The 104,327-nt window shown below is 44.3% G+C and overlaps 5 protein-coding genes across 7 annotated transcripts; 4 read left to right on the forward strand and 1 right to left on the reverse strand.

Moving 5' to 3' along the window:
- Positions 1 to 6,420: 6,420 nt before the first annotated feature.
- On the forward strand, positions 6,421 to 11,747 carry LOC114773809 (palmitoleoyl-protein carboxylesterase notum1a-like). Its single transcript, XM_028965974.1, has 11 exons — positions 6,421 to 6,698; positions 8,786 to 8,838; positions 8,997 to 9,092; positions 9,276 to 9,336; positions 9,584 to 9,642; positions 9,742 to 9,844; positions 10,107 to 10,298; positions 10,384 to 10,481; positions 10,566 to 10,713; positions 10,804 to 10,851; positions 11,323 to 11,747. The coding sequence occupies exons 1-11, from the start codon at positions 6,562 to 6,564 to the stop codon at positions 11,630 to 11,632; spliced, it is 1,305 nt and encodes a 434-aa protein (XP_028821807.1). The 5' UTR covers positions 6,421 to 6,561; the 3' UTR covers positions 11,633 to 11,747.
- A 2,230-nt stretch (positions 11,748 to 13,977) lies between these two features.
- On the forward strand, positions 13,978 to 16,415 carry LOC114773808 (myeloid-associated differentiation marker-like protein 2). Its single transcript, XM_028965973.1, has one exon. It carries the CDS (start codon positions 14,568 to 14,570, stop codon positions 15,477 to 15,479), a length of 912 nt encoding a protein of 303 aa, XP_028821806.1. The 5' UTR covers positions 13,978 to 14,567; the 3' UTR covers positions 15,480 to 16,415.
- Positions 16,416 to 24,355: 7,940 nt separating this feature from the next.
- Positions 24,356 to 30,046, forward strand: LOC114773810 (ethanolamine-phosphate cytidylyltransferase-like). Of its 2 annotated transcripts, none has more exons than XM_028965975.1 (11): positions 24,356 to 24,537; positions 26,307 to 26,373; positions 26,538 to 26,622; positions 26,695 to 26,736; positions 27,243 to 27,408; positions 27,826 to 27,908; positions 28,116 to 28,193; positions 28,304 to 28,369; positions 28,518 to 28,583; positions 28,675 to 28,763; positions 28,998 to 30,046. In XM_028965975.1, the coding sequence occupies exons 1-11, from the start codon at positions 24,432 to 24,434 to the stop codon at positions 29,110 to 29,112; spliced, it is 963 nt and encodes a 320-aa protein (XP_028821808.1). In that variant the 5' UTR covers positions 24,356 to 24,431; the 3' UTR covers positions 29,113 to 30,046. The 2 variants fall into 2 exon arrangements, with proteins under 2 accessions (XP_028821808.1, XP_028821809.1); XM_028965976.1 differs by having other exon boundaries at positions 27,270 to 27,408.
- A 7,700-nt stretch (positions 30,047 to 37,746) lies between these two features.
- LOC114773807 (neuropeptide B-like) lies at positions 37,747 to 41,909 on the reverse strand. 2 transcript variants are annotated; one of them, XM_028965972.1, is made up of 3 exons: positions 41,754 to 41,909; positions 38,806 to 40,223; positions 37,747 to 38,220 (listed from the first exon to the last, which is right to left on the reverse strand). In XM_028965972.1, the coding sequence occupies exons 2-3, from the start codon at positions 39,169 to 39,171 to the stop codon at positions 38,089 to 38,091; spliced, it is 498 nt and encodes a 165-aa protein (XP_028821805.1). In that variant the 5' UTR covers positions 39,172 to 40,223; positions 41,754 to 41,909; the 3' UTR covers positions 37,747 to 38,088. The 2 variants fall into 2 exon arrangements, with proteins under 2 accessions (XP_028821805.1, XP_028821804.1); XM_028965971.1 differs by having other exon boundaries at positions 41,394 to 41,909.
- Positions 41,219 to 76,982, forward strand: LOC114773806 (E3 ubiquitin-protein ligase rnf213-alpha-like). Its single transcript, XM_028965970.1, is given in 68 exon segments — positions 41,219 to 41,432; positions 42,278 to 42,397; positions 42,509 to 42,675; positions 43,677 to 44,417; positions 44,501 to 44,659; positions 45,262 to 45,431; positions 45,535 to 45,705; positions 45,808 to 46,007; positions 46,290 to 46,579; positions 46,770 to 47,029; positions 47,143 to 47,361; positions 47,608 to 47,797; positions 47,872 to 47,927; positions 48,498 to 48,672; positions 48,983 to 49,123; positions 49,532 to 49,630; positions 50,449 to 50,571; positions 52,229 to 52,421; positions 52,638 to 52,811; positions 53,601 to 53,753; positions 53,859 to 54,472; positions 54,564 to 54,723; positions 54,814 to 55,031; positions 55,111 to 55,248; positions 56,768 to 56,932; positions 57,038 to 58,337; positions 58,479 to 58,660; positions 58,802 to 58,957; positions 59,036 to 62,638; positions 62,725 to 62,849; positions 62,929 to 63,024; positions 63,127 to 63,217; positions 63,219 to 63,249; positions 63,462 to 63,581; positions 63,696 to 63,760; positions 63,880 to 64,033; positions 64,799 to 64,934; positions 65,012 to 65,203; positions 65,283 to 65,413; positions 66,346 to 66,500; positions 66,863 to 67,072; positions 67,180 to 67,367; positions 67,758 to 67,878; positions 67,964 to 68,064; positions 68,561 to 68,743; positions 68,833 to 68,999; positions 69,133 to 69,235; positions 69,355 to 69,469; positions 69,730 to 69,937; positions 70,335 to 70,528; positions 70,846 to 70,968; positions 71,065 to 71,175; positions 71,266 to 71,508; positions 71,755 to 71,830; positions 71,939 to 71,973; positions 72,056 to 72,156; positions 72,364 to 72,520; positions 72,894 to 73,062; positions 73,153 to 73,247; positions 73,588 to 73,839; positions 74,020 to 74,152; positions 74,233 to 74,316; positions 74,604 to 74,784; positions 74,874 to 75,066; positions 75,196 to 75,273; positions 75,380 to 75,667; positions 75,762 to 75,940; positions 76,062 to 76,982. Coding segments are annotated over 67 exon segments (15,855 nt in total). The 5' UTR covers positions 41,219 to 41,432; positions 42,278 to 42,297; the 3' UTR covers positions 76,216 to 76,982.
- Positions 76,983 to 104,327: the final 27,345 nt, after the last annotated feature.

Consider the following 104,327-nt stretch of genomic DNA (forward strand, 5'->3'; position numbering starts at 1 on the left):
AGCCCCTGCTTTCAACACAATATGAGATTATGAAAACCAGATACTGCTGCCATTGCATTTTTCCTTCTCCACAACTGTACCTGTTGAGCTTGGATCGCTTTCTAAACAGTGATTGCTTATTGCATCAAAGCTTTAAAAAAAAAAAAAAGTTTCTGTCAGGCAGTCCTTCTTTTGGTGACCAAATGAGCCCTTTTCATCTTCAGATAGTTTGTGTAGCGCTGAGCGCTGACACGACGTGAGCGGGACAGTTCCTGGCAGCTGTCTCAGACACCTGAACTGCATCTATCTGGCAGACCTTAAATCGAACCCTTTCGGACGGAGATGGTTTATATATATTTTAATGTCACCTGTGACAGTCCTCAAAATGTCATTATCCTGTTCTAAGGAATGCAATATGTTTATGAAACTGGGGTTAGACCTGCAGAAAGTTTATTTCATGCACTGGGATAAAATCTCAAACCCTTCGGCCCCACCCATGTTTTGACTGCATTATATTATGCAGTAAATTGCAGTTTTACACTACATGGGTCGGGCCCTGGGAGAGAACGTAGAAGAACAAAGATGGAGAGAGGAATCTGACTGCTGGGAACTTTTTTTAGGGAACTTGACCTTCTGAAACAGTAACAGGACACCCCCCCCCCCCTTCCCCCCAAACGCGCCCAGAATTACTGTGTTTACAGCTCTCTGCAAGATCTCCATTCAAATGAAATGTGTAAATACTAATAACACAAATTAAATTTTAACGATGATAAACTGTAGATATATTATATTTAAATAATTGGAACTCTTTGATGTCTCTTTGGCACCGGAAAAAATAATAATGCTTCATCAAATTCTGTGTGTGTGTGTGTGTGTATACACAAGTCCACATGTTCATTTTTACTGGCCACTGCAGGAAGTGGCGTTGACAGCTCACATTTGAGGTCAGAGCAGGGTCAAAGGTCAAGCGCTCCCTGCTGACTTGAAAGTACATCCCAGCACACCTTGCTTTCCTCAGCGTTCCCCCAACACACACACACACACACACACACCCTCCACGGCCATCTGCGTCCGCGTGATCTGGGGCTCAGGCCTGCTAAACAAAGCCATGTGTTAATTACCTTTGAAGGTGTAATGACTTCAGGACCGCAGTCAATCTTGATCTGGAGACGGAGACTTCCAGAGACGGAGCTGTGGAGGGGCCACGCTTTTCCACGGAGGGGCTTCGGCCTCCTCGGTGCGGAGAAACTCTCCTGTGCCCAGTTAAAGTACAGCATGCCCTGCTGAACAAGCATGGCGCTCTTGGTCCAGTCTTGTTCCGGGAGGTAATATCTTGATTTATAAAGTCGCCGTATGTGGGGTCCGCTGAGTTTGTTCCGTTTGGCCCCTTCTTTGCAGAACAGCTGATACTAGTGTACTTTTTTTTTGGTTGCTTTTTTGGTCACAGTTTCAAGGACATTTCCACATTTTTGGCAAAGCGCGTACCGGATAGAGGGACAGAGTTTGCTGTAGCTCCCCCTACTGGAAATATCGGCACGGCAGCTTGTCTTTTGTAGAAACTTTGTCCCACTTGCTCAGACACCAGCCGGGAAACCGCATATCTTCCATTTCAGTGAACGGAGGGAGGGCCGAGATCTTCGGGGCTGCAAGTGTCTGAAGAAAGAACGTCGTGATGAAAGGGAATCCCTGGCGCGGCTGCCGAGGCGCTGGCGTCTCGCGCTGGCAGATGCAGATGTTGACTGCGGGCGCAGACGGGGATTCGGTGTAAAGGACAGGCTGTGCTACTGTACAGGGCCTGAGACACACACACACACACACAAGCCTAACCTAACGAAGGGAAGCCAAAGTTACTTGATGAACACTGACAATAAGAAGACAGCGCTGCTGTGTAATAAAAGGCTTTTCCATTTCCTTCGGGCCAACAGGAAACATTAAACCACTTTTCCACAACAAAAGCACCTGATTATCTATGGGTATCCATGGTGATAATGTGTGTGCGTGTGTATGTGTGTGTTTGGGATGGACAGGGCCTGATAATTGGTTTCCACTCCCCTGCACCTATGTAATGGCATGGGGGCGGTGGGGATGTCCGGTGAGTCAGCTGCCAAGCATGCACTACTGGGTCCGTCTACGGCGCATACACACGCTCCCCGCGGAAACACCCTTCACATCGCTTCACACGCGCACTAACACACAAGGGAGGCCCGTCACCATGGTGATGCTTTTAGTCCGTCCGACAACAGCTCTGCACTGATGGCCACAAACTGTGAGCCAAACCCCCCCCCCCCCATCACAAAGTATGAATTCTGCATTTGAAGAAATAAGGGGGTACAAACCAACTAGGTATCCCAGCACCTTTTTTGGGCTGTGCGGTATTTCGAGTGTGTGGCAGTCGTAATTTGTACAGTCGTATACCTGCCAGAGCAACTTAACATAAGAACAAAATAAGAATTGGTTTCCTCAATACCCATTCTCAACCAGCAATTTTTCCTGAAGTATCAGACTCAAATCCACCCAATCTGGCAACAGTGAGCGAAGACTCAACCTCGCTTCTGACTCTCCGGTGTTCCCCTTTGATGTGTTTCTCGTACCTATGCTTGAAAATAGCTGTAGGTGTAGGAGCTGAAGGGCTGCCCAGAGAGCAGCTTTTTTTTTTTTTTTTACTTGAAATGCTTAGGATTTTTAGAGCATCATCTGCAAGCAATATGGCTTTCCTCAGAACAGGAGGGCTGCGAGACAGATGTCTATCAGGGCTTGTTTTGCTCGCAAGTTAGATGGCACCTTCTGACTCAACCTGGGATCAAGGCTCCTCTCTGCTCGGCCGGCTCGAACATGGAGAACATGTGGCGGGAACCTTGTCAGCGCTGACATTTCAAAACACATATCTTCAGTCTGGTTTTAATGGCGGTGGCATCTGACTATAAACCAAGGAGCTGGGAAACATCTGGAAAATAAAAGAATTTCTTAAAAATCTGCATTTTTGATATTATAAAAAAAAAAAAAGAAAATCTGTAAATTAACCTAATGCTAAGCAAAATAAGTCACATGATGAAGCTAGGGCCATTCAAGCAAATGAAAATTTTGGGCAAAAACCACGTGAAAACGCGGCTGTATCTTCCAGCATGACATTGATCCCAAACACACCACCAATGAAGGAGGGGCTACGTAAAAAAAGCCCTGTGCCCAGTGACACCCCAAAACCTCACAGCTCTTGAGAAGATCGGCATGGAAGAATGGGCCAAAAAAACAAACCTTGTGTGCAAACCTTGTGAAAACCTACAGGAAACGTTTGACCTTTGTACTTGTCAACCCAGGCTACATTAGAAAGAATGGAAGTGAACTTTTGCTATTGACCAAATACTTATTTTCTGCACCATTATACAGATACGTTCTTTAAAAAACATTTTTTACATTCTGTCTCTCACAGTTGAAGTGATGAAAGTTACAGACCTATCTCATATTTTTAACTGGGACAACTTGCACAGTTGTTTTTGCCTCAAAGTGTGTGTGTGTGTGTGTGTGTGTATTACACATACACACACATATGTATATACATATATTACATGTTTACATTAGAATTTATGAATTCTAAAATTTTACATGATAAATAAAAAAATATATAAGCATCTTTAGCCTTGCATGCAAAATAATTCAATTTGAATATTTTTGTTAATTAAACTGATTTACATTTTCAGTATTTTCAAAGAAATTTCCCCTAAAGAACATGTTCTACCACGGCAGGGGAAGCCTAACGGTTTCATAGATGCGGATATCGCTGCGGAATGGGGACGTCCACCTGTTTCTGATGATACGAAGCGAGGGATCCTGCAGATCCCTTTGATGTAACCTAACCTGAGAGTTCCAAATGTTCACGGACGGGCCCTCAATGCAAGCATGTTGATGGCAAAACCAATGGCAACAGGAGGGACGGACAGAAGGAAAGCCGGGGCGGGTAACTGTCAGGCACGCTGGCGCTCACATGACCAGCCAAATCTATGCAGAAAGAAAGTAATAAAAAAAAAATTAATTTCCATCTGTGAAAATGTATGGGGAACATTTTGTCTTGTGGACTTGAAGTACCACTCCTGTTAAGTGTCTTAAATGGCAGCCAGACATAAAATTTACACATGACCCATCATCAAAGCAGGCATTCTCTCTCCTCCACTCAGAGAGAGTAAAAAAGACCACCAGAACCCACACGAGACTCGCAATTCTGCACAGTTTCTACCCGTCAAGCACCCGTCTAATCCACTGTTGTAGCCACATGCACGTTATCCTTGATAAATAAGTCAATATGTCTTTTTTCTTTCATTTTTTTTGTGTATGTGTGTGTTTTGTTACTTTTTGCTCTTTTATGTGCCAAAGCTTTGAATCTTCAATGGAAGCAGGGGGATGCCAGAAGGAGGCTGGAAATAAGATCCCTTGTTATTTGGGTTGCTGGTCTGAAAATTCTTCTCATGTCCGTGTTGGAGTGGGTCTTTAGATATACAGATTCTCCTTATGCCTAAAAAAAAATCTTATGGACAAGAGTTTGAATGCAACAGCAAGCAAGGTGCAGCCACCTCACACACACCCTCTCTCATCTTCGCTGGCCCACTTCTGTGTGCTGGACTGTCACACACCCACACATACACACCACACGCTCATCTGCAAATGATTTAAGGGTCGCGCTTTTTGGGATGACGTGTAATAAAAATGGAAGGACCAGGTCAGAGTCACTTGACTCAATCAGGGACGGCTCTCCTGGGGCCCGAGCGGACCCTAATCTGTACAGGCATCTGTTTGAAGTTTCACAACGAGGACCAGCAGCGCAGCGCCGCGACCGCCTGTCCACATAGAGCGAAAAACCATCAATACACCACCCATTTGCATGATGTCAAGATCGTTTTCTACCAGAAGGACGGTACTGTTTTTATCTGAAGGTCCATGAATACTCCAAAATTCCATGAATTCTCCAAAAAAAAAAAAAAAGAATTCCACTGACACACAAGTATCTAAAATTAAACATTTGGCCAGAAAGGTGGTTTATTTTCCAAAAAAGTTAGAAAATCATCCCCTTAAAGTCTGTTGTAAGCAGCATGGACAATTTGACACAGTTTTCAGAGGAAAAGAACAGGATAACACCGAATTAAACCACAACGTAGCACGTAGGTGGGTACGGTGATCAGGAGACAATGCAGAGCAGAACAAAAACATCATAAATAAGAGGACCCCATTTCTGAGCAAGTGAAGGAGGGGTTAGGTGATCATTAACCATCAGCCACCCAATCCTTTAATCCCCCGGGGTCGGCAAAACCCCCGCCATTCTCGACAAAGTTCATAAAACACTAACGCCTTTATGAGTTTATTGTGTGAAATGGTTAATTAAGACATCAGAGCAATGCCCCCCTTGGGGCTTAGTGGGAACGGCCCAATTACCCCGATCATTATCCCCAAAATAGGGTAGCAACAGCAAGCCCCAGTTGTCTGGGTTCATGGGATGTCCTGCAATGTCAACGGATCGTAATAAGGGAAGAAGTCTTTGCATACATTACCACTCATTCATTGAATTATTCATTAAAGTTCTGGAAAAACTCACGTTGAGAAAACAACCTGACTTCAATTCCTTAGGCTGAATCTTGTACTGGGGCCGAGGGAGAGCGAGAAAGAAGGGGAGAGGAAGGAAGGAGGGAGGGCGACGTCTTTGATGTTTGGGGGCTTCTTTAGATCCATCTTGCCCGCATGACCCCAGCACCTGCTTCACGCTGAAGATAAAGACAGTAAAAAGACTAGAGTGAAGCAATTCTACACCCAGGAACCTGTACAACTTGAGTGGAATTCTTATCTGGCCACATAATGTAACTGAATCCCAAATTTACATGTACAGCATTTACCAGACGCCCTTATCCAGAGCGACTTACAATCAGTAGTGACAGGGACAGTTCCCGCCTGGAGACACTTAGGGTTATGTGTCTTGCTCAGGGATACAATGGTAGTAAGCGGGATTTGAACCTGGCTCTTCTGGTTCTAACCAGGCAAGTGTGTTACCCGCTAGGCTACTACCACCCAAATAAGGCATAAAATCAGCAATAATAATAGTCTTCGTGGTACAGAAACACAATTATAAATCATATTTTTAAAAATGGTAAAAACGAATTATGATAGAAACACAGCCCGAGTTAGAAACGAAGCTTTTCTTGCAGTAGGACAGAGTGCGTGGCCCCGCCCCCCCGACCTGCCCTCCGCTCTGATTGGCTGACAGCGGAGGACGCGCCAGCCCGTTTGGATAAAGCGCGGCGCGCAGGTACGCGACCGGCGCCGCGCACAGCCGCGGAGACACGAGTCGACCTCGAACGGTCCGAGCGCGTAAGTTTGTAGTAACCCCCCCGCCCCCCCACTTTCCGGCGCACCACCATGACGCTCCGGGCGCCGTGGACGGCGGCGAGACTCGCGTGCTCCGTGTCGCTGCTCGTGCTGCTCGCGCAGCCCGCGCCGCTCGCCGCGCGCCGGTTCCGCGGCGGCCGGAACCCGCAGGCGCGCCGCGCCCCGGCCGCCGGCGGCGCGGAGAGCTTCTCGCTGGACTTCACGGCGGTGGAGGACAACATGGAGAGCTTCATGGCGCAGGTGAAGAGCCTCGCCCAGTCGCTGTACCCGTGCTCCGCGCAGCGGCTCGACCACGACATGAGGCTGCGTCTCCTGGAGAACGCGTCGGCCACGTGCAACGACGGCAGCGCGGCGGGGTGAGTGTCGCGCAGGGCACCACGTGACTGGCAGTAGTAAACAGTGCGCCATGTGTTCATGTGGAGGCTTGGCGGTCCAAGATCTGCGACAGTGTCATTCAAATGGCTTAAAGGACCATAAAATACAATGACTTTAGATATAAATTGATGTGCGTGTATACATCTACATACATGCATGCATGATTATAGACCTGATCTATTCTTTAACAATCATTTTTTCTGCAGTTAGATTAAAAAAAGCCTCCATCTCTTGTATCATGACATCATGACGTTGTCTGTAGGGGCAGACAAAAGGTGTTTGTAGCCTAGTGGGTAAAACTCCTCGCCTGTGAACCAGAAGACCCAGGTTCAAACCCCACTTACTACCATTGTGTCCCTGAGCAAGACACTTAACCATGAGTTTCTCCGGGGGGGACTGTCCCTGTATCTACTGACTGTAAGTCGCTCTGGATAAGGGAGTAAATGTAAAATGTAGGATCACGGTGTGTGTTCCGTCACCAACAGCGTAACATAACGGGCCGCTGGCTAATTGCCTGTTAAGAGCCACCCTTGTGCTGCTAAAACGAGCTGGGCCCTGAGCTCTGTTTTCCGAGCGGAGAGAGGAGCTGTTCTTGAAGGGCAGGTGCACCGTAGAACAAGAACGTTTGTCCCGGGATTCCATTCAGTGTTCTGTGTTCTGTCACTCTCTGGATCTGCTGTCTCTGACACACACACACACACACACACACGCTCGCATACACACACAGCCCTCGCTGATACTGTGCATACCATGGGGGATGGGATGCATGAGAGGAGTGGGAGCAGAAAACATCTCAAGGCGTGCTTCCATTAACCCTCAAATTCCGCAAATGGAGTATATGCCAGGACTGAAACCGAAGACCACATGACGTTCGGTCTTGATGTCCGTCTTGTCTCGCACAGTCTCTGACTTGAAAGTCATTTAAAAAAACCTTTTTATGCAACACCGTAATGGAAGTGTGACTAGTGATGGAGGTTTGGAGGTTGTGTGCGTGTATGAGATGTGAGGCTTCCTGGATCTCTACAGTCCTCCTGCCCTCTTTCCCGACCTCAGTCTCCCGCCGAGCCAGAAACGAGCAGTGATTTTACCACATCAGAGGGGTTTTCTGTCGGCTCGTCAGAGCTAGTGGTTTCGGCCCATTGTACCTCGGTTATGTAAACGTTGTACTAACGTTGGCCGACAAGGTGAACCGCTATTAGGTGTCTGTATTTGGGCTGACAGCCCAGTTTGTGAGGAAGAATGGGCTGTACACTTGCTTATGTCACTCTTATTTTTGCATTTATTTATTTAAAAATGGTTAATTTCAGTTTTGACACTAAACAGTCACCCCCTAACATACAATCACATCCAGACAGTTTTTCCTTGATATCCTGTTTTTTTTTTTTTTTCTCTCTCTCCCTAAATGCACAAGTAAAGTGAAAACTGAGACTTTCAAATGACTTGATAATTCGGGGGAAATTGTATTTTTTTTTTTTTTTTTTTTTTCCCCCCTCGCCTACTTATTAGGGGTGGTCTATCTGAGAAACTTTTTTTTTTTAATCCATGATTTAATGTTTCCTGTGGCATAATATGCTTAGATGACATACAATTTGTAGGGCATTAATGGAAAATATATTGTTTTTTAAAATGGGGGGGGGGGAGAAACACCTTTTAAACTTGTAAACGTTTTCATGTTTTATAATGCGCACACACACACAAAGCTGGAGATAAGCTTTGTGATCAGTCTATTCCATCTGTCTTCGAGGACAAAAGGTGTCCAGTGAAAAAAATATGGTCATGTGACCCAGCCAGCATCAGATAGCCCTGTGAGTTCCCGTCTCCCCAGCCCGTAATCTCCCCTCCGCACAGTAATCCCAGCATCTCGCTTTAATCTGGCCATCATGTGACCTCATCGCAGCACCTCGGCTCAGCCGCTCCTCAGATGTTGCGGGCCGCGTTTGCTTTGGAACCGAAACCGGACGGATTAGGTTAGCAGCTCGGCAAGCGGAAGGCGCACGGAATGTCCAGAGTTCGCTGGCACGCGGACCTGCTCGGGTTTTAACGGTCTTCATTTGCTCCTGTCTTACAGGTACTACATGAAGGAGTCTAAAGGAAGCCGAAGATGGTTGATTTTCTTGGAGGGTGAGTACAGTCCCTGTGTGTGTGTGTGTTCAGATTGACAGCCATTGAGAACAGTTGCATTTATGACCGTACACACAAACTCAGAGAGTGCATGTCAAATTTTTATTTTCTCAAAGCATAAAGTGTGTGTGTGTGTGTGTGTGGTGTGTGTGCGCCAGGTGGCTGGTACTGCTTTAACAAAGAGAGCTGTGACAGCAGATATGAGACGATGCGGCGCCTGATGAGCTCATCCCAGTGGCCAGCCACCAAAACGGGTAAGATCTGCCTGCTCCGCCCCTTGCCCTCGAGTGAAGTCGTGATAACTGTTGAGTCTTTATTTCATGCAGATGTACGTACTTGCTGAAAATGATTTCCATAACCACTTTGAATGGACCGTTGACATTGCTTTTATTATCTGTTCCATTGGCATTTTTGATGTAATCTGTGTGTGTGTTCAGGCACTGGAATTCTGTCCCCTCTACCTGAAGAGAATCCTCACTGGTGGAACGCCAACATGGTGTAAGAAAATCATTTATTTATTTTTCTTCCTCATCTGTGTGTGTGTGTGTGTGTGTGTGTGTGTGTGTGTGTCACATAGCTGGTGTACTTGAGTTGATTTGTGTGTTCTGTTTCTGATTATGGTTTGATGCCCACGTGAGAAATGAAGTGGCGATAAATAATTTGCTGCAGATGGGGCAATTTTAAGGGCAAGTGTTTGGGTTCGTTCCATATATAGTCCTAAAACGATCCTTTCTGATCTCTGCAGGTTTATCCCCTACTGCTCCAGTGATGTGTGGAGTGGAGCATCACCAAAGACAAACCAGAGTACGCAGATGTTTATCGCCGTGGTACTGATTCTGATACGTGCGTCGTGTGACGTGCTCCTGTATAAAAGTGTGTGTTGTCTGGCTGTGATTTTTATAGGTGACTTTGCCTTCATGGGTTCTTTGATCATAAAGGAGGTGGTGAAGGACCTGCTCACCCGAGGACTGGATAATGCTAAAGTGCTGCTTCTCGCTGGGAGCAGGTGTGTGTGTGTGTGTGTGTGTTTGGCATGTAAATTTCTTGAATGATTAGTGGCAGGGTGGTAGTAGCCTATGGGTAACACACCCGCCTATGAAACATAAGACCTAGGTTCAAATCCCACTTACTACCCTTGTTACCCTGAGCAAGACACTTGTCCCTGTAACTACTGATAGTAAGTCACTCTGGATAAGGGCGTCTGATAAATGCTGTAATGTAATATAATAAATGTAAATGAATGACTTGAGGTGTGTGTGGTGTTACAGTGCTGGAGGAACTGGTGTGCTCCTGAATGTGGACTCTGTAGCAGAGCTGCTGGCTGACCTGGGACATGGTGGTGTCCAGGTCAGGGGTCTGTCTGACTCCGGCTGGTTTCTGGACACCAAGCAGTACCAGAACAGTGACTGTGTGGACATGCTGAACTGTGCTCCCACCGAGGCCATCAGGAGAGGCATTGAGTACGGCAGACCTGACTTCTACACGAATACACGTTACCCATGACCCTTCTTTTAACCCCCCTGACATCTGACCTTTTCCCATCAGGTACTGGGGCAGTGTGGTTCCGGAGCGTTGTCGAGATGCCCATGTCGGGGAGGAGTGGAACTGCTTCTTCGGCTACAGAGTTTACCCCACCATCAAACGTGGGTTTAATTCATTCAGAAAACGTGTGTGTTTATTTTTCAAGCAATCTTTTTACTGAAATATTAGTACTTGTGCACACACAGGCCCAGTGTTTGTGGTTCAGTGGCTGTTCGATGAAGCTCAGCTGACTGTAGACAACATCCACCTGATGGGCAAGCGTCTGCAGGAGGGCCAGTGGACCTACATCCAGGAGCTGGGGATTCAGCTGAGGAACACGCTGAAGGATGTCCCGTAAGTTCAGAACAGTGCAACCACCTACAATTACCACATACCCAAAAAAAAGGGGTTTCAGAAAGCTCTAACACATCTTGTGATCTGCAGGGCTATGTTTGCTCCGGCCTGTCTCTCCCATGAGCTCATCACTATGAGGTGAGTCGAAGAACCTACAAACACGTCACTTTATTATTTTTTTTATTTATTTATTTTTAAATCCCCCTTAAATCTCAGATATTCAGTTACAAAGTTTCTCACTCTTGTGTGGACGCAGGTTTAAATCAACAGCTTTTTTTTTTTTTTTTTAATAAAAAGTGTTCTCTTGTGGACTGGTCGTGTTTTGTAGTTGGGACTTTCATTCACTATTTACAGGTTAAGTGTGGCTTATTGAGTATGTTATGTGAACAGAAAACTTTTTGAAAGTATTACAGCGTAACAATGCAATGGCGCCCTCTAGTGATTGAAACAGGTTAATGGCTGATTTGTGCATTTTGACTTTTTTTTTTTTTTTTTTTTTTTTTTTTTTTTTGTGTGTGTGTGTGTGTGTGTGTGGTGTGTGTGTGTAACACAGTCTTCCTGTGGCTGCCGAATCTTGCTGAAACCATGTGCTCTTGTCCCTGTGTGCAGTCACTGGCTGGACGTGCAGGTGAAGGGCACCTCCCTTCCTCGCGCACTGCACTGCTGGGACCGCAGTCTCAACGACAACGTCCGGAGCGGCAACAAGGCCCCGCCCAAGGGTTGCCCCATGCACCTGATTGACAGCTGCCCCTGGCCACACTGCAACCCCACGTGCCCGACCATCAGAGACCAGTACAGTGGACAGGATATGGGCGTGCTGCAGTTCCTCATGCACATGGGCTTTGACGTGCAGGCCATGGCCCAGCAGCATGGCATGGAGCCCAGCAAGTTGCTGGGCATGCTCAGTAATGGCAGCTAGTTGACGTGACCTTGTTTTTTCATCCCCCAAATGCTGGATTTACCTGGGTGGGCATGCCCACATTGACATATAATAATGGAGCAGCACACACTATTATGAACACACATCTCATTCTACTGGCCTTTAATTTTTTTTAATTTTTTTTTCTAACAGAATGTCACGAATGTAATCCGGTTTAAGGATATTCTTTTTTTTTTTTTTTTTTTATTTAAAATGTTTTTAGAAGTATTTACTAGTTTTTAACATGTTAAGAGCTACAGTTTAGTAAGGCAAGTGTCAAGTTCACAGATATTACTGAATGTGGACTGGCCACAACGTGCATGCTGACCGTGTAATTTCAGATTTTAAAAATTGCCAACACTGCCCTCCCCCCCTAATAAATTAGTATATTTATTTACAGATTTAGAATTTGGTTGGCGTTTGGTACAAAAAAAGTTTGAGCTGAATTTCCTTCAAGGCAACATTTGCTATAATAAGAATCACTGTCTCTGCTTTCATATAGTAAGATCAGGTTTCTATTTATTTTAGTTTTTGACGTCTGCGTGTGAATTTATTTTCTTCTCTTCTTTTGAGAATTGTTTAAATGGTATTTGCCCTAAATGTGAAAATATAATAACATTAAAAAAAAAGCTTTTTATAGCCCAAATTTTCTTAAAATAAATTTTATTAAAAGATAATTGTAATCCCAGTAGGCTGCTTAACAGAATGTGAGAAGATTTGGGGGGGGGGGGGGGGGGGGGGGGGCGTTAACAAAAACACTCATTACGCTGGTGTCTTAAAACACACTACAAACAATTTCATATTTGATTACCATAGACATTCTTATTTATTTGGTTCAGACATTTATTCTACTGTTTGACATCCTGGTCAGTTCTTCGTGTAGAGCTATTGTAGACTAAGACAAATGCAAAACATTTGTACAGTGGTCATTTTTTTCCTCCCCACTAACTGAGCATATACTTAACGTTGTGAATGGGACTTTCTGACACATTGCAAAGAAAAAAAAAAAAAAAAGAATCATAAATATATGTTAATTCCTCGAACTCTTCAGCCCGCTGTGCTACGCATTTTAAAACGGAACTTCACCTCTCAATGGACTATTCATGTATTTGTGAATGAAATGTTTAATTTTCAAGTAAAATGTTTAAGTAGAAGAGTATTTGACTAATATTTCATTACATTTGTAGACAAGTTCTCTTATCCCAGATTTGTCCCTTTTGCTTCTTTTTGGTCCTTTACTTCCTATGTTATGAGACTCTGAACAGTATTGTAACAATACAAGGTAATCATATTCATATGATATCACTGACTCATGTAATAAGCAATACTGACATTTTTATGGGTAATTTTAAATGAGAAGAGGAAGGTATGTGTAAGTGTTATTTTGCTCTGTAACATATTTCAATAGAGGAAAGTTTAAGCTATTTTAGTAATTTTACATATTTATATTATTATGTAAATCATATTTATGTGCTATTTTTCCACAGAGAAATTATTTCTTTGTAAATTGTAAATATGATTTCTTTGTTGTTGATTGCATGATTTGTAGAACACAAATCAATACAATTATTCCAAAGAAGAATTTAAATTTTTTAATTTTTTTCGCACTTGTCTGTGTCCTTCACATATTTGCTTTCCGTATTTGGATCTTTAACCTGTTAAATTAACGCAGGGTCAGACTGAAGGTTGTCCGAACACACAGCGCATCAAAGTTATGGGGTTGTTTAGCCGCAGACACCGCCAGGGTGGCCCATGCCAACACATAAGCACCTACAACGGCCATGTGACCCTCACAACCGGACCACGAAGCTGCTGGTGGCCTGGTCTCATGAATTGCGTTTTGTTTCACATCAAGGGCGGCTCGGTGTGTGTTTGTTGCATTGTTCCTGGCCTCTTTTGGCAGGATAACATGCCCTGCCACACATGAGAATGGTTTGGGGACCACATGGGGTCTAGTGGAGCCTACGTTCATATTTAGCAGCCAGTGTTGTGGCGTTACTGCACACCTCTTACGTGGAAATGGTGCGTCCCTGTGGCGTACGGGTTTCTGATGAAGTGCCCAGTGAGGATAATAAATGACTTGCTGGCTAGCGTTCTTTATGTAGCCTCCGTAAGCGTAAAAAGTCTACCTCCGACCTCCAGGCAGCAACTTTTTTTAGGCTCCGGTAACACGACTCCACACACTCACACACAGAGGTGGCTGAAGCCCACGATCACATACACACCCTGTTCCAGTGTGCAATTCAGAGCGTTATTTTTAGTGCTGGCGTGGTCTTCGGCCTGGAGGTCCACACACACACACACACACCGAATGCTCCTCCCAGAGTTCATACAAGAAAGTCTCCAGTGTGCGAGTGTGTTCAAGGCATAAGGGAAGAGAACGAAGTACATTTGAAAGGAGCTGAGCAGAGAGAGGATCTCCCAAAGCGTGAAGAATCTTCCCCTCAAGCATGGACGAAGGACCCTCTTGGACATTTTGACTTTCTGAGTTTGAGGAACCACACACACAAGCTTCCCGTCCAGTGGAAACATACTGGACCTTCTCGCCTTTCTTCCTCTATGGGACGCATAGACGTTACTGGATTTTCTAAAACCAGCTTAAAAGGTGCTGCGCCTTCAACAAAAATCTTACTGACATCAAGAGTCAAGGAACGTCCTGGAAACCGAGACTGAAACTCCGCATTTAAGATTTGAAAAGTTGAAAAGTTTTGCTGCGTTGTCTCTTGGAGCCCGGCGGACTGTAATCTGAGCTCCGACACACTCCTGTAATTACAAAGCAGGAAGGCAGATTGGTAATTAAAGGTCCTATAAAAAGCATCTGGCACCGGGCGAGGTCTGAGGGGCCGTGACGTCCCCTACACACACACACACACACACACACACACCACACACACACACACTTTCTGCTAGAAAAAAAGATCACCTTGATCTCGTCATGGATCCTACGGGTGGCCACTACCTCAACAAGGAGGCGGTTTGTTCGGGCCTCGGCGTCGCCCGCATGTGCCAGCTGCTGCTGGGCTGCACCACCATGGCGCTGGTGGCCCACGGCGCAGGCTTCAGCGCCACCTATGGCACGTACTGCATGTTCGTCTGGTGCTTCTGCTTCGCCGTGACGCTGGTGATCTTCATGCTGGACATCACGCGCCTGCACGGGTGCATGCCCATCTCCTGGGACAACTTGACCGTGTCCTTCGCCATGCTGTCCACGCTCATGTACGTCACCGCCTCGGTGGTCTACCCCGTCTACTTCCTGAGCACCGAGTGCCCGTCGGAGGGCTGCGAGACGCGGGACTACCGCATCGCCGTCACCGTCTGTTCCAGCGTCTGCAGCTTCGCCTACGCCGCCGAGGTCTTCCTGACGCGGGCCAAGCCGGGTCACGTGGTGGGGTACATGGCCACGCTGAGCGGCCTGCTGAAGGTCATCCAGGCGTTCGTGGCCTGCATCATCTTCGGAGCGCTGGCCAACGACGGCGAGTACAACGGCCACATCCCGATGCAGTACTGCGTGGTGGTGTACAGCTTGTGCTTCGCGGTCACCGTGGTGGTCATCGCGATGACCTTGTCGGGCCGGACCTCAGCGCTGCGCTTCCCCTTCGATCGCTTCGTCGTGGTCTACACCTTCCTGGCCGCGCTGCTGTACCTGAGCACGGCGGTGATCTGGCCCATCTTCAGCTTCGACAGGAAATACGGAACGTCCACGCGGCCGGACGACTGTCCGCGGGGAGAGTGTCCATGGGACAGCAAGCTGGTGGTGACGGTGTTCACGCAGGTCAACCTGGTGCTGTACTTCAGTGACCTCATCTACTCACAGAGAATACGATTCGTCTCACAGTCCCCAGCCTGAGTCCTCATATCTGTCCTCATACACCAACAGCTTCTCCAGGAGTTTGCAATTTTTTGCATAGGGCAGCAATATTTTTATGTGTAATTTAATGTGCCGAAATGTTAATGAAATTAAAAAATAAGCAGACACACCTCGGCTGGAACCAGTTGAAGTCAAATGAGACATTCCCATGCCTGGGCTTAACCCACTGGGTCTGTGTGTGTGTGTGTGTGTGTGTGTGTGTGACCAGCTGTCTGTTTTTATTTCGTTAACATTTTGTCACAATAAATTACACTTAAAACATTTGGTCAAATTTGCAGAAAGGATGCAGTGATTATATGATGCACAAAATTGCAAAATGACAAAATGAACATCACAAAATCTTGGAGGGATTGAATAACAGGACACTTACAAGAAAAATGAGAGATTTCTAATGATTTTGTGATTAATTACTTACCTGGCTTCAAGCATTTATGTACTTGGAATGTTGCTGTGCTTGGTGAATGAAAACAGTATTATAGTCTTTATTTTCAAGGCCATATGTAAACGAAAAACGTACTTTTACACAATTAATGTTTGTATTGTTTCCCTGAAGTCAAGAACAGTAGAATAATAGTTTCATACTTTCAATAAACAATTCATGCCAGAATGTATCATGTTCCTTTAAGAAATTTCCTTATGTAAATAACAGTATATTAATATGCCAATATTAATATCAATTCATATTTAATATGCTGATATATTTAAAGCAACAAAAAAATCTTTTATGTAAATCTTTAAGATTTCAGTATTTTTTCAGGGGAAGCTTCTTGGGCTTCTTGAGTTGGGTGGATTAATTTGCGAAGAAATACTTGCATCTAAATGAAAGAAAATGATCTGTGTATTGTTTTGTGTAGTTTTGTGTCACTATGCACTGTGTGAATGGTTGACATGACAATAAAACCATCCTCGGCTTGACAACGGTGCCAACAATCAAGTTTTAAAAGCGGGACAACAGGGTTTGTCCAAGAGAATGACTGACAGTGGACCACGACCACTCCAGAAGGCCACGCAACATCAGCCAATAAAAAGTCAAAAGCAACGCAGAACTGCAGCGACTGGCTAGAAATATAACAATTCTCTCTTTGATTGGCTTAATCCCCTTTCACTCAAAAGCACCATCAAGGGAAAAAAAGGTTCTGCTAGATTTAACATGATAAATATAACTATATCTGTTTCAGTTTAGTCATTCAAAATGCAACTATAGAAGCCACATATACATGTGAGTTTTTTTTATTTCAGATTGGTTTTTTTAAGTTAATAACAAAACAGGAAATAACGTTTTTCCAGCAACAAGGAGATCGTGAGCACATGTGACACGTTGTTTCTGGCCATAAAATCTCCCATCACCCCGTGCGTGGTGGATGAGTTCGGACCTGGTTGTGTCCTGTGCTCCAGGCATCACCATCGGCTCCATAGGTTGGTTGTAAACTAAGATGTAAAAACCAAAAGAATACCCTTATAGCAACGTGCAACTCAAATCAATAAATTGCCGGGAAGTGGTGGCCTAGCGGTTAAGGAAGCGGCCCAGTAATCAGAAGGTTGCTGGTTCGAATCCCAATCTGCCAAGTTACCACTGAGGTGCCACTGAGCAAAGCACCGTCCCCACACTGCTCCCCGGGCGCTGTCATGGCTGCCCACTGTTCACTAAGGGTGATGGGTTAAATGCAGAGGACAAATTTCACTGTGTGCACCGTGTGCTGTGCTGCTGTGTATCACATGTGACAATCACTTCACTTAATTTATATAATCTGAAATAAAAACAGTCAAATGAAAAGAAAGGGTGGCAACCTGACTTTGTGGGGTCACATGCAGAACCGGTCCTGCCCCAAAAACAACGCGCTGCATGACTGCGCCCCGCGCAGACATGGAGGACAGGAGGCTGATGGAGCGGCTGATGTGCAGTGTGGGCTGCTGCACCGAGGTGACACCTTCACAGGCCTTGATGCTCTTGCCGATGGTGAGCCCAGGCGACTGGCTGTGAGATTAGGAGCCTCAGGCTGTTCTGGTGAGTTAGACCAAAAAATGCTTCTGTCTCCTCCTGCTACACCTGAAAATCCGAAACTGGAAACAATGGGTGGATGTTGTGCTGAAGGGAGCCTGAATGCTGCTGGATTCGGAAACAGCACCCAGGCCGGCTGATGGACACGTCTGCTCACCAGGGGGCGCCACTCTACACACACTGCACGGACTGGAGGGCGGAGGCTTTCGCGGCCTCCTCACCAACTCCATGGAGGCGCGCTGCATCAGGACCAGGTCTGATGAAGGACGACATGTGGATTGTGAAGGAGGTCACTGTCCAGAATGTCTTCAAAATCTCTTCATGTATCTGTCTTGTCAAAAATGTCATTGGCCAGCTGCTCTGAAAGCCAGACCTTCAAGATGTTGTCTTCACTGCAGGATGGTTTTGAATAAAGACTGTGTGTCCTCGTGTCTGTGTGTTTGTTTTTTTTACTTTTGTCCTGCAGTACTGGATGTATCCTTGAATTGGTATCTTCTATTTGCACGCGCGTCTGGGGAAAGTTGCCAGCGCACTCACTCGCTGCCTCGCAGTCCTCAGTGGCGCTGATAAAAACTGTAGATGTGTGCGAGGGGTCAGGACCGACGTGTCCAGGCCTGGCACGCTGGGTCTATTATTGGCTCCCTGGGGCAGGCCGTGTTACTCTCTACTTGGGTTTCCATTACACACCGGCCCCCATGCGTTCCATCTCGAGCTAGGTCGTGGGGTGCACTAGCGGCTGGTGAGGGGGATTCAGAACGCTTTTTAAAAAAAAAGTGAAGTTTTTGTCACACGTGAACACATCAGCACAGCACACAGTGCACACAGTGAAATTTGTCCTCTGCATTTAACCCATCACCCTGAGTGAGCAGTGGGCAGCCATGACAGGTGCCCGGGGAGAAGTGTGTGGGGACGGTGCTTTGCTCAGTGGCACCTCAGTGGTACCTTAGCAGATCGGGATTCGAACCAGCAACCTTCTGATTACGGGGCCGCTTCCTTAACCACTAGGCCACCACTGCCCTTTTTTTTTACATTTATCCTGCAGTACTGGATGTATCCTTGAATTGGTATCTTGAATTGGTATCACTCAGGGTGATGGGTTAAATGCAGAGGACAAATTTCACTGTGTGCACCGTGTGCTGTGCTGCTGTGTATCACATGTGACAATCACTTCACTTTATCTTTATATTTGCACACGTCTGGGGAAAGTGGCCAGCGAAAGTGGCCGGGGTTGTGCCGTGGCTGGGGGCAAACCAACCTCAGGCTAGTTGTACTGTAAGGAAGCTGGATGTAATCAGGGTGGACGAGTTTGGGTGGTTTCGGGAGCAGATGCAGCATCAGAGGCGAGACAGGAAGCGTGGCGGTCGGTGACATCGGAGGTAAACAATAGAGAATCGTCCGAAAGAATGGTGGAGTAGAAGGCAGTCGGCTTCAGGCAGTCCTGGAAATGGCTTACAGCAAACGTGATAGAAATCGACGAATGAGTTCGCACTTGATATACCTCTTCGCCCGCTTTATACACTGTCTGTCTTCCTGTGAGTCAAGTCCTTCTGGTTCGGCGGGGTCGTGGTTGCCCTGGCGCCCTCTGGTGGCCTGGTGGGTGTGTGGCAGCCATGACACTGCGTTTGCACACAGTGACTGCCTTCCTAACAGAATTAGAACCTTGGAATGACATTGTGAGATTTTAACAAAATTCTCAACATTTGTTGCTCTAATATAGCTGCTTGTAGATGTCAGCCTACATGGTTTTTACATTTAATATGAATTTCGATTAAATGTGTGACATTGGAACTGATTTGATTGACCCGTCTCCTGAATGAGCCTCAGCTTCCAAAACTAAATTAAGTTATTATTAATATTACCAACTATTTTCAGATCAATTGGCTGTGTATTTTTGTCTTCCGGAGGGGCAGTGGTGGCCTAGCAGTTAAAGAAGCGCCCCCGTAATCGGAAGGTTGCCGGTTCGAATCCAGATCCGCCAAGGTGCCACTGATCCCCATTTCCACACACTGCTCCCCTGATGCCTGTCATGGCTGCCCACTGCTCACCAAGGGTGATGGTTAAAAGCAGAGGACACATTTCGTTGTGTCACCGTGTGCTGTGCTGCAGTGCTTCACAATGACAATGATCACTTCACTTTAAATTGGTGTGGTCTGGTGTGTCACAAGCATAACAAATTATGAGATGCTGAGTTGACAATTTTGACAATTTGAAAATGCAGATTTTAAGAACTCAATTTACATACGTTTACAACTATACCTTTTACAATTTTATTCAATTCTAAGAATCATCGAATTTCCCCAGACATGTTTGTTTATGGCGTGAAAACCTTATACCAACCGTGGCTATATTTTTTTCTGGATGCTACTGCTTATAGAGCGTTCTAGAGTTATAACAATCATGTTGTTACGTTATAGTTTATGTGTAGCCGAACGAATCTGGCAACCCCAACAACCCAAGATCTGGCAACGCTGCTCCGCACGCTGCAGTGGCGCTGCGGCGCGCCGCGTCTGCGCAGGACGTAAGTCGTGGTGTGTAACACACGCACACACACACACACACACACACACACACACACACACACACGTCCGTCGGTCGTCACGTGACCACGGAACCTTGCGCCATTATGTAACCGCGCGCGCCCCCACCACGTGACCCGGCGCAGCAGGGAGGCGTTGTCCCGCGGTCCCGTGGTGCTGAAGTGGAAGCGGAGCGAGGCGCGCCAGCGCGGTTCTGTCCCCATCGACGATGATGAAGAACGGACACCATCACGCCGGCGCCGGCGGCAGCCCCGAGAAGCGGCGGCGGACGGTCCGGGTGTGGTGCGACGGCTGGTGAGTGTCGGTTTCCTGACCCCGGGGCTCAGGTGTCCCTGAAATGCCCGGCCGGTGGCATCAGGTGTGCACTTCAAATGTAAAAGGGCTGAAAGAAGGGAAATGTCACCACTGTCGCCACTGTTACTCAGGGTGCTAACTGTGTGTGTGTGTGTGTGTGTGTGGTGTGTCCTTGGAAAAAAAAACAGCAGCTTCTGCCTTGCAATGATGAAAAAACGACCACCCCGTGACAGGGGTGGTGTGACCGTCACCGCCGCTGAAGGACCCCGGTGTAAAGTGACATGTCCCTGCCCGGCGCAGCTCAGCTGACTTCTGCAGCTTTAGCGAACGTGTAAACAAGTTGCCTATTGTTCGTGTGTGTGTGTGTGTGTGTGTGTGACATCTTTATCTGCTGAAGCAGCTGGAGACGCGTACGTGTTTGCTGACCCCCCCCCCACCCCCCGGCCTCCGTCATGGGTGCAAAAAGGAAAGGAAAATGTGGCGGATTCCGGCGCTGAAGCGCTGGATTACTCGTCTTTCTCTGGGCGCATTCCGGCCGTTTCTGTCCTGCCGGCCGCCGTGCGGCGGAATGCCGGGGAATGCTTCACATGCCAGAATATTAAGCACTTGGGCCTGCGCCCACCCAACTGGCAGCTCGTCCTCGGTAAACACGGCTCGGGCCCTGAACTCAGAGGCCCCGGAGCCGACGCCACGCCGGGCCGCTTTGACATTTCCCGTATTCCGTCTTCGGGCCTCCACACAGTGTCGTTCCCTCGCCAAAGTCACAGGTTCAAACCCCGGCCTACCGCCGTCGTGTCCCTGAGCAGGACACCTTGACCCCTGAGCTTCTCCAGGGGGACCGTCCCTGCAACCACTGATAATAAGTCACTGAAGTTATAAGTTTTGTGTTTTTTGCAGGACGTCAGCAGTATCGTTATCGTATTGTGAACTGCTTGCACTGACGAATGCTCGACTTTAGAGGACTGAAAAAAGTCTAATTTTATCTGGAACTACATTTACATATTTACACTTACAGCATTTACCAGACGCCCTTATCCAGAGCGACTTACAATCAGTAGTTACAGGGACAGTCCCCCCCTGGAGACACTCAGGGTTAAGTGTCTTGCTCAGGGACACAATGGTACGTGGGATTTGAACTGGGTCTTCTGGTTCATAGTGTTACCCCACTAGGCTACTACCACCCTGTGAAATTTCCCCTGACAGGCCTGGGTTTTTTTTTGCAGATTTGGTAGAGTAAAGAGCCCTGGGGACACCAGTGGACCTGATGTGGGACCGGGGGACCTTTTTCCGTTTACGTTGTTCTACCAGACGCCCTTCACCTAAGAAATAAGCACCTTCTCAAACGGGCCGTCAAGCCACTCGGGGTTTTATTATGTTTTTTGTCTGCTTGTACCTTGTGACTCACAGGACCATGGCATACTTGTGACATCACACCTCACGCCACACCACTCACGTCCTCCAGCATCAAGGGGTCGAGGCGCGTTCCCTGTGACGTGAGATGCGGTTAATATTTCATCTGCCGGGTGACACACCTTGGATGAGCTTTGGTCACATCAGCCAGCGATTACTGCCACAGGTCTTGGGTTTCACCACCACAAGAAAGCACACACACACACACACACACACAACACACACACCACACACAGAGTAAGGATCTCTCTTACAACAGAACCCTTGCTGGGTTTGATGTATTTTGGCTGAAAGGTAAACTCGCATTTCTACTCACAGCTAAATTCTTTCTCGTGCAATTTTACGCTGGTTTCCATTTTGTAAGTTTCATTAGTTTAATACAAATTGTATTCCGCCATACCGTTGCCTCCATTAAAATAAGATAAGATCAATAAGCAATGGATCTTTATTGTCATGGTCACTTTTCAAGGAACAACGAAATCTTAGGTGCGGTCTCGACTGAGGCATGAGGCATAAAGTAAAGACAAATTATATATACAAATTATATTGGTAGAAAAAATATAGAAAAATACAAATTGCCACTGGATTTTTTATAGTCTATTTACAGTCTATTACAGCACAATTATCCCATGCGCAAGCTTACATTTCATTGTGCTGAAGTCATTTCTGGCACATGGCTTTAAGTGAAAGATTAATGTAAATTAAAATCCTAATGTTTTGTTTACACCACAACCTCCTGACAACCTTCTCACAGCTCTGTCGATATTCACTGTTTCTCGGCCCTTTCAGGATGAAGTGCATGGCTGCTGGCGCTGCCGTGTCCTTGGGGTAGGTGGACCCCTCCTTAAACGCGCTCACACTCGCGGCCCTGCTCTGTGCACTACAGAATCACTTCATTATTTTGCCCCGGGTTAACTTACGAAAACATTGTGAGCGAGGCAGAGGGCGGTGTATGTGCAATAGTACTTTTAATAGATAAATATATTTAAAACTGATTCACTTTAGACAGAAGTCAGTTGGACATGGGTCAGTCTTTTGCAGCGAATCAACGTATCTACTGGACAATCCTGACTTTTGGCCAGTTGACTGTGCTGAGTAGAAATGTACCCCGTGACACAACCTCTTGCCTTTGTGTCTGTCACTGCTGAGATCTGGATGCTGTGTTCTGTGCTTTCCGCAGCTATGACATGGTGCATTATGGGACACTCCAATCAGCTGAGACAGGCGAAGGCTATGGGGACTACCTGATCGTGGGAGTTCACACAGACTGGTGAGTATTGGCACACACACACACACACACCACACACACACACATGTAAACACACACCCCTAACATACATACAGGAAGGGTGTATTGGTATTATCTGCAGGACAGTCATCACCTATTAACACAACTGAAAAATGCGTTATGCTGATAATGAAATCGCTTGCCACTTGTTGTTGAGGGCTTTGCACGATTAATGCACGGTCTGTTGGTGTGGTATGTCCCGGGGAAACTTCATTGTTAAAAAGTAATTGAACTGTTTTGCCCTTTAAGTTGTTCACACATAACAGTATCACAGTATTAAAATGACATTTAATAATGGGAATGTTATGTTAAATGTATCCTTAATAAGGGATTTATCAGTGCTAACATAGGTGGTAGTAGCCTAGTGGGTAACACACTCGCCTATGAACCCAGAAGACCCAGGTTCAAACCCCACTTACTACCACCCCAGAGCAAGACACTTAAACCATAGTTGCTTCTAGGGGTGGGGCTGTCCCTGTACCTACTGATTGTAAGTCGCTTTGGATGAGGGCGTTTGATATAAATGCTGCAAATGTAACTAATAAGGGATTCTGATTATAGAAAATACATCTAAATATATTTTTCACAACTTACATTTTTTTAAATGTCACTTTAAAGGTCACGTGGCATTCTAAAATACATGGCACATGAACATATGGACATTGGATAGATTACTTTTTGGCACATAATTATTGTGTCTCCCAGACCTTTGAAAGTTATGCACAGCTAGTGACATAAACAGAATAATTTAATAATACTGGAAAGGGAGTTTGTGTAGTCAGGAACAGTTCAGCTTTAAACTCAAAACATTTGGAGAATGTTATTTGGAGAATGATTCAGTTGATCTTTTCTGCCAGGCGGGTCATTTATACTCTTTAAATTTATTTACACTACCAGTCATTTATGGGTCCCTATGGGTTTTTACATTATAGAACAAACTAAAGACAGAAGAAACATTGAGTTTCTCCAAGCTTTTGCTGAGCATTTCACACTCTTGTCTTCTCTCCACCATCTTAAGTTGGACAACAAGGACGTTTCCACCACTCCTGAAGGATATTATGCTGAACACTTATCATTCACTCATGTTTAATGAGCATCTCATGAAGTGGATTTTGATGATGACAATAGTAAATAAGCAGCCATGAAGAGGCGACTCTGAAAAAACAGATTCATCAAACATACTTCACTTTCTCCTGATTCAACAAATACTAAATATGCTTCTTGTATTGGATTCTTCAAAATGTCTCCATCTTAGTCTCCATACCCACCACAGAGTAGGTGTGTCCAAACATTTGACTGGTACTGTAAATATAACCTGAAAGTCTATTGAAATTTCCTGCCATGCAGAAGAGATCTCCAAGCACAAAGGACCCCCAGTGTTCACGCAGCAGGAGCGATATAAGATGGTCCGGGCCATCAAGTGGGTGGACGAGCTGGTGGAGGGAGCGCCGTACGTCACCACGCTGCAGACGTTGGACAAGTACAGCTGTGACTTTTGTGTGCATGGAGGTAAAGACACATGCCATTCTTTCTGCCCATCTTCATACTGACTGGAGCATGGGGTGGGGTTGCATTTTCCTTGATGGGTGCTGGTAGCTTAGTGTGTAACACACTCACCTATGAACCAAAAGACCACAGAGTCACAGGAGACACAGGAGGTGCCTGATAAATTGCACACTATGTAAATGTTGATTTTTACAGTAATTTGACTTAAATTTGGTTAATGACCACTAATATCTGGACCTGGAATAAAATCCAAGAGAAAAGGGATTTTTTTTTTTTTAGAAATAAGGTGCACGGCTGGAATGGAATTGGGTTGCCAGAAGGGGCGGTGCCAACCTGCTTGGTGCCCTGGGCAAACACCCCCTCTGGTCAATTTTTACAGAGAAAATGTGTTGGGCCAGAATGGTATTAGTGATACTATTTCTACACATCCTATTTTACCCTTAACAAAATATCTTAACAAGATATTTCTTTGGTCCAATGCACAGTTCTCATGTGAAATTTTCAGTGAAAACAGTGTTAGGCCACAAAAGTTTTTAATAGTTCAGGATATTGAGTTGGCACAGAGATCATCATCATATACAGATTTAACAGATTTATACAGTTCTTTATTTCTGAAACAGAGTTCCTGGCTGTAAGCCTCGCTGAACTATTTAGTATTTAAGGTGGGACTGACAATTCGAGTAAGGAGCTTCTTCAGCGTCTTGTTTTATTTGGTGAGCTGGATATTAGAATGCCGCTCCAGCCAGTCAGAGAATCTCCTGCCGCCCCCTCCCTCTGCGGCAAGCAGCAGGCACCCTTACTCCCTGCAAACTGGGAATAGAAAATAGATCGGTGCATGCAATCATGATGTCAGGGCAGCATGGACACGCACGTGGCAAAAAAAAATTTAAAATCCGATGCCCGTGATGTTGCCCTGGGCAACTGCCCATGTCACCCATATCAAAATCCACCACTGGTTGCCAGATACTAAGACACCAGCAAACCCAAGTATTTGGTATCTGTGGCAGTGGTGGCCTAGCAGTTAAGGAAGCAACCCTGTAATCAGAAGGTTGCCGGTTCGAATCCCGATCTGCCAAGGTGCCACTGAGCAAAGCGTTGTCCCCACACACTGCTCCCCGGGTGCCTGTCATGGCTGCCCACTGCTCACCAAGGGTGATGGTTAAAAGTGTGCTGTGTATCACAATGACAATCACTTCACTTTCCCTGTAATTCAGCGTCTCATTTAAAATTCTTCATCCTCAGACCGCCAGGCTGCTTTTGACTCTTGGTCCTTTTCCAGATGTCCCAAAGTGTAGTAACGGAATCAGATGATTGCAGTCAGTCATCACGTTGCTTCTGCTCACACGAAGAGAGAGAGAGGAATGCTTCCCTCCAGCCAAAGCCTTCATTTCAGGCCAACAGGTCGTGCCAGCGGACCGACGGGGTACAGAGACTGCTCTGGCAGCATTCTGGGGGGGAAAAACTCTGACAGGGTCTGTGTTGCTCCTGGGAGTCTGGAGTCTTGGCAGATTTTTGTTTTTGTCCTGGGTGTGCGGGAACCAGGTTCGGTGAGGAGGAGGTTCCCTACAGGGTTGCATGTGATTATTAATCAAATAAATTAGAATAGTAAAACAGTTCAGTAATCAGCCAGTGAGTCACTTTGACACACACACACACACACACACACACACACATAAGCTGCACGTCACACACACATTTTTAAAATAAGTCCCGTACAAATATGAGATACATGAATTTTCTCAAATTTGTATGTTGTTTTCCATTTTTTTTAGATGACATCACACTCACAGTTGATGGCAAAGACACATACGAGGATGTGAAGAAAACAGGGAGATACAGGTCCACACACACTATACATACAGAATATACTGTGCACTAGTTATACTGTACTATATACATGTATACAACGTATTTATTATGAATGCATTCAAATGAAATTTACTACAATATGTAATATGAGATATGTGTGCGTGTGTGTGTATGTGATTGCTTTGTATTTCTAGAGAGTGTAACCGGACACAGGGAGTCTCCACCACAGATCTTGTGGGTCGAATGTTGCTCATGACAAAGGCCCACCACAGCAATATAGTACGTACTGCTACACACACACACACACGCACATACACACACACACACACTCATACTTCTTTTTTTGTATAGGCCAGCTCAGACTACCAACAGCACACAGACAACTTTGGAAAGGTAGGCCTGCGTGTGTGTGTGTGTCCTTCTGTTCTAGTGTCCTTGTCACACTGATCTTGAGCAAAAAGGGTTTTGTTGTTGGTAACAACATGCACAAATACAAGGCCAAACACACCCCAATTAAAAGAAGTTTTTCACTTGCAAGCCCGCTGAACTGTGGGAAATCAGGAACTTTAACTTGGCAGCAGCTGTAGAACTATGTTGAACCTGTAATGTCCACCAGTGGGCGCTGTGGCGTCTTCCTACCTGACTTTTCAGTAGGCTAACTTCCATCATTTGGAATCTAATAGAATATTGACATTTTGAAGAATTAGAAGGAACCAGGAAAATCACTCTATTATATTTTAATAATGTTGTAGATGCACAGAAATATGCATGGTCACTGCATGTAAATATCCTTTAAAAAACATATAATTTATTAAATTAATTGGAAAAAGTCTAGAGTACACTGATTGTGTGATTATGTTGTTGTACAGGTCAGCATTAATTACTGCAACTTTGTCCAGTTTGTGTTTTCATCTGTGGGCTTTCAGGGGCCAAGGGGCAGCAGTCCCTGGACGGGGGTGTCTCAGTTCCTACAGACGTCCCAGAAAATCATCCAGTTCGCCTCAGGACAGGAGCCTCAGCCGGGAGACACCATCATTTATGTGGCTGGAGCTTTTGACCTGTTCCGTATCCTGCTGAACACCCTCTAACGCTAAACACACACACACTAAGGCAGACTGAGATGTCCTTATTTAACCAGAGCTACTGATCCTGTAGCTTAAGTGCAGAGTAAGAGATTGTCCAAGATATTCCTGGATGGCTTCTGGGTCCCTGGGTGATGATACTCAGGGTAGGGACAGTGGTGGCCTAGCGGGTAAGGAAACAGACCCATAATCGCCAAGGTGCCACTGAGCAAAGCACCGTCACCACACACTGCTCCCTGGGCACCTGTCATGGCTGCCCACTGCTCACCAAGCAGAGGACATATTTCGTTGTGTCACTGTGTGCTGTGCTGCAGTGTTTCACAATGACAATCACTTCACTTTTTTTACTTCACATTAGTGCCACAGCAATTGGTTACTTCTTTAATGGTCACATCTTCAGATATTGGTCACGTGGACTTCTTAGAGGCGGTGCATAAACTGTCTGAAAAACCATACATCATCGTGGGGTTACACTTTGACCAGGTGAGTGTCCCACCCTCACTTCCCCTCAATTAAACCAAGTACGTTGCAAACTTTCACTCTCATATACAATGGAATGCATTTTATGTAACAAGTTTATTTTAGAGAGAAATGAAAAAGTAGTAAAAAAATTTAAATGCTGCTAATCTCTAATGGATAGGCTTTATTCCATTAGACATAGTGTTGTGGTGAAAATTCCTATTTTCTCAGGAAGTCAACCGCTACAAAGGGAAGAACTACCCCATTATGAATATTCACGAGAGGACCCTGAGTGTGCTGGCCTGTCGAGTGAGTCTCCCTTTCTCAGTGCACAACACACACACACAAACCTGTACACCTCCGCTGCTGACTGCATGATGATGATGATGATGATGAATGTATTGTTCATATTTTCCCAGCATGTGTCTGAGGTTGTTATTGGTGCCCCCTACACCATCACTAAAGACCTGCTGGACCATTTTAAGGTAGGGCCTCCTGATAATATGCTTATATATTTAACAGACTGGGCTGTTGGTTTTGAAATTCAGCAAATAATGCACAAGGAACGGCTGCCTCGGAAAATGTTGTCTATATGTGTAACTTCTATCTGGATTGATGGTTTCCTGTATTAAGGTGGATCTGGTCTGCCATGGGAAGACGGAGGTGTTTCCAGACCGGGGGGGTTATGACCCATATGCTGTGAGTCGCTCGCAAGGACCAACTTCTAGTCATTATTTTCTATCTGCACTTTTCTTGAATGGTGTGTTGTGTTGATGTTGTGCAAATGCAGGTACCCAAGAAGAAAGGTATCTTCAGGACAGTGGACAGTGGGAACAGTCTTACCACCGATAACATTGTTCAGAGGATAATAAAAAACAGGTAAACACCCTCTCCCTAAACCGTTACATTTACGACATTTATCAGACGCCCTTATCCTGAGGGATTTACAATCAGTAGATGCAGGGACAGTCCCACTGGAGACACTCAGGGTTAAGTGTCTCGCTCAGGGACACAATGGTAGGAAGAGGGGTTTGAACATGTGTCTTCTGGTACATAGGCGAGTGTGTTACACACTAAGCTGCTACCACCTCAGTGTGTTTGTGTGTGTTTCAGGCTGCTTTATGAGGCCAGGAACCAGAAGAAGGAAGCAAAGGAGCTTGCTGTGATCCAAGCGATAAAGAGTCGGGAGGAGGAGAAGGCCAAAGAGCGAACGCAGGCTGTGGCGTAGGACACCGAGACACACCCTCACCTTCCCAAATGGAGATTTCAGAGACTGACTAACCCCTACAGACACACACAAACAAACTCTTGTACTGCAATGATGGGTGGCCAGTATGAAGGGAAGTGAAAACTTTCATCCAAAAGGACACTGATTCACTCAGGTTTATGACAGGAGAGTGCATGGACACACACACACAGAATGGCAATGCTTCTGTATACCCAAGTGAAAAAAAGTATAAATTCAATGGTAAATACCAGATTATAATTTAATGGGCACATTTGTACCTAAATAGAAAAAAAACATTTGCATATCTGGGGCCAAGGGACAGCCACAATGGCAAATAGCACACCTTTTGTATATTCCCAGCTGTATAGTCCAGGTCAGGTAACGCACTGACCAGTGATCTCTCCAAATCATGATGCCTCCCAACATACACATACTCATTTGGTGAAGCGTGCTCAATATCCTTCTTTTTTTTGCGATGTGCGATGCACTGTGCTTAACAGAAATTACTTGAGCCCACTTTTTTGGTGTGTTTTTTGGACAGTCGAGGTCCATGACCTCAGAAGGTCTCACACTGCCAGTAGCATCAATGCTAAGAAGAGGTTGTATACGGGCTGGACTGTACAGCTGGGCTAGGGCTCGGTTGACATTCTGGCTTGCAAACTTATTTGTATGAAACATTTATTTTGGTCTTTACCTTTGAAGTGGACACGTTTGGGTTTACAATGAAGGAATGGAAATGGAAAGAGTACAATTTATTGCATCTAAACCCATCTAAACACCTTTTGACCTGCAAAGTTGAATTTGAAACCATGCAAAAGCACACCAATATCAGTTGACCCAAAAGAAGCCTCGGACCTTAATTTTTAAATACTTTCACTGTTTTATGTATGCCTTTTCTTGAAGCTAGCAGATGCTAACAAATAACGAGAAATTGTCTTTAATGCAACAAATGTGTTTACTTTAAAATCTGGTGTGTGTTTGTGTGTGTCTGTGTGTACGTTTGTTAGACCAGTATTCTGATTCTATACACATGGCTATACAATTCTGATTCTATACAAGTGGCCCGTGTGTGTGTGTGTGTGTGTGTGTGTGTGTGTGTGTGTGTGTGTGTGTGTGTATATATATATATATATATATATATATATACACACACAACTGGACTGTAGTGTTGATCAACTCCATAGATGAAGTGTTTCTCTTGGTGTGTTTCCTCGTTCTTCCTGGGACCAATGGCATCCACTGGAGGAGACAAAAAAAATCAAGATATCCTAAACGAGCACAAGAGGGTGCTAGTTATTCAGATAAAAAAAAAATACATCTCACTGACGATATTGCACTGAATACCATCATGTCTGATTAGCACTGATGAATTGGCTTCTGCGAAATGCTTGGCTGTAGAGCAGGGTTTCCTAGCCCTGTTCCAGGAGACCCCCCTCCCCAGCCAGAAGGTTCTTCTCTCCAGCTGATTAAGAACTTTTAGTGCTGCGTGTGGCAGGCTGGAAGCACAGAAGGTTGGAATAACGAAATGCCAAATGGGAACATTCGGCATTTATTGCAGTGGCGAAATGATGCTGTTTTTTTTAGACCTAGCAATCATGTTCCTGGACACCCCCCCTTCCTTTTCCAACCATTGTCAGGTTATTGTCAACAGCCTAATGATGTACAAGGCAGGTTGAAAGCTCAGCAGGTTGGCCTCCAGGAACAGGACTGGGAGCCAAGCGTTCCTCAGACCTCAATTTGCTGCTGTGGATCAAATATAGATTACGTGGACATATGGGTCAGAGCAGATGAGAGTAGAAATATTTTGCCTTGAAATATGACCCAATTGAACTGAGATGCCTGCAATGCCAACAGTAGGTGGCATTTGCCTGGTCCACCTGGATCATTCTGGATGTGTAGACTTCAGGCAGCTTCTACCATGTGCCTGCCATGTTTATTTATAGCATTCGTTTTATGCACAGGTGTCAATGTTATAGATGGCATATCGGACCACTTTTTAGCCTTCTCCATCTGAAAAGCTGTGGGTAATATTTAAGAGCTCTTTTTTTTTATTTACAGAAATAATAATAGATTATATATTTCTCAAGAACAACAGAAGCATTGGTCAAAACCAGTGTGGAATAAAAAAATCAGTGTTCATCTAAAGTGTGTTTAAAACAATATGTATCTGATTGCTTTTTCATTTTTTCACTTTTTTGCAGCCTTTTTTATACCTTTCCCAGCAAGAGAAACATTTTCATGTATGCTCACAAAAGCCACAAATTACCAAGGACACAACTACTGGCCTGTTGTAAACGCTGTATAGATCTTGTTTTTCTTATGTTGTAGATGAATGTAAAATGAATTTTAAACTCATTAACCTCAATTTAAAAAATCTAATGGAAGCTTTTGCGGAGTACCCCTCTCTCCTTTAAGCTCAACTTGATGGCGTGCAGATGCAAGTGAAATGGCGGTTTTAATTGCAGTGTTAGAAAATGTTTTAACTGTCAAAGAAAAAAAAATGTGAGGACGCACTGGGTGTTTTGTTGCACTGTGTAACATGACTGTCATTTTAAGTGGCTAAACTCTGGGGTAATAAAAAAATCAACTGACTTGTCTGAGTTCCTCTAAAATTACATAACAAAAAAACAATTGAGCAAGAATGCAGCGGTGTAATAATTTCAAGTTCAAGTTGAGCTCTACTGTTATTTCAGCTACATACACGATAGACAGTACATAGTGAAACCTGGTGCTCCATGTAACAATTCAACAAAGTTACATACCGACATAAAGTGTACGTGTGTGACAGACAAACCAGCTACTTAAAGTGCGAACAGAGGACACAGGCAGTGCTAAAAATGTGGTCACGAAGGTGCAGAGTAACAATGTGCAAATAATGTAATAGAGTTTCAATTCAGTGAATTCACTGTATCCTTCGTTAGCCTTCAGCAATTTGTAAAAGTCTTTGACCTTGAACTTGTTTTGGTCTTTGTTTTGACTAGTCGCCCCTCTTGTTTTGTCTGCAGTCTTTATTTAAATTTAATTGATGCCTGTTTGGCGTGATGCTCGTATAATCTTTGCGTTTTGTCCCTTTTGGCTCTCGTCATTGCCTGTCTAGGTTACTTAGTCTCCTTGGCTGCTTTATTTGGGATCCTCGTTTGGACCTGTTTGTCTCTGCTGCTCGTTATTTGTTGGAATTCTGCCTTTTGGAACCCACCTCATGTGTTTGTGTCCCCCCTCAAACGTCTCCATCTGTGGAACTTTCCCACATTTATGTGGTCATGCACAGCTCAATAATAAATAAATAAGCCGCCAAATATTGGCAACCACTAACGAAGCATTATTATTTTTTAATACATTTTGAATTGTTTGATTGAGGCTACAATTTAATTAAGGGTTCTTGGAAACATCTATGTATGGACTTAATGTGAAGATGTTTTGGCTCAGTATGCATACAGAGAAACTGCATAATCATCTTCATAATCTCTGTAGAACATCTTCATGTCAGACACTTTTCTGAATTGGCAGTTCAGATGTCCTTCCCGCTGAGCCTGCATTTTATTTTGGACGTAAGTAAAGTTAACGTGTCTGACATCACTCGCACTCCTGGGAAAGGCATCTGAAGGCAGTGAATATTTGCAGCACAAATAATTCAACCTTGTTCATCGCATTTCTGCATACTCACTCTTTCTGGTCAAAAAAGTACATACTACATGTCCCCATATGTAATTTGCCATTATCCATCCATCCATTTCGTCCCTGCTTGACACAGGCAGAAAGACTAACGTATCATCATCAACTAATATGTAGGTTTTTGGTCTGAGTGAAGCTCCATATGAACAAATGGCAAGTATGTTCTTGTTAAAACACCCAGTCTAAAACCTTGCGCTCCACCATATCAAAACGTCAGCATTAAACCATTGGTTACCTTCAAATAAGTCATCAACATTTTCAATACCATAATGTACTATGCTATAAGAAGCGTGTTGGAAGGATAAAATGCTGTGCTTACTGACTCCTTCCTCTGCAGGTATTATTTATCTTCTAATCTAATCTACATCTTCAAATGCAAATGGGGACCATAAGGGATCCTCGTACCTGAAACAATGGGATGAAATTAAGATGTGAAACGTGTAAAATGTAACTTTTACAGCTAATCTTGTCTGAATTTATTTAGTCCACTGGACTGCAGGAGACTGGATTTGAATCGAACCTCATTATGAAGACCAGCGAACAGAAGCATTTCCGTTCACATTCAATCCAGAGCAACTTACAGTTTGTAGTTACAGGGGCAGTCCTGCTGGAGACACTCAGGGTTAAGCGTCTTGCTCTGGGACACAATGGTAGTAAGTGGGGTTTGAACGTGAGACTTTGTGTTCTTCTGGTTCATAGGCGAGTGTCTTACCCACTAGGCCACTGGGCATTTCACGGATGTCCACCACTAGCCTCTCAGGGAGGGTGGTGAGAGATAAAGGAACGTGCTGGTTCACACTTCTGGCTTTGTGGGTTTTTGGTTGCATGGCTGAGTCTGTCAATAGTAGATCAAACAGTGAGGAGAACTGTGAGGAAATCGGGGATTTAAACTGAAACTCAAACCAGCAAAGGGAATCCAAAATACCAGGTCCTTCATTTAAAAACTTTTCATTAGAACAACAATAAAAGCGTGTACGTAGACCATATAGACAATATCTGTCATTATAAATGATATGGCGATGTTAAAAAGCTCAAACCATGTGTTAAGCCATATGCTTGTCTGGTTTGTGCACATTCTGATATTGCAGTTGCAGAAAGTAGAAGTTCGACTGAATCATCTGGATTGGCTAATTGGCAATTACCTGGATTCTTCTGCTAGAAGCTGCTGTGCGGTGGCAGCTGGCAGCAGAAGTAAAAAAATTCTCCTCAAAAGTAATCAGCATCTGCAGACATCGGGTTCTGCTGCAGCTTTGGCTGTTTCTGTGCGTTTATGATGCAACACAGGTGCACCGGTGACCTTCAACCTCACACTGGTGCCTGGCGATGAGTGGTGGCGCTCGGCGGGAGGGCCGCCCTGTGTGCGAAATGACTCTGCTGGCATTTCCAGTTCAGTCAGAGCTGTGGGTCTGTTCACAGGAAGGAGCGTCGATTAGCACATCCAGTTCTCACACGGTTGTGTTTTCACGCGGTCATTTTGAGGGACGTCAGGTGACATTGTATTGATTGACTGTTGAGGGTTCATTTTACTGTTTTCAAACTTTTTACTTCATTTTATTTTCCCAATACCTTGGGGCGTCAGAGCTCCAATTAAAATCTCTGGCCTTTCTCACTCTACGTGAGCTCTTTGAAGACCTCCATGCAGCTCATCTCCGCCCTGGTCCGGCTCATTTAACAGCCACTGCAGTCCTCACACGGAGTGACGGTGACGAGAAAAGAAGTGTGACACTGGCCGAAATGTGAGTGTTCTTCAGCTTGGAACGACACAGGCTGCAGCAGCACAGTTCTGAATGAATTATGTTAAAGTTTAAAGTACTAGCAGCTTGCAGTGAGGGTCTTTTCCTGGATCAGAAATTGGAAGCCCACACCAGGATTTTATGTCAACCATAAAAAGTTAATCATAGACCCACTGCCCGGCTTTTTTGTGTCCAAATTATGCAAATTAGGCAACCACTGGATTTGTCGGGAATGCCAATTTCTGTCTATTTCGCTTGTGAGCAAAGGTGTAAATGGGCGTCACTGCTGTTTGTCATTTGGCTTAATTTTAACACAACAATGCTGGGATTTTGATGATGAAAAATCGAGTGAAATATCATGACAATGTGCCTCAGAGCATGGAGCACGTGCATTTCTTTCAAATGGGTCTTGAAAGAAAGGTCTGTTGTTGGTCACAAATTGCTATTTCACTCATTCATGCCTGTCTCACTTTCTCCCTCAAACACGCACACAGCCAGTTCTGCAGAGTACACCAGCTTGGGGGCCATGGGTACATTTATTCAACTTCTTTCTATAGATGATTTTTTTTTCTCTTTCTAAGAAAAATAACTCTATGTCATGTAGTGTTAATAATTCACAGATGGCTCATACCTACACACACAGATGTGCGTGAAGAAAATGACTCACTCCAAGAAATCCAAGTGAAAGAAAGCCAGTGTTTGCATTTAAATGTCTTTTCTGTGAATGTGTTAGTAGTTATGGTGAAATGATGACAGAAAGCGACAGAGATAAACGGATATAATTTTATGGACACAGGACTCTGCAACACACAGCTCAAACATTCCCTATTTCTATCAATTATAGAATCATTTTTTTCAGTTCTTTGACTTGTTTTTAAATCTGTAATATTTGTAATATGTGTTGCTGTTCTTAATTAATTTTTGATCATGCTGCTGGAGTTACTGTAGAGGGGAGCCTTCCCAAATCTCAACACACACCTGTACCACACTGAAAAATGCATGCTCTCGATCTGCCTGCTGGCTTCGGGTTCCACCTGCTCTATGAATAATGTCTGCGTCCTGAAGTTTCAGGTGGAATTAAAACAGCGAGAAAGTTCTCACACTTTATCCTCCCTCCCTCTGCCATCTCTCTCTGGTGCCTGTTGCAAGCATCTATCTATCTTTCTGAGTTAATATGGTAAAATTGAGTAAATCCGATCCTTACAAGGAAACTGACCACTGGTAAGCTGATGAAACTGGATTGCATTTCATTCCATCTGAATGTTTTCTAATTATTCATGCCCTCATAGGAAACAGTGGAATATTCATTCAACTTCAATTCTAAATTAATATCAATCATCATTTTATTTGGAACTGCCATTATATTCATATGTCGTTATCTATATGTCGGATGGTATCATGCAGGGGGATGAATCAGATGGCTGAAATATTGATGAACGGACCATCTAAGTCCCTGTGCCCTGTCTCCATAGTTTGAAAATGAGATAAAATGAATGAGTAAATAAGGGGGATCGGATTGTGGAATATAGAATTCATTGTTCCTTGGTGTAATGTGTGCAACTTGCGGCCTGTCCTGATCTACCGCTCTGCCTCGGGCGGATGATGAGAAGGAAGGAACTCGGGGTGAGATGGGGCCTGCGGGGCAGTCATAGCTGCTCACACCTGCAAATGGGATACGCCAGAGATGGGAAATAAAACTCGGCTACGTGTTACTCCCCCAGGCCTGGCTGGGACTCCCACACACACCCACACATTTAATTTTTCTTATTTATCCGGCGGGTCCTGTGGTATCTGTCCAGGAAAAAAAATATTGCACACAGACTCACAAGTGGTGTGATGTCATTTCATGAATCCTAATTAATTTTACCGGGTAGATAGAGCAGCCTGTGAGGGAGCAGCACAACACACCGGACGAAGGTCGCCCTGGTCTGTAATTAGTGCGGATCTGTATACGGCAGCGGCCAGAGGGAGCCGAGGAGGCGGCTTTAACCGCCACGTTAATTAGACTCATTTGGGCGGTTATGTGTCAGTATGTGAGTCACCGGCGGTGCCTCGGGATCGAGGGGGGAAGGCTGAACGCCAACTGCGTGCTGGGGGTAATTATTGCTCAGTTTGTCCACGTAATTAACTGTCGTGGGTGTCTTTCATCTCAGAAAATGACGGAAAAGTAGCCAGTTGTGCGTTGATTCTATGCAGCTATTCCATGTATTTCCTGAGTAACATAGAAAAGCTTTGACATTTGTTTCTGTGCTATGACATTTCATGGCCATGAGGGCCATAACATTATGACCCACGTGATGTGAATTATATTGAAAGTGAAATGATTGTCATTGTGATACAGTGCAGCACAGGACAGCTTTTAACCATCACCCTTGGTGAGCAGTGGGCAGTGTCACATCCCCATCCAGGGGTTGGGAAACATGACAACAAACAAGGGGAGTGTGTGACAGGGAGCTTTGCTCAGTGGCACCTCAGTGGCACCTTGGGATTCGAACCGGCAACCTTCTGATTATGGGGCAAATTCCTTAACCGCTAGGCCACTAGACTGATTTAATTTTAGGTGAGATAAATTAGGCAACAAGCGTACGGATGAAAAGGCTTGAGAACACACAGTTGTGACTGGAGCTGCCTAGCCACAGGCCAGTCATGGTGCCCTGCCTGCAAAAACCTTGGCTATAAACCAGAAGAGCACAAAGTCCCAGTTTTAGACCCCACTAAGTACCATTGTGTACCTGAGAAAGACACTTAACCCAGATTGTCTCTGGGGGGGACTGTCCCTGTCACTACTGATTATGCAGTGTGGGAAGATGCAGTGTGGGGTGAAGACACTTTAGGACTTGCAGTCATGTGGATTTTACTTTGATACAAAGCACCTTCCTAAACACTGTTGCACTGGTACAAATGACCAAAGCAGTACCTACTCAATGTTAGGCAAGTGGTCATTCTGTTATGGTCAATATGCACCATTCAGGAGGAGAGCGGTGTTAAGACCACACACTTGTAAGCAGAAATTTTTGTCATGAGGAGAAAATGTTGGGAGGGGTGACAGAACTTCCCAACATTTTCTCCTCATTTTTGTTGCGACTGCCACAATGTAGCTGACATTTTTTTTTATGTGGGTTTTATTTTATTTCTTCATTTATGTATATTGCTCTTGTCTTGTGTTTTGGCATGTAAGTGCAATAATTGCATAAGCAACTTAATTAATAAAGTTTTCTGAATCTGAAGATTTTGTATTTTTGTGTTTTAATCACATCATCAGAAATTCATTCATTTACAAACATGTGAACTGTACATCCATGCGTCTGAACACACAGCCTTCACATTGACCTTGACCTCCCCATTTAAAGTGATTATACAGAGTTATGAGGTGGAACCAGACAGGTGATATGTAGGGACGGACCAATCAGATCAGCGAAGCCCAACTCTGTTAAAGAGCCACCCTGTCCAAACCGGCAACCCTTCCTCAAAGCACAGATACGTCACCAATAAAAAACACTACAGGTTACAACACAATCTGGTCGGTGGCCACGATTGGGAGATCGACAAGCGTTCATTATTCTGCAGGGCTTCATGCGCTGCTGTCACAGTCCCGAGAGTCCAGCGAGAGGAAGATGTGGCCCGTGCACAGAACCAGCCCAACATCGTCCTTCAGCAGCTCGCAGCTCTGCAGGTCTGGAGATACGTCTCTGATGCAGACTGACTGAAAACAAGCAACACAATTCCTTTCCTGTTATATATATATTATATATATATAAAACCCTAACACATAGAACACACATGTAAATATATAATTACATATATAAATATAATTTGCAACAAACAATTTTGTTTTGGCCCAATAATGAGTGTGTGAACAAGTGAATTATATTATGCAACAGTTGTGAAAAAACAGCATACAGTAAACGTCCTGAGCCCATTTTACTATACGCTTATCAGGCTGTTTTGACCCAGCTTTATGAATATTTGAAATACTAAAGAAATGTTAGTCACAATAATTTTATGCAATACTGTGTATTAACTTAATATTATTTCAATCCAATCCACTTACTTTAGAATTATAAACTAGCGTTGTTGAAGAACGTACTTTAATTTTTTCAATTACATTTATTATTAATTTAGCATATTACATATACTTAAGCCTAAAAAAGTTTGATAAAACAATGCCAAATAGTTTATTTTTTTCTTTTTAATATTCTACAGAAATATTTGCAATTGAACTGTATTGAAATCTGGAGGTGCTGAACGGACAGCTCCGCTCCTCCACCCAACCTGCTGAAAGCCTCACCGCGCTCCTGAGCTCCTTCCCCACCAGGTTCTCCGCGGACCCGTCAGACTCCGGCGACGTGCGTCGGGCGTGGGGAGACCTCCGCAGCCCGGACAGCAAGCCCGACGCCCGGCCGACGGAGTGGAAGCTGGGGCCGGTCCCCTGCTTGTACCACGCCTCGGCGGGGCTGGAGGTGGACAGCAGCGCGGAGAGGAGCCAGAGCAGCAGAGCCGGCGACCTGACGGATGCGTGCATGACGGAGGGCGCCTGGAGACACGCTTTCCCCCGTCCTGCGGTCCCCCTTTTTATAAGGAGCGGGGGCTCCGGCGTTGCCAGGTGTCGACAGAACTCCCCCGCACATATCAAAGAAATGTGGATTTGCATCATGAGTCACATCATTTATTGTACGTGCATGCGCCAAACTTTTAAGTTGGACACAACTTGTCACAACTCTGACGTATCAAAATCAGGTAATAAATTAACCAAACTGATGCAAAAATAAGTAAGTAAATAAATTCTCAATAAACAACGCTACGTAAAATATTGACGATATTAAATTAAAAAAATCTCGTGAGGATTTGCATGGATTTTTGGAGGTGATTTTGAATTCAGATCCAAAATTGCGCCCCCGGGTGGTGTTTTTTTCAAAACTAGCAGTTTATTTCTTTTCATTTCATTTTGCTGCATCAGACCATCCCACACTTGTAAACGAACTTTTAATAATGATTTTGAAGGTGACTAAGATATACAATTTTAAAGTTTGGGTTTCATTACATCCCACATACTTAGTTGGAAGCTAAAGTGACTCACTCACTCACTCAGTGTGATGGGTTAAATGCAGAGGACAAATTTCACTGTGTGCTGTGCTGCTATGACAAGTGACAATCACTTCACTTTATGAGTAAAAACAAGGGCAGAAAAATCACAGGGCAGCTCAAATATGTTTTAACCACTTCCATTTACATTTACAGCATTTACCAGACGCCCTTATCCAGAGCGACTTACAATCAGTAGTTACAGGGACAGTCCTCCCCCCCTGGAGCAACTTAGGGTTAAGTGTCTTGCTCAGGGACACAATGGTAGTAAGTGGGATTTGAACCTGGGGCTTCTGGTTCATAGGCGAGTGTGTTACCCACAAGGCTACTACCACCCTACACACCACCTTAAACTGACTAGTTTTCCATTAGCTGCTCTCTTACCGGTGGTCGGGTGATGTGCAGCAGCGTTGGTGGCCCACCCAGCCCATTAATCTGAGTTTGCTTCGTTGCTGCTGCCCGGACCAAAGTTCGCGGTGAAAACACCACTCCTTAAAATCAATGTTTGGTCCTACACAAAGACCCAGGGTACGTCGCTGCTGTGCCGATACAGAGTCGTACAGATGAGATCTCATGTGGCAACACTTTGTCCGAGGACTTAGATCAATGGAATTGAACGTGCCTCTAAAAAAAAAAAAAAAAAAAGGGCTAACATTTGCTCATTTTGTTCTTTGTTAAGATTTCTTTCAGATTCGTCTGCCAGTCACTGTGGTGTTGACGGCACCGAATCATCCAGGGAGCGAGAAAGCTTTCACCGGCTTTGCTGATGTAAGCTATGCTGCCCTTTGACCCCAATTGTGTGTACCAGAATGCCTGAGCTCCCCACATGATTCACACCTCGAGCGTTCAGTGATTCTTATACACAGCATTTACCAGACGCCCTTATCCAGAGTGACTTACAATCAGTAAGATTGTGGGGACAGTCCCCACCCTGGAGCAATTTAGGGTTAAGCGTCTTGCTCAGGGACACAATGGTAGTAAGTGGGGTTTGAACCTGGGTCTTCTGCTTCACAGGCGAGTGTGTTACCCACTAGGCCACTCCCACACAGTTTCTACGTTTCACGAACACATCCGATCGCTAAGGCCCAGAGGGCTTCGGTGGGAACATGTCCCCTCTCTGCTGAGTCACAGTGACCGAAAGTATTTTACTCCGGTATCCCCCCACCGGGAAGTCCCCCCCATGTGCAGCTTATCTGGATCAACCTGGCCAAGACGCTGTTATTCCTGCAGCAAATGCTGAGCAAGCCACAGCGGCACCGTATCAATAAAGTAAGTAGGAGGGTCACCGCTGAGTAGAGATGTTTTAATGACAAGAATCAGCATTGGAATTCCCTGAAACTTTCAGTTCCTCCTGTTCGATGTCACAAGGCTTCATTCGGACTAAAGGTCACCGTGCAGCTGCTTTATAGCTGCGTAGTAATTTTATTTTTTATTTTATTTTACTTCACTGGTGATTGGCCCAACTTTATCCTGTTGAGGTATTTGAGTTGTGCGCAGTAACAAGTGCATCGGACAACAGCGCCCGGGTCCGATTTATTCATGCAATTTGACAAAATGCGAGTGCAAGAAAACAAAAAAACAAAAAAACTTTGATCCATCCGGAGATTAGGGTGCGCCCGGCAGCCCGGGTCCCCCCGCTCGGCTCGGTGTCGCCCGCAGCCCGGAGAACGCCCATTTCCAGGGAAACGAAACGAAACGAGCACCGCAACTCGTCTTCCTTCCGCGTCGGAACACGGGCGGCGGCGGCGGGCAGCGGCGGGGTCGCTTCCACGGCGGGCCGGGCTCGGTACTCACGGCATGGGACCCGGCTGACTTCCTGTCAACAGACGCCAGGTGAAGTGCGAAACGCCGCGCCTCGGTTATGGCGTTTTGTACTTTGTCATCTAACGGCGGGCGTGTGGAAGTGTGGCTGCTTTCCGTGTTTTTGCGTGGCGTTCGAAACGCACACGCACCAATATATCTAAATATGTGTAAATGTATTTTTTTTATTGCACAGTGTTGGGCCAACTCGACACAAACGCTGCGGCTAGCGCGCTAACGGCGATGCCCGCCAGATCTCGCGAGACTACGGATAGAAACTGGCTTCTGGGGGGGGGCAAAGTATACATTTTCATGTCACTTCTCGCTGAAAAAGTGACGTGTGGCGACGCTGACCTTTCATCCTGTCCGAGGATAATATTCCAACTTCCATAGTCGCCTGGCGCGCTAATAACACTTTAACAACACTTTCGCGCGGCTTTTACTGCGGCTGCGTGACTCGCGTCGGGCGAATGTTTAAACCCAGTTTACAGCCCACACGAAGGGAATCGCCCGGAGCTTCCCGGTTATGTCCCGCCCTTCTCCGCCATTGGTCAATGGTCCAGCAGGCGGACTCTGATTGGTCGAAGTCCTAAATCGATTACAAATTTCAATGTCGATAAATTGTGTGTGTCTGTGTGTGTGTGTGTGTGTGTGTGTGTTTTGGTCACGTGTCTTGCGCCGTGTGCGGTCAGCATTCGTTTTTTTTAAACAGGTCTTGTGGTTTTTTTTTAACCTCAGTTTGTCTCGAAAGAGTTTCGTTCTCTATTCGCTGCGAATAGAAAGGGAAAGCATGCGGGGTGGTTTCCGCTGTCATGACTCCACGCCCCACCTGAACCGACACTGGGAAACGAGTTGATGTTCTCTCGTTTTCTTCGCAGACGACGGTGAAGGCTGCAGGATGAAGTGCAATGGCTGTGGCCACCGATGTGTGGAGAAGAAGGCCAAGTTTTGCAGCAACTGTGGTGGAAAGCTGCAGGATCCCACCACACACACTGCCGGTAAATACTTGAAATCGCCTCCTATTGCACAAATATGTGTTGTAGTAGTCAGTTAGTAAGTGCATTGATCAGTTCTACTGTGTGCATGGCCACAATTTTCACTTTTCCCAGGCTCTGATGTGTCAACGCAATCAATGACATCAAAAGAAGAGATCTCGGGAGTGATAAGTGACTCGTCACTGGATAACCAGCAGACTGTCACGTCTCCGAAACGTCCCCATGAGGAGAATAGCTCCATCCCAAAGAAAAAGGTGCATATTTCTGCTATGCATTTTGAGGTATGATAACCGAAGGGGCATTGAGTGAAAGGCCATTTAACCTTTACGGGAGGAATGAGTCAAATAATCTAAGTTGTTTAAACGATTGTCTTGTAATATATGCAGAAGAAAAAGTTTAGTTTGGCATATGTATACTTACATTTACATTTACAGCATTTATCAGACGCCCTTATCCAGAGCGACTTACAATCAGTAGTTACAGGGACAGTCCCCCTGGAGCAACTTAGGGTTAAGTGTCTTGCTCAGGGACACAATGGTAGTAAGCGGGATTTGAACCTTCTGGTTCTTAGGCGAGTGTTTTACCCACTAGGCTACTACCACCCTGACATATACTAATTTAATCATTTGTGCCCCCTTGGTTTGTCCTCCCTAGTTATACATTACAGGCCAAAAGTTTGGACACACCTTCTCATTCAATGTGTTTCTTTTATTATCATGACCAGTTATATTGGTAGATTCTCACTGAAGGCATCAAAACTATGAATGTGGAGTTATTTACTTAACAAAAAAGTGAAAACTGAAAACATGTTTTATATTCTAGTTTCTTTGCTCTGATTACTGCTTTGCACACTCTTGGCATTCTCTCGATGAGCTTCAAGAGGTCGTCACCTGAAATGGTTTTCCAACAGTCTTGAAGGAGTTCCCAGAGGTGTTTAGCACTTGTTGGCCCCTTTGCCTTCACTCTGCGGTCCAGCTCACCCCAAACCATCTGGACTGGGTTCAGGTCCGGTGACTGTGGAGGCCAGGTCTCCACTTTTTGTTAAGAACATAACTCCACATGTGTTCATTCATAGTTTTGATACCTTCAGTGAGAATCTACCGACGTAAATGGTCACGAAAATAAAGAAAACACATTGAATGGGAAGGTGTGTCCAAACTTTTGGCCTGTACTGTATGTGTATTGATTTCATCTTGGTTTATCCTCCCTAGATATATGTCTGATCAGAAAATTTGCTAAAAAGCTGTATGGCTACTGACTCTCAACATTCTCTCCTATGCAGAGAAAAAGTCGAAAAAAAAGGAAGAAGAAGGGGGACAAGATTGGTGGGGCTCAGTCGCTGACCTCTGACCTGTCAGACATTTCCTTAAATGACAATCAGGTAACACAGTCTGGCGACGGCGGGGATGCTGACGATGACTCGGACAGTGAGGATTCAGGGATGGATGAGGCGCCCGACCCTGTCCCTGACAGAGGTGACGTTTCTGAGAAAATAGACCTTCGTAATGTCGAAGACACTAAAGTCCAATCTGTGTCTGACACAACAGAAGGGAACATGGTGGATGATCCACCATCCAATATCACCGAAGATCCTGTCATCCAGTCCCAGGTGGAGATGGATGATGTTGAACAAACCAATGTAAATTTGGGTGCAGGCCCTGCTCCTTTGGACACAAAAACAACCACCAATGACAAAGGCAAGAAGCGTCCCTTGTCAAACCGCTCGGAAAAAATTGCACCCCAGGCTGCTCAAGTTTCGAAGGGACACTCCCAGAGTCTGCCAGAGCAGCAACAGCAGCCAAAGGGCTCCAAGGACAAGAAAGATGATTCAGACAAAACCCAAGAATCTGTGGATCTTGCCAAACCTACAGAAAATCCAGCCGCAAAGGTAGAGAGCAATAAAGCAAAACCTACTGAAAATCCAGAACATGCCACAAAGGGAGAGAAGAATAAAACAAACACCCAAATGGTTTTCGGGCCACAAAGCCAACCTGCAGCACGTCAAAAAACGTCGGACACAAAGGTGCTCAAGTGTATTGTGTTACTTTCATACTGCGTTGATGTCGTAGATGTAAACACTCACTTTCCCCCTTCCACTTTTACCAGCCATCCGCAGCAGGACAGGCCCAGAGCCAGCAAACTAAGCATCCCAAGACCACCAAGGGCACGAAAGACCCCTCAGAAAACTCCCAAGCACCAGTAGACCAGAACGCCAACCTTACAGAAACCGAGCAGCAGCAAAAATCAGCGAGAACGAGCCCAGAGGTGCAGTACATTTACAGCATTTATCAGACGCCCTTATCCAGAGTGACTTACAATCAGTAGTTACAGGGACAGTCCCCCTGGAGACACTCAGGGTTACGTGTCTTGCTCAGGGACACAATGGTAATAGGTGGGATTTGAACCTGGGTCTTCCAATTCATAGGCAAGTGTGTTAGGCTACTACCACCCTATGAATTTATTTGGAGTGTGTGACTGTCCTTCACCTGTACTGGGTGCAGCAGTAAATGGGCTAAAGCGTTAGAGGTACCTAATAAAATGGCCATTGCATGCTGCATCATATGAGGTAGGGGCAATAGCTGCTGCTGAGTTGTTTTGTTTGAGCGTAGGGGTGTGACTTGTGCATTGGGGCAGTGGTGGCCTAGCGGGTAAGAAAGTGGCTTCGTAATCAGAAGGTTGCCGGTTGGAATCTTGAATCGCCAAGGGGCCACTGAGCGAAGCACCGTCCCCACACACTGCTCCCGGGGCGCCTGTCATGGCTGCCCACTGCTCACCAAGGGTGGTGGTTTAAATGTAGAGGACACATTTCAGTGTTTCACAATGACAATCACTTCACTTTCACTGGCTGGTGTCTTTTTTTTTTTTAGATGGTCAGCAAGAGCACCAGCGTAGATCCTGAAGGCAGGGCGAAGGTTAAGAATGAGGTGCAGCGGTCTGACCAAGTTGGAGGAGATGGTCTTGCAGGCTCCTTAAAGAAAGTGGAAAAACCTACAACTGGAGGTGACAAAACACAGAAAGAAACCCCCCCTTCACAGCGGTGAGCTTGTTTTTTTCTCCCCTTTTTTGTCAACGCTACCTCTGCCCCCTTCCCGAGCGATTTTAATTGATCGGAGCTCTTCGTAACTTCAACTTCAACGCAGGCTTCCTACACGCAGCCAGCAGATCAAGGCAGAGGACAGACTGACCATCTACTTCCACGCTGTTCTGTCTAAGGACTTCAAAGTGTCCCCAGAGGAAGACAGAATTTTCATCCGCGCCGGAGGATGCCTTGGCGGTTGGGATTCCGATCTCGCAGAGGTTTTCATCTCTCGGTGAGTTTGCAGTGTGCAGCAATGTGCTGTGGTTTAAAGATTTTCATTTGTGTCTTTTCACGGTGACAATACAGTTGAAGTTTGACCTTTTTTCTCACGCAGAGATCTGGGGAAAGATGGATTCCTGGTTGAGGGTAAATTTGTGACCACTAAGGCCTCAGCATCAGAGTCCATACCTTACAAATACGTGGTGTACAAGATGAAGAACGATGAATACAAATATGAATACATCTATAAACTGGACTCGCAGAAAACCACAAACAGATGCCTCTTTATCAAACCGCATCTGCTGAATGAGGAAGGTGAGAGCTGAAATAATTGAACATTGTGATTGCTTGCATCTATTATCTATTTATACCCTGATTAACCCTGAAATTAGCACCATTTACAGGTAAAATGAATTTTATTGCTTATCTTGATACAATGGTGCTTGGCAGTGGGTTGAAAATGTAACATTTGGTCCTCAAAGTTGATGTGTTGATGTGATCAAGTTAAATGTAAATGATTTCTAAACCTCAAATTTACCAAAAAAATTTTTATTATCACTCTACCTTAAATGATGACACATTGCATTCCCTCCCCAGGAGAATGGCATCAGTACGATGATATAATCTGTGCTGAACCTTCCAAAGGCATAATGACAAAAATAAAGGACAGAATTTGGCCTGAAGCCAGGAAGAATGTAATTGAGGGCCGAGACATAGCAGCCCAATTCATGCTGCAGATCATCTTTGACCTCTTAAGGGACTGGACTGAGGTCAACCTGAAGAACTTCTTGAATCAACTCCGACAGTTCTACCAGATCTACGCAAATCCGTTTGTGTATGAAGAAAAACAAGAGAAGTGGATGGCTTTAGGCTATGATGAAAAACACGTGAGTTAAAAGGATTTCGGTCTTAAATTCAAATCGTAATTTCATGTTACATGTTACCATTATTTTAGAATAAGTCTAATCATAGATTGATAATACACATACATGCCCACAGCCATTCTGTTATGTTTCTACCCTATATTGCTAGAAATAGTAAATAATCACGTTTATACGGAAAATCTGAATCTTGCAGGTAAGCAGACTACTGAAGAGGTTCATGCTGGACTTTGTGACCCCTGAGCTGCGGAAGGAGGGAGAAGGGAAGAGAGAATTCATCAAGGACCACAGGAAGGCTGCAACAATCATGTTGTATGTCTGGAAGAAGCACGACCTGAAGCTGGACCATGGGGAGCTTTGCCGGCTCTGCACGGCTCTCTGCTTCCCAAAGCTGCCCAAAGAAGAGTTCCTGTCCTACTGGGACGACTTCCAGCGATCATTCTTGTGCCTTAAAGAGTGAGTGTGTTTTCTGTACAGAACCCAATGACATGCACGTCAGTCATATAATCACCTTTGACATATAATGTTGATGTTCTAGTCTTTCTCCTGTGGTTATTTTTTGTCCCCAGGCTGCCAGATTTGGTGCAGAATCTAATCAGCACAGTAAAAGGAGAGAAGATGCCTCACTGGGTCCTTGTCCTGCCCATGTTTCATCTTCTGCATAACCTGTCCAAACCATTTGAGCCCATTGATTTCACCGTCAGCCATAATAATAATGAACAATCCTGGGCTGGACTAAGCAACCTGAAGTTCGGAAATACATTCTACTACATTGAGCAGGATCGAAGGTAATTTGAGCCGTTCTGTCCCCTTATTAGTGTACATAAATTTTTTTAATGCCAACATTTCTGTATTATTTCTTTTCATTTGGCTCATTCATTGATGGAAATGAGAAGAACATCATATTTATACCATAATTTAAAAGAACATCATATTTGTATAATAATTTATTACTCAAATATTAAAAATTTTAGCAGCTTACGGCTAAGGAATGTTCTCAAAGGCTTTTTTGTGTCTGTGTTTTTTCACTTTAGAGCTGTTTTAAACTTAGTGAAGAACCATGACTACCTGGTGCAGGTTGACCGATTGCTTTCAAGATCAGTGATGTGGCTTCTGGATTTGGAAGAACTTGTTGATAGCAGCTCCATCCTCCAAGCTGAACTGGGCGACATTTTACATGTCTTCACCTTGAAAATTCAAACGGGAAGATACATGAATTATGACGTAAGACAAACACAGACTTGTTTTGCGATCTCGCACATACTTGTTACTCAGATGCCCTTTGTCTTTCTCAACAGTGTGTGGCTAAAACCCTGGTGCACATTCAGAGTAGGCTCCTCCAACAAGAGTACAGGTAACTTACTTGTGTTTTACATGTTTAATACTTGTTAGTTAGTAATAGGGACTTTATAATACTGGACTTTCAAAATAGTTTCTGTCCATTAGGTAGAAAGCAAAGAATGTCAGTCTGAGGTTTTGGCAGAACTGCCAAAATACATAATTGAAAGATAATAAATACATACATTAAGAATAAGGTAGTATTTTAATGCAACAATCTTTTACACATCATTCTGGAAAGTTGAATTCCATTGTTGGAATTCCAATTGAATTGTTGCCAGATACATGAATGTTTCAGCCCACAGTCACACAAATGCACAAACACACACACAAAATTGCTGAAATGATCTGAAAATATCAGTGCTCAGATTGCTTAACTTTATGTTAATGTTTGGGTTCTGTCTCAACAAGCAATTTTTCCAGAAATATTACATTTAGACCTGGCAACATGCTAATCCAACACACCCAGCTTTGTCGTATATAGCGGGGGAAAAAATATACCCCACACAGTGCTGATTAGGTTAGATTGTTGTTCTGACGTGAATCGAGTGACGTGACGCAATGACCTCAATGCTTATTATTGCAGATGTTTTTCTGAAGCATATGGAGCTGAGTGTTTAGCCACATCTGTGAAGCTGCTGAAGAACATTTGTAAAGGAGTTCAGCATGCCTACTATGGGAATGACTTCACAGAGCTTCCTGTTACTTGCATGAATCTGGTTGCAGCTGTTTCAGACTTCAGCATTTGTTTCAGTCCAGAAGTGAGTTTAAATATTACTGCATTTGAACTCTTGAAGATCTGAAAAATCAAGCAATGCCTATTGGCCATGCCTATTTAAATATTTTAAATGAAAAAATGTGGACCCATATATGCTGTCTTTGAAGTTTGTGGTCCTTTGTGAAATATTATAATTATTTTTTTGCTTCTGTTCTAGCCATACCACTATCTAGCTGATCAATGAGTCATAAACCCAGTCTAAATCAATTCTGGGGAAAAAAAACTGTGATTTTATGAGTTTCTTTTTACCTCAGCATCTAATCTGTATCATGTAACTTATGAATGATTTAAAGGTCAAAAACATTCTATCTGGAAAGAGCCTGCATCTGCTGTCTGAGGCCATGACTGCAGTCCGCAACTGGATCAGCAAAACATTCAAAAAGACACTGCTTCATTCATTCTCTTTTTCTCTTTCTTTTACCAGTGAGATTGAGGTAATTAATCTGCAAACGTGCTTTTAACTTATCTTAATCATATGATCCCAATATTTTTCCATAATTATATCATGTATTCTTTCAGTATGTATTGGTATGGTATTGCTCATTAAATTAGCTCTTATTTATCATATTTATGTTCTATTTAAATTTTATTTAATTCAAATCCTTTAACCTCTAAACCTATAAACGAATAAGGTGGGCAGTTCTACAATGTGAATATTAACTGATATGAATTTTTTACAATGTGTGAATTTTAACTGATCATAGGTAACAATCAAATAATTAACAATAACAGATTTTCATTGTCATCCACATTAATACAAAGATATTTCGCTCTTGCGTTTATTGCCCACAGCATATATTGCACAAATGCATTCAAATGATGCATTTATTTTTACTTTGCAGATGTGGAACAATATCATCTCTATTAACTTTGAAAATGAGGATTTTACTAAGGAATGGAGGCAGACGTTTTCCAGAGATTTTGAAGGCAAATTTACCCAGGTACACATGAAAGTGAAGGTCATTGTGATTGTCATTGTTGTCATTATGAAACACTGCAGCACAGCACACGGTGCACACAGCGAAATATGTCCTCTGCTTTTAACCCATCAACCTTGGTGAGCAGTGGGCAGCCATGGCAGGTGCCCGGGGAGCAGTGTGTGGGGACAGTGCTTTGCTCAGTGTCACCTCAGTGGCACCTTGTCGGCTCGGGATTCGAGCCCCATTCAATCACCTTATAAACTTTCAAAGCATTGAGTTGTAAACAGGGTGTCTATAGTTATTAAAAACCTGATAAACGTATTGTAAAGAGAATTTTTCAGGCCTTTGTTATAAAGTTATGGAAAAGTAATTGAAATCTGACACATGAATGTATAATGAAGTACATTAGTTCTTGTAAGACTGTGTGAGAAAGGTTTACAACTACAACATTTAAAACTAATGCAGGTCTATAGTATCTTTGTTGGCTTTACATAGTGAACAATGTCTCATGGTGCCGCATGTGTGGCTTCCATATTCCAGCCCCTCTGCAGCAGCATGTCTCCTTTTAAAAGTCATGTAAATTACAGCTGATGCTGTATACCTGAACATGATTGGGTCCATTTTACTCAGGCTCGGGTGTCGTTTAAGTTAAGCTTTTCAGGGTTGTCATAAATTTAGTTAAACAACTTTCTGGTAAATTTGACTTTTTGGGATTTTAATTTTTCTCACATTTGCATTGAAATTTCAGAGAACTTATGAAAAGTCATGAAAATTATTTCGTAAAATGTGTAAGAACCCTGAGTAAAGTGCAGCTCTGTATGGTTTTGTTGTGTTTCCAGGAGAAGCCTTTAGATCAGGTGGATGCCTACTGCTCCAAGATGGAAGAACTGAACAAATCACATCCGCATATCGCCTGCAGTGTAGAGAATTGTGCCCTGCAGGCAGTCAGCACTCTCTGTCAGGTATTCAATAAACAGAATGGCAAATGTTAAATATCAGTTACCAGGGGTGCGGAATATACTTACATGTATGATGACGTTTCATTAGGAAGCATTTGGTGCTATTTTCCAGTGCTGCACCATAAATCTAATCGCAATCGTAAAATTACAACGGAAAATGATGCGATTTATATTAGTGAAGTGATTGTCACATGTGATACACAGCAGCACAGCACACGGTGCACACAGTGAAATTTGTCCTCTGCATTTAACCCATCACCCTGAGTGAACAGTGGGCAGCCATGACAAGCGCCCGGGGAGCAGTGGACTGTGCTTTGCTCAGTGGCACCTCAGTGGCACCTCAGTGGCACCTTGGCGGATCGGGATTCGAACCGGCAACCTTCTGATTACGGGGCCGCTTCCTTAACCGCTAGGCCACCACTGCCCCATTATGAGTTCATGGACTGAAGTGACAATATATTATCTGTCATTCTTTTAAAGTTTACCAACTGATTAAACTGAGACTGCATATACAAACTGAACAATGCATATACATCATATATAAAACTCTGGGGCCATCTCCTGTTCTTCCGAGCCAAATAAATACAGAGTATTCATTATTTCAGGAGGTTCATTACATTTGTCAGGGTTTTATCCAAATGTCACACCTCAGTTCTTCTCATTTTTGTTTTCTCCGTTCATAACCACTCCCACCCAGAACTGCTCTCTTAAAGCACCCAGCACATTTTACAAGTCATATATGTCACAATGACAGCCCAGGTGGACATGGATATGGAGTAAGGCTATGGTGAACTGGTAGTTAAAAATGCTACTTTTGTTGTATAGCACTATTAGTTCAGTGAAATATTGTATTTTTACTTTATTTAAATTATTGAAAGCACCAGGTATTTCAATTGCTATAAATATGTTTTTTTCAATTTTTGTTTTTAAGTAATTTTATGTGACTTTTTATTGATATGCAAGCAGGTGCCATTTACTGGCATACCACCTAGCTTATGGCAATTCCACCCAAAGAACGCTGATCTTGTTAGCTCAGGGTTAGCTATGGTGCATCACATGTGACAATTAATCACTTTGACTATAGAAAACCTTAAGAATTTGTGTGGAGGAGGAGAGCGCTTGGCAGGTTGTGGTGAATGTAATGCAGTTAGATACAAGCCCACATTGCAAGTAATGAGTGACAGTTTATTGGACTTTCACAAGTTGAGAGGTTGCATGAGGGTTTAATTGATTGGTTTTATCTAAAGAGAATACAATACATAAATACACTATAAGGAAACAATACATTTACATGTTTTTTATGAAATTATCATAATGGGACATCACAGTGGAATATGTAATGTAAAGAAGCCTTACAGGTCACAAACGCACTCATATGAGACAACAAGTATTGTTCCTAAACATTCACACTTGCACTTGTCATATCGCAGTGGCATAACGCAGATATTGGTCTCAGTAATTGGAATATGACTTTGTTTTTCCCCAAACATTCATTATGTTATGATATACAGCAGAACTGCAGTTCTAGGGTGAAAGCATGAAACTGTGGATCAACAGGACTGCCTTTTAGAACCATTGCCCAGAATCTCTTGTATTTTATTTCTTGTAATTACTTAGTTGTTTGTAATACATTTTCTCTCTGTTGATTTGATTTAAACAGACCAAGTCTGAACGGACTGTTTTTCTGAGAATCCGAAATTACGCCTCCAACTGCCGGTTTAGAAATCTGGTTTCTGCCATGATTCAGAAATCCTGGCCCAGAGACGAATCTGGGGACTTTCATAATGACCAGGAAGTGGTCATTAAACATCTGCTTAACTGGGCTGTGGCTAAGAATGTCTTTGAGTTGCATGGTAAGTTCCCTCTATCACCATCTCTCACGTCTCTCACTGTCTCTGTGTCACGGTTATGATGCAAAACTAATTTTTGAGGTGCACTAGTGTGATTTCCATTGCTTTGAACCTATGGGTGTGCGTATATTATGGATCTTTGTGGGAGGATTCCAGTAGCGGAATGTTTTAATACCATTGGAATACGACTGACTATAATTTGTTAAATTATATTTCTAGGTGCTGATAATACACTAACTGACCAGCTCTCTTATGAAGCCAAGGAAAGGATTGCTGTGGCAGCTTCATGTTTCACAGACATGACAAGGAAACTGATTCATGGCAACATTCCCCTGAAGTTCCTTCGCCACATTCTCCAGAAACAGAGTGTATTCACAGAGCTGCTCAAAACTGGTGTGTGGAAATGATTTATTTGGTTAGATCTCTCAGTCTGCGCCTAGAAGCTTCTTTAAGGCACCAGTTACTTCTACATCAAATGGTTCTCAATCTTTTCAAACACAGTGAATACCACATCAGAAATGATAAATTATATAGTATACAAAATACAATACTGCAGTTTAGGGCTGCAACTAATGATTATCTTAATAATCAGTTAATCTGATGATATTTTTTTTTTATTAATTGTAGAATCAAAAAACACAAAACAAGAGACATTAATTTCCAACTCTTTATTCAAAAATAGAGCTAAAGTCTTTAGAAAGTGTACAAACATATTGCTCCTTGAGCTGTTATAATAATAATAAAATAAGGTATAAATGGACTAAGACAAAAAACATAGACATATATGGTTTACATCTGTCAAATATATAGATTTTTTTTATAAAGTGCCACCTGAGCTGCCAGAACAATAATTAATAAAAAACAACAACAGGTCATTAACCACTCTAACCAGCGCTGTCTCAGTACTATTATGATGTCTAAATCTTGACGGATACCTCTCCATACAACTCTTGGCATACCACTAAAAGGTAGCCTAGTACCACAAGATTTCTATTCTGGTCTACTGTGAAAACATGTCAGTAACCGTGGAAGATAGACTGTGCATGTCACAAATGTTATTCAGAGTTATTGGTGATTACTTATGAATACTGTGTTCCATTTCTAATCACAAAGCTAAATGTATTTTAGATTAATTAGTTTTTCCTTATATGTCTGGTAATGTGAACTTGTGTTTTCGTTTAGAGTGTCTGTGTGAGCAGGAGATGCTTCAGAAGGCTACTTCTGTGAAGAGACTGCTGCAGCACAGACAGGATGAAATGAATGCAGTCTACCATGAAAAGAACTTGGTGGATGGCCTCATCACGATGTGCCACAAACTGCAAGACCATTTAACAGGTAGAGTGTTCAGTTTGGCAGTGCTGACATTCATTTGCTGATTCTCATGGTGACAGACAGTCCGCTTTGTGGGCTTTGCATTAATAGTTGTATTGTCCTTTTCAGTTAATATCGATCAGCTGGAACAAAGAAACCAGATTGTTCTTGAAACAATGCCTCTGGATGCCTTCATGGAGGTCCATCAGTTGGATGAGATCTCTCAGAATGCTGGGATAGTTACATATTTTGACCTAAATGAGGATGTGAGGACCATGGCAGAGGTTTTGTACAAATTCAAAGACAGTTATGTCTTCACATTGTGCTGGGATAAGCAGGCACAAGTATTTTCAGCACAAGGGGACAGCGAGGATGAATCAGATCAGGACACTGAATTTGAAGTTGGGACACTCAGTTTGATCCATGAGGAAATCTTTCAGCCGTGCTACAGCAGGTACCAGCAGACCTATGCCCAGCTGAAGAATGGGACTCTCCAAATGGGGCAAGTGGATGTATTATTCAAGGCGTACAAGGGCAAATATGAGGAGCTTGCTGATGATCTGGCCATCATGTGCCAGATTGACCCGGTAGATGACAAACGCTGGATCCAAACAAGGGTGCAGCAGATAGAACAGTATCACGAGCTTCACTTGGCTGTGGAGTCTGCCCAGGTGGTCATGATGGTCAAGGAGACCCTCGGTCTTCAAGGAGACTTTAACGTCTTGGATTTGCTCCTTGAAATTGTAGGTGGTTTTCTTATTTACATGCTTGTCTAGATGAGCAACGATAGTGGTATCCTCAATATAATCTCTGCTCTTTTGTCCCTTTTCTCAGACTCAGGAGGACTTTAAACAGGAGTGTCTGACTCGCATTGATAACAACTTGATGCAGGCCAAGAAAATTCTGGTTGATATCACAGAGCCCCGTAGGCTCTGTCTTCAAGAGCTTGGTCTCAGGAGGCTTTTTGTGATATGGGTCAAAGAAGCCCTGGAAGGTACTGTGGAAATAGCTTTTAGCTTTGCCCATAACAGGATCATTTTGTTCCAAAGATGTTAGAAAGGAGACCATTTGTCTTTGTCTTTAGACATCAATGAGCTGAAGGTGTTTGTTGACCTGGCCTCCATCTCTGCTGGCGAGAATGACCTGGATGTTGATCGTGTGGCCTGCTTCCATGATGCGGTCCTTGGCTACTCATCAGTGCTGTATGAGCTGAAACCTCAGGCAGGCTTCATGGATTTTAAGGAGGTCCTGAAGAAGCTCTGGAAGGCACTTGACAATGATCCAAACCTGCCCAAAAAAATGGTAATTTCTTTTAAAGACATATTTATATAGCACCTGTCTTTTTTTCGGTGCTTATTTCATCTTTCATTTCATTTTTTAGTGTGATACAGCTCGGCACCTGGAGTGGTTGAAGACAGTAAAGGAGAGCCATGGGTCTGTTGAGCTCTCCTCACTCTCCCTTGCTTCAGCCATCAACAAGAAAGGCATTTACATAATCTGTGCCCAAGGCCAGAAGAAGGTTTGCTAATTATTTGAATAAATTTTGACTACAAAATTTCATTTCACTGCATTGGGTATTTGCATATATTGCACTGGAAGTAATTCTCTCAAAGAGAGAAATGATCTTTAATAATTTAATCTGTATATACATTTGTACAGATTGCTTTATCTGTGTGCTTTCCAAGCCAAAATCTTGTAAATTCATCTTTTATCACTCTTTTTTTTTAATCCCTCCATCATCCCATTGAAGCTCATTTAGTTTACACAGCAAAAGTGGATTTACTTTTAGTCCAAGACAAGTACTTATGCCACAGGAAATCTAATATATCCTAACATATTGTGGCCCTGTCGATTAGCATGCTAACATAAGCATGCTAGCATGTATTCAGACCAAAAAAATATAAATGTGCTAATTCTGGTTTTTCATAATAATAATAATAATAATAATAATAATAATAATATAATTAACAACATAAGTATGATTTGTAATGGACTAAACCTAAATATATGTGTTAGCATTGATATATTAAATAAAACAGTTCAACGTTAATTCCCTTCTACTTAGTCTACTTAGTTCATGGCACCATTTAACAAAATGTTTACAAACGCTGAAAGGGTATCCATTCCAGTTCCATCTTAAAAAGATCATATTTTGAGAAAAATGATGGTACACAATTTCCATTCTGACATTGCACAGAAAATGTTAGTGCTAGCAATAGGCTTTAACTACCCAGTAAAACTGGGGTCTTTCTCTCATTCATTTCTGTAAGTCTGAAGGCAATGTTGTGTGTGCTTTCTCTTTGCATGTTCTGTAACTGCACCTCTGCCATGCAAATCCGCGCTTAAACCACTCATCATTGCTTTCGTGTAACATTGTGCATTGGCTGGCTGTAAAGGCATGTGAGACAACTGCGAAATAACAAGCCAAGTATGTCTGTCCAGCCAGATAAAACCCGCTAGGCCAACACTAAACATTCTCAAGTAAAAGTAAAAAGTATTGTACACTTTTAAGTACACTTACGAGTAAATTTTTTTTCAAAAAGCTGAAGTAAATGTAACTAATTTCTACCCACCTCTGCACGTGAATCATTGTGACCCCAGCCCATTAACATTGTTGATGTTAGCATTAGCATGTCAACATCAAATTTTTTAAAATGTCCCAAACGTCACATGATTCACCATGTCCCTGCCCCATTAGAATTGTTGACTTAGATATTAGCATACTAAAATTATATTTTTTTCCATGTCTCAAACATCACTAAATTGAATGTAATGCATCGTGGCCCCACCCTGATAGCAATGTTGATATTAGCATTAGCATTCTAATTTTTAACATGTCCAAAACATCCTCTGATGCATCATGTCCCCGCCCTGTTAGCATTGTTGAAGTTAACATTAGCATGTTAATATGCAAAACGATTCCACTCTTCCTCTTTCTTTCTCTCAACTTTGTCTGTTTTAATCAGATTTGTCACCACTGGGATAGCTTGTAGCACTGTCCTTTTTCATTAAAGTGTTTTTGCTTCATTCTGATGCAGTTGAGCTTGGATACAGTGCTCAAGCTGCAGATTCCAGAGGAACATGATGAGGGCCATGAGATGCGGCGGTACTCTCTTGAGGATCTGAGAGAACTGCAGAACAAACTAATGCTCATGTCTGGAAAAGGAGACCAGGGCCAGAGTGAGGTGGACTATTTTGCAGAGGTAAAATGCCAAAAGTACTTTTGATGTGCTAAGTTGCTATGACGTGCGATTGAAAGAGAAATAACTAAAGCAGCAGTTGTACCTAACCATGTTTTTTTTTGCCAGATCTTTGCCAGTGTTCAGAGGTTGGCTATGGCATTCATCAGTCTGTTTGCTGCTGGGAATCCTTTGTTCCGTCAGTGGGAAGCCAACATCAACTGCTGCACTGAAAAACCCACTATCATCATTGACTTCAACTTGGATGGTGATGTGAGCATGATCCTGATTGAAGGTGACCTGGCGGAACACCTCCCAGAAATTTGTAGGAAGATGGAGAAATGTCTGGACTTCTGGCACTACTTCATGGATAGACAGAGGTCTCTGCACTACTACCTCAACTACTTTACTGCAGAGCAAATTGTTTACTTGTGCAGCAAGCTGACCCAGAGTGGTGTGGAAACCATGGATGACCAAGTTCTCATGATGTTGTCCTTTATAAAACCTAACTGCACCCACTCATCCCTGAGGGAGACTTGGCACACGATGCAGTACAAGATGCTGACTGAGTCCCCTGAACAAAACAGGGACATTGAATATCAGACTTTTGTTGAAGTTGGCAGTGGAGTGGAGGCATATTCAGAGACTGGGGAACACGTTCATCATTTTGGAAATGATGATCTTTGCAATAATTTGCAGCATGCAAATGGCTCTGGAATGCTAGATCTTATTTGGAACAGTTACATGAAAAACATGAGAAGCTTCCTTCCAGAATCTCTTGACATTGGAAGCCTTGGTAAGCTGCTAGAAATCTTGGCTAACAGGGTTGATGAGATTGTGGATAGTGAAGATGAAGAGCTAGAGCTTGATGAGACCAAGAAAAATGTTCTGAGAGTACTTCCGAAGGGATTGGCCATTGGGCGTCCTAATCTCATAGTGTGTCCACCTGCAGAAATCCTGACCTCGTGCATCTCAATCTACTTATGTAGTCCTAATGAGCCCCTGCCGACGTATGATGAGGTGATTCTCTGCTCACCTTCCACCCCATACGAACAGGTGGAGCTCTTCTTGCGACGCTGTCTGACAGGAAATATTGCCTATAGTGGGCAGAAGATCTACACCATGCTCTATGTAGACCAGCTGACCTATGAGGTGAGCTACAAAGTTGAGCAGTTTTTCCAGCGGCTGAAGATGCAGAGCAGGAAGGACTACCGGCTCATCCTGATATGCAGCTCTGACAGAGAGCATACGTACCTGCCCTCGGCCTTTAGTCAGTACAGGCTGCACATGGTGCCTTTGGAACCACTTCAGCAGATCCAGCACTACCTAAACCATCACTATACAGTTCCAGCAGAGCAGCAGAGTGCTGCTGCTGTTTTCAAAAACAGACTCTTTGCTGGTGTAGTGACATCCAGGAGAGCAGGGGTCGGTGAGTGGACTCTTCACCCATCAATCGCTCTATTATTTGGTAGTTACAGGATTAAATGCAGTACATACGTCCTTGCATTGCAAAATTCACCTGCCAATAAAAGCTTTTCATGTGAGACATGACTGTTTTTTGGGTGTATAGGGAAATCACTGTACATCCAAAGGATTTCTGAAAAACTTGAGAAACGTACCAAGAAGCAGTCTGTGCTGAGGTGCATCCGCCTGATTGAGCCCAGGGTTGATGAAAACAACGTTCTCCATTCCTTGTTCACCAGTCTGGGGAAAAAGGAGCTAAATATCTTCCATTTTGATGTCACTTCTTCTGTAAGAATCTCTTAATCTCTTATGTATCTTTTCCTTGATTTCATCATATGTAAATTTGGTTTAAAAATGCTTATTAGACATCTTTGTCTTTGATTTTTTTGGTCTGTATAGTCATTGTTAAAATGTTTTAATTTTTTGCAGGTGCAAAAGGGACTTCATGAATTCCTCTTCAAACTGCTGATCCTGCGTTACCTGATGGATTCTGAAGGGAGAATGTGGAAGTGTAGCAGCGATCACTTGTACATGATTGAGGTCCTGCAGTCTGCGGGGTCCCAGCCGAGAAATGACCAGAGAACAGTTAGTAATGTTTCGCATTTGAACATAAAACAAGTTATTGGTCAAATCCATTCTAATGTATATTTTCTCACCTAACAGACTGCAAATGCTCCATTTGATTTCCTGGACGTATTCCCAACTGTCTTGTGCCACCCGCCAAAAAAAGTCTTAGAGCTGGAGATGAGACTTCTGGAGGATCCGTATGCAGTGGATTCTGAAACCCCACTTATGGATGATCAAGAGTTTAGAAGCGAAGCCTTCCAGCGACCCTACCAGTACCTCACTCGATTTCATAACTGCGAAAACCTGGATGATCTAAAGTATGAAGGTGTTGAGGGAAGTCATGTTGAGTGTCTTCAGTTGCTCTTTATTTACTGTGGCATCATGGATCCATCTTGGGCTGAGCTAAGAAACTTCACTTGGTTCTTAAATATGCAACTACGAGACTGTGAGACGTCAGTGTTTTGTGATTCATCATTTATTGGAGACACGCTTCAGGGCTTCAGGAACTTTGTGGTGGATTTCATGATTCTGATGGCAAAAGACTTTGCTACTCCGTCCCTTAGCATCTCTGATCAGAGCCCTGGGAGGAATTTAATGAACATTGATGGGATCAATGAAGAGGACCTTGCACCATTTCGGATCAGGAAGCGATGGGAGTCAGAACCACATCCTTACATTTTCTTTAATGATGACCATGTTTCTATGACATTCATTGGCTTTCATCTTCGCCCAAATGAACAGAATATGGTAGATGCCATTGACCCTACAACAGAAAAAGTTATCAAGAAAAACATAATGACTATAGAGTTGTACGAAGGTCTCAGGCTTCAGCGAGTGCCTTTCAACACAGACTTTGACCAGCTTCCTAGAGGAGAGAAGATTGAACGTCTCTGCAATGTTCTTGGAATCCAATGGCCTCTCGACCCTGATGAATCATATGAGCTCACGACTGACAATATACTGAAGATGCTAGCCATTCATATGCGCTTCCGTTGCGGCATTCCGGTCATTATCATGGGCGAGACTGGCTGTGGGAAGACAAGGTTGATCAAGTTTCTCTGTGAGTTGCGACGGAGTGGAGTCAATACTGAGAACATGAAACTGGTAAAAGTTCATGGGGGCACAAGTTCTGACATGATCTACAACAAAGTGAGAGAGGCCGAGTCTGTTGGATTTTTCAACAAGGAAAACTATGGTTTTGACTCGGTGCTGTTCTTCGACGAGGCCAATACCACTGAAGCCATTAGCAGCATTAAGGAAGTATTGTGTGACAAAACTGTGAAAGGAGAAAAACTGACATCAAACACTGGCCTGCAAATCATTGCTGCTTGTAATCCTTACCGGAAACATACAGATGACATGATCAGGAGGTTGGAGTCAGCTGGTTTGGGGTACAGGGTTCGGGCCGAAGAGACCGATGAGAAGCTGGGTTCCATTCCCCTTCGACAGCTTGTATACCGAGTGCAGGCTCTGCCTCCCAGCATGATTCCTCTGGTTTGGGATTTTGGACAGCTCAATGACCACACTGAGAAAATGTACATCCAGCAGATTGTCCAGAGGGTGGTGGAGAGCCAGTCCATCCAACCAGGGTATACAGAGGTCATCACAAATGTCCTGGCTACGTCTCAGAGGTACATGAGAACCAGGAAGGACGAATGCAGTTTCGTAAGCCTGAGGGATGTGGAGCGCTGTATGCAGACGTTTGTGTGGTTCTATGAAAACTGTGACATGCTGCTGTCTGAGCTACAGCATTATGAGACTAAACAAAAGTCTGGGCCGAATGAAAGAGGCTTGAGAAACGGTGATGACAGAAATCCTGTGCTCTGGTCTCTGGTGATGGCTGTAGGTGTGTGCTACCATGCTTGTCTGGAAAACAAAGACAAGTACAGAAATAAAATCAGCAAGCGCATCTCAGAAGACTACACGCCCGCCAAAGTGAAGGAGGAAATCTCTGTCATGCAAGATCTGTTACTCAGCGGAGTTCCACTTGGAGACACCATTGCACGAAACAGTGCCTTAAAAGAAAACGTGTTTATGATGGTGATCTGCATTGAGCTTCGTATACCCCTTTTCTTGGTAGGGAAACCCGGAAGTTCCAAGTCCCTTTCCAAAACACTGGTTGCTGATGCCATGCAGGGGCAGGCAGCTCACTCTGACCTGTACCGAAGACTGAAGCAGATTCACCTGGTGTCCTTTCAGTGTAGTCCACATTCCACACCTGATGGCATCATTAACACCTTCAAGCAGTGTGCACGTTTCCAAGAGGGCAAAAACCTGGAAGAATATGTCTCTGTTGTTGTCTTGGATGAGATTGGGTTGGCTGAGGATTCTCCAAAGATGCCCTTGAAGACCTTGCATCCTCTTCTGGAGGAAGGATGCATAGATGATCAGCCACTTCCTCACAAGAAGGTTGGCTTTGTCGGTATATCCAACTGGGCTTTGGACCCTGCTAAAATGAACAGAGGAATCTTTGTCTCCCGTGGTGACCCTGATGAGAAGGAGCTGGTTGAGAGTGCAAAAGGGATCTGCTCATGTGATGTGATGATCCTGGAGAAGGTCAGGGATTTCTTTCAGCCCTTTGCCTGGGCTTACCTCAACATCTGCAAGAAACAAGGCAAAGGGTTTTTTGGCCTTCGTGATTACTACAGCCTGATCAAGATGGTGTTTGCTTGTGCAAAATCTTCAGAGCAGAAGCCCAACCCGGAGCAGGTAGTTAAGGCAGTGCTGAGGAACTTCAGTGGCAAAGACAATGTGAATGCAGTTGAGGTGTTTACCAAAAGACTGAAAATGAAACCAGACCTGGAAAGCATTAGTGCTATTGAGCTTGTTCAACAGAACATATCTTCAATTGGACAAGATGAAGAGTGCCGGTACCTTCTCATCCTAACAAAAAACTATGCAGCCTTACAGATTCTCCAGCAGACGTTCTTCAATGAGCGATGCCAGCCAGAAATCATATTTGGCTCAAGCTTCCCTAAGGACCAGGAATACACACAGATTTGTCGCAACATCAACAGAGTCAAGATCTGCATGGAAACGGGTCAGACTATTGTGCTCCTAAACCTTCACAACTTGTATGAGAGTCTGTATGATGCCCTCAACCAATACTATGTCTGTCTTGGTGGGCAGAAATATGTAGACTTGGGACTTGGGACCCATCGTGTCAAGTGCAGGGTGCACAAGGATTTCAGGCTCATTGTCATTGAAGAGAAAGAGGTGGTCTACAAGCAGTTTCCCATTCCACTGATCAACAGGTTGGAAAAGCATTACCTAGACATCAACACTGTCCTCAAGATGGAGCAGAAAGAAATCGTCAAAGATCTAGAAAAATGGGTCGAGGAGTTCGTCAAGCTGGACAACAAGCAGTCAATGGCAGCTCAGGTGCACAAGTACCTTCCTGCTGACGTTTTCATTGGCTACCACTCTGACACTTGTGCTTCTGTGATCATGCAAGTAATGGAGAACCAGAAAGACAACAACAATGTCGATCAGAGACAGGTGCTGAAAGAAGCCAAGCTGATTTTGCTGAACTGCGCAACGCCAGATTCTGTGGTGCGACTTGACAGCACAACGCTGCCCCGTGTGGAAAGTGAACTCCTGGAGCACGTCTACTTTGAGGATCAGAAGCACAACTGCTTGGCTGACTTCATCTTCTCTCACGTGCAAAAAGAAGTTCATGGGCCCACTTCCTTTACGGAGGTAGGATCCTACGAGCAGTCTAAATCCAACGTGATTTGTCCTGCAATGTTACACAATCGTATTTAGCGTTTGCATTTATTTCTTAGGTGACTACATTTTCTCGATTGCTGACGATGTCCGACCTTGTCCAGCTTCAGCAGGCAGTTAAACACGTAGAGCTCCTCTCCCTGCAGCAGTTTGATACGGAGCACTCATTCCTTAAAAAGATTAAGTAAGGATTAATAATACATGTTTTCCTATTTAATAAAAAAATTCTATTTTTTAAATATCTCACATGTTTGCTATTGTAGGTGTTTATTGGATGCTGGCTCCGGTGACAAAATTCTCCTCGTTCAGACTGATTTTGATGAAGGTTCTCAGAGTTCAAACCTTATTGCATCTGCCAAGTGGGTCATGTCCTGAATTTGATATTTTACGTTAGTCAAAATGCTCTCCACGCACATTGTATGTGATGTTATCAGATGGTAAACAATACATTTTTGTCGAAGGTATTCTGCATTGAATGAAATCAACAAGTCAAAAGGACAAACCACAAGCCCAGTGTTTGTGTACTTCATCACCAAACTGCCCAGGGTGGAGGGGGGGAACCTCCTATGTTGGGTTTCATGGAGGTGAGCTATGCTCGGTTACATTTCTTCAGTGGGTGGCGCTGTTTTTTTTTTTTTTTTTAACAAAGCCTTTTTGTTGTTGATTGTGTGTAGCTGCAAACAAACAGAAAGTACGCTAACTATCTGGAGTCTTAACTAATAAACCAGTTGCACCAGCCTCTCTGAACAGGCTCAGCTTAACAACATTTATGTATTAACCCTCGATATTCCCATAGGCCCATGGAAGTCTGTGCACATCGATGACCTCCGCAGGTCCAAAGACATGGCCTCTGACATCAAAGCACTTCGACGTCTGACTATCAGTGAACTTTTTGAGGAGAGGGAAACTCATGAAGGTTTAATTTGAATAACGTTGTTGGAAATCTCTCTTTTCACCATTTGTGCATTGAGCCATGTCACAATGATTGAGTTTTAATGGTCTTGTTATAATGTACTATGTGTCCTCTTAGCCATGGAGGTGGATGATATGTACTCTGAGACCCAGACAGAAGCTATGGATATAAGTGAACAACTGGTAAGCGACTCAATTTTTTCTTATTGCAGTTGATTCAAGAACATTATTTTCAACATTATATGCAAAGATATAGATCTAGTGCATTAGAGGGTGGGTCAGATTTTGGCTTTGCTTAATAGGTGGAGGACTTTGAGAATGTATTGGATACTACAGCTTTGGTGCGTAGCTGCGTTCAGAGTGCAGTGGGCATGCTCACAGACATATCGGGTGTTCGAGGCACCCGAAGGGTGGAGCTTCTACTGACTCTCATGAGCGAGGGTGAGGAACTCAAAGGTGAGAAATGATTATGTGAAATTGTCATATATCGCATCGTCATATGTTTTTCAGAAACAACCTTGTGATCCTTTTTTTTGGATGCAGCACTGTTAATTTAATACATCATCTTCAGGATTCAGTGTACAAACAAGATAGGACTGCTAGCTAGTTATCTGTATCTTGAAGTGGAGGAACCCATCAAGCCCTTTTAAAAGTGAAAGTGAAAGTGAAACACTGCATCACAGCACATGGTGACAGAATGAAATGTGTCCTCTGCCTTTAACCATCACCCTTGGCGAGCAGCGGGCAGCCATTACAGGCGCCCGGGGAGCAGTGTGTGGCGACGGTGCTTTGCTCAGTGGCACCTCAGTGGCAACTTGGCGACTCGGGATTCGAACAGGCAACCTTCTGATCACGGGGCCGCTTCCTTAAACGCTAGGCCACCACTGCCCCCTTTTAGCATGAGTGCAGTTATTTCTGCCACCCAGTATGTCATGGTAATCTCAGCCCTCAACCATAAATGCCACGAAGCACACACAAATTTGGCAGAACTAGCTGATAATTACTGACATGTTCACATCTCAAACATTAGCATGGGAACCTCTACCAAACAAAACTTGCAGCTAGATAAATACCACTTTATTTAAGATTTCACAAACATCCCCAGTGTGCTACAAAACAATACAAAACTATTTCATATTTGCACATTGCATTGCTGCCAGCATAATATAGTTGGGGCTTGTGGGTGAAGAGGGGCCTGAAGATGTGCATGTTTATCCACAGCTGTGTTCCTGAAGACAGTTAAGAAGCGTCTGCACTCCCTGCTCCAGGTCCATGATGGACACTCCCTCTCACCCAAAGCCTGGGTATTCAAGGAGGCAGCCAACATTGATGCATTGCAGGAAGGCGGTACTTTCAGGTAAGTGGTTTTCTCATTTCAATAAAATTATTTAGTCAACATTTGAGAGATTTAGAGCTATTGTGATCCCATTTCAGACACACTTTGTGGAAGCGGGTTCAGTCCGTGGTCACACCCTTCTTGGCTCAGCTGATATCTGTGATCGACCGTGACTGTAATCTGGACCTACTTTTGCACCCTGAGTGCAAGGAGCCACTCAAGAAGTTGTGGCTAGACATCTTTGGGAACCATAAACTCCTAGAGGTCCCGTACACCACAGTAGACCGTGGGTAGGTTCTGTGTGCTCTTGATGAACATCAGCTTTATGGATAAGATTAGGTACCAAGTATGAATCCCTTGTTTCTTCAGCTCAGAGACAAAGACCATTGTGGTGCCGAATGCCATCCCATTGGACCGAGGACTGGGCTGCAGCATGCCCTTCAGCTGGAGGATCCGGGACTTCCTGGAGGAGCTTTGGGTCCATGCCCTGCAGAGAGAGAGTAAGGGAGACATATCCATTAAAGAAGTGAAAATTATAGATCATAAATGCAGGAAGTATTTGGCTTGAGACAAACATGACTGGAGCAGTGGTGGCCTTGCAGGTAAGGAATTGTAAATGGAAGCTTGTTGGAATCCTAAACCGCCAAGGTACCACTGAGGTCTACCTCACTTGTCACTTTGTCACTTTAAACTTACCTCTGTTGCACTACATGGGTTTGCACTCTCCACCATGTGCCCTTATTTGTATATGGTGTTTTTAAAATTGTATATTGTGTTTTTTAAAATTGTATTTATACCTTTGTATTCAATGTTACTGTCTTGTATTTAATGTTGTATGGGTCTGAGAGTAACGTAATTTCAATTCTCTGCATGTCCTGTACATGTGGCAGAATTGACAATAAAGCTGACTTTGACTTTGACTGAGGTCCCCTTGAGCAAAGTTTTTTTTCTTAAAAAAACTTTGACCACTGCACGCCATGACGCATTTTTGCACAACCAATAGAATTAAAGCATCGAAGCGGACAGAATTGTGTCTTCCCCTTCGAAACATACACACGATCTACAACACCACATTATTGTCTTGCCATGAGTTTAGAAAACCACACCTATTTTTTGTGCTGAGCTCTGAGGCAAGCACGGCGCCACTCGCGGATTTTTGAGAGGAAATGTAAATCAACCAATCAGTCAAACAATATTTATTTATATGGCACTTTTTACAATGTAAATTGTCACAGAGTGCTAACAGATGGTACAGTGCTCAAAACCCCAGGTGAGCAGGCCAGAGGCAACAGTGGCAAGGAAGATACTGGGATTGCGAAATCGCGTTGTTGCCATTTATAAAGCCACGTTTTAAAATCACTCAGCCCTTTTCGGGCGACTGATAAATGCTGTAAATAAAAATGTACATTTATATCTGATTTATTGTTCACAGGCCCAGAGAAGACGTTTGAGGAGTTCTACCAAGAGACGCCTCTGGGCAGGTACATCGGCCAATCAGATGCTGAGATGCAGGAAGAGATTTTCCAGCGGTACCTTCAGGATTTCATTGCTATGACGATGACTGTGACCTCAGAGGGAGAACTTAAGGTAAATGTGTACAACTATCTGAGTCTTAGTAGGTGGTAGGTGGTAGTAGCCTAGTGGGTAAGACACTCGCCTGTGAACCAGAAGACCCGGGTTCAAATCCCACTTACTACCATTGTGTCCCTGAGCAAGACACTTAACCTTAAGTTGCTCCAGGGGGACTGTCCCTGTAAATACTGATTGTAAGTCGCTCTGGATAAGGGCGTCTGATAAATACTGTAAATGTAAATGTAAATGTAAATCTTAGACACTACAGAAGTTTCTTACTTTGTATCTCAAAGTACTTTTAAAAATAGTTGTGTTACAGGGATTAATTTTGTGTATTATCTGTTAAATCTGTTTTGTGTGTGTTCTTTTCCCCTCAGCTGTTGTGCGGAGCTCTCACATGCTGTGTGAACGAGTTGCGTGCGTGTGAGGAGGTTGAGGTATGCGAGGTTTCGGCTCTGACCTGGGTTCACGCTGCCTACCACCGCTACAAGACTCGCCTGCAGAACCTCTCCAGGATGCTGTCGGTCGAGCCAGATGTGTCCCACATGCTGTTGGGGAACACGCACGCCTGCGGGGGCAAAGAGCTGGTGCGGCCCTATACACACGCAGCATAACGCGATCATCAATGTTAATTCTCATTCAGAAGGAGGGCGGGGCTGTTTTGGTGTTGAGCGCAGTTCGGTGTGTGTTGCAGGTGTTAGATGTGTACGCTGCTCTAGCTTGTGTGGAGTATCTAGAGCCGACATCTCTGAGCTCAGAGGCGGAGCGCGTGCAGTGGCTCAGACGGGTGAAGCGGCTGCAGGTGCCGGTGGAGCTGGTGTGTGCTGAGGAGAGCATCAGACACTACAAAGGGCAGAGCAGGACCATGGTGCAGAGAGTGCAGTGAGTTTTATATACACACACACACACGCTCACACACAGATTAGAGCAGTTTGATGGGTGAGTCCTTGGTTTGAATCTCACTTTTGGGGCAGTGGTGGCCTAGCGGGTAAGGAAGCGGACCTGCAATCAGAAAACGCCATGGTGCCACTGAGCAAATCATCTTCCATCACACTGCTCCCCAGGCGCCAATCATGGCTGCCCACTGCTCACCAAGGGTGATGGTTAAATGCAAAGGACAAATTTCGCTATGGCACTGTGTGCTGTGCTGCTGTGTTTCACAATGACAATCACAATCAGACCTCTGGTCTGGAAAGTATAGTCAGTTGTATTCACACACTCAAAATACACCCAACCTTGGAAACTGAAAACTGTGTGTGTCTGTGTGTGTAGACACGGCTGGAGTCGCATCTTCTCTCTGTCCCTGTTTGTGGACCACATGCTGCTGGATATAGAGAAGCTGGATGTCAAACTTGTACCCCTGGTACTGGAGCACGTCAGGAAACTGGGACAGGTGTGGCCTCCTCTCCATCACCTCTTCATGTCCTCTCTGTCTCTAGACCTTCATTTTATCTTTTATTTGTTTTTTTTGTGTTTAGGTTCTGGAGAAGAACTCAGATGTGAAACAACAGCTGGCATTTGAGGCCGTGATCCAGATCCTGAAGGGTTGTAAGGAAGGCGCCAGCGAGCGCATTTTCAAGTGAGGAACCCCTAGATTTACTCCATGCTACATTACACATGATCAGCCCCCATCATCGTGACTTAATCCTTTTCAAATGTTCTACTTGCCACCTTCATTGTTCATTTCACTAGTTTTGCACTGTCTTGTCTTCTTTGTAGCACATTTTGTAGCTGGATTGTCTTTCGCACACAAGCACTTTATGTCAGCATTAAACTTTGTTTAAATCAAGAAACATTGGAGAAACATTGTTTAGTTTCACTAAAATGACAATAAAGCTCAATTTGAACTTAAACTAACCGCACCTGCTGTTTTAACCTGTGACACAAAGCATTTGGGTTAAAGAAAAAAATTCAGTCAGATGATTTGTTTTAATTCATTTAATTCATTAATCCTGCAGGACCTCTACCATCTGAAATTCCTGTTTGAATGTGTCCAAATGCCAGTGTCCACTGCTTGGGCTTGCTTGGAGTCGAGTATTCCTAGGTAAAGGGTTTTTATTTTCTTTATTCTTCAGGTTTGGTGCTCAGCCATGTCCAGTGTGTATGGGGGACCCCAAAGACCCCCTCAGTCTGCCGTGTGAGCACATCTACTGCCTGAGGTGCATACGGAAGTGGATGTTGCCTGGGCAGATGTACTGTCCATTGTGCATTCAGCCAGTGCCAGACGACTTTGAACTGGTGCCTTCAGCGGAAATTCAGTATGTCTGTCACACACACACACACACACACACACACACACAGGTGGACATATATGTACACATGCTCAAATACATACTCTGTCCTGCAGGTCCCTGGTTGATCTGAACAGAAATTTCAGACAGCGGTGTAACAGTTTCTTCATCGCACTGGTGTCCAGTGTGTGTTTCAGTCATGGTTCGCCGCCATGCTCCCCAGTCATCCTACACCTGCTGTCCCTGCTCATGGTGGAGGCTGGACCTGTGCCTGGACTCGGACGTAAGAAAGAAAAGCATACATGTGTTTAAAGATCAATCTGTCTGTCTGTCAAACTTATTGAATATTATTTAAAGTTGGACAAATGAGATCATTACTACTAGTTCTTGTGTGCACATCTGTGTTACCTCCTCAGGGCAGCAGCACATGCTTACTAAGGCTCTGTCACCATTCGATGACTCGGTGGATAAAAACCCTGTGGTCCGATCTGTACTGCTTAAGCTGCTGCTGAAGTACAGGTCAGACCGAAGAAACATATACATACATGAACACTCAAACACGCAATCACAATTTTGGTCGTAAGGAGAATTCGAGAGAGCAGAATTATAAGTGTGTGTGTTTGTCTTTTCCCATTCAGCTTTGATATTGTGAAGGATTACCTGCAGCTCCACCTGTCTGCTGTGGAGAGAAGTCAAATCCTTGAGGAGAGCGATAAATCAGAACTCTATTCTCTATACATCAACTGTCTGGAGGTAGGTGTGTGTGTCTATGCTATTTAACACTAAGCAGCCAGTCCAGTTGACCTTAGGGGCAGTGGTAGCCTAGCGGCTAAGGAAGCGGCCCAGTTCGAATCCCGATCCACCAAGGTGCCACTGAGGTGCCACTGAGCAAAGCACCGTCCCTGCACACTGCTCCCCGGGCGCCTGTCATGGCTGCCCACTGCTCACTCAGGGTGACTTCATTGTTTAAGTATTGATATACTGATTGTATGCGTTTCTGTCGACTTGTATAGGACTCCATGTTTGAACGAACTCAGGGGCACTCTGTGACGGAACAGCTGGCGTTTCTGCGTGAGGAGACCCCCTTCCTGCGGGACATCCTGCAGTCGCAGCCTGTGTCTGAGCAGGTCGCCTCCATCGAGAACCTGCAGCAGCTTGCCCGTCTGCGACTCTGTCTGGACATGGCTGCACAGTTCGTTGCTAATCTGCATGAAGGCACAGGTAACCCTGGCAACATTTAGATTTATTGCTAATGTCAATTGTCTTTGGTGCAATACGGGGTTAAATGTGTTTGGGACCTTGGGTACAATGGCACATACCCACCATGTACCATGAATAAACAGATGTAAGACAGGGTCAACCCATTCCATCATTTCATCCAGCCGGAGCATCTTGTGTTACGTATCAGTCGTGGTTGTGTTCAAAATTTGTCAACCTTTACACTTGACAGAAGAAGTGATTTGATAGACATATTAAATTTTGGGGGGTGGGTTGGGTGCTCCCTAGCCCTACTTCTTATTAGATACTATTTGTGGTTAATTGAGCTATTCTTTTTTTTTTTTCTGTGTGTATGTGTGTGTGTGTGTGTGTGTGTGTGTGTGTGTATGTGTGTGTGTAGGTACTCAGGATGGGCATGCTGATACAGAAGCGTTCTTGAGCGCTGTGCGGGACGTGTGTGTGCATGGCAAGAACGATTGGTACCGAGTCTACCTCATCCGTAAGATCCGCAGTCAGCGCGGCGTAGACTTCGTCCAGAGGCTCCTGACCGTAGAACAGTGCCGCTGGATGTTTCCACAAGAGGTCCTACTGCAGGTGGGGTCTGTTATGGGTGTGGCTGTCAAGATTTCCGCCTGAGTTGCAAATTTGGAAATCATTTTAAGCCTGAAGAGAAGATACAGAGTCCAGTGGACTGAGGGCTCATTTCAGAACATGTCCAATGAATGGACAGTACAATTATTTTTGTGTCTACAGTGGAGGATGGAGCTGTTTTTCATTCAACCCTCATTGTTTTGTACTGGGTTTTGGCTCTGATTCAGTGAAACATGATTTTATTGGATTTTTCAAACCTGAAAATAGTTGTTTCAATTTTGCATAAACGATGAAATAATTTCCTGTTTTTCCCTGGTCAGTCTGAGTTGGGCCTGCAGATGGACCAGTTCCTGGTGTGTGGAGAAGAGTATAAAATCATCAGAGAGGCTGTTGCCAAGGTGATGATGGAAGGGAATGTGCAGAGGATCCAGGAAGCATGTGATGTAAGTATATGTACTTTTTTAAAATATAATTTTAATGGACTATAAGTATAACTTGTGTGTGTGTGTGTGTGTGTGTCTCTTCATGCATATGCACAGGGCTGCAGAAATCCTCGACTGAAGAGGTGTGTCTTGGTGCTCTTGGCTTTGTTCAGAGAGGTCACCTGCCTGTACAGAGCCTGTGATGTACGCCTGCACCCCACACAACAGGTACTTGTGTACCTTACAACAGGTACTTGTCTAGACTTTAAAAACCTGAGTATGTGCCTGTGTGTTAATGTGATGTTGTGTGTTTCCCAGCAATGCCAGGGTCTGGAGGTGTTCATAGAAGGGTGTGATGTCCTGGTCAGTCCTGAGCAGAAGGTGTTTGCCAAGAAGCTGGTGCAGAACCAACTTGGTGCCCTGAGCGTGCGGCCGGAAACCTCGGGAAATCAGCAGACTGCCACCGAGCTGTGTGTGCACCTGGCTGCAGTTCTGCTTTCCAGCCAGCAGGCGGTGCTGGGACCCCTCCACGAGCTCGCCATCACCCCAGCCAACATGCAGGTATTACTAACAATATTGCAGTGTTATTTTATGGAGCACATACCTGAATCTGAGGAGCACAGCTCACCGTTAAATTATGCCAATGCTCATTAATACATAAAAAGATACCAAATGCTGAAATTAGAATTTAAGATGTAACACATTCTCAGATCAGTGACACTGATACTCTACTAAATGTGAATAATTTCTTTGTTTCTTATGTTTATTTGCTGCCATTACACCAGTAAATGTTTTTCTGTCTTCAAGGGATCCTTCCTGCCCACAATGCCTGACGACATGCTTGCAGTGGCTCAGCAGGCCATGGGTCATCTGCACTGGTACTGTAAGTACTTCCTCAATAAGTCTCTGGGTGTCTGAAAATGACTGGACTGAAAATTATTAATTACTATTATAGTTATTATTAAAATAACTTTTTTCTCTCTTTATCTAGTCTGCCCCAATGGACACCCCTGTACCATTGGGGAAGTAAGTGCACTAACGAACAGAATATTTACATGCTTTTCACTGTTAGCTATGTACTTTATCAATGTCTCTCTCGTTTTCTCAGTGTGGTCAACCCATGGAGCTGAGTCGCTGTCCAGACTGCCGTGCTGAAATAGGAGGCGTGAATCACATCCCTGTTACTGGTTTTAGAGCTGTCCAGCTTCAGTAAGTGTTTGTACTGTGTGTTTGCATGTGGTTGATTCTGTTTGCATACCATTAGTTGTTTTCAGGGACGTCAGGTCTTCCATTGGAATAAACATAATGCATTCTGTAGCAGTGCAACAGAATGCAGATTTTCTCTAATCACTGTATTTGCCACTTTTCTATGTGAATGCTTTAACTAATGGTGTGTTTGTGTGTGTGTCTACATAGTGGTGATCGCACGCAGCCAGGACACATTCTTGGCGCACCAGAACGCAGGGATCAGCCTGACATGCAGGACACCAAGAACATGAGCCCCGCCCCCTTCACTTTGGTCCGCCTCCTCACACACGCAGCTATGATTCTGGGAGCCACCAGCCACCCACAGGTTCTTGTTTACCAGAACACACATGCCAGAACACACACCTCATACACTCTGGGGCAGAGTGGGGCAGTGGTGGCCTAGCGGGTAAGGAAGTGGACCCGTAATCGAAAGGTTGCGGGTTCAAATCCTGAATCGCCAAGGTGCCACTGAGGTCCAATTGGGCTAGGTACCATCCCCACACACCGCCCAGCCTTTCATGGATGCCCAGTAGGAGTTACTGTATGTGATCTACTGTATGTGATTCTGCGCTATACAAGAAATAAATGTTGTTGTTGTTTTATGTCACATGTGACAACTAATCACTTTCACTAAACGTGTCTGCAATTTCTATTCTTGCTAGAATTCTCTCATCATTTCTCTCTCTCTCTGGCTGCAGCATATTGCGGGGATAATCGTGCCCCCTGTGCCGCACCCAGCTGATTTTTTGGTGGCTCACCTGCAGAAGGATCTGCAGCAGCTGACCCACGCCCTGGGCAGGGGGGCAGATGAGACGACAAGCACCGCCCACCTCATCATCGACTCCCTGACCAATCCCCCAGGACACTGTAAGGAGTAACACAGTAACACAAACACACACAACTTCAAATTGAAACTCTGAAATACTGAAGTGTGTGTGTGTTTTATGGTTTTCACAGGGCCTGTAGGCTTTGACCATCGACTCTCTTCCAAAAATGATCGGAACAACTGGGAGACGTGTGTCGCCAACAACATCATCAGCCCTCAGCTCAGGGTAATGAATGAAAGCAGATAGCCAATCCGATTACGTATTCAGTTCAGCAGGCAGCCTGCAAAAGGGCGATAGGAGCCGCACGCATTAAAAAAAAAAAGAATATACTATGCCGTCCTGGGCAAAGGCCCATATCGGCCATATAAAAAACTGCCACTGGTAACATCTAAACCAGTAATATTCCATAAAATAATAATAATGGAATTTAACTGAAGCTCGAGATCACCGTTTGTGGTGTCCACTGGCAATGGCATTTATTATGGGTGTAGAATTACTAGGGTTGTTAACTGGAATGTGTTAATCTGTGTTAGACCTCTCAGGGGTTTATTTATTCTCTCTGCAGAATCTGGACGAGCGTCTGCAGCAGGTGGCTGACCGAATTCGCCGGGACGAGCGTGTGAGCTCCAACCCCATCATGAAGCTGACTTTCGGGGACCCCCGGATGTTTTTGCGGAACCTGCCGCAGGTTTCCATCCTCCACGGCCCCTCAGTGTGGAGCTGCAGGGAGAGGGTCTCTCTCCCAGGACTCACCCACATCGTAGAGCAGCACGACGGCCGCGAAACATTTCCTGTACTCTGGAGATTTTTGCAGAAGGTACCTTCAAACACATAAAGACTGAATACACAGAGGAATTAAATTAATATGAAATCAGGGAACCAATTTAATAATTTAGACAGTTGTATTATGTATGTCTTACTAATATAAGGAACAGTATAAATAAAGTTAGTGATTGGTTGCTGTTGATGACTGACTCTGAGGTCTGTGATTGGTCAGGAGGCAGAGTTGCGCTTGGTGAAGTTCCTCCCCGATATGCTGGTTCTTCAGAGGGATCTGGTGAAGATGTTCCAGAATGCTTCAGAACTGGCAGACGGAACCATTGCTGACTTCCTACAGAGCCCGAGAGCAGGTACTACGACTGGACATTCTAACTTCAGAGTTTTATACATCGACCTAAAATAAAAACGTCCACTTTGATGTTCTCTTCAGCTTCCATTACTACGTTGTACCAGCAACGCATACAAATGTTCCTGAACACCTGGAACCAGCTCAGGGTGTCTCTTGCCACTAATGGTAAAACACACACACACACACACACATGCAATTACACTCCTCTGCAACATGCTAGATGGAAATATTAAGGATTGTAGAGATTCTGCAAACTTCTGGATATTATAACATATAGTAGGTTTTGTTTACTTTCCTTTGTGAATTGTCTGATTTACATTCGTAAAAAGCTGAATGTTGCATTTATGTTTATTTTAATTTATTAGAATATTAAGGACATTATTTATGTTCAGTTGCCACGCTTATGTTTGAGTTTTGCATTATATCAGATTGGTCTCCGTCTGTGTTTTTAGGTGAGCTAAAGCTTCCACCTGAGTACTGTGAGAACGATCTGGACATGAACAGTAGCCTGCAGGTGCTGTTGCCACGGAGACAGGGCCTGGGCCTGTGCTCTACAGCGCTCGTCAGCTACCTCATTGCACTACACAATGATATGGTGTATACTGTGGACAGACACACAGGAGAAGAGACCAGGTACATAAACACACACACACACACACACACACACTCACTTGACTGTTTGAGTTTCTTGATGAATATGGATATGAAAATCTCTCTTTCAGTTACTCCGTGAGCCCAGTGGATCTGACGGAGCTCCATGTGATCCGGTTCGATCTGGTTCTGCCGCTGGTTCTGTCACACTGTCAGTACAACATGGAGAGCGGCCGGGAGACCCGGCCAGAGTACGACCTTCCCAAGATCCAGCAGCAGCTGATCACGCACTTCCTGCAGGGAAAACCACTCATCACTCTTAATGTGAGTCTGTCTCTCTCTCCCTCCCTCTCTCTCCTCTCTCTCTCTCTCTCTCTCTCACACACACAAACACACACTCTCTTGTGCTTTAGCTATTGCAATTGTCTTAACTGAATTAACCCCTTCCCACAGGGAATCCCAACTCTGGTGAATAGACATGAAAGGAATTATGAAAACATTTTCAAAGACGTGAAAGGAAAGGTTGAGCAGGTGAGAGAAAGAAAGGATTTTTTTTGCTACAGAATCAGTTTTGGTATCGATTTTTTTTTTTTGTTCATCCTGGTGTGTGTGTGTGTGTATCGATGTTTGTTCACAGGAGTCTCTGCCGTCCCTGACCCTGACGTCTCTGGCGGTGGAGTTGGCTGCTTACTGTGACGTGTGTGAGGCATTGGCAGCCGTGGAGGTGGCTCTGGGCTTCCTGGCGATGACCGGCGCCGACCCGCACATGCAGCTGGGCGTCTACCTGCAGGACGTCCTGCGGATGGGCGACCACACCCCCCCACACATCATCAAGGCTCTGAGTCGGTGTAGTGTAAAGCACGCGGTGGCCCTGTGGCAGCTCCTCTCATCTCTGAAGTCAGAGAGCATGCTGCGCCTGAAGAGGGTAACGATCTTCTGCGTTTAGGGTTCATTTACAAAGCGTTGAGCTGCTTCAGCTTGTGAGCACATTATATGTCCCCATATTTATCCATCTGCAGGACCCCTTTGTCGGAGTGAGTGTTGAGTATAAGATGCCTCTGGGTGAAGAAGATCGCATGCAGCTGACCGGCTTCCTCTCTAAGGGCGGGGCCGACGGCTTCCTGTTGGAGATGCACGAGTTCATAAAGCTGGTTCTGAGAACCGGCAATGCTCTTGAGACCTTCCGCCCAGACTGGGGGTGAGAAGATCACACAAACACACACTCACTCACGTTATTCCACATTTATTACTAAATGAATAAATTAAAAACTGGGCATGAGCCATTGATTCGCTTGGATCTCTCTCTGTCCACTCACCAGGCTGAAGGATACACTGGTCTCCTACATGGAGAGGAAGGACCTGGACGTTCCGCTGGAGGTCGAACAATCCTTCCCAGAGCAGATCCTCCTGTCCCACTGCATCTCCACATGGCGCTTCTGCATGGAATACCAACAGGAGCGGAACCTGAAATAGTATTTTACAATTAGTGTGTGTGCGTGTGTGTGTGTGTTTGGGTTTGAGTTTGAGTGAGTGTGGCAGAACGAAGTAAAAGGAGTGGCCTTGTGTTTACAGATGCCATAGTTTATCCACTGCTCCAGTTAGTGATCACAGCACAAGTGCCTTTGTGTTGACTGTGCCATTCCAATCGTGTGGCCACGGCCCTAACTGCAGTATGACGAAAGTTTGCTTATGTATGTTAAAAAAAACAGCACCTCGGTTTTGATAACTTGTTAGTTCTTTCTCATGTTTCTTTCTGCACAAAAACTGCTAAAATTGTTCAGAACAATTCAGCTGTATTATGAGAAACACATATATCAATCACTTGTTTGTACTCAGGGACACGGGATAAAAATGTGAAAGGGTTGCGGGGAATTGTGCAGTGTTTACTACTCGAGGCCTACAATGCACCTGAAAAAAGTAACGTCAGTTTCTGTTAACATGGCTGGAAATTGTGTTAATCGATAGCTGTTGCTGTCATAGAATCAAATCATCTTCACAGAATAATGCTCTCTTCAGTCTTTCTGTATTATTGCTCGGCTGTATTCAAGGAAAAGGTTTTTGGTTCTTGCTGTAAACGTTGTTAAGCACTCTGTATCAGACATTGTGTGTTTTATGGTACAATTTGCTCATAGTTTCTTGTGTACATTTAAATGACCAATATGCAATTGTAATCATTCCTTCATTGTTCATCTTGCTATAAAAATGACCTCGGTTTAATAAATCTGTCTGATACTTGAAAAGGCTTTAGTGTCTTGTGTGTTTAAGTTGTTTGAAAAGTACATGAGTCGTTAAACAGCGGCATTAAGTATTAAGAGCACACCGGAATTTTCAGAAATGTAATGTTTTTCTGACTATATTTCTTGCTGTATTGTAAATTTGAGATGCTTATTATAAGACAGTTTTGGACTGTTGCTTTGATACTAATTGATGCACAGGGAGGTGTCTTCCGGTGTCTTTAGTCATGAAGTCAGTTTGGTACAAAATCCACATTTGACATCCAATGTTTTATAGGAAATTTAAGACAATTGGATGCTAGAGGGAATTGAGGCAAGTTCTGTCATCAGAAGAATGACACTGCTGTATGCAGTTATGAATCTAAATATCCTCTCTGATGGAGTTCCCCAAGGATCAGCTTAATTCTTGTATGCTTCCTTTAAAAATCTTTTCAGTTTAAAATAAGATAAGATGATCCTTGAATAGTCCCTCAAGTGCAAGACACTTTTACATTGTCATGGCAGAAAGTGGACAGTACAAGATAAGAGCAGCAAAAAATAAAAAGCATGGAGAATATGCCGACCGCATAATATAAAAAGTTCACTATACAAATAAAGTAAAGTGAAAACATTTAATTTCATAAATTAAGGCACACCTTATTCAACTTCTGTACTTACATTTACATTTATGGCATTTATCAGAGCGACTTGGTCAGTAGTGACAGGGACAGTCCCCCCCTGGACTTAGGGTTAAGTGTCTTGCTCAGGGACACAATGGTATTAAGTGGGATTTGAACCTGGGTCTTCTGGTTCATAGACAACTTTACTTACTTTACTTTACTTTATTTAGCAGACACTTTTATCCAAAGCGACTTACAAGAGGAAGACACCAGCAATTCTCATTCGATTTCTATAGAATATTGAGTTTACAAACTAAGAGCCCTGATAAGGCTTAGACTTGTCAGTGAAGAGCATGCTCAGAGATTGTTAGGTGCTAGACTAAGAAAAATTATAATGTATTTATACATTTTTGTATTGTTTGTGCAATGTGTACGCATGTGCGTGTGTAAGTGTTAGATTTGTCTGTAATATTTTTTGAATAAGAGGGTTTTCACCTGCTTCTTAAAAGTGGTGATAGTCTCGGCTAGTCGTGTGGAGGAGGGCAGGTTGTTCCACCAGCCAGGGACAACAACGGAGAACAGAGATAATTGGAATCGGAGACCCCGTGAAGAAGGATTTTTTAGTCTCATTTCATTTGCTGATCTGAGAGAGCGTGTAGGAGTGTATCTAGGTAGTAGTGTGTTGATGTAGGAGGGCGCAGTCCCATTTACAGCCCTGTAGGCAAGCATCAAGGATTTGAACTCAATGCGAGCAGCTACCGGGAGCCAGTGGAGGGAGGTAAGAAGAGGTGTAACATGGGTGTATTTTGGCTGATTGAAAATGAGATGGGCTGCCATATTTTGGATCATCTGGAGTGGTTTTATGGTGACTGCAGAGGCTCCAGCCAGGAGAGTGTTACAGTAGTCGAGTTTGGAGATGATCATTGCCTGGACGAGGAGCTGCGTAGCCTGTTGTGAGAGAAAAGGCCGAATCTTGCGAATGTTGTAGAGAGTGAACCTGCAGGATCTGGAGATCGCAGCAACATGATGGTTCAAACTCTGTTTGTCATCTATCCAAACTCTAAGGCTTTTTGCAGATGCCGTGGGTGTTAACAGTAGCGATCCAATTTGAATTGAAAGGTTTTGCTGAGGGGAATTGTTGCCCCGAAAGATCAGAATCTCGGTTTTGGATAGGTTGAGTTGGAGGTGTCGCTCAGACATCCATGCCGATATGTCTGAGATTTTTGTTGCTATAGTAGCATCTTCTGGTGGGAATGACAGATAGAGCTGGGTGTCATCAGCATAAGAGTGATAGGAGAAGCCATGTGATTGGATGATGTGACCAAGTGAGCGAGTGTATATTGAGAATAGAAGGGGGCCAAGGACAGAGCCTTGTGGAACCCCTGTGGTTACCCTAGAGAGGACAGATGTCTCACCTCCCCATGATACCTTGAAGGACCTGTCGTAAAGATAAGAGGTGAACCAATCTAGTACGGTTCCTGTGACTCCTAATCAGAGAGTGTGGTGAGAAGAATTTCGTGGGTTAACTGTATTGAAGGCAGCAGATAGATCAAGTAGGACAAGGACAGATGATCTGTGGGCAGCTCTTGCAAGCACGAAGGTCGTCCAGACATTGCCAGGAGGGAGGTTTCAGTTGAATGCCCTTTCCTGAAACCAGACTGAAAAGGGTCGAGAAGATCATGCTTGTGGAGAAATTTTTGAAAGAAAGAGAAGGTTGGAGACTGGGCGTAGCTATCCAGTAGAGATGGGTTTAATGTGGGTTTTTTGAGGCAGGGGAGCAAGGACAGCCTGTTTTGAAAGCAGTGGGGAATGTTCCTGTTGTGAGTGAGGAGTTTAAGACATGTGTCAGAGCAGATAATATGGTGGGCTGTATGGACTGAAGGAGGTGTGAGGGGATTGGATCCAGGGAGCAGGTGGTGGGGTGACTAGACTGGAGAAATTTAGACTTGTCTGATTCAGAGAGGGGAGTAAAGGAAGACAGATTCCCTGGTTTCAGAGGTAACAGCAGGACGGGGGTCTGGGGTTAGGCGGTGAGAATTGTTTGCTATGTCAGCCACCTTTTCTGTGAAGAAGGTGGCGAAGTCTTCAGATGAGAGAGAAGTGGAGGGGGGAGGGGGTGGAGGATTCAGGAGACGGTTGAAAGTCGAGAATAGTTTTCGAGAGTCATTGCAGTTACAAAGGTCTTACCCACTAGGCCTCTACCATCCCCATGGTAATTGTTATGAAAAGTGAAGTGATTGTCATTGTGACAGCACGCGTGCACACAACAAAATGTGTCCTCTGCTTTTAACCTGTCACCCTTGGTGAACAGTGGGCAGCCATGACAGGCGCCCGGGGAGCAGTGTGTGGGGACGGTGCCTTGCTCAGTGGCACCTCAGTGGCACCATTGCGGCTCGGATTCGAACCGGCAACATTCTGATTATGGGGCAACTTCCTTAACTTCAAGGCCACCACTGCCCCTATCGCCCAGTTCTTGAGTTGAATGAGGTCTGGTGGACCATGTGAAGATCTAAGCTGTGCAGGTCTGGTGCCCTCTAGGACCAGGGTTGATCACCCCCCTCTTAGAGGAAAAGAGTGCAGAGCTGCTATGATTCTGTTGAACCCAGTAGGCGGCGCCAAACCACCAGGCGATCCTGACCTCGGCAGACACCGTAGCACCATCGGTCTCAGGGCCCATTACCTCCGGCACAATGCTGCTTGAGCGTGTGTTTAAAACTGCTGTCCCCAAGCTTCCCTGCAGTTGGCCAGACCCAACGGTGACCTGGGAAAATCTCAGCCCCTCATCTCCGGCTCTCGCTAAGCTGCAGCGTTCGCACCTCGGGGATCCAATATCGGCCTCGCCTCAGACTGACGCTGTGTAGTCTGCGTGCAGCGGCCGGGCCGGTATGTTAGTGATTACGCCGCGAAATCATTACTCCTCTGCCTGCGGCGTCTCCTCGGCAGGCTACTGTAGAATCTCGGGGGGATCCTCCAGCTCTGTACTGGGCGGTCTGGCTAAATGTTTTCTTTAAATTAGCCCTCCGGGGTGCCGCTGTTATTGCGTTATTATCAGATTAGCGTGGTTTAATCGCGACGTCACCAGGACTGTATGTGCCACCGGGTCAGATGGGGGTGACTGGGGCGAACGGCCTTCGGCGCGGTTCTCGCCCCAACCAGGCCAGCACATCTGTGAAGCGTATTAAGGGGGCTTCTCGTCGCCACCGCTCTCGGTTCACGAGGAAGAAATTAAGAAGCACGCTGCCGTTTTGTGCAGAGAAGTACGGGGAAGGGGAAAACACAATTAGCTGCTAAGTGGGAACATACCACCAGGGATTATTAGAAGCCGGCGGATCAGCCAGAAAGGGTAGGGGAGGGTGGGTAAGGGCAGAGGAGAGAGGGACTCTCCGAAGATTTCAACCTTGCCACTTGTGCCCCAGGTTGGCCAAACGTCTGTTAAGTCCCAGGCACAGTGTGGCCTTTCATTACTCCAGGAGGAAAAGGGTTTTGGGTGTTGGAGTGCTACTTCCCTTACAAGTTTAAAGACACCACAGCAGGAGTGTGTAGTATCCAAGTGGGTAACACACTCGCCTATGAAGCAGAAGACCCAGGTTCAAATCCCACTTACTACCATCGTGTCCCTGAGCTTGCTCCAGGGGGGGACTGTCCCTGTAACTACTGATTGTAAGTCGCTCTGGATAAATGTAAATGTAAATGAGTGATCATGTTCAACCCAAAGAAAAAATGAAGAAGTGATGCGGAGGAACGTCTGGTTTTGAGGTTGGATGGAAAGATTCAAGATTTTCATTTGTCACATGCAATGAAATTCATCCTGTTCTGCTGGATGCCTAGTAAAAAAGTGCAAGCAAATATTTATGTTAGCGAAGAACATAAGACACAGACAGCACTGTAGTGGCTATGGATTCTACTAAAGAGCGTTGTGCATAGATTGCAGGGTAGTGATGGGACAACAGATAAAGAGACAACAACAACGAACATTCAGATGGTCCTTATAGCCAGAGGATAGAAACTCCTCCTGAGTCTATCAACCCTCAGTCCAGTGGGCAGTGACACCATAAAAGTCCCGTCCCAACACACTGCTCCCCGGGCGCCTGTCATGGCTGCCCACTGCTCACCAAGGGTGTTGGGTTAAAGGCAGAGGACACCTTTTGTCGTGTCACCATGTGCTGTGCTGTAGCCGGTTCGAATCCCGAGACGCTGAGGTGCCACGGAGCAAAGCACCGTCCCCACACGCTGCTCCCTCGGGCGCCTACCATGGCTGGGGATGGATTAAAAGCACTTCACTTTCACTTTCAGAGTCTTTTGCCTGATTTTAAATGTGGAATCAGGCTGTTGTTTGGGACTTGCTGTCCCCTGGATTGTTACTCTGTGCACGGCAGCTGCTTGTGCTGATGTGGGTGGATGGGTGCAGCATCTGAGAAAATTTGAGGTGGGTGTGAATGGTGTGCATGCTTTTACATTTACATTTACATTTACAGCATTTATGAGACCCCCTTATCCAGAGCGACTTACAATCAGTAGTTACAGGGACAGTCCCCCCGGAACAATTTAGGGTTAAGTGTCTTGCTCAGGGACACAATGGTAGTAAGTGGGATTTGAACCTGCGTCTTCTGGTTCATAGGCGAGTGTGTTACCCACTAGGCTACTACCAGCCCATGCATATTTACTGCATGCATATTTAAGTGTTAATATCTGTACATGAATAAAAATAAAATAATCTGAATGGTTTTATTTACTGATAGGCTATTTTCAGCCTATGCAGCCAATTTTGTGTCATTCTGTGGCATCCAAACATCAGTTCAAATTTTAACATAATTGGATGGGCCTGAGAAATAGATTAAAAACTAAAAATAGAACAAGACAATGCCATTGGTTTATCTGTTTTTGCACATCGTACACGATAGATGTGTACAGCAACTGCTTCAAAGCGATGTGTTTGGACCTGTTCCTTAAAGGTGACATGAGGTCTATATTTTACATTTTCAGTATTTATCAGACACCCTAATCCAGAGCGACTTACAATCAGTAGTTACAGGGACAGCCCCTCCCTGGAGCAACTTAGGGTTAAGTGTCTTGCTCAGGGACACAATGGTAGTAAGTGAGATTTGAACCTGGGTCTTCTGGTTCATAGGCGAGTGTATTAACCACTAGGCTACAACCACCCAGGTCCAGGTCTAGTTAGCCTTGAGCAGAAACTGATAGTTTATCCTCCTCAGGGCAACTTTTAAAGTAAATTAAGTAAAGGAGTTTGTTCAACCCTTCATCATACATTGTCCCCTCTGTAGCAAACGTTCAGGACCCTAGATGGAAAATCTCTCTTCAGGAAAGTTCATGGATTCTTCATTGTTGGATGTGTGAATGGTGGTTTAGCAAATATGGGCGGCAGACAGACAAACAATCTACATTCATTTCAGTAGACGAGAAACTTGACTCTGATATATGGCACGTCATCACACTGACGTCTCAGTGGAGCCAAAAATGACATCGTATCCACCTATCCTATCCTATCCACACACACACACACACACACATACACCCACACGTCGTCTTTCAGCAGCGTGAGCCCAGACAGAATCATTTGTGTTGTGGTAAGAGGATCAGGTGTTTAAAACCCCTCCGAAATACACCAGGCTTCTTCCAACAGCCACAAGCTGCGGAGTGCTGTGGTCCACCCCCTTTCCACATTCTGCCTCAATGCGCAGACATACACACATGCACAGGATCCCGCATCTAGCCGGCCAAATGTCTTGCCCCGCGCTGCACATTTATCAGGATCGTATTTATTTTAAGGGAAACTGTTGGGAACAGCGCGTTCAGGGCCCGGGAGGTGATGTTTTTACAGGGTGCTATGCTGGAGGGGCCCTGGGCAGGGTTCTGAGGCCGACGCCGTAAAATGTTTTTGGCTTCTGGAAAGGCACCATTTTCGCTCTCAGCCGCACCAGTGCCATGCGGTTCCCCTCCAGGTTGGGTTTCAAAACACTCAGCGAATTGTAGTTATTTTCAGTTGTGTTGTAACGCGATATATTATGAAGATCGCTCCTGCTGATGAATCAGTCATCAATCTAATAATCCTGGTATTCCTGCGGATTTTATTTCACAGCATATTTGAAACTCATGAAGCAGCATTTCCATGCTAATTCAGTTCAGCCGAATTTGATTTGACAGTGATCAGCATTTGTACTTCAAATCCCACTTATTTAAAAAGAACTGGCTCTCCTGCATGTCGTTGGTGCCTGAATTTGGCACTGCTATACCCCAAATAACATTACACTGCATTTTTGATGAATTCGTTGCCTTTTTTTTATCCTTCCATTTCATACAAATTCATAGGTATAACAGGGACAGCCAATATGGGTTTAGGAGAGGTAGATTCTGTTTGACTAAACTCCGTGAAGCAATGCAGATACTGAGTTGGCAACTGAGATGCTAGAGCTGGACCTCAGTATAATTAAAGACTGGGATTATAGCAGCCAAATGAAACTCGATGTAGACAAATGTTAGGTAATCCATGTAGAGAACAGAGCTTTTAAATCCAGGTATTTTATAGACCCAAATGAAGCCGTCTATGAGCAAGATCTGGGTGTAATTCGGGGACTTAGCTTCCATCTAGGATTCTCCCCCTTTCCCCCCGGTTGGCCATTTTAAGATTAAAAACAAATCAGAACCAGCAGAATCAATATATTTTTTTATCAAAAAGATGGCACATTATTATAGACAACTGTGGCGATCATAATCTGTGTAATGCGCCTCATGAGGGTTGGTCATGTGGGTGTGCAGATGGATGGATTGATGTTTTTGGTCTGATTTGCAGAGCCTTGTACAATGTTTAGCACCTGTCCTCTTCTGGTCCAGTTTTCTTGACCCTCTTTTCTTATTGTGTGTTCCTATTTCCTTGGCTCTTGTTGTCATGATCCAGTCGGAAGGGGTTACTCCGGGCTGGGGATCCGGACCAGAGTTTCATGTTCGTCCTGTATAATGTTTCCTGATCGTGTTCACCTCTGTCTGATCGTATAAAGCTGCCCGGTGTCTTTTCTCCGTCGGGTCATTGTTACAGGTTACATGTTCACTGTTACTGGATGTCTCCCCTGTCCTGTTAATCACGTATTAAACACCTGTTTCATGACATCGTGCGAATGCGTCCTTCTTCCACGTCATGTCTTTTCATCATTCCAGATCACCTGCCTTCGCCATGCCAAACGGTCGTTTCTCATGTCTCATGTCTGCAGCGTTTATCTGGATTTTCATTCTCTTCCTCAAGCTCTTCAAGCTCTTTTGGTTTCCACTTTGATTAAAGCACCACTAGCCCTTGCTTTCAGGCGCAAGCACCAGATTTGAAATGCTTTCAAAAATGGGTGTACAGTACAGTGTCAGTAGTGAAAATGCTGTTAACATTTGACCTATTAGTTCCCAGGATAACCCAGTAGCTGTGGATGTGCGTTTCCACCCAGGGCCAGCACACGGTTGGACACCAGCGCTCAGAGCGGTGTATGGTTTCACAGATCCACCTGGCAGAGCCCCAGCATAAACACACAGCGCCATATAACCTTACACTCGAAAATATTTACACTCTATATAACTCCATACACACTTCCCAGGGGGTGTTAAACAGAGAGGAAAATGAAGAAAAGCCCGGCGACACATATCTATTCAATACTGATTCCTGAGCGTCACGCATGTTCTACTACAGTGCAACACACAGGTTATTAGAACAATCTGTCTGGTACGAACAGCATGGGAGAACTTGGATTGTATGATGGGTGAAAGTTTTATTTTTGCCCTCAAATCTGTGACATTGTCAGTGTCTAAACTGAATTCAATTCATTTCAGTATGCTGCAATTTTACATTTACAGCATTTATCAGACGACTTACAACCAGTAGGTACAAGGACACTCCCCCTGGAGACACTTAGGGTTAAGTGTCTTACTCAGTAGTTACAGGGACAGTCCCCCTGGAGATACTCAGGGTTAAGTGTCTTGCTCAGTAGTTACAAGGACAGTCCCCCTGGAGACACTTAGGATTAAGTGTCTTGCTCAGTAGTTACAGGGACAGTCCCCCCCTGGAGACACTCAGGGTTAAGTGTCTTGCTCAGGGACACAATGGTAGTAAGCAGGATTTGATCCTGGGTATTCTGGTTCATAGGGAAGTGTCTTACCCACTAGGCCACTACCCCCCTCTCATCTTTACTGCCCATATTGTGGCTACAGAATGTAACAGTGGTGGCCTAGCGGTGAAGGAAGCAGACTCATAATCGGAGGTTGCGTGTTCAAATCCCGAACCGACAAGGTGCCTCTGAGGTCCCCGTGAGCCAGGTACGGTCCCCACACACTGCTCCCCGGGCGCCTGTCATGGCTGCCCACTGCTCACCAAGGGTGATGGGTCATATGCAGAGCACACGTATGATTGTGTCACTGAGTGCTCTACCACAATGACAAAAACAATCACTTTCACAACACGCTGAAAGTATTTTGACGGGATTTCTCTGGGTCTGTGACGTGAGCACCTGGCTCCCTTTTCTTTTCCACGCTGGAACCCCGTCCGGGGTGTCACTCAGTGAGACGCAGTGAGACAGTATTTATTCCGCCACAATGCAGCACTAATGAGTGTAGGTGCGAACATTATGCTGTCCGGAGCGGGGAGGCTGATTGCGGCGTAAACACACAGAGACGCGGCTGAGCGGCAGCGGCACCGCCGTGCTGACAGCGTGACGTTCGCCTGAAACTCCCAGACACGCGAGGGGAATAGAGTCAAACAAAATAACGCAGTCTGACAAATGCGAGCAGTATGTGCCCAAATGACCATATGATCCAGATTTTTTAATATTCTGACCTCTGACCTTTTGCTTAAGCACACGACCCCTCCTCCACACACGCAGAAGTGACGTAATGCAGTGCTTGCTGGGTGTGTTGGTGGTCACTACGTTGAGGTGTGTGTTGTTTCTGGCCAGAACCGCGCCAAGATGCCCTGGGACTCCACATGTATCATTTCGTGCCTGAACCAATCAGCCTCTGCTAGACAGCAAACTATACATTTATAGCCCTGGCCCTAATGCAAAATGAGCTTTTTTCCATCCAGTATATATGGAGTTGTAATGGTACATATACTTGCACCAAATTGTTACAGTATGGTTAACGTAGGTCGGACATTACCGTACCCAACCGTGGTTTGTGTACCATTATACTCTTACAATATATTGAGAGGTGAGAGCGATATGGGTGTAAGGGACATTTTGGACAAAATTGAAAGATACATATCAAATTAAAGCTGTTGATCGGCTCTTTCTACTGGCAAAAGGACATTAATACATTTTTATTAAGGCAAATGACTTCTAAATTAAAAATATAGAAAACTGTAATAATGTCATCCGTGTGTTTATAGAAATATGTACGCACCTTAACAATGAACACACACCTTGATTTGTGGTTCATATGAGAAAAACCAAATAGTACAGAATACAATGTCTTACAATATTTTGTATGTACACATGCAAGTTTGAGTTGCTATGTATGCATCGCTGTGTGTGTGTGTGTGTGTACGTATCTCAGAAAACCTTTCAGCATGAATTATGAAGGGTGGAAGAAAAACGAACTCTGTAGCAAACTGCCGACCCACCGCTTCTATAAATAAGGTCCCAGCGCAGGGCTAAACTTTTGAAAAATGGGGCACTTCGGTGCCGTAACCGGTAACGCTCTGCTGGGCCGATTTATAAACTGTATACGCAAAGATTAAACACACAATGGCAGCTAATTGCAACACGTCTTAGATTTCATACAGGCCGGTTTGTTTAATGAGTGGCTGATAACAGCGAGGTCACGTAAAATTGAGTGTTATTAACAAGCTGGGTGACTGATTGCTGTTGTCTGCGCGTGTGTGAGTGTGAGGGATCTCTGATAGCGCTTTTTGAAACGCTGCCGTTGTATTTTCATCCTCATAAAGTTCTCTTGTAATCCCTTGCACATTATTTGCAAAGTTGTTCTACAGCTAATAGGTTCCAGATGCACATTACTCTCTGGCTGGACCCCGTACAGACTTTGGGGTCTGAGGGGGGCGCTGTCTGCCTACACAGGCTGCGGTCGCTGGTAAAAATCCCTTCAAGGTCAGGATTAGGATTATACCTGAACTGGCGGATTCATTTCTTGGAAAATGTCTGTTTTGTAGGGTGCTACTCTGGCTGCATCATCAGAAGCAGAAGCAGCTGCAGCCGCAAACAAAGCAGTGAACATCTGCAGGGACCAGGTCCAACCAGGCCGCAGAAATTCAATTTTAAAGAGTCCAGATCACATCCAGTCCCAGCAACAGCATCACAAACATAACTAAACAACTAACTAAATATTTAGCCAACTTTGCCTATCATTTACTTATTTGATATTTTTCTCATATAAATGTAAGGGCCAGAATTAACATTTTTGTGTAGAATCTATTTCCAAAAAATGTAAGAAAATAGAAAATCAGTGTGGTCTCAGAAGTTGCGGCCTTGCTCTCCGCTGAGGTTTTATAAAGATGTCTTGAGACTGGCAGTCAGTCAGCAGCTCACAGCTCCCCTCATAAAGAGCTGCTTTCCCGGACTGGAGTTATGGGAAAACGTCTGGATTTAGAAAATTAGCCTTTTCTGTAACCAACAGGGGGTGTTATGTGGCACAGGAGGCAACATAATTAATAAAGAATTCATATTCATTTTGGAAAAACAAATGGTATGCCCTGTGGGGGGCGCTGTAGCTCTGCTGATCTCAGTTCAGAGGAGCGAGGAGCTGCTGAGACTCAGCAGGAACCAGCCTGATTACACAATATTGGATCCAGATGTGTAGAGCAGTGCGGGGAGTTTCAGCTACAGTTACCTTACCTGTGCAAACGCCTATAACACACACACACACACACACACACACCACACACACACACACAGACAAACACCAGTTTACTCTATCCTAAGATATACACAAATCCACCAACTAGTACTTTGTATGAGCTACACAGACCATTACCATTTATTTACATATCACATATTATTATATAGTTCTCTCTCAACCTGCATCCTCAGGGGCTGTGGTGGCCTAGCAGGTAAGGAAACACACCCCTAATCAGAAGGTTGCAGGTTTGAATCTCGAAATGCCAAGGTGCCACTGAGGTGCCACCCAGCAAAGCACCGTCCCCACACAAGACTTCCCCGGGTGCCTGTCATGGCTGCCCACTGCTCACTGAGGGTGATGGGTTAAATGCAGAGGACACACGGTTATGGCACCGTGTGCTGTTTCACAATCACTTCACTTTCACTCTGCACAGAATTGCTAGAATCGTTTATAAAAAATGTATTAGATGGATAGATATGAATCTTCGCTGAAAATCTGAAAATATTATTGAAATATTAAAATATATTGAAGTATTATTAGTTACTATCAACAGAGACATTATTATTACAATTTATATTTTTTTATATATATGGGCAGTAGTGGCTTAGCGGGTAAGGAAGCGGACTTCTAAAGTAATCGAAAGTTCTTGAACAAAGTACCGTCCCCACACACTGCTCCCCGGCTGCCCACTGCTCTCTAAGGGTGATGGTTAAAAGCAGAGGACACATTTCGCTTTGTGCACCGTGTGCTGTGCTGCAGTGTTTCATTACACTGTTTCTGTACATTGTGGTATTATGTTGTTGCGGTGTGGTTGAGCAAACAGAAGCCGTACCGACATCTCATTACCACAACCTACGCCAAACCCCGCAACCCACAATGCACCCCGGCTGCTCATTCAGGAGCTGCAGACGGTAATCGGTGTGAAACGGTTCCCTCCACCACGCCGTGTCCCTGCAACGACTTCCAGCTGCTGCAAAGCCACTAATGACTGTGTGTGTGTGTGTGTGTGTGTGTGTGTGTAAGAGAACAGAACCCAAACTCATTCATCACATTCACTTGATACTTTTGAACAATGCAGGTCTAAGGCCTCCATTCTCACCAGATCTTTAGAAAACCTGGACCTTCATTAAATGTTATGTCTGTGAAGGTGGAAATAAAGGTATGAATGAATAAATGAATGAAATTATGACCTAATTCTGCAGCAGCTGAACCCTTTCTTAAATTATAATAATAATTTGGGGGCACTGGTTGCCAAGTGGGTAAGGACACAGACCCATAATCGGAAGGTTGCCGGTTGGAATCCCAAACAGCCGAGGTGCCACTGGGCAAAGCACCTCACTGCTCACACACTGCTCCCCCGGGCGCCTGTCATGGCTGCCCAATGCTCACCAAGGGCAATGGTTAAAAGCAGAGGACACATTTCACCTTGTCACCGTGAGCTGTGCTGTGTATCACAATGACAATCACTTTTTATTTCCAAAACCATCAGAACCCTTGCTAAATTCTATTTGTTGTATTGTGGGCTGGATGAGCACTGTTCTGATTGGCCGATATTGTGAATTAACTCTGTAACGCACAGTCTGTTCAAGTCACCTTCAGCCACCATGTCCAACGTGCAAATAATAGAAAAAGAAGCCGAACAAGCATAAATACATCCAACAATAAAAATAATAACCACAAAGCACCAAAGGCTATTTCTAATCCTCAAATAACAATAAAGCATCTTCAAGGGTTCTGATGTTGTTTTGCTTTGCCAATGTCAGAAGTGTTATGGCGATTTTCCACTCGTTATCCTAATATGCTGATAGTTGGTTGATCTGACGCACGTTTCTCGTTGGGAAGTGAAAGTCACTTTCGGAAAAGCGCTTCTGACGTTTAAACACTGTTTTAAATTTGACACAATCTGTTTATTTTCCTCGCCGCATGTTTTACTTGCCTCACTTCACTTCAAGCTGTCAGAAAACTTCACTTTTCGTACGCCCGTGGTTTACAAGAGTTGGAGTCGGGGAAGCAGTTTAGGTAATGGCTGTGTGTGAGTGTGACTGTGCGTGTGTGTGTGTGTGTGTGTGTGTGTGTGCTCGCCAAACAGGAAATGAAGCACTCTCTCTCCAACCCCATGCAGGCATCTCCACATCCTTCCACTTGCTGCGGAGAAACCGGAGAGCAAAGGATGCTGGGCACATTCAAGCTCCAGCTCCAGCTTCATTTCCTCATGGACCACCAAATTATTATTCACAAATAGTGATGTGACAAATTATATCTTTTATTCTCAAATTGAAGTCAGGAAAATGGTTTACACATTGAACACAGCATTTATTCCATTTTAGAACGTGGCGGCTATTTCTGGGTTTGAGTGCCTGAGACAAGAAATGAAGAACTCGTAATGAATAAAATGTTTGAATTCTGTGTGTGTGTGTGTGTGTGTGTGTCTCGATTCTGCATTTTTCCTACAGTGTGTTTTGGAATGTATAAATATTTTCCTTGTTAATTCGGTGTCAGCGGCTTGCGCTTGAGTTTGATATTTGATTTATTCTGTCAGGCATGAAAAGCATCTTTCATGAATGTGGCTGACGCTGGCTGGGTCCACTTACTCGGAGAGAGAGAGAGAGAGAGAGAGAGAGAGAGGTGGAGGTATGGTCATTTGTTTTTTTTGTTTTTTTTTTTACATCCTGTTTGCAAGAACATGAACCAGAAATTAATATATTTTCACATCCCTTCAGTTGCAATTACAGTGAATGTTGCAAGTAATGTAGTTTCCCTTATCCAGGGCCCATTTCAATCATGTGACCGTGGTCTTCTGGTTCACAGGTGAGTCTGTTACCCACTGTCGGAGTGGGAAGGATACGCAGAAGCAGGACATTCGGACAACAAAAACAGGCACGAGGGCCAGAAAACCGGGGAAAAAACACAATGGAACCCGTGTCCAAAATGACAGGAACTACGCAAACACACAGTGCCCACATTAACTGCTTTTAATTAGGACTCCTTAATTAGGTTCCTCTGTACCCAGAGGCCATTAAGCTAATGCCACCCTAATACACATATGTGTATGTATGTACGTGGCCGTATAGAGCGTATTGAGCATATTGGAGTGTTTATGGAGTGAATGTTTCAGGTTAAAAAAACAGAAAACATCTCCTAACCATGCTGTCCACTGCAGCCGAGGGACGCTGCCCCGCTGCCACATCGGAGTCACGGCTGCTTCCTGGCTGTTAACATGCATGGCTGTGTTATCGACTATGGCTGTCAGAGTTATGAGGTGAGAGAGGAGCTGCAGGCCTTTTCAGGGGAGGTGTGTGTGTGTGTGTGTGTGTGTGTGTGTGTGAACAGTAAATAGCAGGTAGCTGGATGGTCACACCGCTACTGCAGACCAGCCGCAGGCTCATTTCCTCTTCAGTTATCCACTGTAGCTACTGAAGCCCTGAGGTCATAGGTCAGGAGTGCAAGGGCTCCAGACAATTCCTTTTCTTTACTCAAAAAATATTAATCAAGAATCAATCACAGAATTTTTGAAGCAATAGGGGGAAAAGTACAGCGCATGTGTTAAATTGCCACTACATTTACAGCACTTATCAGACAATAAGTGGTTACCAGGACAGTCCTCCTTGTTACCCACTAGGCCACCACCCCCGCTCAGTTTGGCATCTTTTTATGAAGACATGCACCTGCGTATACATAATCATTATTTTTTAAAAGTATTTTACTGTCTTTTGCGAGAGACAGAACAACAAAGTGAGAAAGCTACCAGGGGTTGACATCTAACAGAGGGTGGCTGTGAGGTACAGGTCTGGGGAGTGACCGGCCTGAAATGATCGGTCTTCCTACGGGGTCTAACTCTGGACACTACGTAGTTATGATTAAGGAGGGGTGGTTCATGTGTGTCATCTGTGGGAAAATTTTGTCTGAGAGTATCACTTGGGTGCTCGTGCACACACACACACTCACACTCACACACACACACCACACACCACACACACACACTGATTTGGGTGTTGATACAAACACATGTATATCAGGAAGCCCATCTGCTTGGATTAATACCCTAAGGAACTTGATACCCCAACCCACAGAAAAAACATGCGCATACACACACACCCAGTGCAGATAAAGGTGGAATGAATGGTGTGTGATGTTTAATTCATGGCTGTAAGGAGACCCACATGTTAAACTCCTTCCATCGCCCTCCTGCCGCGTCTGTCAAATCCGCTTCTGAGTTCCGCCTTGTTCTCCAGAGATCCCTGTTGGCCTCAGATAGGAAACAACCTAACGCACGCACATACTCTCTCACACACACACAGAAATTAAAAAAATCAGGCTCCGTTTTGGCTTATTTGTTGAATTTACTACTCAATGTTTGTTGGAGACTCCACCTCTCATACTGAAATGGAGCTCATTTCCTGCCAATGGGCGGTAACCGGGACAATGGTTTGTGCGCTTGTCAACAAGCAGCATACCGCGGCATGTCATCAAATCACAATCACCTTTCTGTCACTTCCTGTTTAAGACAGAAAACACATCCACTGGCCTGGAGACACACGCTCCTGCTCTCTCACACACACAACTGCACCAACAGGGACTGACCCTTGACCTCCACAGGAAGTGAAGGAACTCAAGGAGATGGCAGGCCTGAAGGGCATCCAGATGTGTGTGTATGTTTGACATCCACCAGGTCGCTCTAGAGGAAGTGCCATTAGAAGCAGAAGGTTCATCTGTCGCTCATCTGTGGTGTTAAAGTCCATGTGCATCTTCTACAAGGTTCTACAGGGTAATTCCCATCACCGAAAGTCCGACTCAATATGACTTTAGCGTGCACATGCATCCACAAAATTACATGCAGCGAACCATACAGAATAGGGACATGCCACGAGTCCCGCTCAGCCGCCACGCCGAGAAGGGGCCGCTGTTGCCGAACTCTCGCTTCTTGACTACGGCTTGCCATTGTTTTCCCCCATGGAGCTGCTGCCTACACGCCTGCCCCGGCGTGCCACGGAGCTGCCACAAAATTAAGACCACGCGGTGGTCTTCACCTCAGCCCAAGCAGGCTTGATCCTCCTCTACCACGCACACAGACATCACCTCTTCTCACGCCCTTTTACGCGTCTGCGTCCCCAACCTTCCTCCTGACAGTACTATAGGCCGAAAGAAATACAGCTCAGATCTATACTTATATAACGCTGAAAACCTCAGAGCAGATACAACTCCAGGTTCAAACCCCACTTACTATTATTGTGTCCCTGATCAAGACACTTAACCCTGAGTGTCTCCAGGGGGACTGTCCCTGTCACTACTGACTGTAAGTCACTCTGGATGAATGCCGTAAATGTAATCCATCTCGCTCTTCTGAGGGTGTCGCGTATATACACCAGTATACCCTCGGCATTTAGAACTGGACTATGAATATTTTCTTTAAGTAAATAATACTTTTTCATTAAACCTTTTGCTTGTAGTATTATGTCTGGAAGACGTGTTCATGCCATGAGACTTGACGAAGCCTCATGAAGGTCTACACCACTGACGACAGTAAGGTTGTGAACGGCGGATTAAAAAAGAAGTGGGAATTATGATGAATGATCGTGAAATAATTTGTTCACAATGACCCTGTCGCCAGAAGGTGAGACCGTACCTGCTGTTTGTCCACCGCTCCGCCCCGAGTGTGTATACGAGAAGTGGTGACGGGGCCTGGCAGGGTGTGGGTCCTGCTCTCGCTTCCATGCGCTGACAGCATTACTGGCGTCTGGAACCCTGACAATCTGGGTGTGTATGTAGCCGAATGGTCCTGGTCCTCATAAAAACCGGCTTCTGGTCTCGCACAGGTTTCTGCTGTTTGTGTGTCTCGCCAATAAACGAAGGCCCTCAGGGTTCGAGAAGAGGGAAACGTCACTCTCTCCAGTCACACGGCTGTTGGTTCACAACACATACAGGTCGCGGGGTGTGGGGTGATGCCCTTTCTTGGAGGTGGGGAGAGGTCCATCAGAGGTAATCATCTCCTAAAATGGACAGATTTAAAGCCCATGGGGCTTTAGACAGCTAATTAGACCCTCACTAAATTTTACTGTTGATGCACGTCCCATTAGCCACAATTTTTTTTCTTAACCTTTACTTTAAGTGACGATGCGCCGGCATTCCACTATAAAGCTGTCAACTTGTGAACACATTTAAACAAGGAACATTAATATATACTAAAAGAATGGTTCCTGCATTAGAAGCCTTAAGAACCAATTGCATGATTGGGGGAAAAGTATGGCAAGCCTGTGTGATGTAATTATAGCAGCACTCAATCAAAATCTAATACAATCTGAAATATAATTTAAAGAAAAATAAACATAATCCAAAATAAAATACAATATAATTTACTTTGAGCCCTGTCGTAAAACACTTGGAACAGGTTTGCTAATGCCACATCAAGTAAATCTTCAGGACCTGCAGAAATAAACACAGACAAGAAAGGACTGCTTGCTGATTATCAGTATCTCAGAGAGCAAGCACAGACCTTTTTGTTTGACTTTCATTAATTTATGTAGATTTTGAAATGGGAGGATGACTCTCAAGTGCCCCTCACATACCCTACTTCCTCATTCTGTGTGGTTTAAATAAAATATCAGATGAGCATAGTAGCACAATCAGCGTTGCCAGATATGAGCTATTGCTGTAGTTGTAGTGTTGTAAGAACATGTAAGAACTTGCAGACATAATTTTAATGCTTTTATTCAGATTCAGAATAAAACTAGTTAACCTGACTAGTTAACCTGACATTTGTAATTGTTCCCAGCGCAATATGTGTTGTATAGATAGCACTATGAAAATATTTCCCCTGATGTCAAACTATTAAAGCACACATTGGAATTCATAAATGAATGGTGTGTGGTGTATTTTATACACAGTATATTGTATTTTGTGCACAGTAATTACATTATTATACCCAACCTTATAGTGTTTATAATAAGAATGTTGTTTTCTAGAGTACTTTCTTTAATTCTCACAACCATTTTTATGAAAGTGATTAATAAGAAACACACAGCAATAATAAAGAACCACTCACTGACATACTGGTTTCCAGAGAGCAGAAAACCCCAGGTGCATTCCACCGACTAGAATATGACAGAACTCTTCGTTCAGTGCATCTCAACCTCATCTGAGGCTGCAGAAAAACGCCCTGCAGTCTGTGGACGGAGGCTCGCCTGTGCGGAGGTCTCAGCCAAACAGTACGGCGCCTGTTAGCTCAGGCCGTGCCCGCGGTTCACGCCCTCAGTGACTGGAAAAAGTGACCGCGCCGCAGTTCGGCATGCGAAGAGGTGTGTGGTACGGACCCCAACGCGCGAAGCCGAACGCGACCGCGGCATCTCACCTGTGATTTACGTCGCAGTGTCTTGGACGGGCCAGACCTCCACAGCCCGTTTTAACTGGACTTGCACACTTCTTCATTTCAGCCGCTGACACACGTGCACTTAACCAGTCACTCATACATAGACGTGGCCTGTTTTACTGTCGGAAAGGTCTGGTGAATAAACCAAACTATTTCCTGTGGTGGAAATGGAGTTTTGGCGGGTCCAGCCATCGTCCTCAGCGTAAACCCTGCCAAGGTAAAATGGCAACATTATGCGATTCACTTTCTATTAACAGAACCGGCATTCATTACCTGGGTGACCAGGAGGTGGACGACCTGCAGCCTGATGTATGACCGCTCACAGCTCTTCGTCTGGCTCGTCCTGCATGGCATTCTGGGAAAAAGAGAACTCAGCACTACTCGCCCCGCCGTAGGCCAGGCCTATCTACTGTGACATCAGCTACAGCAAGTGACACTCATGAGCCATGTATATTTTAAAGAATGACAGTAAAACGTCTGGAATTTATATAAAGGTGCTTGTGCCACATGTGTAGCTTATAATTACATAATAAGCAAAAAAAAAAGACTGAAAGTTTTTGATAAAGTTCAAATAAATGTCAAACATTTAAAAGTGAACTGCCAAGGTGCCACTGAGTTGCCACTGAGCAAAGCACCGTCCCCGACACTCTTTTACCTGGGCGTTTCACAGTGACAATCACGCTCAACTGACCCGAACTGATGTTTGATTTAAGACGATCGGTTTATTTACACAAACAGTGTAACCTCGGGAGGTTTCGTAGGCACGTTTCATGCATCTGATTCCTCAGATTTTTTATTTTTTTTAAGCGAAGTGATTGTCACATGTGATACACAGCAGCACAGCACACGATGCACACAGAGAAATTTGTCCTCTGCATTTAACCCATCACCCTGAGTGAGCAGTGGGCAGCCATGACAGGTGCCCGGAGAGCAGTGTGTGGGGACGGTGCTTTGCTCAATGGCACCTCAGTGGCACCTTGCCGGATCGTGATTCGAACCAGCAACCTTCTGATTACGGTTGCCGGTTACGGTAACCGCTAGGCCACCACTGCCCCAGTGGTGGCCTAAACTCATGTTACTAAACTCATGTTTAGCAACATGATTGAAGGAAAAAGTTCTCAACGTTGAGAGAGGGAGAGAGAAAACATGACAGATGCAGCTTCGTATGTTCATTTATTTCTGTTGTCTACATAACCTCGTGGGTGCTATTTCATTGTTTTTATTTTGTACCGCCGTGTAAAAATAGTCCGAAAAAAAAAAGAAAAGATCCAGACTGTATAATAAAGAACCACATGTGCCGTGACTCTGCCAAGTTTATGTAGAAAATCTGATTTATATCCCTGACGTTCACAGTTTGTGTAAGTAGTATCACCTTAACGTCAACCGGCTTAAAGTCCACACGCCGCGGCCTGCCGCGTGCTCTTGTGCGGGGGCCGTCACCGTAATCCGATCAGACACATGCGGCAGCATCTGCCAGCGACGTCGGCAGAATGCAGCGCGTCTGGACGCTGATTCTGTTTCCTTGGTGGCCCGAAGGTCGCGGCGATGTTCGGACCTGGTCAGCGGGCCCGAACACAAGTCGCGACTGTGGGAAGGGAACACTGATAAGGGAATCTGCTCCACGGACGCCAAACCAAACAATCGCGCTCCTGTTCCACTTGATTCTCAACGATGGCAGTGGAACATCTCTCTAACGTGCTGGAAAAACATGAGCGCTTGTGTCCGTACCGTAGGTGTTACTTTCCTCTTCCTTCTCCGAGTTTTGGGAACCCAGAGTTTACTTTTCATTATGTTTGCACAGGGTCGGGTTGCATATGCAATAAAAGGCTTTCGTGAGCCGTTCCAGTCGAATATGAAATTTTGAATGGCTGCGAAATTCAGCTGCATGTGGAAGGGCTCCGTCTGAACGGTCGCTTTTCGTCTCGCTCGATACTACACGGCTCAGAAAAAGCATGGGCAGTCCACCAAAAGCCTCACATCAGAGAGTAAATTCAGGGCAGCCTACTGCATGAAGAATGAATTCAACACAACCCCACTCAGAGAACTCATATCAGAAACACAGAGAACAGCCAGAGAACATCATTATCCAGTATCAGAATTAGAGCTGTGAAAAATGAACATGTTAATAAATGAACATAATTGACGTCAATGGGGTTTGTTTACCATGTGCTCACACATATGTGTCACATCAATTGGCCCACATTGAAGTAAATGACTGGTGTGGAATCACAGCAAAAGCTCCTTGATTTGAGAGGCTCAAATGTTCAAGATTCAAGGTTGTTTTATTGTCAGTACAACAGTATACACAGTACACTGTGTATTGAAATACTGTTTCACACAGACCCCCCCATATAGCGCAATCATAAAAGAAAAATATATATGCATATATAAACTAAACTAAACTATAGTAACTAAAACTAAAGCTTAAATATTGTACAGGTCATCTCTATAGGATAAAAGTAGAACTTTTCTGTAGAATGAACAGGTCAAACAGGACATAACTGGACAACATTATGTAGGATGCTTGTGATTTGATATGTTGGATATTTTAAACAGGACACACAAGACAAGACAATATGTGCAGGAATGTCCAAAAAGAGAAGAGATCTGCTAAATAAATTGAGAATGGTTCAATAGTTTTACCTTGTTGCAATGTTTTTGTTTATTACATAACCTCCTGTGTTTTATAATGTAAAAAATGTGAGACCCATGAATGCATAGGTACATTTGTATATTTTTGTTACTCTGTCCAATCCAACCTGATTCTGCAGGCCTTCACAAATGGAGATGTAGACTGGGTGAGGCAAGGCGGACGCCTAAAGTGTGCACTGGACAAAGACACCCTTTTTATGTAGACAGAGGTGCTGAAAACCTGACAGGGGTGTGTGACAGAGAAGGGCCCACAGTGTACATGGCCGCACCAGGCCTCGTGCCGACTGGCCACTTCTGCAAACAGTAACATGCTTAATTCATGTAAATAAATCAATCAACTGAAATAACAAAAAAATAAAGGTTATGCCCACACTTTCGTATGGGGATTGGAACGTAGACAACTGTCAATCATGACTCAAGACTCAAGATCACCAATGTCTAGGAACTTTGCCTTGGAAAAATTATATGTAATATTTTACATATCACTCCTCAATTTGGGTGTATTTTGCTATACTGTATGACCATGTCATGGTAAAATCAGAGAAATAAAAAAAAGGAAGAAAATATGGGCTTTTCATGAAGTGCTTAGTGTAATATAGAGTGTGGTGTGGATTTCATAAACGTGGGGGGGGTCTTACACAGTCCATTCAGTACAACACGCCGTAATTTCTAACACATGTGCCCGAGCGTGCCCCTGAAGTTAGACTCCGGGTGTCTGGAGGACCTGGCGAGGGGAGCGGACACCTTATTTATTTACCTAACCTGTCTATTGCTCTCAGCCCCGATCCTGACAGATCCTGGAGAGAGAGCGTAGCATCCCCCATTTTTCACTTGTGTGGTCTGCCGATTCCCGAACCTCCACCGTTCCTTCCCTGCGTCCGTCGACCATGGCGGACCTTGGAGGACGTAGAGGTGTAGGAGTGACTGTGTGGAGGTCACCATCTATAACTTTGCTGATAGGGCGGAGCCTCTCTGAGATGCCACACCCTGTGTTTTGTACAGGCTATCATGCAATAATCTTTATTTTTGTAAAGAGGTCAAATAAAATATGGTGAAAATGTGCTAAGTAAGCCACCCAGAGAGGGAGGTGCTTCCATGGCAACTGGACAGACTATTCCTCAATATTCCTGAAATATAGGCTAAAGAAGAATGATAAGGGACAAGTTCCACTTGTGTCCCAGCATGCCTGTGAGGACACGGAGCCAGATAATGACATGACGCAAGTGATCTTCTGCCTTCTTTTTGGAACCCCTCAATGTTTGCATTCGGACACTTGCTTAATTAGGACTAGAATGTCATTATTGCTTAATTATGGTCTGTTAGCAGGAGCCTCCAAAAGATGAATTTGCAGGGTTAAATAGTAGATTCAATTAATTAAAATTCCTATACAAAAAAAAAAGACCCAAAATGGAGGACTGGAGAAATGTCCCAGTTTTCTTTTTTTTTTTTTCATAAGAGCCACACATCATGCCACAAATCCCCACTGGATCTCGCCTTAATCCCGCGTCCCGTCGGACTAGCTTCCAGTTACAAACGTCTGAAGACACAGGGAATCCTCTGCAGTTAAGAAAACAGCCTGGAAGTGTGCGTGAGTGGTGTGAGGCGGCGATTATTATGAGTTAAAATAAAGCTTTGTTATGGTTACATTTTTCAACCCGCATGCTAGTGATTCCAGATATGACCAGTCATACCCCCAAAAATACCTCCGAACTCTTCAAGACCAGCTGACACAAAACAGGCACCAACACGGAAACCAATCGGAATCACCAACCAAAATCCAGATTCCCTTCCGATTAATACCTCCCATAATTTATAACACATTGATAAAGTTAATATTTCTTTCCCCACCAGTAGGATCTTATGACCAGCACTTGAAGGCAACGCATTTTAGAGTCAATTTAGGCACATGACAAGAAGCTAGCTCAACAATACACTTCTGGAAGGTATGAGCTTTCTTTTAGGTGAAATATGAAATATCTAACCAAGCAAAAACAGTTTTTTTGCAAAAGCCCCCTGCTGAGGTATATTATCAAAGCAACAAATGAATAAGCAAATGCTAGCGGTCAAGTGAAAAAGACATTTAGCTTCAAAAAACATCCCAACATTACCAACAAACTTACTGTACCCTACAGGGGGAGCCCTCCAGCTACAGTTGATTCCAGAACAGATCGCAAGTTTGTGCCTCATATCTGACTGTACAGTAATAAAAACATAAAAATTTCCATCATCCTACATTTACAGCATTTGGCAGACATCTTCATCCTCCCCTTAAGTGTCTCACAATGTTAGTAAGTGGGGTTTGAACCTGTGACTTTGTGGTCTTCTGGTTCATAGACATGTCTGTTACCCACTAGGCTACTACCACCATTGAGACCTTTCTTCTCGTGTGCGTTTGTAATGGTGCTATGAATATATTATTATTATTATTTATATGTTATTATTATTATTCTTTATACGTTGCGTTGTGTAGGAAGGGCAGCTGGCAGATGAACGCGTCCCTATTAAAGTGGCCGCCGGTACGTGTGTGCGAGTGTGTGGGGATGTGACACAGCAACTCACATGCAGGCAGCAGCGGCTCCTGTCTGGAATACATTTTTTTTATTTTTTCGAAAAAGCCTAATTTTTTCTGATGTATTTTAACGGCGTCTCATTAAGTAAAGTAAGTTTTCATTTCTGTTTTACGATCGCCTCCAGACAGTATAAAAGCATTCGCCAGCGCAGGCCAAAGTAAACGCAGGAAAATCAGGTTAAAATGTTTCCTGTGTGAAAGAGTGGGGCCTGGGCCTGTGATGGATGATGTTGGGGTGAGGGTGGGTGTGGTCAGTGCTGGGTGGGTGGGGCCTGGAGGTACTGAGGACTCTTTGTCAAGCTTCTAGATGCCCAGCAAACCGCAGATGAGCAGCGCAGTGGCCCTCTTACCACCACGCCCACAAATCTGTCAAAAACTAATGTTGGAGAAACACCTACGACCTATGACCCTGCATCCAGGCCAACGCACCACCCATAAGCAAATCGAGGGGTGAGCACCATATGGGCGTTTTCTTGTTTCATAAATAGACACAGACACCTTTTTGGCACTGGCCGCGTCTGTGTGTTCAGTGTTAAGTCTTTTTTTTTTTTTACACACCCACTGGGGAACGACAACCGAACAGGCCGATTTTCCAAAAAATTATCTAAACAGAAGCTGTAGCATTTTCCTCGTGTTGACTTATTTCGATTAAAGCGGACCTGTCTGCAGGTTCGCACTCACGTCTGAGTCTGGCAGCAGCAGCCTGAGGGTGACGGATGGCTGGGTGTAGAGGATCATGGGAAATCCGTCCTGAATTGCACAAGGACAGAGGTTGGACAACATTTGTGGACAAACAGAAGCAGGAATAAATGTTTTGAATAAATTGACTGTGGATGCATTATTATGCCGACAGAAGAATGTAGACAGTCCAGTTGGGTAAAAGTACAGGGAAAATTATTTAAATGAGCTCACACACACACACACACACACACACACACACACACACACACACACTTTTCTACTACTATGTGACTGCACTTTAAGTGTCAGTCAGTTCAGCCTCAGTTCATCACTGTGCGTGTGTGTGTGTGTGCGATCGTAGTCTCGGGTTCAGCTGCAAAACACACAATCCAAACACAGCACAACTGTAATAAAATAAGAAATCGGCAAAAGAATAAGGAAAAAAGTGAATTTTCATGTCCATGCACACACGCGCACACAGTGGCCATCTATCTCTGGTTACACACCTTCAGGAAACATTCACTCTCCAGCGAGCGGGAAATGAGAGTGGAGGATTATGGAGGGCAGAAAAAGAGTTTTGATTTTCCACAGTTGTCTTTTAATAAGAGCGAGTGTGACACCGGCGCCTCCCTCTCCCCCTCTTCCAGCCCCGCGTCTCCCTGGGGTGTCGTTGAGGCGCCGAATGGTCACCGGCGGCGATGTGAAGGAGTGGCCCCGGCCGATGAAATTGGCACAAAATCACTGCTCGGCTCCTGATCATCGGTCTAAAACTTGCTTGGTCAGCTCGGTCAGGTAAGAAAGAAGCAGGGATGGAAAACATCATATCCCACGCCCCCTACGCTCCTGGCGGCCGCAGAAAACAGCATCTTTAATCACCCTTAATGATCATTACTAATTAGAAGAGGAACCCTGGAAGGGAACAGACAAAGTGAAGAAAGAACCTGGCAACGGATCTTTTGGAAATGTTGATGTCTACAAGTTTGTTCAGCTTCTAGTTGGTTGGTTAGTTAGTTGAGTTAGACTTTGCTGTGAGTTGCAGTGCACATGGAGGGGGGTCACCAGAATAAAGAATTCCCCATAGTTTGATCCCCATGTGTGAAATGTGTGTGTTTCTTTAACACATTTCTTTGAACGCATGGATGACATTATATGCAGACACTGAACAATATTTTACATTTGATCCATTTTATTTTAAAAATGGATCAAATATTTTACATTTGATCCAAGGAAAAGGTACCTTTTTGCCATCAACTGCTTTTGTGTGTTGCAATTTGTTTAAAATTTCTCTTTGAAAACTGATCAATAGGTTTCATCTGATATTTAAATCCCAGTTTCACCTAAAATTTCACTACGGCGATATGGTTCTACCCCTCAATTTATACATGCGTGGTTGCAGTCCAGTGGGTAATACACTGAGACCAGACAAGATTGGAGCTTCTCATGGTCAGAAGTGATATTCAGGGCAAATAATAAGAGATTAAAAAACTGCTGAACCAGTATTTCAACACTGCAGATCAGATACATAAATGAATAACTTCAAGACTTCAAGACATTTATTGTCATTGCACAGTTACCCGGACAATGAAATTAGATGGCAAGACCACAAAGATGCAAGAACACAAGATAAAAAAATAATATAAAAACACTACATAATATATGGGTATAAGAGACATGGGGAGGAGTATGCAAAGGCATCATAAATATAATAATTAAGGGGGGAAGGGCTTTGGTCAAAATAAGTGAAACTAAATGGAAGGGGAAAGGGATTCTTTTACAGTGTCCCATTCAACCTACTACTGCCCGGGGACGAGGGTGGCAAAAAGGTGGTAAAATATATAAATAAAGACTCACATTCTCAAATCTGATTGGTTGAACCACATTGAACCAAGTGATCGCAGCATGTGATCACTTTATTCCTTTGCTGTATTTTTGTTTTTAACCGGGATGTTGGATCGCTACTGCAACTTTTTCTTAAGATCTGGACAGTTTTGTAACGACTTGATTATACGAGCTGATGACACGTTCACAGCCCCTGCACCCAGAAAGGGGACACTTTTATTAACACGGGGCCGTGCGCCTGTCATATTTACATTTTCACACTCCCAGCAGCTGGAGAGGTGCTGTTAGACTGATACCTTAACACTGACAGGATACAGTGTGTGTGAAGGAGTGAAGGTACCAGAAAAGTGTTTTTAATAAAATATCAGCTACCAAGCTACCATCACATGTAAAAAAAAAAGAATCAGAATATGTTTGATGACTGTACAGTAGAACTAGGAGAGAGAATGTGTGTGTTTGTGTGTGTGAGTGTGACAGCAGGGCCTTGATCATTGCTGCCCCGAATGCTGGGGTCCAAACATACAGTGAAGTGGGCAGCGGAAGAGTCAGCAGGAGGATGGATGATGATGATGATGAAGAGGATGGATGATGATGGTGCATCAGAATGATCATGAATAACATGGAACATCCCGCTTATGGACTTTTTTTAAAAATCATGATTTTAGTTAAGAATTAATATTTATGCATGATGAACATTTATTTTGGAATGGAAATATTAGGTGTTAAAAAGAATATATGCTACACAATGATGCAATATGCAATTATATACTAGTCCATCTAAAAAAACAGAATTCTGTGTAAAAGGAATT

The sequence above is a fragment of the Denticeps clupeoides genome, unplaced genomic scaffold (assembly GCF_900700375.1).
Source record: "Denticeps clupeoides unplaced genomic scaffold, fDenClu1.1, whole genome shotgun sequence".
Classification (NCBI taxonomy): domain Eukaryota; kingdom Metazoa; phylum Chordata; class Actinopteri; order Clupeiformes; family Denticipitidae; genus Denticeps; species Denticeps clupeoides.

Excerpts from the sequence above, each read along its gene's own strand:
- LOC114773807 (XM_028965972.1), bottom strand. The coding sequence starts at position 39,171 with ATGATGCAAATCCACATTTCTTTGATATGTGCGGGGGAGTTCTGTCGA. Across the intron at positions 38,221-38,805 it reads GGAAGGAGCTCAGGAGCGCG|TCAGTCTGCATCAGAGACGT; the intron begins GTGAGGCTTTCA and ends GCTTGTTTTCAG.
- LOC114773809 (XM_028965974.1), top strand. The coding sequence starts at position 6,562 with ATGGAGAGCTTCATGGCGCAGGTGAAGAGCCTCGCCCAGTCGCTGTAC. Across the intron at positions 6,699-8,785 it reads AACGACGGCAGCGCGGCGGG|GTACTACATGAAGGAGTCTA; the intron begins GTGAGTGTCGCG and ends CCTGTCTTACAG. Across the intron at positions 10,714-10,803 it reads AACACGCTGAAGGATGTCCC|GGCTATGTTTGCTCCGGCCT; the intron begins GTAAGTTCAGAA and ends TGTGATCTGCAG.
- LOC114773810 (XM_028965975.1), top strand. The coding sequence starts at position 24,432 with ATGGTCCGGGCCATCAAGTGGGTGGACGAGCTGGTGGAGGGAGCGCCG. Across the intron at positions 26,737-27,242 it reads ACACAGACAACTTTGGAAAG|TTTGTGTTTTCATCTGTGGG; the intron begins GTAGGCCTGCGT and ends AACTTTGTCCAG. Across the intron at positions 28,764-28,997 it reads CAGAGGATAATAAAAAACAG|GCTGCTTTATGAGGCCAGGA; the intron begins GTAAACACCCTC and ends TGTGTGTTTCAG.
- LOC114773808 (XM_028965973.1), top strand. The coding sequence starts at position 14,568 with ATGGATCCTACGGGTGGCCACTACCTCAACAAGGAGGCGGTTTGTTCG.